The 144,179-nt window shown below is 40.0% G+C and overlaps 1 protein-coding gene across 1 annotated transcript; it reads left to right on the top strand.

The window, feature by feature from the left end:
- The first annotated feature begins 4,641 nt into the window (after positions 1-4,641).
- LOC129250060 (uncharacterized) lies at positions 4,642-87,562 on the top strand. The gene is made up of 3 exons (XM_054889702.1): positions 4,642-4,789; positions 75,413-75,813; positions 87,467-87,562. The coding sequence occupies exons 1-3, from the start codon at positions 4,642-4,644 to the stop codon at positions 87,560-87,562; spliced, it is 645 nt and encodes a 214-aa protein (XP_054745677.1).
- Positions 87,563-144,179: the final 56,617 nt, after the last annotated feature.

Raw genomic sequence — 144,179 nt, forward strand, 5'->3', positions numbered from 1 at the left:
GGATTCTCGATGAGCTCTAAATGGCAAATTGTGTGAGGCCAAGTAGTTCATTATATCCATCAATCTTTCAAACAAAGTACTCCAATACTTTTGGGATTCCCTAATCAATTACAATGTACAGAGTTACATTTATTTCATCATGCACTCCATGTGGATTTGACTTTTTTCATGTCTTTGCAGTATCCGACTCAGATCCTTCCAATCACAACATCCTTCTTTTACTATCTGTGTCTGCAAATGTGAAAATATCTACATGGAAAGCAATAAACTTTATCTTGAGACATGGAGTAAGTTAACCATCTGCGATGTTGCGTTTCGCCGTTACTCAATTTTGTCGTATAATGAAATTTAGAAAAATGTCTTTTATTTTGGTCTTTTGGGTAATTTTCATCAGATTTCTCTAGGTTTTGATCGGGACCATTGTGAATTAAGTCATGGCGCTGCGCATCATTTAGTGGCAATACCCACTTCCCCGGATCTAGGTCTATTAATGGCTCGCTGAAATGAACTTCTTGCTCTTGATTTTCTGACTCACACATATACTCACTTTCTAACCCTTTATTGGATTCAGAAATTTGGGTCACGGCAGATTCACTCGATGTTGAAGGTAAAGTTGTATCCGAAATTTGACTAAAAGTTTCATTGAACTGTAGCTGATTCTGTTTCAGAAAATAAAGATTCTTCACATGACATGAAGCAGTGGCACCTGAAGAAGCCTTTGTAAGAAATTTCATCATACCGGAACTCAGAGCTTGGTTGGATATAACCGTTTTAGCCTTTCTTTTTCTTTTTGACGCACCGGATTCCCATTTTCTCCCTACACCTCTGTCTCTAGAGGGTCCTCCAGATATGATAACCTTAAATATTTTTTACTTAAGTTTGGTAAGAACGCAATGTTACAGGATACAGATTATAAGAGTTGGTTGATGATTATTACGCAGGGAGGTCCTGGATAAAGTGAAAATACAAAAACCATGGATTACGATACATACCCGGAACATTTTTTGTCAAAATTTGTGCCGGAAATGAAAAAAAAACGACTATACAAAATTTACGAGTCAACTGCCAACTTTGTATCATCATCATCATCATCATCTCAACCGGTAGGCATCTACTGCTGGATATAGGCCTCCCTTAAGAGCGCCATCTTGATCGGTCGCGGACCGATGGTCTCAATGGTAGTGGTCTCAATCTATGGTTTTCGTATTTGCACTTTATCCATGACCACCCTGTATATGTATGTACGTACATGCCACAGATCGAATATTTTAATTTTATAGTCACTATTAAGAAGGCAAAGGTAAGTAGGTACCTACCAACCTACTTATTGAATAAGTTGTTGAATACGTAATGCAGAAGCAACTTATTATAAGCAAGGTCTTTCTATGGAGAAGTGAAATAATTCGTTTTAGGTATCTCTTCATTCATATGGTTTTGTACTTATTGTATTGTAGGAACACCGCCCGAGATGTAGGTACAGGTATGTATGAAAAAAGAACTCTGTGAAAATAATTGTTACGAATTTTGACGCATACAAAATATACTCGAAGGCATTGGTCGGGAGGCGAAATATTTCTATTATTTCGAGAAAAACCACTAGCGCAGGTTTAAAAATAAGTAGGTACGTACTTTACTTATCTAGGTAAATATAAAATCGAATATATTTCTTGATTAAAGATATAGGTAACTATTGATATTGACGAAATAATTTTTCTTGATCTCTCCCCCGAAAGTACGACCTTTCTGGCCGCATTTGACTCCAGGAAAAGCGACTTTTGAGGCCTGCTTGAGCCGCAGCGCGCTCTAGCGGATTACAAGACTTTCGTGGCCGGCAGTCCAATAATATACATGCTAGTGCGGCCGCACTAACTGTAGAGCCGATAATTCAACACAAAACCTTACAATACTAGTCGGTGCATTCTAACCTATTTGTTGTCAAAATATATTATTTGACGAAAACAGAATCAATTGAATTATTCTCAATAGCGTTTAAGATTTAAATATTCCAGATAAATTTTTTATTAGTAAAATTATAGCTAACGTGAAAGAAAATATACTATATAATGAGATTGAAAATTTGAACACTGCACTTTTAGTAATTGCGTATTCAATATCACATCATGTAATTGTAATAAGGAAAATAATTCTTAAGTTCTAAAAAAATAATAGTATGAAATTTTTTCTATATTAATTAATTAAAATTATTAATAAGAATGTGATATTGTTACTATTACGTAATATTGTACTTACATTATATTAAGTGTTATATTACTGATACCATTTTGCTTAAAATAATAATAAAGTTATTTTACCAACAATTTTCTTTTTCGGAGTTATTGATATGCGCCCCGACCAGTAAATATCCCGGCTACGCCTCGGATGTGCAAAAGTCGGGCGCCGCCCCCTCCCTCGCGTTTGTAAATGCTTGCGTACGAACTTTCGGCGGGAGATCAAGAAAAGTAGTATACTACCCACGGCCAGAATTTTGGATATCCTAGTGAGATGGTGGCCTTGGGTTATAATATACTATCGTTAGAGTCGTTAAAAAGTTGATGTTGACTTACCTTAACATTAGGTATGAAATTAATAACAAATAACGTAAAACATTTATCCACTAGAACTGTGCACAAGAACGTCGGGCTGATGACTTTACAATACAATAAAAAGAAACTTTGCCCTTGCGAGTCTGCAAGTTGCCGTATGAACAAAATTACTCTCACAGACAAATTAAATATAGATAAATAAACTAAACAACACGGGGACTCCTCGTCCAGAGTCTCGTGCACCGTGCGCGAAATCGAGCGTTTTCACATTACCCGATAATACGATATTGGTATCGGATGCTCATAATGAAGAGCACACACACACATTATGTTTCTATATATGCTAAATTAAAATCATTTGCACGTAAAACTGATTTATTTATTGCATTCATAGGTTTACCAACACCCATGAATTCAATAAATAAATAAATGATAAATGCCACACATCCAGGGATCCCCCTAATCCAGGGAGTTATGCGTTACCGTGCCCACTGGATGGCTTGCAGCTAGCGGTATCCGGCTGTATTTTAACGGTGGACCCCCGGCCTGAAACCGGGTCACTTCAGGAGGTAGAATGACCTTGCCTTGGTAGAGGGGACTCCCATGGTCGACGTTTCCCCTTTCCCCCCCAAAAAGCATAGTGCGCCACGCTTTCCATGTCGAGCAACGCGGACGATTATGATATGAAAATGCACAAAAAAAAAACGTAGCCCCTGATAAAGGCACAAGTAAAACAAGACCCAATCATACGGGAAGGTCAGGTCCTTAGTTAGGAGAGACCACACACACGAGTGGTGCCAAGCCTGTGGCTAAGCTAGGGACCGGCTCTCACTCCGTCCCTTCAGGGACCGCCCCCACGGCAGCGAGGCCTATTATTCGTCACCATTCCAACCCTGTCTCAAGACAAGTTGGTGATGGCATTCTATCAACGTCTGGTGCCAGAAGTAGACCCGCCCTCGCAACTAAATCTTCGGGAAGCAAGGACGGCCCAGTCCTAAGAAAAGCCGAGCTTGCTGTCTCCGTCGCTCCAGGTGATACATGACGCCCATGACCACGTCATGGCATCAGACTCCATGGATCAGCCAATGGAATTTGAAACGCGCCTTTCTGACACAATCAGTGCTCCGGGTCGTACCCACCCCCGGAAGCAAATTAGTGCTTCAGAAAGTTACTACCGTACCAAGCGTTCAGCCTTCAGGATCCTGGAGAGACGGAAGGACACCCAACTGGAGGATCTGACGGAGGAACAGTCAGACTCCAAGGCGTGGGATGAAGCCTTTATAGCCAATCGACCAAGATCTAGAGCCTGGATACCAGACTTCCACACCGACCCAGAGGTAGTGTTCGAACTCCTCAAACTAAGCAACCCTGAGCTACCTATCAGCGAGTGGAAAGTAGCAAAGATTGGTGAAGGGGATGGCAAGGGAAGGCTTTTCTTGAATGAGGACTCACTGGATCCACTCGCCAACCAGAAATAGAAGATTAATTATGGCTTCCAATCACTGACACTCCATGTCTACAGAGAGAATGTAGCCAGTAAAGGCAGCTCCGCAGAAAACACCTCATCTACGGAGGAGACCACAGTTGCGTTATACAACCAAACGGACAACGAGGTGGCATCCAATTCCGATATGGTAGGCAAACTCTTCTGAAGGGTAACCCTAGATGAAATGGGGGAATATTCGAAGCTCTCGGATGCTTTGGAGGATGAGGAGAATATTCCACTTCTTCCGACGAAGAGAACGCTGACCAAACTGTAGTAGGCTGTCATCCAACAACGTATACCAGCGATGGTGCGGGTTGTACGGATCAACCTCAATCACAGTAAGGTGGCTTCAGCCGCACTCATTCTCCGTCTCGCTGAAAGAGAAGAGGAAATCGCGCTCATCCAAGAACCATGGGTCATAAAAGATCGGGTTTGCGGGTTGAGCAACAAAGAGTTTAAACTGGTCTATGTTACCGACAAAGGTAAACCTGGGTCGTGTATACTAGTGAAAAAACATATTAATGTGTTCTTATTGATACAATTTACAATGCGGATAACGCAATACTATCATTGTAGTCCTGCGGAAAGAGAATATGGTTTGCCTCGTCCTACATGGCACATGACGCGGTGCAGCCACTTCCATCACCACTTCTAAGAGGTACAGCCGTGGAAGTCGCGAGACGTGGTATTCCATTTATACTAGGTGCAGATGCCAGTGCTTACCATCCTGTCTGGGGCAGGTCAGACACCAACGAACACGGTGAGTATATTTTTGAATTCGTCATGTGTAACAATCTTCATATTGGCAATATAGGTGACACCCCTACCTTTGTAACAGCTACTAGGGAGAGAGTTCTGGACATTACGTGTGTCAACGAACGGGGGGCACAAATTATAAAAGATTGGAGAGTGTCTAAAGGCAACTCTTTCTCAGACCACAGGTACTTAACGTACAATATTGTATTACCAACAAAACTGTGCAAACTGGTCGTGAACTGCAGACGCACAAACTGGGGAAGGTTTGAAAACATAGTAGCCAGCAACCCCTCTGGCATGACATACCAAATTAACTCCGAACTACAACTCGACTCTACTGTTGATGAACTGACTTCAGTATTTCAACACGCTGCGAAAGCAGCATGTCCTCCGAGGACGAAGAGAGGAAAACCGAAACCTCCATGGTGATCCACTGACATAGTAAACCTAAGAAGGGAATGCAGAAATAAGTATAATGCCTCGCTTCATTATACTCTAACTCGTGGGACGGTTACAAAGACTGTCAACGCAGATTTAAGTATGCCATTAGGGCAGCAAAAACGGCGTCTTGGAGAGATTTCTGTCAAAAGATAGAAAGCACTTCTGAGACCAGCAGACTCAGGAAAGTCTTAACACCTAGTTACCTCATGAAAGAGGACGGAAATTGGACAACTAATAGAGAAGAAACACTAGAATTATTAATTCAAACACACTTTCCAGGTTGTTTATGCAATGAATCCTATAATTCACAATGAAGGTCCCTCAATAGATTTTATAACGGAGGACAATATAAAATTTGCTATCGGCAGTTTCAAACCTGATAAATCACCAGGACCAGATGGAATTATCCCCGCTGACCTGCAACACACAATTATTATGATTGCACCTAAGCTCGCCTCAACTTTTAAGGCAGCAGTACGACTAAATTATATCCGCAAGAAATTGGTTGAAGTAAAAGTGGACTTCACTCTCAAAGCAGGAAAAACCACACATACGAAACCGGAGGACTACAGGCCGATTAGTCTTCCTGCTAAAAACGTTAGAGCGATTGCTAGATGGGCAAATCAAAGTAAAGATTAGCAACAAGCTATCACCTTCTCAACATGCATACAGCAAAGCGAAATCAGTAGAGACAGCGATCCACTCACTAGTCGACACGATTAAGAAATCACTTCACTATAAGGATTACACCCTGGTGTCTTTCTAGACATCGACGGTGCTTTCAATAACATACAACCGGAAGCAATTACCAAGTCGCTAACGGAAATGGGAGTAAATAGAGCGCTCGTCTCACTCATAGAACGAATGCTAGTCGGGCGGACGATACGCGCAGATTTCGGTGAAACATCCATTAAGAAATTTCCAATCAGGGGTACACCTCAGGGTGGGGTAATCTCTCCACTTCTGTGGAATCTGACCGTCAATGATCTCCTTCAAGAACTGGAAAAAATGGGAGGTAAGATAATTTCATATGCCGATGATATTGTAATAGCAATCTATGGCAAACACCTTCCAACTCTGTGTGGCTGAGTCATTTCACCAAATGATAGCATAGGATCCTGGCCAATGCGACATTGAGGGGAACTGCAGGGCCGATAGGTATACCCTTGCAAACGTGAAGACTACGCATCCGCGATGAAATTGTAAGAGTAGCGAATGGAAGATGGCGTAACGAAGCCACTTGCAAAATAGCCCGATAGATGTGGTCGACCCTCCATGCTAAACGCACAGAACTTCTACTAAGAAGAGATAAGCATAGTCTTAACATACTGATTTCAGTTATTACGGGGCACTGCCTAATCGGTAGGCTCGCCCGGAGAATGGGTGTGCAAACACATGACTTCTGCAGAAGTTGTCTAGACGAGGAAGAGGAAAAGACGATCCCGCACCTTCTGTGTCACTGTCCTGCTCTATCCCGACTTAGACTCGCCATTTTGGGCGGGCATTTCTTTAGCGAATTAGAAGACCTCGGCTCTGTCGAAATTAAGGATCTTGTGAAATTTTTGAATAGATTACATTGCTTTCAGGAGAGATGAGGGCTAGTTCCCCACGCGGCATCACAATGGGCCGTGACCCTGAGTGTGTCCTACAAAGGACTACCGCTACAACCTAACATAACCTTAAATTTAAAGTTTGCTGTATATTTTACTGTGGTAAAATATATATACGTATAAGTACATACTATATATAACATAATGTAGCATAACATACATTAAGGGGTTACGCCACTCTAGCTACTGTAAAAAAGCAGTTTTTTAAGGATTTTTTTTACATTGAAAGAAAGGTGCCAGGAAAAAACTTTTTAAGTATATTATTAAGCATGTATTTAAGTGTAATTACAAATATTTTTATTGAAAAATATTACAAAATGGCGCCTTTGGAGTGAATCTCTGAACGCGCCCTGCAAAAAAGGCACTTCACGGCAAGCAGTACAACTGACGTAAATGTCCACCTAAACCAAATTAAAAACATTCTTCTCAATCGACGTGAGTATAGCTGTAGAAATACGTACGGGATTTTAGAAATATTGAAATTTGTGTATTTTGCAGATGTTTGAAGTCAAAAGTAGAATTTTTCGTCTAAAATGGAACCGTTAATTGTTTATAAAAAATTTTCTAATTAATTAATAAAAAAATCCGTACGTATTTCAGTGCGGAATAATGTTCTAAAGATCCTTGTACAATTACAAGTGAAAATATTAAAAATTGTTTGTGTTATGCTGCTTGCCGTTTTGAAAAATCACGTTTTGAGATAAACACGCTTTAAATTTGAATAGTCGGTTCAGAGACGTCAGAGGCGCTCGCGCAAAAGTGCGAAATATTAGAGATAAACATTTTTTTCACGCATAGGACTTTTTGTTTTATATTCTAAAGAGTTTCAAGCATCTTTTAAGCAAAAAAAAAAAAATTTCGATATTTTGAAAATCCTAGAGTGGCCTAACCCCTTAATACATAATACAGATTTACTTCTAATTACATATGGTCCGTTAATTAAGTTTAGGCTAACAAATACTGTAAAAATAGGAATTCAAAAATGAACAGGGCACTTGTAAAGGATAACCGAACGCGCTACGACTTATTGTTTAAACGAAAGTAAAGGGTTTTCCAATAAGAGGTGTTATTCCCGTAAAAGATCAATGGTTTTGTTGCTTGTGGGGCACGTAGCGCCGTCTTGTTGAACATAAACGTTGTCCAGATCAATACTATCCAATTCCGGCCATAAAAAATCGTTAATCATCTCTCGATAGCGCAATCCATTCTCCGTAACTGTTGCTCCCGCTTCATTTTCGAAAAAGTAAGGTCCAATGACTGCGCCGGACCATAAACCGCAATAAACAGTCACACATTGAGGATAGAGAGGCTTTTCAACAATAACTCTTGGATTTTCTGAGCCCCAGATGCGACAATTTTGCTTGTTGACGAAGTCACCGAGGTGGAAATGGATCTCATAATTTTCGATTTTTCGATGGAATTCCGGATCATTTTCATGCATCTTTTTTTGTTTTTTTTTTCAACCCTTTATTAATTGTTTCTATTTCAACTCAAAGTATTTACAATTTTCCTTTCTTTTTGGGTTTCAACAGTATTTAAAAGCCAATACCACTATATACATTTATTTAAAAAATTAACTCGTTATATAATTATAGATGCTTTCCATTTCAATTCAACCGGGCTATTCGGGTCATGTTCTTCGATTTCGCTATAACTTAAATATGTTAAAAATGGTCAAAAAAATGAGACACGTATTTTTTTGTTCGCCCGAAAAAATTTTTTTTCAAGAGTTATCGGCAATTTTGTTTTTCGGCTCAAACTCGATTTTTTTTAATTATAATTATTAAGAAAGTTGCCGAATGAATATTCTAGTAGTCGATTTGTGTGTCTTATGCTCTTGTTGCGTATTTCTTCATGGACTGTTTTTATTTAAGTTCTCGATGGATATTTAGTCTGCTTTTGATATTATACGAAGTATCTTATTTTGCGTTTCTTGTATAATTTTTATATTTGTACTGCTTCCATTTTTAGTATATCAGAATACTTATCTTCGAATTTTACATAAAATTGTCTTCCAGTTATATAACTTTTCATTAATTTGTAGTAGTCTGTTGGTAAATAAGTCAAGAGTTTTTGTCGAAGTCCTGCGTGCTATACTGTGTCAAAAGCTTTGGCTACATCGAGATATACCGCTTCACACGTTCGTTTTTTATCGATGTCTTCAAAAATTTTGTTTGTAACTCTGTGAACTTGTTGGATGGTGGAATTTTTGCCTGAATCCGAATTGGTGGCGAGATATTATTTTGTCCTTTTGTATAATGGGATCGATTCTGTCAAAAAGTAACTTTTCAAAAATTTTTTGATAATACTGGTAGTAGACTTATCGGTCTGTACCAAGTTACTTGCGTAGGATCTTCGCATGGTTTTGGTATTGCGATAATTTGAGCAATTTTCCATACTTTTGGGAAATATTTTAAGTTCAAGATTTGATTGAACAAGTTCCTTATATATGTAGATAAGCCCCTTCTCTGGGAGTTCTCTTAAGATTTTTCCAGTTATTAGGACGTATCCTGGAAACTTCTTAGGATCAGTTCACTTGCATTGTTTTATTCCTTCTAATGTCCCTTTTTTTAGTTTGCATCAATCTTTTTTTGCGTGGGTCGGGGAAATTTTACATTAGGCGTATTGTTCGTAAAAGTACTTTTGAAGTGTTTTGCGAGAACTTCAGCCTTGTCAAGATTTGTTCTAGTCCAGCTGCCATCAAATTTTCTGATAGGTGGTTAGTATACAATTTTATTTTCGATTTTGTGCTTTGCTTTCCATATGAATAGTTTGTCGTTATACCGGGTCCAAGATTTTCGATGCGTCTCTTAAGTTTCATATTTTTATGGTTGAATAGCATTTGCTTGATCTCCTTTGTAGCTGCGTTTAGCTTGCTTTTGCCAAGTGGCAGCCTTGATATTTGTCAGCGTTTACTTAAGCGGTTTTTGATTTTGATTTTTTCTTGGATGTGTGCAGGTATATTGTAGCTCGAAGATCAGATAGTGATAGTTGATAGTGTGGAGTTGATTTCATAGTGGCGTTCATTAGTGTGTGATTAAAATAGACTATCGCACTGTCGATTTCGTCAAAGGTCTTTTAGCTTATTTTATTGTTAAGTTTACGGATGACTACCTGTATTTCTGTAAATGTATCCCAGGAAGTTTTTTTGTTATATATGTTTCTATTCGAAGACTCCTTCGTATATGAGCTCTGATATATCATTATTATTGACGAATGATCAGATGACAGTTCACTTAACGATTTAATTGACATATCTTCGTGGTTAACGCTTTGGGTTATAAAAAATTCGATCAGATCTAAACTTTGTTTTGGATCAGTTGGCCAGTATGTTGGGTCGCCACTACTTATAAACTTGCTGTTGTTCCTTTTTATGGCGTCCAGTAAATTACGTCAATCTTGAACCCCAAATTGTATTTTTAGCATTATAATCCCCGCCAGCTATGTATCGTTTACCAAGTGTTTTCAAAAAGTCGTAGTATTGTGATATGGAATTTATGTATTTTGGGGGACAATATACAGCGGAGATTGTTAGTTTGCCGGCTTCGTCTTTAATTTGGATCGATGTCGCTTGTATGTTTACTTTTTCGTATTTTTCTAATTCAATGCATTTAATGTCTTGCCTAATTATTAGCGCTGGGCCACCATGAGCTTTGTTGTCAGGGTGGTTTGTGACAAATATTTTATAATCAGGTATTCTTGCAAAGCTTTTGCCAGTGAAATGTGTTTCAGAAATTAGTAATACATCTATTGAATTATTGTTTATAAACACTATCAGTTCTTTCAAGTGTTGACCCAAGCCGTTTGCATTCCAAACAACTATTTTACGTTTACTTGAGCTGTCCATCTATTTTGTTAACGAGCAATGTTATAATATTCATTCATTAGTTTTGTGAAGACCCGCTTCATCATTTCTTTTAATTCTTTGATGTCGTCATTTGAAGTTGCTTCAGAATTTGTCACACCCCATTGTGGGTTGTTAGAAATAACTTGTGCATATGCCATTGTCGGTTTGACATATTGTGAATTTATTTGCCGATTTCAAGCGTTTTGCTGTTTATCGGTATTCAATTCTTTGTAACGTTGCTCTGGGCATTGTTTTATTTTGCGTGCTTTGTACACCGCGCATCCTCTGTAGCTCGCTGTGTGTTTACCTCCGCAAAGGGCGCATTTTATGTTGCTGCTATTTTCTACAACACGCTCTATAGTTTTGTGATTAGCCGCGCATTTTACACAAACTGGGGTTTTTGTGCAAAAGTGTTTAGTGTGTCCGTATTTTTAACAATTTGTGCATTGTGGAATTGTTTTCTTTTGATGAGGCGCTTGGAAACTTATTTTGCAGTGTATTAGAATATTTATTGAATAAATATATTTTTTGTTTGCACCTTGCTTCATCTCCAATGAGAACAATGGCAGCGGTTTCTTGATGCCTTTTTACAAAATATTTTGAAGTTCCTGTTTAATTTCATCTTTATCAGCCGAATAATGTATTCCCCTTAGGAATACTTTGAATCCTCTTTCTTCCTTTAGTTTAAAAGTATAATACTGGGTTTTTTTTTCTTCTTTAATACTTTAATGATTGTAGTATAATTGTGTGAATCGGGTGGCTGTATTTTAACTTCATTGTTTTTCAAAGCTTTAAGTTCATATTTGCAATATGCAATGGTACTCAGAGCCTGCATTAACTTATCAATGCGTTCTACGTTTTGTATGTAAATCGGGGGAGGCTTAGATTTTTTAATTATTGGGTCTAAGTTTTCTGCAGCGGTTGGACTTTTTCATCCACTGTTATCGGTTGGGTCATTGTCTGGTTCGTCGTCCGAGAGCAATTCGAACATATTTGACTTTGTTTGCTGGCTGAGCCAATATGACGTTAGCTTTCTTTGGTTTGTTGTTGTGTCTTTGCTTTTATGTTTTTTTGTGCTATGTATATACATAATCATTTTGCATACTTGGAGAGTTGCATTTGAACGACCCAATCAGCAAAGACACGACATTTTTGATGTTCGGCCGGCTTGAGTTCTTGTGTTAACTGGCCTTAAGACCCAGATCTGTATGCCAAATACGGTGTAATGACGTTTGTGAAATGCCTAATTCCAAACAAACTGGGTTTTCTTCAACACTTTCGGCTACAACAGAAATATTTTGGCTGTTGTTGAGCGACGTGCACGGGTTTTATTCTTCACATCACTTAGTTGTCTCAACAGTTCGAATTTTTTCACCAATTTCTGTATTGCGGTCCGATAAGGTGCTTCACGATGACCCAAAAATGTTCGAGTTTTACGAACCGTGTCTGCCAAATTTTCAACATTTTTAAGCTAAATTTTAATAATCTCAGTGCGTTGTTTAAGCGTGTATGGTTCCATTTTTATTAATGGCGAAGTTTCCACTTGTCAAATATCAAAAAATAACAGCTTCAAAAGGGACATCTACCGAAATAGCGGGCTATTCAAAATAACACCTGTTATTGGAAAACCCTTTAGTTACCAGGCAATTGTTGTAGTACGCGAATACCCAAATAAAGTGACAAAATATTGTAATAAATTTTATTTTCTTAAAAACACTTAGGAATTTTCAAAAATATTATAGACAAAATTATTGGGAATTATCATCTCATGACTATAAACTATATAAGTAATTTACGTCGACTATTATTAGGGTCAGAATAATCTTGCCAGCCCGCTTTAAACAAAGCTATTTTTGTAAAAAAAAATATTGTACCTTTTTGATTTTCTTAGAATGAAACTCGAAGTATTCCAGGTTCCATATTATTGAACATTACTCAATGCGAGATCCTACTAAGTGATCATATAGAGATTTCATAGTTAGAGGGTATTTAAAGACTATATGATTAACAAACTAAATGATTCCAAAATGTGTTTTTAACCGTAGGTTTGAAATCATAATCTCATACTGCGATGAATGGGAACTGAGAAGGCTTAGGCCGATCCCAGAAATCTCGAATGGTCCACAGAGAGTTCGAAAATAAATACTGGAGTCGGTGCGGTCGTCTATGGGAGTCATAAGGAAAATAGTTAGTTTGCTGACAGATCACTATAATTTAAATTACCATATCTCAAGAATTCACATTGGGAATGAGACAGAGTATAAACTTTGTCTGGAGGATGATGAAACCACAGAGCATATATTCTACAACTCTATTACCTTGGCAAAGGCAAGACTATACGTACATACACACATCATCGATAGCAAACTGTTGCAGACATTCTGAAATTTGTTCGCAAGGCGGAAAATTTACTGAAAGAATTTCGTTTCCAACCAATTCCTAACCTGAGGCAAGGAGCATCTAGGTGAAATAGAACGTGATGTAAAATAGTTTTGGTTGTAGTGCCAGTCACTAGGACTAGTATTAATTTCTTCTAAAACATGTAGTAGGACACAAAAATCTTTTAGGTCGAAGTGTCGGCCATTGGGCATACTACAGATAATGAATTATGCTGCGCCCGTCTGGTCACCTGGCACTAGTGGTTCGCAGTGAACAAAGCTGCAGACCTTTCAAAATACTGCTTTACACCTTTATCACCATACACCTTTTCAACGAGGCTTCCATGCTCCCGTTCGAAGAGCACACCAAAATGCTCATCAAACAATTTCTGCTAAGGTGTTACTGTGGAAATCGCTCCCGGAGACATTTTCTGGAGCCTTATCCACCTCCCAGACGAGTCAGAAAACATCTCTTCAACTACACTGACGACATCCAGGACAAAACACAACTGGAACTATTGGACCGGAAAGTATACAGACAGACGCTAAACGACATTAACCGGGAAACTTTCATCAACTTTCTAAACCCCCAACCCCCGAATGCCGTTACCGGAGTCCAACCACCACCTATTGTAGACGAAAAACTTCAGTTGTCTCGTGAGACCCGCCCAACTTTGCTACAATTACGATCTGGATATTGTAGTAGGTTAACCTGTTATTTATCCATATTCGATCCCGACACACTCAATATATGGTATGCTCGGCATGTGAAGACACACCGCACGATACTAACCACTTATTCACATGCCCTCTTAAGCCGACTCACCCAACCCCTTCCTGGGCCTACCGTTAGATGAATTAGACGATGACGATCGGGGACTACACCGCACAGGCAGATCCTAGTGCATCCATTTGTAAATCATTTTTCTGTTTCGTAAATTACTGAAATATAAGGGTGGCGAAAATCTTCTGACTGAGCCATTAGTGCTCTTCCCATGCACGTTTCACTTCTAATAATCCAGTTTTAGAAATTGGACGGTATGCGGGGGGCAAGGCGGTAAGAAGCCTAGCGAAGGCTGTTTACATGGTATGTATGTATACCCGCAACACCTTTGTAATGGGCGAAGATATACAGAACTTTGTTGCAGTCATGATCAAGAGGTACCCGGCGGGTAGGCACAAAACGCTATGGGAGGAGTCCCTGTACAAGAAAACCAACATGGAGTCGAAAAAAGAAAATAAACGGGCCGGAATATCGGTCCAAATGTCGGTAGGAGTAGTGACTGCTACCATCGGTGGGTATGGGGGGGAACTTTATTCTCCACTGCGTGTCGCCAGTGGTTACACCTGCTGCGGTGGTTAATATGCTACTACAAAACAAAGTAATTGGTCAGTCTCAAGAGGTACCGCAGTCGTATCTGAAAACGTTAGCAACGTGGCGACCGTAAACACAGCCACGGAAGAGGAGCTGGTGACTTCACCAAAAGCTTCAACGTAAGGTGCCATTTCCAAGAGCAGGAAAGGACCGAGAAAGGAGCTGAGTAAGGACGGCAGAAATACCTTGCCCAATACAAGACGGCGATCAAAATTCAATTGCGGCTCGGCACAAAAAAATCCCTTTATGCCTACGGATCAGGTGGATTTGAAGTGGGCTGAAAACGCAATTACGAAAAGAGGTAGCTAAGGTCAGCGATGCAGCCAAATGACACGTGATCGTGGCACGAAGTCATCCGAATGGAAACATGACGACAGATCAATGGAAGTAGGTAGATGAAAAGCTGCTACAAGCTATCATTGCGCCGATTAAACCCTCGCCTTCATTTGAGAGAGCAGTATGGTTCATGGGAGTGAAAATTTTAAAGTGCAATGATGATACGACGCTAAAATTGTTCACTACGACTGTTCCAACACTGGAGAGTTTATGGAATGGTGCAAAACTGGAGATAGTGGATAGGAACAACATTCCATGCGAACCGAGAGCTGTCGTCCAAGTATATCACATAGTTAGATAAATAAGGATACAATAGCCTATATCCACGACAGAAAGCTGGAAACTGGGGAAGTGGAGCGCAATATCGGTATAAAATCGGTGATAGAAGTGACACTGGGACTACAGCACAAAGACGATGAAGCGACTGTAATGGACATGATAGAGAGCGGAGATATGGCGACAGCAGCTGTATCTGCGAAACAAGCTTCTGTCTTCGATGTAAAGAAAGATCCTGCAGACTAACCTCCTTCATTGTAAAACGGTTTCAGCAGAGCTCTTTCATATCTTAGAGAGCAGCGTATCCAATATGGCTGTAATACAGGAACCTTGGATAACATCCAGTAACAAGGTGGTTGGACTGCAGTGATAACTATAAGGCATACTACGCTCCAGTGGTAAGGAAGACAAGATCGGTCATCCTAGTGAAGAAAAATGTTAATAGCTACTTACTATCTAATTTCAACACACACGACAGGAAGCCCAGACTCTTTGCCTCATGCTACATCGCCCACAACGACGAGCCCCACCCATTGCTCACCAAAAGCTAACGGAAGAGGCACAGAGAAGAAACCAAGAGGTGACGGTGGAAGCGGACGGCAATTCGCATCACCCCCAGTTTGGCAGCAAGGACGATAGGACCTTGAGTGCCGCCTGACTGTTGCTAATTAAGGATATTCCTGTCTAATTTTGTCTCTGAACGTACACGGAAGGCATAGGTCTCCCCCTGGAAGATGCTGGGAAAACTAGCCATCGGCAGAGATCGTTCGCTTTGGGGCCGTAAACTTCAGCACCTATGTCTTCTGGGGTCTTCGAGCCATCTGTGTGCCAGTGTAGGGTACACTCCTGGATTTTCTTTTCAAATCCAGGTCTCCTCCAGTTCAACTTATTGTTCAGTTCAATTCTGAACTTCTTTTCCAATTCGAAGCCTTCCCTGGTAATATTCAGCAGGGTACGCTTGGCTGACTGCTGAATAACTATGTGGAGCGTTGTCAGTTCGAGCACTACTTCCATCGTTGCCGTAGGACAGATCCGTATCGCTCCCGTGATGCACACGCATGCTAAGCGCTGAAACTTAGTTAGCCCTGCCCGCACTGTCGAGAGAGTGACCGCACCGATGCCCAAGTGACCGCTCCGTATGTCACCATTGGTCTTATTACCATGATGTGCATCCATCTTGGACGCCGTACCCGAATGGGTTAGAGCGTGACTACCTTTCGGAACTCACAGAGAGAACGTAGATTCGAATCCCGGTGAAACACACAACCAAAATTAAGAAAAACATTTTTCTAATAGCGATAGCCCCTCGGCAGGCAATGGCAAACCTTCGAGTGTATTTCTGCCATGAAAAAGCCCCTCATAACTATTAGGAGGTTGAATTAGTTTTAAAGGTGACACACAGATGGCGCTATTTATCACTTTATCGTGTTGGCAATACTGAATATATATTCATGACAAAGCCTCATCCCTAGGCTTTGTTTATCAGTATCTGTCATTTCGCTGAAGTATAAACAACGCGGTGTTTTCGTGCTCCGAGTATGTCAACTTTCGTGCCGTCGAAACGCAATTTGCGGGAAGCTTTGCTTTTCTGCTTCAATTTGAAAAAAAAAATACAGCCCAAGCCCGTGAATTGCTGCAGGAGGCCTACCCAGACCATACTCCGTCGATTTCAACATGTGAGTACTGGTTTCGACGATTCAAAAGTGGTGATTTTCACACCGAAGACAAGGAGCGTCTTGGCCAGCCCAAAAAGTTCGAGGACGCGGAATTGGGGAAATTGGTAAACGAGGACTCGTGCCAAACCCAAGAAGAGCTTGCTGAATCATTGGGCGTTGATAAATCAACCGTTTGCAAGCGTCTAAAAGCGATGGGAATGATCCAAAAGCAAGGACATTGGGTCCCGTACGAGTTGAAGCTGCGCGACGTCGAACGGCGATTTTTTACGTGCGAATTGCTGATCGAGCGACAAAATTGGAACGGTTTTTTGCATCGGGTGGTGACTGGCGACGAAAAATGGATCCACTACGATAACCCAAAACGCAAAAAATCATGAGGTTTGCTCGGCCACGCATCAACGTCGACGACCAAGCAGAATATTCACGGCAAGAAAATCATGCTCTGCATTTGGTGGGATCAGGTCGGCGTATATTTTGAGCTGCTCCAACCGGGCGAAACAATCACGGGGGATCGTTACCGACTGCAATTGATGCGTTTAAGCCGGGCATTGAAAGAAAAACGGCCGGAAACGGTAAAAAGGCACGACAAGGTTATTTTGCAACATGACAACGCTCGGCCGCATGTTGCTCAACATGTCAAAAAATACCTTGGAACGCTTGGATGGGAAGTGTTACCCCACCCGCCGTATAGTCCAGACATAGCTCCCTCCGATTATCATTTGTTCCGGCATATGAGTCTCGATTTGGCGGACCAGCGGTTCTCCTCGTACGAGGCTACTAAAATATGGGTTGAGTCATGGATAGCCAAGCAGCGGCCAGAATTTTGGAGAAACGGCATCCGGAAATTGCGCGAAAGATGGGCGAAAGTTGTAGCTAGCGATGGCCAATACTTCGAATAAAATATTTTGTACCGTTTTTTCACAATAAAGCCCCAAATCTTCGAAAAAAACCTTTAAAACTAATTCAACCTCCCAATATATCTGCTGTTCGGTGTCGGCTTGAAACTGTAGATCCCTCCATTTGTGCAACAACATCAAGACGCACACTACAAATAGGAGGAGGAGCTCGGCCAAACACCCAAAAAAGGGTGTACGCGCCAATTATATATATATATATCCATCTCAGGATTCTTGGGTTACAGCCCCAAGATTTTCCTGCTTGATGTTTGCAGACCATGAGAGCCTTTGTTACCTTGGACAGGGTTGCGTTAGCATACCTTTTCCTGTTATGCTGATCTCTTTTATACCTAGTAAGGCTCTTTTTCTGGTGAAAGGAATGATAGCTGTGTTGCACGGGTTTATGTTCAGACCAACCCCAGCGAAACATCTTTTTGTCAGGTTTAAAGCTTTTTGCAGTATGTCGCTATAACTAAAACGACATCCGCGTATCTCTGAAAGCGCTTTCCGTTGTTTGTCAGGAAGTTAAGCAGGTCTTCTACTACTAGGCTCCAAAGGAGGGACGATAAGACTCCCCCCTATGAACACTGCTTACTTGTTTGTAACTGGATAGTCCTGTTCGCTGCTGCGATTTCGGCTATCCTTGTCTGTAGCAGGGACTTTAGCCATCTGCAGATGGGTCCCTGGACGTTTCTCTTTGGATTTGTCAAAGGCATTGTCAAAAGCTCCTTCGATATCGAGGAGGGCACAGAGAACTGTTTCTTCACAGTCAAAGCACTCTGGATCTCAGTACATAGCTAATACAGCGAAGTGTCCGTAGACCTTCCTGCCCTGTACGCATGTGGGTTTTGATGGAGAGGTGTTATACGCAGAGTGTTTAATCTGATTTTATTATCGATAATCTTCTCCATTGTTTTTAATACAAAGGAGCTTAGATTGATTGGTCTGAAGGACTTAGCCAGTGAATGGTCCTTCTTTCCTACTTTAGGTATGAAAACCACTTGTGCTCTTCTCCACACTGTTGGTATGTATGCCGGCGCAAGACTATCTCGCATTATCCCAACTAGGTGAGGGAAGCCTAGATGCAGCTCCTCGAAGCCTCGATGCAACGGGGGTTGAAGTGATTTCCTCGCAGAATTTTCTGAAACTACCCATCTTTGCTTTTCTAATTTCCTTACTATAAGCGGTTAGAATGGTAGCGTATTCGTCCCAGTACCCGGTAGGCTTGGCCTCGTACCGCCTTCCGAAGGACTGAGAGTTCATCCGACCACCATGACGTGTCGGTTTTGTCTTTTTGTTTAGCTGCCTCAGGATAGCGTGTCTCAGGTCTTATGATTTCACATTTGCCTGTCGTGCTTGTGTGTCATTCCGCCTTTCGGGTTTGGTCCCACGTGCAAGTGATTGTAATATAATAGAGACTCAACCTGGTTGCTTGCATATTCTTTTGGATCCCAACCGAAACAAGCCCCTGTCGGCCAAGTCAAGGCGGTATAACCTGGACAGCATTTTAAGCTAAGGTGTAGAAGTACGCTTGCCGAAAACAGCATGACTGGTAGTGCCTAAATAACGAATCGTTAACGGTTCCTCCGATGCCCCGGCAAGGTTGGTGCCTAACAAGTGTCTAACACCGGACCATTTCCTTCCGTGCATACTCGTGTGACCACAATTAGATAAATAGAAAACAAAATAAAAAACAATACGGAAACAACAAAAACTAAGAGTGTGCCGGTAACGCTCACGGAAGACGAGCTTCTCATTCTAGCCAGGGCACACTCGTTAGATCTAGCACGTCGAGTGCTCACCATAGCACTCCACTGCTGAAATTCTGTCATCTACCGCCAACAACTCAACACACAAAATCCTCTTCTCCGGTGCCCTCTGAAAGGGAGGTCCAGAAGAAGAATAAAAAATTCTCTAGGTCGTTGCTGAAAACATTCTGGCTAAGATACCTAGGAATGAATTGGCCGCAGACCAGATGATCGCAATGCAGGGGCAAGGTCAGATATGAAGCCGAAGTTTCGGAGCATGAAACCATGCCCGCAAGAGAAACTACCGACCTCCAATCACACAAAAACCCTATGAACCAACCAGAGGCTAAGCATAATCGATCACAAGATGTGAGTAGGCGTGCTGCCAAGAAAATAAAAAATTTGTCAACCCAGGGCATTGAGGGACATACCATAAGTGCGGTGCTTGCGGCTTCGAGGGTTGCTATAGCGAGGTGACCACGGATCACCTCCAAGTTTCCCTCGTAGACGCAACATCCATAGTGGTAGAGCGGTGCTGGCTCGTTGGGGTGCCATTGAGGGACGGCTGTCAGAAATGATCGTCGAATACCTTACGGCAAATCAAGGACAGACACCTCTTTTCGACTCGGGAGATATCTGCACGAGTTTCGGATGATCAAGTGTGCCCATGAGCTCTCCAAGGGTTTTCTGGAGAAGTGCGTTGCAAAGGTCTGCAATGTCTGAGAGGGGCTCTAGTTTAAGCTCTTCCCTGCGTCGGTGATCCCTAGGAGACCCAAAGCCCGCATTTAGCTACCGAAGATCCTCCACTGCCTCAAGATTCAAAACCCTGAGGTTCCTATGGACAACTGGTCTATGATAAAGTTGGAGGAACCTCAGAAAAACAGCTTCGCAGCCTTGCTGCTCATTTCGGAAGAGACCCTGAAGGTACTCGAGGAAAAGAAGCACAAACTCCATTTTAACCTCAGAATGACCCAAGTTAAGATCTTCCCGTGTCTGGTGCCCCGGAGGGCAACCTGGACGGAATAGAGGAAGTAGGTAATGAGCTCGACGTACCATGGCCGTCTTTGTCCGACCGGGTACCCGAAGACAAGAACTACAGGGAGCTCTGAGCTCAGGAAGGCCATGGAGCTTGCTTAGATGAGTATCCTTCAACAAATAAATGTTAAGGGCAGCACAGATTAACTTTATCCACAATAGTTTAGCCACCGATAACTTCAAATATAGTGTCATACTTAGGGTAGAAGACATTGATACCTGCCTAATCTAAGAACCATGGGCTCGGTAGGCTAAGGTTACGGGTCTCGAGAGCAGACATTATGATCTTGTTTATGTCTATACGGAAGGTAAGCCTAGCGCTTGTATCCTCGTTAGGAATACTATTAACACCTTTCTGGTTTCTCATTTCAGCTCATCAGACGGCCTTCAAAGTGGCTTCTCCGGTATCTTTTAGCAAGATGGACTTTCTTCCATGGTGAAGGAAAATGGCGACCGACTTGAAAGAGAAGGTTTGGAAGGTGTTTAATGAATGGCACCAAATTAAAAATTGACCGTGTAATTTTGAAGGAATATAAAAAAGCCATTAAATATGCGAAAGCCAACTCTTGGATGGAGTACTGTTAATTCATTGAATCCGTGAAGGATTCTACCAGACTGAGCAAAATCCTTTCGAGGAACCACTTCACCAGAACTCTTGTAAAAAAGGAAGATGGGGAGTTGGTTGAATATGCAGAAGAATCTTTGACAATATTAGTAAATGATCATTTTCCGGAAAGTCTCTTGTCTCATGTAGCACTGTCGGCACGAGTCGAAAAGTAGGGCTACTCGATGTTCCCCTAAGATCTATCATGTCGGTTTACAAAGTCATGAGGGCAATCAATAACTTTTCTCCCTTTAAATCCCCTTGTTTTGGCAATATCTTGCATGTGACTCTTGAGAAAATAAGTAACTTAGCGGCTCCTGTGCAAATCCGCACACTGGAGTTTGAGGGTCGTGTTAGGCAATCTTTCCAAATAAGCAGGATTGGATCGGAGGCAAAATCTACACCGAAACTGACACCTCTGTCTTCACTGACGGCTGCACGGTGGAATAGGGAGACGGAGCAGGGGTTTTCTCTAAATCAGCCAATTTATCAATCTGCTTAAAATTACCCAATACTGCTAGTGTATTTCAGGCAGAAGTCTTGTGCAAAATGCTAAGGAAACGTGGGAGCAAGGGAGATATTAACATTTTCCCCGACAGTCAAGCCACGATCAAGGCTAGTGAACTCCTGTAAAGAGGAGCTCAAATCTCTTGAGTGGACAGGTAACATTTCTCAGATCTGGGTTCCATGACATATGAACATAGAGGGAAGTGAAATTGGAGATGAGCTTACCAGGATTTCAGAGCCCTCCTACCCGGTCATCGGCAACCCTCTGACAGTTGATAAAGGGGAATTGCACAACTTATTTCTCAGGAAAGCACAGAAAAGTTGGAGCTACATTTCTTCATGTGCCATTTTCGAAAACTCTCATTTTGGCAACTAAACGATTAAGGTCTGTGGGAGCTCTCTTTTTCAACAGTCTGGGACAGTGCGCCAACCTAAACACCATCAATCTTCTTTATTACATCAACAGCTCTGGCTGGCTGTAGATATCTTCCTGTTGAAGGTGTCATAATGGTATACATAAAAACGGCGCTTTGGTGCTACTTGGGAAGTGCGAGAGTGGTACTTTAACCATTTCGCTTACCTACCTATAAATTTTATTCGAAGTGGCTAAAGCCAAACCCGGCCCACAGTTCCCAGTATTTTGGATTATCTTCGGCCTCTTTTTCTTTCGGCCTTTTTTTCTTTCTGATAATACGTCTCCCTTCCTTTCTTAGCTCCCGGTAGCGATCACACATGGCTCGCGTTGCGCCCGATCGCAACGTGGCTCTATAGGCAGCATATTTTTTTTCTGCGGTTAAAGTTTAATCATGTCTTTGAGTTCATCAATATCTTCGTTGTTTTGAGGTTTGATAGTTAGTTCTGGTTCTATTACCTGTGATGATGAGGTTATTGCATCAGCATAACTTATACTTGGTATTACTGTTGATTTTGTGATGTTTGTGTTTTGGTTTGTTATGACTTCCTTTTTGCGTAAAGGTGGGAATCGTTGAATTTTTATGGCTTTATATATTTCGCAGCCTTTGTAATTGGCGGTATGATTACCTCCACATAGTCCGCATTTCACTTGAATGGTTGGATTGTTGCATTCGCTTGTTAAATGTTTTCCTGCACATTTTACACATACTGAGTCTCTTGTGCAATAATTCTTTGTATGTCCATACTTCTGACATTTCGTGCATTGTGCGCTTATCCATTTATGATGTGGTGCCTCAAACGATACGATGCATTGCATTAATTTGTCTATGTTGTAAATGTCTTTGTTCTTAGTATTTGTTTCCAGTTCAATAAAAAATAGTTGTAATGGTTTTTTTGTTGTTCTTTGAGTTATATTAAATATATTTTTGACTTTATGACCTGTTTCTCTTAATTCACTCTTTATTTCTTCTTGGTCCACAGAAGGATGCATGTTGCGTAATACTACTTTGAACCCCCTCTCATTTTTTGGTTTGAGAGTATGCAGCCGCTTAGCCAATAGTTTGGTAATTTGCTTTGGCTCAAGTTCGCTGTTATTTTTTGTTTTTTGTTGGTGGTTGACAAAGTTGAGGACTTTATAGGTGAGTTTCGCGATCTCTTTATGGCTGCTCATTTAAAGAGTGAGGTTGTACATTAGAAGGTGGGGAGATAACAAGCAATGGTTTGTTGGATACTGTTGTTGTTGCGGTACTAGTGTACAGAATTGATGTCGTTGTTGGTGATGAGTTGGTTGTAGTTGTTGTTGGCATTCCGTTTGTGCTCACGCACGCTGTTAAACCGCCATTAAACGGCTTAGCTTGAAGGTTGACGCTCTCTACGCTTTGCGGAATCCTGCAGAGTTAATAGAGAGGGCTGTCTCTATTTCGTTTGCTTTCTTTTGCATTGAGTTCGCGCGCGTAATTGCCGCAGTACTCACAGTTTGAAAAGTTATTGTTTTTGTTACAGGCTCACTCGCGGGTAGCTTTCCTCTCCGCGTGGGAGAGTGCTGCACACTCATCTTGCCTTCTGATTATTTGCTTGAATACTTTGTTTTTATTTATTTTCTATTTTTATTTCTTAGTTTGTTTGTTAGCAAGAAATTGTTTTTAATTATGTTTGTAACACTTGGAATTGCTATGGGTGAGTCTCTGTCTCTTTTAAGCAGTATTGCATACAAAACACAGTAGAAAAGCTATTATTAATACGGATCGAAATTAAAACACGTTCGAATCAACGTACAGCGATATCAGCCGACTCTGAACGGCCAATATTTTTATGAGGAGCTTTTTTTCATGGCAGAAATACACTCTGAGGTTTCCCATTGCCTGCCGAGGGGCGACCGTTATTAAAAAAATATTTTTTTTAATTTTGGTGTTTCACCGAGATTCAAACCAACGTTCTCTCTGTGAATTCCGAATGGTAGTCACGCGTCAACCCATTCGGCTACGACGGCCGTCCATTTCACTTTATACCTCATATGTTGGTGGAATGTTGGTCCTTCTGCTTTGTTTTCAACCATAATATTATAATTATTTCTAATTAAATCCTCGAATTAAAAATCTCTCAGTCCATCACGGCCCCTAAAACCCTCAGGATTTTCATTCCTCATCGCGATAATGTTTCGTATTGTTGCCAGAAACAGCGAATAAGAGTTCGGTATTGACCAGGAAAGGTAATTTGACTAAGTTAACTCGTATTGTTGTTGTGGGGCGGTGATTTGATTGACTTATCGTTTTCTTGTTCGGCAGCCATTTTTTTTAATTTATGTATCTTATTTTCAATAGAATCGATTCTTCAAAGCAAATCGCGAATTATGTTGTTCTTTCCTGGAACGTGGCGAATGATAGTTGTGAATTCAATATATATATGTATATAATTGGCGCGTTCCCCCTTTTTGGGTGTTTGGCCGAGCTCCTCTTCCTATTTGTGGTGTGCGTCTTGATGTTGTTCCATGTTGATGTTGTTAAGCCGATTCCGAACGCAGATATATTTATGAGGGGCTTTTTCATGGCAGAAATACATTCGAAGGTTTGCCATTGCCTGCCGAGGGGCGACCGCTATTAGAAAAATGTTTTTCTTAATTTTGTTTGTGTGTTTCATCGAGATTCGAACCGACGTTCTCTCCGTGAATTGCGAATGGTAGTCACGCACCAATCCATTCGGCTACGGCGGCCGCCTAATGAATTCAATAATATAACTTAATTGCGCTACACGACATTGCTTTCTTTAATTTAATGAATGCAACTGGCAATGGCTTGTGATCGCGTCCGTCCAGTAAGTCTTCGAATTAATTATTGAACGCCAATAGCTCTCTGTTGTATTTCGGATATCGGGAATCGCTGATCCGGTTTGTAATGTTTGAATACCTCTCTTGCATTTTCAGTCCACGTGAGAGGTGTTTAATCGTAATAACAAAAAGCGACATTAGAAATTAATCATTAACATGAATCGTTTTTAATCTTTCAGCTGTGACTTCATGACCCAAAAATATTATTTTGCTAGCCGCAAATAAACATTTTTCAGCGTTTATCCGAAGTCACTAATCACACAAGCCCATGAGCACATTTCTATTGTGTTCGGCGTACTGCTTGTATGATTCGCATACGACTTTGCGTAAGTCGGTGCGGTAGGTGAGGATTCGGATATTTATAGTGTTTTGTGCGTGAATTTAACTGCCTATAGTTACTGCATGGAGGTCTGGCGCGCGGCGTAGTTGCGATTTGTGGGTCTGCAAGTACCAAGTTGGAGCAGTTCGTTGGATTATTTTTTATCAATTTTTAGTGATAATGGTTTTTTTTTTTTGCTGTGGCTACTGGTCCCGTAGTTTCGATGAAGTGCTTTACATAAGTCCTTTCCTCAACTCGGGAAGAGGGGGTTTCGTCAACTAATCCTTTGAATTCAGGTCCAAGAAACGAAAATTTGTTAGTCGTCTCGATTGTTATTACCTAATGTAAAATTGAAGTCATTAATTCACCTTTGGAATACGCTCCAATGGTATGCTAAAGTTCAACGAGAATTCGCGTCTCAAACCTAGGCATACGCTCAGAAACCGTTTACCATATGTTTGAATACATGCGTTTGCGGCATAGTATTGTGGATGCCCTTCTGTGGTGCCTTTGTTGTAGTTGTTGCGTATGAGTTCCTTCTTACGGCGAGTTGGTTTTAGTATTGCGTTATCTGCTCTTGAGTCGATTGCGAAATCATGCTTAGATAGGATGTCTTGTATGAACAGGCGGTTTGAAGACGTGCATAGTGTTGACAAAGCACGAATTATTTTGTTTACTGTAGACTGAATTACTCCTGTAAGGGGGAAATCAAATCTCTTTGGGGGGCAGGTAACATTTCTCTGATTTGGGTTCCAGAACATAGGAATATAGAGGGAAATGAAATTGCTGATGAGATTGCCAGGAAGGGGACTTAATTGGTCTCAGAGATCTTCTACCCGGTCATCGACATCCCCCTGACAGTTTATAAAGGGGAATTACACAACTTATTTCTCAGGAAAGCGCAGAAAAGATGGAGCTCCATTTCTTAATGTGCTATTTCGAAAATCCTTTGGCCAAAAATATGCAGAAAAACTAGGTTTCCCATTTGACCCCCATTGCAGAAGCGGTTGGGATCTTTCAGAGAAGGAGACTGTTGAGCACTTTCTTTGTAAATGTCCAGGATTGGCAGCTAGATGATTAAGGTCATTGTGTGCTTCTTTCTTCGACAGCCTAAGGCAGTACTCATAATGGTATCACATCGGCGATTTAATGATAACTGGGGAGTACCAGAGTGGTACTTAAACCATTTCACCTACGTACATACCTAGGTTGAATGAGCTTGGTGAGCCAAGTTTTCGGCGTTATATTTGGTTTTGGTGGTTTTTGGTGAAACCAACACAAATCATTGTCATAGTTTCGCTTAGTACTGGATGAGCGGTCACGCTATTGTTGTGGTGTTATTTCTCAAGATGTCAGCCGATTCTGCATTTCGATAATAATTCTGCGGATTGCTCTGATTTTCGATGCAAGAATGTCTGCAGTCAAAATAGCGTCACAAAAGACATGTGTCTGTACATAAGCCTCAGACATTCGCACATATTTGTGACGCTTTTTTAATAAACTGTAAAAGGCTGTCGTTTCAGTGCAACTTTCCTGTTTGCCGATAAAATTCGGTGAAAATTATAATCAAGCAATGGGGGATAAAGTTGTTCGTTTAGTTACCTTAGATGTAGTTGAAAAAGGCAAAAACGAAAGTACAAATATCTCTGAATTAGGCTTCCAAACAAGACCAAGTGTTCTTGTGACATTAGTGCTATATTGAAATCTCCAGAAGTCTTGTTTGCCGTGGTTAGCGACATCAGCCAAAATCAGAATGTCGTTGGAACACCATTTTCTGAAATAAAATATTTCCGAAAGGAGCAATGTCCTTCTTTCATTTGATATAACATCATCTTCGTCCAGGGCGTTCGCATCGAAAATTATCAGCCGTATTATGTATTACGATCGAACTCCCGTCGTGAACGGAGCTTCCGTCACGAATTCGGCAAAAAATGTATAGGTTCCAGACATGATTCAATTATAGAAGGTTAGGTAAGTAAGTAGCTTTCTCGCTCCCTCTTGACAAATCGGCTCCCTTATTTGAAAACATGTTGCTTCTTTACAAATATACCTACATTTTTGACGAAAAAACTTTTAAATTGTAGTAAAAATTAAACTTTTGGTGCAAATTATGTGGTCGGCAACATCCTTTTCACTTTGACGCTTTGCCTTGTTATTATTCGTTGAAAATCATTTGTCTGCATGTAAACGTTCAAGTAAGTATAATAATAAAAGCTAATTATTTTGTAAATTAATGTCATTTTTCACTATTTAGGTCGATTATGTCTTACATTTGGTGGTAGTTGATTATTTGGAGTCGCCTTTCTGCTGCCGAAAACTACCGGTTGGTGAATTTTCATACACGTAAGTCCAGATCAGACATTTGTATATATTAAACTTTTTCATTCATAGGTTTTTAGAACAACGTTTTTGCAAATATAATAATGACCACCTTACATACAATACGTAAACTACAGTTAGTAAGTTCTGTTAGAATATTTGCTAATAAATTGGTTTTAAAAGTTTTTATTTGTAGGACTTCACAGACGAGCAAGTGCAGCGGAAGATGTGTGTTGATTAGCTGGTTTTTAGAAACGAAGGCAAGTATCTTCTACTCAAATATGAACGAGAGTGTATCAATGAAACGGTCCGCGGATGACATATGGCAAAAATAAATTTTTTGTTTTTTGGTAGGACTGTTGGACAAATGGACAACGCGGACCGACACCAACGAACTGAGAAAGTTGGGAATTTCCTCAGAGGACGAACTCTTGGCCTCAGGCCAAGAGACGGTTGATGGGAAAGCTGTGGGCCACAGCACGCCATCAACCTTCAATCAACCATGCACATCCGCTGATGCCAAGGGGCAAAAGCGCCAAAACGTTAAAAAAGGCCCGTCCAGGTATAAGCTTTACCAGAGGTCTCTGACTATTCTCGGAAGAATAAACAAAAATGAGGCTGAAGGGAAAACTCATCCAAAGGACGCGGCCGATAAGGCAAGGTGCCAAAAAGTGGTCGATGAGTACCTGGCGTTCCAGGCCACCCAGAAGGCAGAAGCCGTGAAACGCAATAGTTCGCAGGACGAAAGCGACAAGCCAACGAAGAAGCAGAAAGTGTCGGTTCACACCGCTTCAATACCAAAACCAACCAAACGCTCATTTCATGTGGTGGCACGGAATCACCTGCAAATAGCGTTGGTTGATGAAATAACTAACCGCGGTAAACCTGCATCGGATAAGTGGTCCGAAATCGAGGCACGGCTGTCCCGCATTGTCGTCGATCACGTCATGGCGAACCCGGAGGGTCATGTGCCAGGATTTGATTCAATGGAGGTGGTCCGCGGATACAGGGCGATCAAGTGCGATGATCAACCCTCCCTTAACTTCCTGCAAACAGTTGTGGGCAAGATCCAGAGCGACTGGGAAGGTTTGAGGCTCAAACTAATCCCGGCCAGCGAAATCTCTCGACGGCCGAGGGCTCGCATTTGGATCCCGAACATGGAATTCGAAGCCAAGCAACTTATTCCATACCTGCAGGCACACAATCGCACTGTTCCGATGGATGACTGGAGCATCATCAAAGCGGAGGCTCCGCAAAAGAACAGTGTGTCCTTCCTTCTCCAAATATCGGAGGAGAGTATCGAGCCACTGGGAAAAGTGGACAATAAACTTCGGTTCGGCGTCAGGAAAACGCAACTGAAGATATTCCGATCTGCAAATCCGGAGGATGAACAGGACGAGGTTGACGGCGCCAACGAGTTGCTCACAGGCATGCAACTTGACGACGCCGCATATACCAAAAACGATGGCGTTAATGAGCAGCACCCGGGAGTGCAGCTTGGCGACGCCGTCGAATTGCAAAGCGACCAGCAGCATGGGTCTCAAGGTTGTCCAAATAAACCTGCAGCACTCGCGGACTGCAACGGACAACCTAACCGTTCTCCTGGCGGAGAAGGACGTCGACATCGTTTTAATCCAGGAGCTCTGGGTGCGGAGCACCGAGGTGAAGGGGTTTACTGGAAACAACCACAACTTTTTCTACAAACGGACTGAAGGTAACCCCAGATCTTGTATTGTAGGTAAGAAACATTTGAACATATTTTTTTTAATCCCATCATATTGTTCACAGGATGTGACGGCTGTGGAGGTAGAAGCCGCTAACGGTGTCGGCATCATACTGGCTTCCATCTACGTGGCATATGATCGGCCAGCACCACCCGAGGAGGCTCTTCGGCTTGTGAAGTCAGAAATAAGAACCGGCTACTCGGATGCGATGCCAACGCGAGGCATGCGTTGTGGAGAAGCTCTGAGACAAACGACCGAGCAGAGTCTTTACATCATTTTATTATTAATACTAACTTATCGGTATGTAATTAACAGGGGTAACACTCCCACTTTCACCTTTCCTAGTACGGAGTACTTCAGAGGATGGGAGGAAGTGATTGATTTTACTCTACTGTCTGAAAATAGTTCAGTAAGGGTAGATAATTGGAGGGTATCTAATAAAAGGTCCTTTTCTGATCATAGTTGGATCCTCTACGATTTGGATCTTAAGGTAGATCCACCCCTACCGTATCGAAATCCTTTAAGAACCAACTGGAAGAGGTTCAAAGTGCAGTAAGCAAGAGGATAGGAGACACTCCTATCCCTCAAATCCCTCTCACGCAAAACCTTGAGAGTAGGGTCATAACACTGGAAAAGGCATTTAGTAGGGCCTACAAAACGTCCTGCCCCATAAAATTTAGCAAAAAAAACTCACCCTCCTTGGTGGAGCAGTGAGCTCTTAAAACTAAGGGAAAAATCTAGATCAACGTTTAACCTCAGCTACTCGACGGGAAATTGGGAATTATACAGAGAAAGTCGGAGACAGTACAAGAAGGCAATCAGGGCCGCCAAAAAAGAGAGCTGGAGGGAATTTTGTTCGTCAATCGAATCCACCAGGGATTCTGCTAGGCTCAGCCGTGTTCTTTCCAAAGACCACTCAATGGCTTCTTGGGTCAAGAAACCTGATGGAACTTGGACTGCTACAGCAGAAGAATCGCTAGAGCTTCTGCTAAACAAGCATTTTCCGGGATGCAGCGCTTACGAAAGTGAGAGGGGAAACATTAGGCGGAGCCAATATAATCCACAGCATCTTGCAATTGAAATTATTACCAAAGAAAAAGTTGCATGGGCAATCAAATCTTTCTCACTCTTTAAATCTCCGGGGCCAGATGGGATCATTCCAAAGATGTTACAGAAAACCTTGGACTGTATCCTACCATGGCTAGTGGAAATTTTTAAAGCGTGTTTAAACTTAGACCATATTCCAGATAGCTGGAAACTAGTCAAGGTCGTCTTCATACCAAAAGTAGGTAGAAGAGGACATGAATCAGCGAAGGACTTCAGGCCAATCAGTCTTTCGTCTTTCCTGTTAAAAACTTTTGAAAGACTTTTGGATACGCACCTCAGAAGCTCTTTGGAGAGCTCTGGTATATCAACTGCACAACACGCATGCCTTGAAGGCAAATCTACGGAGACAGCGCTTCATGAGATAATCGGAACAATAGAGGACTCTCTAGAGAGCAAACATTATACCATGGCGGCATTCTTGGATATCGAAGGCGCCTTTAACAATGTTAGCACAGATGCCATCCAACGTGCGTTGATAGACCTGGAGGTGGACAGTTGCATTAGTAACTGGGTCATCTCCATGCTAGAAACCAGGATCATCACAGCTAATATGGGTAATATCAACATAACCAAGAAGGTCCACGGGGGCACTCCACAAGGGGGAGTATTATCTCCACTTCTTTGGCTATGTGTGATCAGCAAAATCTTAATAAAACTTGACGGAGGTGGGGTAAAAGTGGTGGCGTACGCTGATGATGTGGTGTTAATGGTATCAGGACTGTGTCCAAATACGATCAGTGGGATCATCCAAAGGGCGTTAGGCGAGCTTAAATCTTGGGCCACAGGATGTGGGCTAAGTTTACACCCGCGTACAACAGAACTTATGCTTTTTACCACCAGATACAAGGTACCAATTTTTACCCTACCAAATATCAACGGACAAACTCTGTCTTTATCAACCAGTGCAAAGTACTAAGGGGTAATTTTGGACTCCAAACTTAGCTGAAAGTTAAACGTCGCAGAACGGGTAAGGAAAGTAGAAATTGCTTTATATGCCTGCAAACGTATGCTTGGAAGAAGATGGGGTCTTCAACCTAAGCATACATTATGGTTGTATAAGGCGGTTATACGACCCATTTTATCGTATGGTTCGGTAGTTTGGTGGAAAGCTCTAGGGAGAGAGTACAATACCAAATTACTCGGCAGAATACAAAGATCAGCCTGTGCAATAACGGTCGGTGCAATCAGATCATATCCTAGAGAGGCTCTCAATGCACTGACACACGTTATTCCAATAGACCTACATATAAAGAAGACGGCAACCATGAGTGCATTTAGGTTAAATGAAGCGGGTCGCTGGAAAGGAAAAACTTATGGTCACGCTAGTCTATTATTGCGACAAACTCAGTTAACCTCGGTGAGGACTGACTACATCGTCCCGATGGTAACGTTCAATATGAATTTTGCCACACCCTTTCCATCTAAAAAAGAATGGAATAAGGGATTCCCTCTAAACAACTTCGATACCACAGTCTATACAGATGGCAGTAAAATGGATTGTGGTGTTGGAGCTGGTATATATTCTCATAGACTTTGAATTGAAAAATCTGTGCGTCTCCCTAATACCAGCAGCGTCTTCCAAGCGGAAGTACTAGCAATTGGGGAAGCCTGTAGGTTACTAACCGCAGATTTCTCTTTTAAGGGCAAAAGCGCTATTCTTTCGGATAGCCAAGCTGCAATTCAGGCGCTGGACGCGACTATAACAACCTCTAAAGTGGTGGAGCAAAGTAGGAGCAGCCTCACCAACTTGAGTGAAAACCATAGAGTAATCTTAATTTGGGTCCCGGGACACCGGAACATAGAAGGTAACGAAAAAGCTGATGAACTGGCAAGAGGGGGATCTGCCATGAATAGCGCTCTTGCAGTACCAGTATTCACTCCACTAGGTGCGGTCAAGAATGCAATTTCCCTAAAATACCTTCGAATTGCAGATGGTAGATGGAGAGACCAGACGAAATGCAAAATTAGCAGAACGCTATGGCCCACCTAAAACCTCAAGCAATCGTTGATATTAATAAACATGAAACGACGGGACACCTGTAGACTTACGGCAGTCATATCTGGCTTCTGGTCTATCGGAGAACCAGCCGCCGAAATGGGCATCCCTCACAACACATACTGTCATAGTTGTAAGCAACCGGAGAAAAAAGAAACAATCTTCCATTTCCTCTGTGAATGCCCTGCCCTATGGAAGGACAGAATGTTAACCCTGGACAAACTGCTATTCGAGAGTCTCGAGCAACTGTCTGGCTTAGACGTCAACAACCTAATAAGGTTCCTAAACCGCACAGACTGGATATAGTCCTGCTGCAAATAACTGTTGAACAATTTGGTAACGAGGATGTGGCAACAAAATGGTGTGGAAGCGCTAGTTGGATTCAGGATGAATCACCACTCTAACCAACCAACCAACCAGGACTGTTATAAGCTTACATGGCAAATTTCAGCGTGATATGTCACATAGTTTGTTTTCTGTGCTACTGTAAACAACTCAAGCTCGAGTGTGTTCTTCGAATTCTCTTTTATGACTTCAATTGTCTCAAAATGTTTTCCACGGAGCGGCAACTTGAGCTTGGGAAACAGGAAAAAGTCACAGGGAGCCATATCAGGCGAATACGGTGCTTGCGGAACGATATTAACATTATTTTTGTTCAAATTATCGCGAACAAGACGTGATATGTGAGCTGGTGCATTATCGTGATGCAAGAACCATGACTTGTTGTCCCACAATTCCTTCCTTTTAAGACGAATGTTCTCGCGCAAACGCTTTAAAACGTCTAAATAATATTCAGCGTTAACCGATTTTGCGATTTGTGCGATTTTCAAGCACAATTTCCCTTACTTTTTCCGAAGTTTTCGTCGTTTACTGATGTTGCTGGCAAGTTTTCAACCGATGTAGGGCCCTCTTTGAACGATTTGTACCACTGGAAAACACGTGCATGCGATAGAGCAGAGTCCCCGTAGGTTGTCTGCACTATTTTTAAGGCGTCTGAAGCCGAAATTTTGTTGGAACAACAAAATTTCAAACAAATTCTTTGAATTTCCATCGTTAAATTCGAAGAACACACTCAAGCTTGACTTGTTTACAGCAGCACAGAAAACAAACTATGTGACATATCACGCTGAAATTTGCCATGTAAGCTTATAACAGTCCTACCAAAACATAAAAAATTTATTTTTGCCATATGTCATCCGCGGACCGTTTTATTGATACCGTCTCGTTCATATTTGAGCAGAAGTTATGCGCGTATTTCTACCATCGTCACATGTGGTGCTACGGACAATTTCATAGATGACATTGATCGTGCTATGTATGATGGTGCAAATACCTAGTAAGTGTTTGACATGTGATGGTCATTATGTGCCTAGTTTTGCTACCACTGAAATCAATTTGGCTTCCGAACTGGCTCTTCCCGTCGATACCCTACTCGGTCTAGAACAATATGCTGTACGTAGATACATGCACCTACACGAGCAAGTCCTCGCGCTTTACGTCTACATTTACACGTAAATTGTAGTCATATATTTATGAATCAACAATTTCTAAGGTTTTTGGTTTACAGGTTTTTGATTTCTGCCCGAATCATCGCAATTACTAAAAGTGGATTATATTATCAATATAGAAGTTTTTCGATGTATTAGTTTTACACTATATGAATATATTTTCCTAACTCTTACTAATATTAGGGATGCCAATAAACAATAAACTAATAAATTTGTAATTTTATCAATTTTAACTCTTCTAACTCCAATGTTTTTCTTATGGGGAGAAATGATCGACTGAACTTCTGCTTTGGCAATGTCTCTACGGTAACAAATGGACATACATATATTGTTATGCTCGAAATACGAAATAAAATTTTCTGTTTTATCTCATTCCTGTCGTTAACATATCATGGCAGCCAAATCTATATCAAATTCAATGGTTTAACAAATTACTCTCTCAATGCATATAAAGGATGCTAAAAGTCAGCATTTATTTCATTCCTGTCGTTAACATACCATGGCAGTCATCGACTGACACTTAAGGGGTTAGGGGTAGTCAGAGGCCCGAAAAAATGATGATTTTCACGAATTTTTTTTTGCTACTTAATTAATTTATTTAACAAAAATAAAAACATAGCATAAAAACATCATGTTTTAACTTGACTTCACCAAAATTTCAAAAAAAAAAATTAATAATTGCAAAAGTTATCGCTGTTTGTGTGAAGCCCGTTTCTCCAGAAGTCCCTTGCGGTGAACATCACAAGTCCTTGCAGATTCATCTAAAACCAATCGGACAAGAAAAATTAGTTTTATTAATAGATAATCTTGTGCCTGATCGAAGCTTTTTTTTCAAAATGAACAAAATGGCGGCCTCAGAAAATTTTTTCCAGATTTTAGAAAAAAAAACCAACAGTTAATTGTTAAAAAAAAATCGAAATTTTTGAAAAAAAAAAATCCTTCGATCAGGCACAAGTTTTTTATGTTTTTCAAAAGCTGTATAAATTTTATTGAAATCTACGTAGCGGTTTTTAAGTTACAGTGTTCACCAGTTTGAAAAACATAGTTTTGAGAAAAACGCATTTAAAGTTTTGCTATCGGCTCCGGAGCGGCCGAGCGCCCTTTGTTAATTGTTGAATAACTTGAAAAGTATTTGTCGGATTCACTTCAAAAAATTAAATGTCCCTCCAGGGACCTCCTCTTGGAGATAACAGGTTCGCCCTGTTATCAACAAGCCCAAAACCAAAGAGAAAAAACGCACAAACAATCACCAGAGAAATATTCCCTACTCTCCCTTTAATTAAAAAGGACAACCCAAAATACCTTGTGGCTAGCGCAATAAACACAAATAAACAACTAAATAAATATTCATGTTTTGCCGTACACAAGGCTTTAAAGAATATCTCAACGGAGAAAATAGAAATTTCAAGTCTCAGAGACGGCAGCCTTCTGCTGTTTGTTAAAAACGATTTAGTTGCAAAAAAATTTCTAGCCACAACTAAACTAATTGGAGTTTGCGATGTGAAAATCGAAATGCACAACAATCTTAATCAGTCTAAGGGCACTATTTATGCGCCATGCCTAAATGATATTCCGGAAACAGAAATAGTGGAAAATTTAAGTGATCAAGGTGTTGTCTCAGCATACAAATTCCTTAAACGTTATGATGGCCAAACTGTTGCTAGTGGAGTCGTGTTGCTCACATTCGACTTGTATCAGCTCCCAGAAAAACTGGAAGTCTCATGGTACACTACCAAAGTCAGACCTTACTTCCCGAACCCGATGAGGTGTAAAAGTTGTCAAATCCTTGGACACACAACTAAACGTTGCAACAAAACCCCAGTATGCGACTCATGTGCACTTCCACCTCACACGCCAACTCCATGCTCACGTACTTTTTGCGCAAATTGCTCAGGCGATCATGCTGCCTCCAGTAAATCATGGCCAAAGTTCGTTCAAATGAAGCAAATAATTACGATAAAAACTGAAAAGAAATGCAGCATGCGCGAGGCTATTAGAATACATAAAATGCAAATACCCCCCACTCTTAATGAATCTTCACCCTCTTTCTCTAATATTACCAAAAATACCTGCAGTAATCCACAAAACAATATAAACACAACAAATACAACTAATCACCAAGCAGAACAAACCTCCAGAAACCCCAACAATTTAAATATCATCAAAACAAATAATACCACAAAAGGAAGTAACAAAAATACAACAAATACATCATTCAAGCCGGCATCACCTACTCCCACTGTTGACACTCTTCTACCTTCCACCAGCAATAATAACAATAGTAACCCACAAACCAAGCAAATATTTTCTAATACCAACAATGCTAACACAGCAAACGTAAACGCAAATGAATATAACGCGAATATCGATAGCACTGTTGACTGCGCTCATAATAATTCAGTCGATTACTACAACACAAACCCAACTATTTTCTCCTTCCTTTCTCAACTTACCCAGCTTCCCACCCACCCTTTTCCACCTGTTATTACAGAAAGCCCACCCCAAAAAGAAGAATAGATGATACAAATAATACAATGGAATATTAATGGACTACTTAATAACTACATAGATTTAAATATACTAATCAATGAATTTAACCCGGCGATTGTCGCACTGCAAGAAACACATATTCCATCCAATAAAACAACATACGCACCTAATAAATATAATAGCTATTTCCACAATTTACCTCAAAATACCTTGTGTAAGCAAGGAATCGCTTTCTTTATAAAAAAATCCTTAAATCATAAAATAATTCCTATTTCATCTAATATATCCTGCCTAGCTATTGAGATTGATATAGGAAGAAAAATCACTTTAATTAATTGTTATATTCCTCCCAGCCAAAATTTTACTTACAAAGAACTTACTGATATAATTAACAAATTTTCCACCCCAATTATAGTCCTAGGCGATTTCAATGCCTGGAGCCCATTGTGGGGCTCCGAGCATTCCAATAGAAGAGGAAATACTATTGAAGATTTAATTTTGACCCAAAATCTCATTGTCATGAACGATGGCCTACCCACACACTTTTCCACACACCAAACCTTCACCCATCCTGATATCATTCTTGCATCCAGTTCTATAGCTCCCAGCCTTTCTTCTCGTACATTGGGCGAACTCCACAACAGCGACCATTTCCCGCTTATAACATCCTTTTCCATCCCTGATTGGTACGAAGTCAAGCCCATATCTAAATTTTTAACGGGAAAAGCTGACTGGAAAAAATTTCATTGCTAATATTAAAACAATAATTCGTTTGGCAGCCCACCTCTCAATACCACAAACAAACACAAGAAAATTTTCCGCCAAACTACCATACTGGTCTAACCTACTTACCATCTTAAGAAATAGCAAGCAAAAACTGTGGTCCAAATACAAGTACCATATGAACGATACCAACCTCGCTAATTATAAAAAAGCGAACGCTGTTTTCAGAAAAGAGCTTAAATCGGCTAAAAGGCATTCCTTGGAAAAACTCAGAGCAAATATAAATCCCTCTTCAAGCCCTAAACAAATATGGTCAGATATTAGAATGCTGACAGGCAGCTCGCGTCGGTCTAACATACCATTTATTTATAATGAACAAGGGCCAATCTACGCTCCACCAGATATCGCTGAAGAATTTGCTAAATCCTGGTCGACCTACTCCCACGACTGAAATTTTCATTCCGCCTTCAACTCGCAAAAAAATCTAACCCTACCTGAAAATTACTCCAACCCATACCCTTCAATTGAAGCTTCGCTCATAGAATCCCAAATTTTTCAACATGAATTCGATTCCACGATCTCAAAAATGACAGGAAAGACACCCGGCTTGGATAAAATATCCCATGAAATACTAAACAACCTACCCAGCATCCTCAAAATCCGACTCCTGAGTCTTTACAATGATATTTTCAATGCTGGAATCTTTCCTCAAGAATGGAAAACTGCTTTAATTGTCCCTATCCCTAACCCTAATAAAAACTCTACCCTCATTACCAACTTTAGACCTATCTCCTTACTCCCTTGCATGTCCAAAATCCTTGAGAAGATCATTTCCGTCCGAATTTTGTGGTTCGCTAAAGCAAAGGGACTTCTTAGTCCCAACCAATTTGGCTTCCAAAAAGGCATAGGAGCGACCGAGTCGCTTTTATACTTTGAACATTTCGCATCCTCGGCATTAGCGTCAGGTAATCACGTTTCTGTATTAAGTTTAGACTTCGAGAAAGCATTCGATAGAATCGGCATTCATGTTGTTCTTAACCAACTCAAGCGCTGGAAAATCGGAAACAAAATATATAAATTCGTTAAATCCTTTTTAAGTAATCGCATGTTTTCAGTCAGCGTTAATAATTGTGAATCACAGGCTCATTGCCTCTTTAATGGTATACCACAATAGCTTTCAATGAAATTAGTTCAATTATCGCCTCTAATGCCGAGGTGGAACATGTTATATATGCTGATGATGTTTTAGTATTTTCCAAATTAAAAAACCTTAACGAAGTCACTTATACTTTCCTGAACATTTTAAACAGTATAAGCAAATGGTCAGAAATATCAGGCGCCAACATCTCAGCAAATAAATGCGCGACTTTTCATATATGTAGAAAACGTAAATGTTGCTTCCCCATTTTGTCCTTTTCCAATGTACTAATCCCACATTCTAACACACTAAGGGTTTTAGGCTTAACATTCGACAAAAAACTTACATATAAAGAACATTGTAAAGCCATTAGAATAAGCTTATTTTTAAGGCTTAATTAAGTTTCTATCTTCTAAGCATTCCCATGTTCATCCACACACACTTGCTAACGTAACAAAGGCCTTACTGTTATCCAAAATCGATATTTACGGACACTGTGCCAAAGAAAATATCAAACTATTAAATGCTCCTTACCATGCGGCAGCTAGAAAGAGTATCCGCGCGTTTCCAACATCACCAACAAAAGCTGTTCTTGCAGAAGCAGGATTACCGGATATACCACACAGAGTCAACCGCAACACAGCAATGCTCCTACCCAAGCTTCTTCACTGTAGAAATAAAATATTACTTGGACTGGTAAATTCAGCGAAGCAACAACATAAAAATACCCGCAAACCGTCCACCATACAACGTTGTGTTGAACTAATGCACAAACTGAATATTACATCAGATGCGATTTTGCCACCAATCCCAGTTTTCCCACCAGGCTTACATCCAAAAAATATTTTTATCGCGGATTTGCTGAAATTCCCCAAAGAGTCCACCTCCTCTAATGAATACGTCCAACATTTTAATGAAATCGTTGCTCCTTTAAGAAACGAATGGGAGTTCGTTTATACCGATGGATCTAAAACAGACACCAGTACATCGTTTGCAGTCACAAACCAGCTTGGTGTCACAATCTCAGTCGGGGCTTTACCTTCCTACTGCTCAGTATTCACAGCGGAAGCAGCTGCATTGCTTGAAGCGGTAGTTTATACCTCCAACAAAGGCGGAAAATTCATTATTTGCAGCGATAGTAAATCCGTAATGGACGCTATATTGAACCATTCTAACGAAACTCCAATAATCACTGAAATCCGAAATAATATCGCATTAAATAAAAATTCCATAAGGATCATGTGGGTTCCGGGTCATGCCGGAATACAAGGCAACGAATGCGCTGATACTAGAGCCAAAGAAGCTGCCCAAGAACCCCTTCACTTCAGTGCACATTTTACTACGAAAGATATCCGAAAAATTATACAAAAATCTCTTCAGGATGCATACAATAGGCAATGGTTTAATTATCAACACCACTACAAAAAGTACAACCCTACTGGCATCAAGCCGATATATCCTACACACATGCCTTCCAACAACCTCAAGATATTTACACGCCTTCGAATCGGTCACACTATAGCCACCCATGTTCACATACTAAACAGAACAGTCAAACCAGCCTGCCCTTTTTGCAACTCAGACGACTACACGACTTCACACCTCCTCGATACCTGCCCAGGATTGAAATGCACTAAAAATGCAATTCATCCTAATCTTGAACTTTCGAAGCTACTCAACAACACAAATGACAATAGCATTAACTTAATTTGTAAATTTATTAAACTAACTAAATTAAAACTTTAACTCTTTGCGAAAACTCGATACATATATAAAATTATACTTCGGTCAAACTCAAACTACCCACTAATCTTTTAATACTCCCTCAACTCCTCTCTCCCATCCTCTTGTATAGTTACTTACCTATATTATTACTCTAATTAAGATACCATGAGCCGAAGGCCCTGGCAGCCAGTGCTTATTTTGTAAGTGGAATAGTTATTAATAACTGTTACTCTTTTAAATAAATAAATAAAAAAAAACATACCATGGCAGCCAAATCTATATCAAATTCATTCGGATGCTAAAAGTCAGCATTTATTTCAGGAATAAAAGTTTGTAAAAACAGTTATGAAAAGTACATTTACGTTCGTACGATACTGAAATGAGGAAATTTGCAACACGTCGTAATGCAAAGGTTACTAAACATGGCTTTATATGCATAAGAGTGAAATAATTTTCAAAAATATTTTTGTTTACTAGCTGCATTTCCATTTTAATGTAATGAAAATACTCTTTTATGTAAAGCACCAAGATGCGTCATCTGAAATATATAGTATCAACGCAGGTGTGCCCCAGGGTAGCGTTTTAGGCCCAGTCTTGTATACGATATTTACTTACGACATGCCGACAACAGAAAAGGTAGAAGTTTTGCTGACTTTTGCTGATGATATAGCCTTCATCGCATCTAGTGAGTCCCCTGCAGAGGCCTCCTCCCTGCTACAAAATCACCTACACACTTTGGAAACTTGGCTCAATAAATGGAAAATTAATATTAATCATGAAAAGTCTATTCATATTACATTTACACTAAGAAGAGAACAATGTCCTCCAGTGTATTTAAATGGTCATCAAATTCCTACTAGCGACACAGTCAAGTACTTGGGAATGCATCTTGATCGACGCCTCACATGGAAAAATCATATTAAGGCTAAGCATCAACAGCTTAAAAATAAAACCAAAAGAATGTACTGGCTACTTGATGGCAAATCTCAACTTAGTCTAGAAAACAAGGTTAGATTGTATAAAGCTATATTATATTGAAGCCTATATGGACCTACGGTATACATCTTTGGGGAACTGCTAGTAAGTCCAATGTGGAGATTTTGCAACGCTACCAGTCAAAGACCTTACGAACACTTGTTAATGCACCTTGGTTTACAAACGAAGCCATACACATGGATCTAGGTATTCCATTTGTTAAGAGAGAAATCTCAGTATATTCTAAGAGATACATTGAACGATTGTCAAATCATGTAAACACAAATGCTATTTGCTTGTTGGACACAACCAATGAAATTAGACGATTAAAGCGCAATCATGTCTTAGACTTGCCATTCCTTTACATTTGTCAATTTAATAATAATAATAATAATAATAATAAAAAACAAGAGCTAAATATGAAATTGTTAAAATGCTCCAATAAATTTTAAAATTCTAATATAAGTTATACATGAAGTAAGTTATACAATTTTCGAGTACAAATTAAATCTAATAACATAAAATATGCATAAGAATTGTAAAAAGAAAAAAATTCTATAGTTTTCTATGTAGTTTTGCACCAGTGTAAATACTATGCTGTCATTAGGTAATAAGATCTCTTTTGCTGAATATCTGTATTCTAAGATAGATTGCAAATAAAGTATTCCCATTTAAAAAAAAATATTCGCTTTAAAACAAAAACAACAATTTTTCTGTTGTTTTGTTTTAATGTAGAAGTAATAACCAATATACTTAGTTTTTCTCTTATTATAGGACTAATTAGCTACTTTACGTACTTTTTTACTACCTTTAGGCAAGAAGGGGAAAACATTATTCCCTTTTTCTCCATCCTTCGTAAATGCAGCCCTAAAATAAGGGAGTGTCAAAGCGCCCTTGTCATTACTTACCTAACCTTCTATATGTGAATCATGGGTTCCAGATTATATTCAACTTTTTATAACATGCTTTTCACATGAATCTTTTTCGGGAGTAGTTTTTGCGGCTAAGTTACTACATTCCTGTCTTTCCCAAAAGACGAAAATTTCCAACTCCATATCTGAGTCCAGTTCGTTCGATAACTCAGTTGCTGCTAAACGGGAAATCTTTCGACTAGATACCCAACCTACTTTAGTTCTTTGTAGAACTAGCAAACACCCGCCATATTTATGATGAAGTTAAGCTGCGATGCCCAATAGAGCATTGCTGTACAAGGAATGAGAGGCTCAGTGCGATTCTGTATATAAATGACTGCGGTAGCCAAGAGAGCCATCCATTCCAGGTCAGGATGGCCACCCCTTAACCCTAGAAGGGTACGGTTAAATTGTAGGCGCTTATAGGTACCGATGAGTAAATTTTACTCACTTCAGAATTTTGTCGTTATTATCTAATTTATTTTGTAAAATAGTAGTTTTAAATGAAAAAAATTTAAAGCCAGCATATAATATAAATGTAATTTTTTATTATAATATGTAAAATAAGCAAAAATAATACTTTATTATTGATTTTTGACCATTATGAATACATAAAAATTGTTTTTCAAGCACATTCAGGACACTTTTTTTGTGCATGTTCACCGCAAATAGCTAAGCCTCTTGGCTTGCGCCTACAATATTCTGAATGGATTTTTTCAACGCGAGGTTCATGTTTGTATTAGTTGCTAATCTTTTATTTTGAAATTCTTCCGTTAACTCCTTGTGTAGAGATAACATAAAATTATAGTCGGGATTCTGGGGTTTTCCCACGGCTACACATGTTGTGCGCGTAAATGATGTATGCGTTTATTGCAGCTATGTTCATCATATTTTGGAAAAATGCTAGAGGCCACCTTCTGGTTTTCCTGACATGGTTAATGTTTTGGCACATCTGGTCAAAACTGTCAACTCCTCCTTTTGTTGAGTTGTACACATGCACTATTTCTGGTTTTCCAGTGGTCTCATGAATACTACCCGTACTGTGCATACTAGACGCCAATAATACAAGTTTATTATTATTGGGCTTGTATGATACAACTGTCAAATCCTCATGAAATATAAACAATGAAGTGGATGCGGCTCGTTTTTTTGAAACTTTATATCTGTAGCTTCAATAGGCAATTGTGGTATATTTTTTTTTATTGTGCCAACAGTTGCTGTTTTGTATTCATGGCGGAGACGTTGAATGAAAGGTACACTCGTAAACCAATTGTCTATCGTGACATTTCGATTGGTGCCCTTTACATTTTTCAGCAGTTCAAGAACATAATATTCACCAGCAGCCATTGCAGGTGGAACACTTCCTTTTCCAAGGTAAACAATGGCATCCAACATATACTTTGTTCCGCTATCACAAGACATGACAATTTTGATGCCATACTTGTTGGGTTTAGAGGGAATATACATCCTAAATGGGCATTTGCCTCTAAATCCAACTAGTTGCTCATCAATGGTTATATAGCTTCCAGCCTTATAGTTCGCTCTGCAAACTGGAGCTAGTTTGGTCATTTCTCTTCTAGCAGTTCTTGTTTCTTTGTCATCGAACCTTAGACAATATAGGATAAATTTGAACCTTCTCTCAGGCATGGTTGTCTTGTACCTTACCCCACAGTAGGTAGTGTCAAACATTATATGTGTTGCCAAGTGATTATCTTTGAGAGCAGCGGACAAGACTAACAAACCAAGAAATGCTTCAAGTTCGTCCATTTCCAAATTTGACAAAACCGCGTGAGATTTATCGTATAGTTCTCCCTTTGAATGTTTATTTCTTTATTTGTATAAACCAAAATCTCTTCCAATATGTCTGCGGTAAAAAACAGTTTGAAGCAGCTGGCAGGACACAACGAATTTTTAGCATTTGCTGTTGGGCCAGGGCGAATGTGAACAATATTTTTTGAGGGAGTTTTTTGACCTAGCGCAGCAACAGGTTCCTTACTCCAACTAAAATTTCCATCTTTTCCGATCAGATTGTTGTTACTAGGTGTAATAATTGTAATTACCTCTTCTGTTACACGAAATTCTTGGGCAGCTGATCTTTCATTTCTTCTCCCTCAATAAGTTTCTGTTTTTTACGTTTGCTGCTTCCAGGTGTTTCCTCCCTTTCTTCCTTTTCAGCTTCTTCTGCATTTATGATTTCGTGTATCAAATTTTCTTCGACATCATTTAATTCTTCCGGTTCTGGTTGATATTCCGGATCTGCAACACTGTCTCAAGAATCCTCATCAAAGTTACAAAGCTCCAACTCCAAATTGTCTTCTTCCTCAGATTCTAGTTCAAGTATTGCATCCAAAATATTTTGTTCTGATAGCCCGCGACCTGCCATTTGTATGCTCTGTAGTTTTCTTTACGGTAACATAAACATAATTGTCATAATTCAGCACAAAATATATTTTTTAGACACGTACTAAGTTACTGATAAATAAATTTGACTCACACAATTTAGTACGTAAAGGGTACCGATGAGTAAATTTTACTCACTAATTTTTTTTAAATTGTCCACAAGCGCGATAAATCAAACAACACCATTCAATACTTGCGGCAGCCGATTAATGACAGAGTGGGCCAAGCACTGCTAGTGGCTTGACTTTCAGTGTGGCCAACCTGCAGATTTACGAACAAATCTATTCCTTATGTGAGTACATTTTACTCACAGTACCCTTCTAGGGTTAAGCAATTCAGACAAAGTTTCTTTACCTCATTACATCGCAAAGAAGTTTAAGGGCCAGGAATGGTTACGCATTGAGCGACTATTAAACTTATAAAAAAATTATTCACGGATATTCATTATTGAAATCTAAACAAATAATAATTTTGTTTAGTCATCATTTACCATTTGCCGATAATCAGATAAGTCATCCAAATAATAGTCTACAAAGTTCTCCAATTTGGTCTGTTCCAAGAGGGGCACCGCTGTAAGAGGGATATCCATATTAGATTGTAGATTTCCAGAAGATAAACATAGATAAGTCCAGACGTAAATATGATTATTAAAAATATAAAACAAGGAAATATATTTTCTACTACAGATTCAGAATCAGGACTTCACCAAATATTATACTAATCAGACAGGGAGGAAACCTCGTTTCTAGTGAACGGCGACAATTGTGAATTGTCAGCCTAGCATTCGGACTAAGAAATGCAAATATGATACATTAGAAAATTTGCATACGTATACATAGATGACGCGTTAATATATTCTTTCTCACCCGAATACTAATTACCAGAGCTTATGTAAACGCTTTGGATAGAGTTAATGCAAAAATCTCGAGTAAAAAATCACATTCCTTCCTAAACTCAGTCGAGTAATAATAATAATAATTCGCGCTCCCTCCCTTTATTAGGTATTAGGAACTCCGCCTCCTGTTATTGGGGTGCGTCTTGATATTTTTCCACAAATGGAGGGACGTACAGTTTTATGCCGTTAGCGAATGGCATATGGAGGATGTTCCATATGTAGAAGTTCGCGCAAGTGGGGAAAACTACTGATCGCCTTAACTTGGAAGTGGTCAGGACGATTCTTCTACAAATGGTTCAAGGCCCACGCCCCGACGGAAAAGATGGACAATGCGACCAAAGATTCCTTCTTTGAGTGTCTGGAACGTTCCTATGAGCGCTGACCCTGCCACGACATAAAAGTCTTGCTTGGCGACTTCAACGCCAGGGCGGGCAAGGAGGATATTTTTGGTCTCATAGTTGGAAAATTCAGTCTGCACAAGGAAACATCCGGTAACGGACAGAGGCTGATCGACTTCGCCGGGGCCCGAGACATGGTAGTCTGCAGCACCAGATTCCAGCATAAGAAGATTCACCAAGCAACCTGGCTGTCTCCTGATCGAAAAACACGAAACCAGATCGATCATCTTGTGATAGATGAAAGACACGCTTCTAGTGTATTAGATGTACGTACGATCTGAAGACCCAACATCGACTCGGATCACTACCTTGTTGTAGCAAAACTGCGCACACGCCTCTGTGCAGCAGGAAACGTACAACTACCTTCGCAAAGAATGTTGAACATCGAAAAGCTGCAATCACAACAGACATTCAGATTCGCCACTCGACTCTCAAACCTGCTCTCTGAGAGTACTGCAACACAATCCGGCATTCTCGAGCTATAAGCAACATTTCTGGTGCTATACGTACCGCTGCCGAAGAAGAAATCGGATTCTGGCGATTGCCGCCGAAATAAATCATGCTGCGTATAGAGCCACGTTGGGATCGGGCGCAACGCGAGCCATATGGGATCGCTACCGGAAGCTAAGAAATCAAGGAGACGTAATATCAGACAGAAAAAGTGAGAGACCGAGATATGTGATTGCGAGGAGCTTGAGATGTTGGCCAATAGAAACCACTCCCAAAAATTCAAGCAGAAAGTTCGGCGGCTAACATAAGGTTTTAAGACCGGGGCGTTTTCCTGTAAGAACAAAGACGGCGAACTGGTGACTGACATCCAGAGTATACTTAAATTATGTAGGGAACACTTCTCAAACTTATTAAATAGCGGCAACTGCGCATATCACAGGGAATGGGAAGATCCCGGTATCACAATCGTTGACGACGAAATTGTCGTTCCGCTACCCGTCCATGATGAGGTAAGAATAGCGATAACGTGGCTAAAGAACAACAAAGCCGCGGGCGCCGACGGACTGCCGGCTGAGCTATTCAAACATGGCTGAGAGGAGCTGATAAGGTGCATGCATCAGCTTCTATGCAAAATATGATGAAAGGATGCCAGCGGACTGGAATTTAGTGTGTTCTGCCCAGTCTATAAGACGGGTGATTCTACAATCTGTGCAAATTATCGCGGTAATAGCCTTCTACATATCGTCTATAAGGTTCTAGAGAGCGTGTTTTGTGAAAGGCTGAAGCCCATCATCGGCCAACTGATTGGACCTTATCAGTGTGGCTTTAGACCTGGAAAGTCTACCATCGACCAGATATTCACAGTACGCCAAGTCTTAGAAAAGACGCATGAAAGGATAATCGACACACACCATCGTTTCGTCGACTTCAAAGCTGTATTCAACAGTACGAAAGAAGCTACCTATATGCCGCGATGTCTGAATTTGATATTCCCGCAAAACTAATACGGCTATGCAAGATGACGTTGCTCAATACCAGCAGAACTCGGAAGGAGCCGTTTGATACTAAACGAGGTTTCATACAGGGTGACTCGCTGCCGTGTGACTTCTTTAACCTGATGTTGGAGAGGATCGTATGAGCCGCAGGGCTCAGGCACAATTTTTTAAAAGAGCGTAAAATTGTTGGCGTATGCCGATGATATTGACATCCTCGGCCTTAACAACCGCACTGTTAGTTCTGCCTTTTCCAAACTGGATAAAGAGGTAAAGCGAATGGGTTTGGTGGTGAACAAGGACAAAACGAAGTACCTCCTGCCATCAAGCAAACAGTCGGCGCACTCGCGTTGCTACCCACGTATAGCGCAGAAGCGTGGATGGTGACAACATCCGATGAAGCATCACTTGGCGTGTTTGAGAGAAAGATTCTGCGGAAAATTTTTGGCGAATAGCGCAGGCAATGGAACGATGACGTGCATGAGCTTTACGACGACTTAGACATCGTGCAGCGAACAAAGATTCAACGGCTACGTTGGCTGTGTCATGTCGTCCGAATGGATACTAACGCTCCGGCTCTGAAAGTGTTCGATGCGGTACCAGTTTGGGGTAGCAGAGGAAGAGAGACGCCTCCTCTGCGTTGGAAAGATCAGGTGGAGAAAGACTTGGCGTCACTTGGTGTGTCCAGCTGACGCCGGTTATCACCAGAAAGAAAGGACTGGCGCGGTGTGTTACACTCGGCCAAAATCCCGTAAGCGGTTATTGCGCCAATTAAGAAGAAGAACGGCATATAGTTTTTTATGAGAAGACACTTGGAGGCTTGCGATTGCCTTCCAAATGACACCCACTTTTTCTATTATTTGGATTTTCATGCTCAGTGTGTCGGCTCATACGATTGGTAGTTACGCAGCAACCCATTAGCTACATTTACCAGAATATTTAACAGAAATTTCCGCTTTGAAACAGTTTAAAAAAGCTAAATAACTGCAACCAAATTACATATACCAATTATGAAAATTAGAGAGAGGTGAGAGACGATTTTTGCAAATAGAACTCGAGATGTATACATATATATAGATATAAATATATATACACTTCTCACAAGAAAAAAATCCAAATTTTTGGGGGATTTTCAACAGGCTGTAACTTATACAAAAATGGTCGTACAGCAGAAAAACAGGAAGTTGCACCTCTAAGTGTCATGTTTTCGGATCTAAGCTTGCAATTTTTTTTTTGAAAATTGTTTTCGAGTAATCTTAAGAAAGCCACTGAAAAAAAATTTCGAAATTCGTTTGGTTTTGTTTGTAATCTACGGACGTGGAAAAATTTTTTTGACTTAACTTTCATATGGACTGGGTAGCTTAGTTATTCAGCTTTGATTTGGTTTTTTAAGAGTCTCAATACGTGCATTTCTCACTGAGATATCGGTGTTTGATCCGATCGAACATCATTTTGTTTCCGATTACCAATATCTCAGCAACCAATGATCACACAGAAATTTTAATGTTGGTTTTGAAAACTTGAATAAATTCTTTACAAGGATTAGCAATTGATTTAAAAAAAAAAAAATTTGTAAGCAGCTACCGACCGAGTGAATTCACGTGAAAAACGCTCTCCCGGACGGCGCCAAACTCGGGGTCTTCGGTATTTCCAAACAGGCATAAACGGCACTCGTCAGAAAACAAAACATTGTTCCATTGCTTCGCGGTCCAATGAACATGTTGACGAGCGTAAGTCAGACGGGCTCGGCGATGCATGTGTGATAACATCAGTACTCGGGCGGCACTTCTTGATCGCACTCCAGTCTCACGGAGACGATTTCGAATCGTTTGAACTGAAATGTTCCTTGGTTGTTGTTGTTGTCGACGGTTCGGAAAATTTTGGGGCGAGAACGTTCGGAGGAACGAAAGGTTCTTGACGATCGCGCCGAACGATCGCTCGGTCATCACGAGGATTTGTTGCGCGACGACGACCTTGGCCAACTCGTCGTTGATAATCACCGGTTTCCAAATACCGATTGTATGTGAGATGCGACAGATGAACTAATGTCCATACGATCCCCGACTTGTCGGTAATTGTACCCTTCTTCCACTAGAGTCACTATCTGAGCGACTTGTGGCACCGATAAATGTCGCCTAGGCATTATAAAATAAAATTTAAAAAAAAAACTAAAGTTTGCAAAAACTCAGTTAATTTGCTTTACTAGAAATTCAAAAATACCGCAGTTTTGAGAAAAACTGTTGATTGGTTCGATTACCAAGAAAGCAGGGTAGTTTTAAGAAAAACTGTTTTTTTTTTAGACACTGTTTAGATTCGCACAAAAAAATTATTGTCCCAATATTCGTAGAACGAATATTCGACTTTTTTTGGGGCATAAAATTTCAATTTATTCAATTAATTTCTGACTGGGAAAATTATTAAGTGCGGAAAAGGAAAATCGGTGAGAAAGTGAGTCGCTACATCATTTGAATTTTAAGCCAATTGAAAAAAAATTTAAAAAAAAAAATTTTTTTTTCAAAAATTTTCGATTTTTCTTTCCTCAAAGTCACCTAATACAGAATGAAGAGAAAAATGATAAGTTTTTTTTTCATTTTTGATAAAAATCATGACTTTTTCCGAGCGAATTTTTTGCTCCTTTAATTTTTTCAAAAATTCAATCAAGCAGAAAAAAAGGTAGGCTTGATTAAATATAAACTTGGTAGGGTTTTTGTGGGTATATTGAACAGCAAAAGGCACACTTAACATAAGTGGTTTCGGCCATATTTTTGATAGGGCGCTTGATTTTCCAAAAAAAAAACACAAAAAGCCCATTATTGGTTGCTATTTCAAATTCATGTAATGATTGAAAACATTTTTTTTTTCTCCAAAATCAATTGCTAATACTTGTAAAGAATTTACTCTAGTTTTTAAAACCAACATTAAAATTTCTGTGTGATCATTGATTGCTGAGTTATTGGTAACCGAAGACAAAATAATCTTTTTCCATTCAAGCACCGATATCTGAGTGAGAAATGCTCGTATTGAGATTTTTAAAAAGCCAAATTAAAGCTGAATAACTAAGCTACCCAGTCCATATGAAAGTTAAGTCAAAAAAATTTTTCCACGTCCGTAGATTACAAACAAAACCAAACAAATTTCGAAATTTGTTTTCGGTGGTTTTCTTAAGATTACTCGAAAACAAATTTGAAAAAAAAAAATTTCAAACTTAGATCCGAAAACATGACACTTAGAGGTGCAATTCCTTTTTTTTTGGTTGCTGTACGACCATTTTTGTATAAGTTACAGCCTGTTGAAAATCCCCCAAAAATTTGGATTTTTTTCTTGCTCCCTTAATTTTTATGAGAAGTGTATGTTGACCTTGATTTATTTTGACATGAGTACTCTCCTGAAATAGTTTGCCTACAAGAACCCACATTCCACATTGTAAAACAGCTCACACCCCAAACAAATACCTTAGTTAATTTAGCAATAACTCCAACAACAAAACATGTAAACAAAGTGTGGCTATGCTTGTAAAAAAATCCCTCAGCCATAAATTTATCCCAATAGCTTCCAGTATTCAGTCTGTTGCTGTAGAAGTAGATATAGGTTTTAAAATTACAATTATTATATGTTAAATTCCACCTGAGCAACCATTTAGTAGTACAGAAATCCTAAGTTTAATAAATCTCTTTTTGGATCCTATCATCTTTCTGGGTGACTTTAATGGGTTGAGTCCTCTTTGGGGGTCACCTACAACAAATAATAAAGGCAATATAATCGAAGACGTCATCCTTGCAAAAAATTTAGTTATTCTTAACAATGGTTACCCTACACATTTTTCGACACTTAGAAGCTTTTCGCATCCAGATATTTCTATTTCCTCTTCCTCTATAGCCCCAAAACTAGAATCCAAAACATGGAGTGATCTACACAATAGTGATCACTATCCTATTATTACATCCTCTCCATGCCACAATTTTACAGATAAAACCTAAACCTAAATTTATAACAGAAAGGCCGATTGGGAAACTTTCTGTTGTAACATAACACTCCTATCAAGTAAAAAATCTGAATCAGCTATATTAATATTAACAATGAAGTTTTTACTATCAAGCCCCTCATACGTTCAGCGGCGAATATTTCTATCCCACAGACTTGCACCAAAAAGTTTTCTGCGAAACTTCCATATAGGTAAAATTTGCTCTCCATACTGAGGAAAACAAACAATCTTCTTGGGCGCAGTGGCGGCGCTAGACCAAATGTGTACGTCGGCGACATCAACTTCGCGAGGCCTCTTTACTTCGCAGTGAAAAAAACCGTAAAATTAAGTGAGCCAAACTATAAAATAATTTATGAGTATAACGAGTTTTATTGTTAATAAAATGATGGCAAAAAATTATTACACACAGATATTAAAATCGTCGAACTTTTCGGTTTTAGCCTCACTAAATTTTTTCAGGTTTGTGTCGTATTTAAGTCTAGCCATTATTTCACCTTCGATTGACAGAACTGATAACGCGGATAGTGTGTCTTGGCTCATTGTGCTTCTCAAATAGGTGTACATCAATTTAAACTTTGAGATGCTTCTCTCAGCGGAAGCTGTGCTGACCGGAACTGTGAGCATGATTCTAATTGTAATATAAACATTTGTATATATTTCTTCTAAATTATTTTCTAAAATATATTGGATGAGTTGTTTCGCCTCATTGATAAAGTCTAGTGAATTAGTTGCTAAGAGCTGAAGTTCTTCATATAGTTCGAAAAGCTGTATGTCACTGTTTTCGCCTTCCCGAAGTCTTGTACCTAATCACTATTACTAGCATCTACCATTGTGTTAAAATAACTAACTCTGAACTGCATTTCAGGAGATTCAACTGGTTCATCAGTATGTTCGTAACTAAGCATTCGTTTTTTCCTGGCTATTCTTTTTTCCTTAAATTGAGACTGAATTTCATAAGTACTTTTCTCCACAAATAATCTAGCTTCTGTTACGCTTTTTTCAAATCCTGTATTTCGCATTTCTTGAATCCCGCTACAAAATGAAGGTAAAGTATAAATAGCGATTTGCTAGTTGACTTGAACCGATTGCCACAGTTTACTTATATTGTTTACACGTAGCAAAACCTTATACCACACATGTAATGCAACAATAAACTCAAAAGTTAACATTTCCTTTAGGGCTGCTTCACTGTCGCTTAGAGTTTCGGGATCATCAATTTTATTTTTCAGTTCATTCATACATTCGCTGACATCATCAAATTGTAAAAATATTGCTTTTACTGCTCCGATTCTACTCTCCCATCTCGTTTCAGACAGAGTTTGTAAAGTCAATTTTAATTTACTTTTTACTATCTCCCAACGCTGCTTGACTTTGAAAACAGCACATAGATTTTATTGATAAAGCCGAAAAATATTTATTTTTTATTTATTTATTTATAACAAATTATACAATAATAAATTACAGTATAAATTAAGAAAAGCGACACTAGCTACGAGGCTTTCAGTCGTCTTTTTAATAGAAAAATTGTTATTTTATTTAAGTGGGATGAAATGAAATGTAAAAATTATACTGATTAAAACTAAGCGGTTTTTGTTATAGAAGAATAAAATAAAATAATACTTTAATCTACGCTAAATTAAATTTAAGATATCCTGGTTCCTTAAGAAATTGTATATTCTCACGTTATTGTCATAGCTAGGTGTAGATAATGCTCTACTTAGGTTAATGTTGTCAGCGGTTTCGTACTCCTTCGTTACTGGACATTGGTTAATAAAGTGCTCCACTGTGTTTGGACCGCCGCACAAAGGGCAGCAGAACGGACTTTTCCTGGTTAGGAGGTGTGAGTGGGTAAAAATTGTATGACCCAGTCTTAGACGAGTATACGGCTTCAAGAAATTAGGGGCCAGACTCACCGGATAGGATGGCGTTAGTCTCTTTGGATTTAATCTGTAATAGTGATGTCCTAGCGTTGTCCAGTCTGCTAAATCGACATTACGTCTTTCTTTCTTTATGGCGTTAAACAGGTCCGTTTTGCTTATAAATTTAAGCATAAGTGTAGGAGATTTGTTGACATTTTTAGCAGTCGTATCAGCTGCTTCATTTCCTGAGATTCCAGAATGACCGGGTATCCACATTAGTTTGATTTTGCTTGGTGCGGCAATAAGCGAATTTCTAATCGATGAAATAATTTTGTTCAAATTAGACGGTGATTTGATTGTTGTGATGCATGATTTGCTGTCAGAACAAATCATATATTTCCCTTTGTTTTTTTTTGCATACTCAACGGCTAGTTCGATTGCCAAGGCTTCAGCAGTGAATATTGTACACATTGGATAAAGAAGCCATTGTGATATTGCGGCTCCATCTTGGTTGATTACGGCCAGAGAGGTGTAGTCTGAAGTCTTAGATGAGTCTTAGATCAGTGAAAATGAAGTTCCATCCAGATGTTTTATAACATTCAAATGTCTCCGAGAATGTAGCTCGATATACCGTATTTGGTGTGTTTTGCTTAGACAAGCTAAGTAAGACGTCTTCAAATGATCTGGGGCTAATTAGCCAGGGAGGGAAAGTTTCAACGACTCTTTTCGCTCGGTAAAGAGTTATGAAATTCTCCTTGGCGAAAACGAGGGATCTTGATATGGATGATAGTATCCTCGGCTGCGTTTTTCGTAAAATTGCATTGTTGAAGATGTTTGTTAACGCCATATTTGTGCTGTCGAGTTGTTTTGCTAGAACACGAGATGTTGCATCAGTAACTCTATTGAGGATACTCGGTAAGCTGGCTTCTGCTAGTAGAAACTTTATTGGTGAAGTTGGAAAAGCTCTAAGCCTTCGACGGATTGCTGCATGATAAGGCACTGAAATTTTGCGGATTAAAGATGTTGCACAGTGTCCATAGATTGGCAAGGCGTAGTCTATTTTCGATAGAAGTAGTGCTCTGACAACATTAATAAGTGTCGTAGGATGTATATAACTATGCTTGCAGGACAAATACTTAATGATATTTAATCTATTTGCTAGGGAATTTCTAATATAATTACAATGCGGCTTAAAAGAGTACTTAGAGTCTATAATTAATCCTAGCAACATTAAGTTTTCTTTGGGTTGAATAGCATTTCTCAGTGATATGTTGCACGGACTCCTCTTTCGGCAGATATGTAAAAGATTAGTTTTCTCTAGAGAGAGTTTTACACCTGAAGTTATGGACCATAATGAAATATCGTTGAGAATATCAGTAAAGATATTTTCAACATTAGATATGTTATTGGCTTTTGTGTATATGAGTACATCATCGGCATAGATTTGATGCTCTATGTTCTTGTATTTGCATAGGAGATGGCTTAATTCATCAAAGGCGATGATAAAAAGGAAGGCAGAAAGAGGTGATCCTTGAGGGGTACCGTTTGATAAGTTTAGCATTTTAGGACCAACTTTCCATTTTTGTAATTGTTTTAAAACGACATGAATTCCAATGCGGTCAAATGCTTTTTGGAAATCCAATGAGAGCAGGGATACATGGCTTTTACTAGACAGGGCGTTTGTTACAAAATTGTCAAGGGATAGCAAGGCATCAATTGTGCCATGTCCTTTTTGGTAAGCCACCTGACGCGAGCTGATGAGGTTATTTCTTTTGGCGTACCATGCAAGACGGTTGCCGATAATCTTTTCTAGAATTTTCCCTAGGCAACTTAAAAGGGAGATAGGGCGATAGCTATTAACATCAGTGGATGGTTTTCCAGATTTAAGTATTGGAACTATGTTTGATGTTTTCCAGGACTGCGGATAAATGCCAGTGCCAAGAGTATTGTTGTATAGCTTTGTTAGTCGTACCTTGATTGAATTTGGGAGATTTTTGATTAGTGGGTAAGAAATTTTGTCCAACCCAGGCGTTTTACCTTTTACTGAAGATAGAGCATATTCGAATTCTGATAACGAAATTTCGGATTCTATTAGTTTTGCAGATCGAGAGAGGTTATATGCTATTAAAGGAAAATTGCCTAGGGTTAATGCCTTGCTATTGCGAAATTGGGAGCTGAAATTTTCATCAGCACTGGCGTTAGCAAAGTGGTTTGCAAAGTAGTTCGAAATTTGATCGGGAGTGCCTAAAGGTCCCGCAGATGTGTTTAATTGGGAAATTAGCGTATTTTTTGGTCCACCGGACAGGATGTTAATATCATTCCATATTTTCTTTGGGGAGGAAGAAGGATTTATATTTGCTGTGAAGTTTTGGAAGCATTGTCGCTTCGCTTCTTTAGCCGTGCGGCGAAAGATAGCATTCGATCTTTTGTAGGCTACTAAGTTTTCAAGCGTTTGACAACGTTTATATTCATACCAAGTCGATTGCTTCCTTTATCTAAGAGATGCTAGATTAGAATTCCACCACGGTACATTTCTAGAGGGCTTCACACTGTTGGTGCGCGGAACAGACAGATTTGCTGCGGAGCGAATTATTTTTTGTATGAGCGCTGCTTCTCTATTCGTGTTGACAGAAGCCGGAATATTGATATTCGCCTTTTCACATAAATCCGAAAATTTGCTCCAGTCGGCATAGTCAGTTTTATAGATGCATTTTGGTTTAAATTTGGAACGAAGTTGCATGTTTACTTTGCAGACAATCAGGTAGTGATCGCTACCATGCAAGTCGTTTAACGTACTCCATGTGCAAAGTGGGACAAGAGATGCCGAACAGAGGATGAGGTCGAGATGCGAAAACGTACCATGGGTTGAAAAGTGTGTTGCACTGCCATTGTTGAGGCATACAAGATCCGATGTTATCAAAGCATCTTCAAGGTGTTTTCCTCTGTTGTTTGTCAATGGAGATCCCCATAATGGACTCCATGCATTTAGATCACCTGCAAGGATGACGGGGGCTGTGACTTGTTGCAGCAAGTGTAGGATATCAGCATTTGAGAAGCTTTGTGTGGGAGGTATATAAGCACATATTATATTTAATTTAAAATTTAAGTCAATTTCAATACCAATTGCTGATATTGTAGATTGAATGGCGATTCTCTTAAATTGTAAGCTTTTTTTAATCAATATTGCAACGCCTTGCTTACTTGAAGTTATTAAAGGCAAGTTGTGGAATATGCTAAAATAGCGTTTGGTATGGAAAGCATTAACGTTGTAAGCTAAATGGGTTTCATTGAGTAGGATTATTGAAGGGGATAGAGACTGCATCAAGAGCTGAAGCTCATGGTAGTTATTATAAAAACCATTCATGTTCCACTGTAAAATTGAGAACATAATATGTTAATATAGTAAATTGGAAGAAAGAGTTTAAATTTGATATTTTGTGCGTGTTTGTGCTGTAAATGTTTATACGTATTCTTAGTTGGTTTGTTTAGTTAGTCATCATCAGATGACATTTCGGCGAAGTCACCGTGTGTCATTACTGTATCATCCGTATGCGGAAGAGAAAAGTTATCAGAATAGGAAGTTATTCGATTTTTGTTGCTGTTGCTTGGGAGATCAATAGAGAGATCTGTAGCTGAGTTTGAGTATGAATCAAAGCTAGTCTTATTGAGGGAGTGAAAGTGATCGTGATGGTGTTGCGTGAGAGCGTAATAGCTCTGTTCGTGCATGTCAGAGTACACAGGCGTGCTGAGAGTGTTGGAGTAAGAGTCGGGAATTGGAGTGGTTGATTCATTGATTATTGTAGTGGGTGTGATAGTGTGAGTTTGAGTATTATTTTTAGATAGTTCTTGATTGTTGGGAGAGTTTGAGCAAGTAGATGAATAGTTGGTAGATGTGTCATTTAGAGGTGAGTTATCGTATTGGGTTTCTTGTATATTTTGCTTGTTTGTGGAGCGAGAGAGCGTGGATGCAAAGGAAGGGGCATTTTCAGGCAGGGAAACTGTTGAATTATATATTTTGATTGCTTCGCGCATAGTGCATTTTTTTGTTGTTTTTATCGTTTGTATTTGCTTAGCTTGGTTGTACTTAGGGCATTTGTTTGAAGAGGCTGGGTGATCTGCAAAGCAGTTAGCGCAAAGAGTACGTGTGCATGTTTTGGGGTTTTGGGGGGGGGGGGGGGGGGGGGGGGGGGGGGGTTGGTGGGGGAGATTGCAATTATTGCAAGCTGCTTTGCCTTTACAATATTTGATGGTATGCCCAAGCAACTGACAATTTTTGCAGCGCATGGGGTTGGGTATGTATTGTCTGACGTTTACCTTGCGCCAGGCGATATCGAGTTGTCCAGGTAAATTGTATAGGTCAAATGTTAGCAACACAACTCCGGTTGGAGTAGGTTGATTACTTTCATTTTTCCTCTGAAACTTGTAGGCAGCAACTACGCCTTGTGAACCTAGCTCACTCACGATTTCAGTTTCACTGACGTTGTTCAAGAAAGGGGCAAACACTGTACCTTTGGTGAAGTTCAAATTATCATGATATTTGGCTTTTATGCTACAAATACCCGGGAGTTGTTTTAAAGCATGAAGCGTTCCGCTATTTTTTTATTCTTCACTAGCAACAAAATCTTACCATCACGAAGCTCACTCACTGTATTGATTTCGCTACTGACTGCACATATGGCTTTATGTACAGCAAAGCAGGAACATTGTGAGATTGGTTTATTTTGCTCGGTCGACTCAATAGTAATGTATTTGGGGTCACTAGTATTTTTTATTACTGTTGGTAAAATTGGGAAGTCAAAGATATCAGTAATGTATATTTTCTGTTTGTTTTGCTTTTGTTTTTTCTTTTTTATTTTGGAACTATCGGCCAGCATTGCAAACCGATTAGTCCCTAGAGTCCCATGGGAGGGGGGCCCGGGGGCCATAGTTGCACAATAACTGGAAACGATTGGCTTTAAAGTTTAATTTATTACACTTGGTAAATGAAATTAATATGCAGTGATACAAACACAGTACTGGCAAAGCACGTGGATTACACCTGAAATGGCTAGAGAGCACAGAGCACACGAAAGAAAGGCAACCGCTCGGTTTGAGTGACAGTCGGAGACTGAGCCGAAAAATATTTTGGCTGTCGTTGAAGAGTTAGCTGCATCTATCAAAAGTAAATTCCAAGTGTAGCATCCGCATGGTGTGAAGAATGCTCTTGGATTTATATTCTTGTTCTGATATATATATATATAACAGGCGCATACATCCTTTTTGTGTGTTTGTCCGAGCTCTTCCTCCTATTTGTGGTGTGCGTCTTGATGTTGTTCTACAAATGGATGGACCTACAGTTTCAAGCCGACTCCGAACGGCAATATTTTTATGAGGAGCTTTTTCATGGCAGAAATACACTCGGAGGTTTGTCATTGCCTGCCGAGGGGCGACCGCTGTTAGAAAAATATTCTTCTTAATTTTGGTGTTTCACCGAGATTCGAACCGACAGAGAGAACTGTGAATTCCGAGTGGTAGTCACGCACCAAACCTTTCGGCTACGGCGGCCGCCATCTTGTTATGATACCTTTGTTAATCCCGACCATATTGGCGCCATTATCATATCCCTGTCCTCGACAGTTTTGGATATCTAGATAATTTCTTTCCAGTTCGTGTAATATTGATTTTGTTAAATACTCTCCTGCTGTTTCTGCGACGTCAATAAACCCAATGAAATGTTCTTCTACAGCTCCAGTTGACAAATGCAAAATCTTAACATTATTGACATTTCTTCAACACAGCTTACGTCCCTGGTACAATCGAGCAAGATGGCGTAGTATTTTGCTTGTTTAACCTTGTGTATAATTTCGTTAATAACTAATTTAGACATTAAAGTAATCAATTCGTTTTGGATGTCGTGGCTCAGATAATGTTGATTGAGTTGCTTTTCATTAATACGTTGCATATGCTTCCGTAATGTCGGATCATATTTAGATAACAACTAACTAAACCTAGAAAATTGTAAGAATTTTTACTATCGTTCAATTTCAAGGATTCTCGATGAGCTTTAAATGGCAAATTGTGTGAGGCCAAGTAGTTCATTATATCCATCAATCTTTCAAACAAAGTACTCCAATACTTTTGGGATTCCCTAATCAATTACAATGTACAGAGTTACATTTATTTCATCATGCACTCCATGTGGATTTGACTTTTTTCATGTCTTTGCAGTATCCGACTCGCTCCACTTTTCACATTTGCCGTAGACATAAGTGTACTTTCCCCTCAATATCCTTTTCTAACGACACACTTCCTCACACTAACACCCTTAAAGTACTCGGAATTATGTATATTTGATAAAAAATTAACTTTTAAGCATCATTGTGTACATATTAGAATAAGCTTATTATCGAGATTAAATATATTAAGTACCTGTCTTCAAAACACTGTCTAGTTCATACACAAACGCTGGTAAATAAAGGTTGGCAAAAAAGTCGTGCGGTATTTCCGCAAGCTTGTCTTTGCAAGTGCGTAGTTCTAGTTGTATTCGTCGCATCGGTTCACGCTAGAGCTTTTTGGAAAGCTCTTTTCACGTGCTAACACGTGTTTGATTAATTGTTGTTTGCTTTTAGTCGTTCGTGAGTTATAGCGTCGCAAACATGGAGCAAAATAAAGAGAAAATACGGCATATTTTACAGTACTACTACGATAAAGGCAAAAATGCATCTCATGCTGCCAATAAAATTTGTGCAGTTTATGGACGCGATACAGTTGCCATTTCCACCGCACAACGATGGTTTCAACGTTTTCGTTCTGGTGCAGAGGTGATCGAAGATGCGCCACGGTCCGGAAGCCTGTCGTCGAAAATTGCGATAAAGTCGCTGAATTGATTGAAAGAGACCGGCATAGTAGCAGCCGTAGCATCGGCCAAGAGCTGGGCATGAGTCATCAAACCGTTATAAACCATTTGAAGAAGCTTGGATTGAAAAAGAAGCTCGATGTATGGGTGCCACACGACTTGACGCAAAAAAACACTTTTGGCCGTATGGATGCATGCGAATCGCTTCTGAATCGCAACAAAATCGACCCGTTTTTGAAGCGGATGGTAACTGGCGTTGAAAAGTGGGTCACTTACGACAACGTGAAGTGCAAACGGTCGTGGTCGAAAAGCGGTGAAGCTGCCCAGACGGTGGCCAAGCCTGGATTGACGGCCAGGAAGGTTCTTCTGTGTGTTTGGTGGGATTGGCAGGGAATCATCTACTATGAGCTGCTCCCCTATGGCCAAACGTTCAATTCGGACCTGTACTGCCAACAACTGGACCGCTTGAATGCAGCACTCATGCAGAAGAGGCCATCTTTGATCAACAGAGGCCGAATTGTCTTCCATCAGGACAACGCCAGGCCACACACATCTTTGGTGACGCGCCAGAAGTTCCGGGAGTTCGGATGGGAGGTTCTTTTGCATCCACCGTATAGTCCGGATCTCGCACCAAGTGATTACCACCTATTTCTGCCCATGGCGAACGAGCTTGGTAATCGGAAGTTGTCCTCAAGAGAGTCCTGTGAAAATTGGCTCTGCGAGTTTTTTGACAACAGGGAAGCGAGCTTCTATAAGAGGGGCATTATGAAGTTGGCATCTCGTTGGGAACTCGTCATCGAACAAAACGACGCATATTTGACTTAAATCGCATTATTATAACCAATTTTATGAACAATTGAAAATTCAATAAAAATACCGCAAGACTTTTTTGCCAACCTTTATAACTAGAGCTTTGATATTATCTAAGATAGACTTCGGATTGGCTATTTACGGACATTGCGCATACACCCAACTGAAACGCCTAGAAGCGCCTTATCACGCTGCAGCTAGAAGGAGCATTAGAGCCTTTCCTACTTCTCCCATTTATGTCATCTTAGCGGAAGCTGGTCTACCTACCCTTGTGGAAAGGGTATCAAATAACACGCTGATGTGTATCCCTAGAGTTTTATAATGCAGAAACAAGCATTTGTTTGAATGCGTTTCTTCGTGTCAACACAAGACAAGTAAAAATAGCGGAAAATCAACGATTTCAGAAATTTTAAATCAAGCCAAAGAGCTGAACATACTTATATCACCTATTCTCATAGAAAAACCGTCTCATCCAGAATGGGTCGTACCAAGCTATTTAGTCATAAATAATTTACTGCCTCATCAATAAAAATACTACTGGCCCCGATGAATTCAAACAATTATATCTTGAAACTGTTATTCCTTTGAAATCAGACTGGCAACTACATAATATTTACTGACGGATCTTAAACCGATACCTGTTCTTCATTTACGGTAACAAACGAAATAGGTACCACTATAACCGTTGGAGTTTTACCAAGTTACTGCTCAATTTTCACAGGCGAAGCTGCCACACTTCGCTTTTCAAAAAAACCATGAATATATATATAATATGCAGTGACAGATAATCAAAAATCGAAGCTATTCTGAACCCAGCTAATAGCTCTCCAGTAATCAGAAAAATGCGCAACATGCTCACACAACAAAGAGGTTCAATCAAACTTGTGTGGGTTCTGGGTCACAGTGGCATCAAAGGTAACGAACAGGCCGATAGTAGAGCTAAGGAGGCAACCAAAGAGCCATTGTACATGTTCGAATACACTCTTCCAGAAGATATAAAATAACTGGTAAGGCGTACCAATTATGAAAGTTCCTGAACAAATGGAACAAGTACCGACAGCACTACAAAACCTTCAATCTCTCTAGGTCCAAAAACCAATACCCGTCAAAATTCATCATGCCGGAATATTAAGACCGTTGTTCGTCTGAGGGTTGGCCATACAATTTCAACCCACATGTATTTGCTAAATGGTTTGCCGAAACCCACGTCCCCGTTTTATGGATTCAGCGAGTTCACCGTATCTCACTTCATGGATATACATATGTTCAGGAGTCCAAAATATTAGATCATCGGTATTTAAAAATATCAAACCATCTGAACTTCCGAAGCAGGCAACGGACTATAATATTAGTATCATAAATCAATTCGTTTCTCGCTGTAAATTGAAAATTTAGCTTCATGGGCTTCTAAGTTATTTTGTATATATAGTGCTGGTTACATCCACATTCCCTCGATTGTACTATCTTCATCTTTCTCCAGTATACGGATAATATATTGTATTATAATCTTGCATCTAACATCTAGTAAACTTAGTATACTATAATTATTTCCTTTTTCCTTCTTTATCTATTTTATTAACCATTTAAAACAATAGCCGAAGGCTTTAGCAGCCAGTGCTTGTTCTCTTTTTTTCTTACCTTTTAAGTGGACTAATTATTTATAATTATTACTCTTTTCAATAAATAAAATATTTTCAATTTTGCCGATGGTTTGCCGAATAGAGCGTTCGGTAGGACTGTTATGTACACCATACATTGGCCTGAGTGCGCGATGAACACTTGAAACACAGAGCACCGATTTTCGTAATACAATTGTACGATTTGTAAACGTTGTTGAGGCGTAGGTCTTTCCATGATGAAATGCCAATGAATACTGAAAAACGTTATATATGTATATAGATGCTTTCCATTTCAATTCAACCGGGCTATTCGGGTCATGTTCTTCGATTTCGATGTAACTTAAATATGTTGCTCTCTGGTCAAAATAATGAGACACGTATTTTTTTGTTCGCCCGAAAAAAATTTTTTTCAAGAGTTATCGTCAATTTTGTTTTTCGACTCAAACTCGATTTTTTTTAATTATATAAGAAAATAATTTTTTTAAATGCCCAGAACTTAGTCAAAAATGAACCGATTTTAATAATTCTGGATTCAAAATGATTGTAATTACTTACACGAGCGACTTCATGTAGAAACAATTGCAAAAACGTAGTTGAAAATTTTTTATTTAGCAAAAAAGAAAAAAAATTGAAATTTTTTCGAAATTCAATATTTCAAAAAGTGTATTTTTGTTTTTTTTATAACTTTTTCTAAATCAAGAGGACACCTCAAACTTCAATTGAGCTGAATGCCCAGTAGCTAAAATGAGTTGTTTTTGAGTAATGAATTTTTGAGTAAAAAACCTGTTTCGCACTTTTTGTTTTTTGCAAAATAAAAAATGTTCAACTACTTTTTTGCAATTGTTTCTACGTGAAGTCGTTCGTGTAAGTAATTACGATCATTTTGAACCCAAAATTATTAAAATCGGTTCATTTTTAATTAAGTTATGAGCATTAAAAAATAAGCCGATTTGAATGATTCTGGGTTCAAAATAATCGTAATTACTTACACGAGCGACTTCATGTAGAAACAATTGCAAAAAAGTAGTTGAAAATTTTTTATTTTGCAAAAACCAAAAAGTGCGAAACAGGTTTTTTACTCAAAAATTCATTACTCAAAAACAACTCATTTTAGCTACTGGGCATTCAGCTTAATTGAAGTTTGAGGTGTCCTCTTGATTTAGAAAAAGTTATAAAAAAAACAAAAACACACTTTTTGAAATATTGAATTTCGAAAAAATTTCAATTTTTTTTTCTTTTTTGCTAAATAAAAAATTTTCAACTACGTTTTTGCAATTGTTTCTACATGAAGTCGCTCGTGTAAGTAATTACGATCATTTTGAATCCAGAATTATTAAAATCGGTTCATTTTTGACTAAGTTATGGGCATTTAAAAAAAATTCTTTCTTATATAATTAAAAAAAATCGAGTTTGAGCCGAAAAACAAAATTGCCGATAACTCTTGAAAAAAATTTTTTTCGGGCGAACAAAAAAATACGTGTCTCATTATTTTGACCAGAGAGCAACATATTTCAGTTACATCGAAATCGAAGAACATGACCCGAATAGCCCGGTTGAATTGAAATGGAAAGCATCTATATTTAGTTTGCCAGTAGTGACGTGTGAGCTGTCAAAAAGCCCCTATTGGCAAAAGTACCTCCAATCTGGTCACCGTTATGAACGAAAATCATAAGATTCCTCCTATTTTTAAGCGACAAAATTATTCACACAAAGTATGAGTTTGAAGTTTTAACCAAGATACGACCTAATAACTGGAAAAATTTTAAGAGAACTCCCCGAGAAGGGTGTATCTATATAAGAAACTTGTTCCATCAAATCTTGAACTTGACATATTTCCCAAAAGTATAGAAAATTGCTCAAATTATTGCAATAACAAAACCAAGAAAATATCACACGCAAGTAATTTCGCCGGCAAGTGAACAGAGGCACTCCGCAAGGCGGTGTTCTCTCGCCACTACTCTGGGTTGCCGTACTTAAAATACGCAAATTGCGGCCTATCGATAAATCCTCTGAAGACGGAGCTCTCTGACAAGGTGAAGTACCTGGGACTCATCCTTGACAGAGGTCTTACATGGAAGCCAAACATTGAGGAGAGAATCAGAAAGACAACAGTCGCCCTGTATGGTTGCAGGGGCGCTATCGGCAAAAGATGGGGCCTCTCGCCTAAAGTCACTTTTTGGCTTTATAACACGATTATAAAACCAATCTTGCTATACGGAGTCCTTGTCTGGTGGAACTCGCTAGAAAGGATGGTATCAGTTAAGAAGCTGGAGAGGGTACAAAGGTCTGCCCTCATTGGAATCAGTGGGGCTCTCCGTACCACTCCTACTCTAGCGCTTAACGCTATGCTGAATGTGGCGCCCGTAGGCATTGTAGGAAAAACTACCGCTGCATGCGCCGCAATCAGATTAAGGTGTTCGAGCCATAGGATCGTCTTAAGTTACGGACACTCTAGCATTCTTAAAAACTTTGAGTTCATTCGTATGGTGCTGGAACACTGTACACCCACGCTAGGTCCGAGCGGACCTTTTCCTACTCACATTCTCTCAAGGGATGAGTGGGCGGGGTGCAACATTCGGCGGCAAGGCATGGCAAACATGTTCACGGATGACTCGAAGTTGGACGGAAGGGTTGGTGGGGGAGTATTCTGTAAGGAGCCTCCCATCAAACTTAAATTTAGGCTCCCGGACCACTGTAGTGTTTTCCAAGCGGAGATATCCGCAATTAAGGAAGCGGTGGACTGGTTGCTAAATTCGGTAATTACCGTTAAGGAAGTAAATATATACTCCGATAGCCAATCGGCAATTAGGGCCTTGGGCTCGCTGTTTGTGAGCTCGAGATTGGTCGGGGAATGTCTGGCTTCTCTCTCGATTGCATCCGAATACTTCATCATCAGGTTCATTTGGGTTCCCGGGCACAGTGGCATAGAGGGAAACTTCTGGGCTGATGAGCTGGCTAGACAGGGAATTTGGGAGACGGTTTCGTCGCGAAATGAGAGAATTGAGGTTCCCCTGAGAACCTGTGGTCTGTTCCTGGAAAGATGGGCCTCGAGTCAACTCAGCGAGCGCTGGGCTAGTGCGCAAACGTGCAAGGTCGCGAGATCCTTCTGGCCACGGGTAGATCGGGGACGCTCAAGGGAACTCCTAAGGCTAACAAAGCCCCAGCTCTCAAATTTGGTGGGCATCCTTACCGGACATTGTCCGTTAGGTGTGCACGCCGTAAGACTTAGGATTGCCTCAAGTCCGTTCTGCAGAAACTGTCTGGAGGACGAGGTGGAATCATCTCAACACCTTCTTCTCAGCTGCCCTGCTCTCGTCTGGCAAAGACTTAGAAATCTGGGCTCTCACTTTTTCGCTACGCCTGCGGATATAGCCGGTGTAGATATCATAAATTTGGTGAAGTTCATTAGTAGCTTGTTACGGCTTACTACGAACGCAAATCAGCCCCCGTCGGCGCCGTCGTAAAAATGTATGGTCATCATCGTTTCTAATCCCAAGGCTCCTTATTCTTTCCCATCTCCTTCCTCTTCTCCCATGCATGGCACCACAACGGACGAGTTTCCTAACATTTGTCCAAGTGAGCCCTTTAGCTAGGGCAGCCATTTAACCTAACCTAATTTGGTACAGATCTATAAGTCTACTGGCAGTATTACAATGTCTAAATTTTCTTAAAAGTTACTTTTTGACATCATGGAGCCCATTTTATAAAAAAATAAAATAATACCTTGCCACCAATTCGGATTCAGGCAAAAACATTCCACCATACAGGAAGTTCACAGAATTACGAACAAAATTCTTGAAAACATCGATAAAAAACTACGTAGCCAAAGCTTTTGACACAGTATGGCGTGCAGGATTTCTACAAGAACTCTTAACTTATTTACCAACAAACTACTACAATTTAATGAAAAGTTATATAACTGGAAGACAATTTTATGTAAAATTCGAAGATAAATATTCTGACATACTAACAATAGAAGCCGGTGTACCGCGAGGTAGTGTCCTAGTGGCCGCTTCTTTACCTTCTTAACACAGCTTAACAACACCATTCAATGGCTTTAGAAATGGGAAATTAAAATAAACGAAGATAAAACCTCCGACGTCACATACACTAACAAGAGAAGAAAATCAATCCAATCCAATATTCATAAACAATAAACAAATCCACCACGACACAAAGGCAAACTTTTGATTGTAGACAATAACTTAACTGGAAGTTACACATTGGACAAAAATGACGCGAAATCAAGACAACTTCATGGGCTTTTATGGGAAAATTGAACGCTCTCACTAGAAAATAAGATACTTATATATGTATGTACGAAGTAATTATAACACCAATATAGAGATATGGTTTAGAACTTTGGGGAACTGCAGAATGGTATATACTAAATGATAATACCAATCGAGACCTTAAAGTAAACACAGTCCATGAAGAAGTACGTAACAACAGCTTCATACACGCAAATCGACTACTAGAACATTCTAACAGGGAAATTCGGCAACTTCAATTAAAAGAAGAAACTAAATCGAGGAGACTTAAGCGCAAACGACCAGCTGACCTGCAGATTTAAGTGGTATCACACATTAATGACTGAGAATGAATAAATATGTGCATAATCAAATAACAAGTTAATTTTTTAAATTAATGTATTATATATAGTGGTATTGGCTTCTAAATATTTTTGAAATAGAAAGAAAAATTGTAAATATTTTACATTTAAATAGTAACAATAATAAAGGTTTACAAAAAAAAAATTAACTGATTTCATTTTTCTAACTAAGCAACCTATACTTTCAAATAAGTCCCGTTATGAATATGATTACTCGAAACTAAACTTATTTGGTCATTTCAAGTCTTGTTTTCGCGTTATTAATACATCATGTGTCGGAAAGAAGCAGAAAGAAAAATAATTTTTCTTATGTGGTATGAAGGCAAATCATGTGCAGAAACCGGTGAAACGATGAATCGAAGTCGTTTTACTGTTTATAGTCTAATAAAGCGTTTTAAAGGGGAAACAAATCTTAAGAGCTGACCTCATACTTGATGACCTCGCAAATTAACCCTAAGTACATCCACGCAAGTGGTAGCAAAGCTTCGTGAAGAGATTAATAAAGAAGTCCATCCGAAAACAGATCGCAAAGCTTTGAAACCTTCCGAGTATAGCTCGCGAATCACTCGAAGGAAACCACTCGTTACCATAGTCAATAAAAATTAAAGGATAGAGCTCGCAAAGGAATATATGTATGTTAAAATGAGGCTCTTTATTTCTGGAGCAACGTTATTTTTAGTGACGAGAGTAAACTCAATATTTTTCAACAGAATGGAAGGATTCAAGTCGAAAAAAAGCAATTAAGATAGTACAGTGAAACATGTTGGTGGGGGTGTAATGGTGTGAGGATGTATGTCAAAGGCAGGCTTGGGTAATCATGTATTTATTGATAGTGTTATGGATCAATCACTTTACCTTAGTATTATAATTTAAAAGAAAACTTGCATGAAATTGCGCAAAAACTGTGTTTTGGAAACAACTTTTATTTTCAATAATGGAATCATACTGCGCACGATGTGCGTATGTGGATCATACATCATGTGTCTCACATTTTTCCAACACCTCCACAGTCTCCAGATTTGATTCCCATCCAAAGTTTGTGGGATGGACATGGTAGGCATATCGCTAAAATTAGCTTCTCTAGCAAAACCCAACTAAAGGACGTACTCCAACAGGAATGGCGAAATTGGGTAATGCTCATGTGAAGTTTCATTTCAATCTGTCAATTCATTCTTTGTTTACAAGCCATTTAGTATCGAAGTGCTACAGTTTTATCTACAACGAAAAAAATGTATATCGTGTAGTGGTTGAATTTTTATTTTTGGAAGATTTAAAAGCAAAGGAAGTTTATGAACGAAAGTTGAAAGTGTATAAAGACTTGTCGCCATCAATTAGTACAGTAGAAATATGGGTTGCTGTATTTAAACGTGGTCGTACAAGCCTGGAACACGATCCACCTCAAGGATGGCAATAACAACAGAAATCATCTTAAATCAAAATAAGAGGCTAAGAGTGGGGAAAACCTAGTTTCTCGGCTCCGAAATAAATTGGTGTCCCGTTATCGGCCAAGAAGGTGTTAGCATCAGTTTTTTGGGATGGGAAAGGAATTTTGTTTTTGGATTACTTGCAAACTGGTAAAACAATAAATTCTGAATATTATTGTAACCTTTAGGCCAGCTGAAGGAAAAAAAGAGCCAGCTTCCAAAAGAAAAAAATCCTTTTCATTGTCACAATTCACCTTGTTACAAGAGCATTTTGACAAAGGCTAAAATCTATGAATGAAAGTTGAAATTGTTCCACCGTATTCACCAGATTTGGCCCCTAGCGACTTCCATGAATGCGTGCAAAGCGTTTTTCATCAAATGCTGATGTCATAACACCTGTGGAAGCGTATTTTGCAGCCCTTGTCTCGTTGGAACAAGTGTATTGATGTTCAGAAATAGTGTACCGAATAATAAAGTGTATTTCAAACCATAAAATTTTGTTTTTCTTATCGAACTGCAAAACTTATTGAACAACCTAATATGTGTAAGAAATTTTCTCTTCAAATTAATAACTAAATATTTAGTTATGAATTGAAATATATATATATTTTTTAATTTTATTGAATAAATAAGAAAAGGGCATATATATTTTTTGTTTTTGTTAAAAGCTTAAGTAACAACAAAATTCTTTAATAAACAAAAAGATAACGCAGCGCTAGCAAAGGAGGCTTTCAGCTGGCTGGTGAAGAAATGCAGGTTTATATTCATCGGAGTCCTTCAGAAATTTATAGATTTTGGAAATATTGGAATGAGAAGGGTTGATTAGTAGAGATAGTGCATCATGGCCGTCAAAATGCTGATGCCTTTGCCTACTTCAACATCATTTTTACATATAAGATTTGATGTGCTGGTAGGAGTAATGGTCATATCTTTAGCAGTTGACGCATGAATGCCCTGGTACCCATGATTCTGAATTTGTGAGGGGGACAAATCAGAATATTTCTTATGGTTCCAACAACAAGTGGTATATATTTTACAGTATGTATGTAGGTTTAGCAGCCGCATCTCACATAGAGACAACGATGATACTTAGACCACGGAATGGGTCCATTGTGAGCCGCGGGGGCTGGGCTACATTTCCCTCTCCATATTGAACCATCCTGAGCTTTTGACAAAGCGTAAAAGGTTGTTGATACCTAAAGTGTATAGATTAACTATATTCGTTAGGATTTTAAAAATCGGTTTCTGCTTCTGGCTAGAGCTGGGCATGTGCAAAAAAGGTGTTTAATTGTTTCCAACTCCTCCTCATTTCTGCAGCTACGACAGAAATCATGCAGGTAAACGCCTGATCTCCTTGCATGATTTCCTATGAGACAATGTCCTGTGAGGGCACCTACTAAGGTCCTGATCTAAAGTCTTCTCAGTTTTATAATACTCTTGGACAGACGTAAGTTTAGCCTTGGCAATGCCTGGCAATTTCACAGGTGTTAACGCTAATCCATTTTTGATTTGCAGAACTGATTAGTGCGTCCTTAATGAGAAGCCTACAAATTGCGAGAGGTATCTCCATAAAATTACTTATGTTTGGTATACAGGTACCTTCTCTTGCAAGTTGGTCTGCCCTACAGTTCCCTGGTATATCTCTGTGAGCCGCCGCTTGCGTGTTCGTGCGCGTCGCGGGAGCGCCCGAGTTCGCACCTCCGCGCAAGTCGGAGCGCGCATTCTGCCACAAAAAAATTAATTGTAATCAATCCCTTTCGAATTGCACGCATTTTCGTTCATACATAAATGCACAGATGTTTATTACGTAAATATCCTTAAAAAATTTTCATCCCAGAGGCGCAGAAATAAGTTAAATTTTAAATTTTTTATTAAAAAAAATCATTTACAACAACAAAATATCAAGTTTCGGAACAAAAATGACGTATTAGGAAAATATCATCCTTTATCAATATGCAGTTAAAAATCGTTGTAATCGGATACTTACATTACGAGAAATGTGATAATTATTCAATCGCTTAAAAAAACTTCGATAGTTAATAAAAACAAAACTATTTAGAATTTTGCAACAAAATTTTCTGAGTGTGCTTCTGGATGGTAGAACTCAGTGCTGGCTGAATTTCATCGCAAAATATTTACTTTGGTAATTTTGTGGCCCACTTGAGAAAGCCTTACCCATTAACAACGTTTGGGTTAACTATTTCCCTTAGCAGTTGGATTAGGTTCTGTTCACCTACTAAACTTTTTTCATGTCGAATATATTTTTCAAACATAATTTTCGTGTTATTTCTTTTTTCCTCCACATGGTAAATTAAAATCTAGTTTTTAAACCAGTTTAGGCATGTTTGCACCATTTTTATGGATATCTGATTTTTATCTGACATCGATAACGTAAGATGTCCATATAGGTAATTTCTTAAACTTTTAATAGCCCAAACTATAGTCAGTAATTCTTTCTCATTTACTGCACAGTTGACTTCTGTTTAATGCTCTTGCAACAAAGGTGATAGGTCGATTATTTTAGGATTAGACCGCACCAATAGCCTGAGATGACGCATCAGTCGTCAAGTCAAAGGGTTTATTAAAATCTGGGTAGAGAAGTATTACTTCTTCAGATGTGAGAATATTTTTTAATTTCTGAAAGGCCTTCTATCCTTCTACGTCTAATTCAACCGGCATTTTCTTCAACTGGGTTGCACTTACATTGCCGTTTTCGCCTCTAAGGAATTATGTGAGAGGTTTTGCTATATGCGTGTATCCCTTAATGAATCTTCTATAATAACCTATGAGATCCAAAGAAGCTCGGAGATTTCGAACCGTTTTTGATTCTTCATATTCTAGGATAGCCTTCACCTAATTGGGTGATGTTTTAAGCCCATCCTTTGATAAAACAAATCCTAAAAATTTCGTTTCTTCTCTAAAAAACTTTGACTTTTTTATTCATTATGACATTATTCATTAATGTCAAAATTTCTTGCAAATGCTTGCTTCTTCCGTATAGATTATTGTGTCGTCTACATAGATATGACATGTCTTTCCTATTTTGGATCTTAACACATCGTCTATGGTTCGTGTGAAAATACTTGGCGTATTTTTGAGCTCTAATTGCATGAGACAATACTCATATTTCCTGCTATTTATATTAAATGCAGTAGTTTTCCTATATTTTTCGTTTAGCAATATTGGATGTTATCCTGCTTTGAGATCCAGTGTAGTGAAAAATTTTGCCTCACCCAAACTAGACAGAATTATCGATGTGTCAGGAATAGGGTATTTTTCATTTACAGTAATGCTATTTAGTTTCCGAAAATCAATAACCAATCGTGGTTTTCTTTGTCCATTGTCATCAGTTCCTTTTTTTTCTACCATACTACCCAAACAGCGTTATTGTAAGCTGATCTGGAAGGTTGTATGATTCCATACTTTAACAGGTTTTTAATTTCTTCGTTAAAAAAATTCGTTAACTCCCACTGGGTATGCATAGCCCTTGCTATAGACTAGCTCACTATTTGTGGTATTAACTGTTGGTATAACGTTGATATTATACAACAATTTAAAGTCCGGGTTCGCAAGAACTTCCTTATTTTCATCTATAATTTCATAAATTCTTTCGTTTACACATGAAGGGAGAGAATTAGCTAATTCTTATTAATTAATTTCAGCACAGTTTTTAAATTTAAGTGGTTCTACGCCATAAAATATCACACGACTGTTTATTTAAGCCTGATATAAACACACGAAGTGCGTCCGCCCTATATTTTTAATTCAATGAATACATTAAATCTGAATTGCCCTCATTTGTCATTGCGGCAATTATTATTTATTATAAGGATCACTTTTTTTTCAACTAACTCATAAAATTTATTAATACTCAGACGGCCTTGCTTTAGTGCAGACAATTCGTGTTGTACCAAATAAATTGGCCACTTATCCGCAAACGGGAAGTCAAGTCTCGCTATAATTGCGAAGAAGTTTAAGGCGGTGTTAAGTAATGCTAAAAGGGCATCAGTACGACCTGTAACTTTGTTTTTTATGATTGCCGTCACTTGATAGTATTTGGAACTGGCAGCGTAAGGCTCAAACAACTCTTTTACTATGTCAAGGGGTTCGTCGCACGAAACTCATTCTCATCTTGCCACCGGTTCATACTCTTGTACTTGCCGTGGAATTTCTGGATTTTTAATTCTGTCATTGAGTTCGTTAATGTTTGTGTGTCTGCGTTATTCGGGTCGCTAAGTAAGTCTCTCACTGGGTTTTCGTTCATTGTTATGTAATTTAATTTTTAAATTTAATTTTTAAATTAATTTTTATGCACTTATTTCACTCCCCGACTGCAGTAACTCCGCACTTTTTCCCAACTTTGTTCAAAAATATATTTTACTCTTAATCTTAGGAATACAAAAGTGTTTAAATGTATTGACTTAATTCTAAGAACTGCAACGGCAATGTTAGCTGTAGCTGTAGTTATTTAGGGAATTTAATACCTTGGCATAACTTTGTTTAGTCTGGAGAACGCTAGCAGTTGAGCCTCAAAACTGCAAGTGAAACTCTAACACTTCCATCAATCTCCCTACACACACAGTTCAAATAACATATATAACAGCTTCGTATGCTGGTTCATTGGTATCGCAAAACCCATGTGTGGTCACTCCGATACATCGTGGTATGCCGAAAGCAGAAATATCTGCAGGCTGCTTCGAAACTTATGCTACTTTTCGCGTAGCTCTGGCGGTAAGGGTGTATCCCAATCTATTTTGAATGTCACCATTACTGGAGCCAAAGTCCAGAGGGTCGAATATTTTGGCTTCTTCTTTCAATACCTGACGTTTGGTGTGGATGAGATTACTACCTGGCAGCGTTACTCAAAAATAAATACACCGTTTTCTAGTCCCCAATGAAGACCCAAGACCTTTGTATCAGTGTCGCCTAAGCTAATTGCTGAGCTGGATGGATCTGTTTTGGACTTTCGTCTTTTCGCTAGATGGATCACCTACCTTTAGTGTGACCTTCTGCATGTGACCGAGTGTCTCATACTCGCATATAAACTGGACATAGTGCTGGTGTACTTGGAAAAAAAGAAATCTGGACTATGTAATGATCATCGCTCTTGCGCGAAACAGATTTTAGAAAAATCAGTTTCCAGAAACGTTGTATAATTTAATCAATTCGCTCCTCCTCGGCGACACATTCGCAGTGTGTGCCGAAGGCTCGGAGTAACATACAGCGTGTCGATGTAGGTCCCATATGACCCATGTAGGAAGCGCAAGACTACCATAATGTCGGCTCCAATGAGTACATCGATATTTCCTGGAGTGTGAAACGTCCGATTAGCAAATGATATGTTGTGTAAGTGTTTGTACAGGCCCATGTCAACTGGAGACGCAAGAAACGTGGATAATATACTAAATATTATAATACATATATGCGGATCGCCTCATGTTGGTCTCCTTGACGCGGGGATGAGGCTTAAGTGGTGGTCTGACCCCCATAGCATGGGGGCCAAACCAACACGAACTAAGAGGGAAGCTCCACATGGGGATTGGCTAGCCATCCACTCGCTTTACGGCGTACTTGGTGGCCACCCAATCACCATGCGAAGATCACCGTACCGACGAAGATCCCTTTGTCATCCCCAAACCCCCTACATCCCGTTATTTCCTCTCCTAGCCCACCCCCTAATCCAGGGTGTTATGCGATACCGTGCCCATTGGATGGTTTGCAGCCAGGGGGTTCACCAGACCGGCTGTATTTCAACGGCGCCTTCCTAACACCGGGCCGCCTTAGGAAGTAACTGTGGCCTTGCCACGGCATGGGGCGCTGCCGTGGTGGACCGTGTTGAATTCCCCATTATAAAAATAGACCACTGCGCTCGCCTCGTCGAGCAGGTGGTCGTACGAAGAAGATGAACACAAACAAAAATTCAAGCAACAAAACTTCCATTGTAGCGGGAGCAGGCTACAGTGGTCGTAACTCTACTGCCAAACAAACACATAACGCTCTACAGCGCGGAGGTGCCGTTGTCAACGAAGACTCGGACCACGAAAGCGTTGTGAGCATTAACACAGCTGAGGAAGAGGCTCTTCTGCGTTCTCCGGCTGGATCCAATGGTGCTGCTTCGGATAGCAAGATCGGACCAAGGATCAAGCCTGATAAAGAGAAGCTGAAGGCCAAAGCCCGATACAAGGCCGCGGTCAAAGTTTGTGACCGATTTGGCAGCAAGTCCAACCTGACGAGGCAAGAGGAGGAACGGTTGGCTTGGGCCAGAGAGGAGATCAAAAATGGCCGGGCCTTCTACGCAACAAAGCCAATGTTCGCGGCTTCCAATCCGAAATATGCGAACAAAATCGAAGAAGAGCTAGCCATCAAGAGGCAGCGTTCTGCGGATAGTGAGGCCTCAGGGCCATCAAAAAAGCAGAAGCACAGGCACGAGACGGCTAAACCGAAAAACAATGACGAAAGACCTACGACATCGAAAGCAGCGGCAGCGGCCAGTGAAATTGCCAAGAGACATCTCATAGTGGCACTCACTGACCGTAGCGACCAGCTCGGGCGAATGTCGCAGGAACGGTGGAAGGTAGTGGAAATGAAGCTACTGGAAACCTTGTTTACAAAAATGGACGCAGAGCCGGACGCACCCATGCCAGCATTCGACGGAGCAGGGTGGTTCAGCGGCGTCAAAATCATAAAATGCAAGGATGACCCCACACTCACATGGCTAAAGGAAGCGGTAAAAACGCTTCACGGCCTGTGGGAGGGGGCATCACTGGAAATTGTTGATCGCAGCTGCATTCCCTCAATACCGAAGGCAAAGGTTTTCATTCCGCGAGTGGTAAAACCGGAATATGCGCTGCGACTACTACAACGACAAAACACGGACGTGCCGACAGACGATTGGAAAGTGTTGAGTGTGGCAAAACCAGCAACCGCTGATGGAGGCCAGGCCTACATCATCCAAATCAACAAGCCGGCAGAGGACCTGCTTTACGCGCGATTCGGGAGGATGGCTTGGGGAGTTGGTAGCGTGCACCTTCGCCTCAAAAAGCGCAACCCGACAGATGACAACCACAACACGCTCGCTGCGGGGGAGGTGGAAAAGGATCTCGGTATAGAAGAGATCATGGAAGCCTCCCTCAACATACAGGAAGTGGAGAAGGGTGACTTGGAGGTAGTATCCAACCCCGAGAAGGTACTGAAGCCAGATGCTGAAAGTCCTTCAGATAAACCTCCACAAAAGTAAGAACGCCTCAGCCGAGCTCCTGCTCAACATAGAGCGAGTCGGCTACGATGTGGCTCTAGTCCAGGAACCATGGATAGCATCGGGCAACATAGTCTCCGGTCTAAAGTCAAACAACTACAACACATACATCCCGATTGTAAAAAATAAGGTAAGAACAGTGATATTGGTCAAAAAAAGTATATGTTCTTACATTGATAACAATCTCTCTTCAGACGATCTGACAGTGGTGGCGCTGGAGGGCTGCAAGGATGAGACGCTACTCTTTGGGTCCTGCTATATGCCACATGATGGAGAAGCACCACAGACGGAACTTCGAAAGCTGGTAGAAACAGCTGCCAGAAAGAAGCACGCTCTGGTGGTAGGAACGGACGCAAACGCACATCACACGGTCTGGGGAAGTGCAGATATAAACGACCGAGGTGAGTCACTATTTACCTATATTCTTCAAAGTAGCCTAGAAATAGCTAATAGAGGTGAAGAACCAACATATGTGGGACCAACCTCGAAGAATGTACTCGATTTAACACTCTACACAAGCAGGCATGTTATGGTTCAGGAATGGGAAGCGTGGAGTAGGCCCTCATTCTCTGATCACAGATACATAAGCTTTCAGGTCATATTCCGCTCAAAGAACAAGATTACATCCTTTAGAAATCCTAAGAATACGAACTGGGACTTGTATAGGGATATACTATCAAAAACACCAATGATACCCCGGAAATACAAGTCACACGTCGCACTTGAGAAAGGGGTTGAATTGTTTGCAACTACTCTCGTCAAAGCCTTTAAAAGATCCTGCCCTCCAACACGTAATAAATGCGAGGTGAAGCCTCCCTGGTGGAACAGGGAATTAGGAGCACAAAGGCGTAGAGTACATGAATTCTATAGGTTAGCCAAAGTGGCTGACAATGAGTTCTGTTGGAAAGAGTATAAGGATCTACTAAAAGTATACAAGAAAGAGATACGTAAAGCCAAGAGAGAATCTTGGAAAGACTTCTGTAGCAGTATGGAAGACACTAACGATGTGGCTAGACTCAGGAAACTGCTATCCAAGAATCCGTCTATGCCAAGAACAATACGAAAAATTAACGGGGAGTGGGATGACAGCTGTGAGGACTCTCTAGAAGACCTAGTCAGTACACATTTTCCAGGGTGTGCGGACATTACAGATCTCGAACCTAGAGGAGATATTGTGCACGAAATCCCGACGAACGTAATTACAACCAACAAAATAGAATGGGCTATACAAAGTTTCGACCCATATAAATCGCCAGGACTGGATGGAATCTTCCCAGCCATGCTCCAAAAGGTAAGCCACCTTGTGGTACCATGGTTAAGAACGATATTCAGGGGATGCCTGAGGTTCAGCTACGTTCCTGTATCGTGGAGAGAAGCGAGGGTTGTGTTTATTCCAAAAGCGGGAAAAAGCAACCCTCTATACTCAAAAGAATACAGGCCCATTAGTTTGACTTCATTTCTCCTGAAAACGTTAGAGAAGATTCTAGATACATACATTAGAGACACAATTGCGCCGGACGAATTATCCAAAGCGCAGCATGCTTACACTAAAGGCAGATCCACTGAAACTGCACTTCACTCACTTGTACTAAACATAGAAAAGGCGTTAGAATATAAGGAGTATGCTCTAGGAGTATTTCTAGATATATCAGGGGCCTTTAACAACGTGACAAAAGATGCTATTTTAAATAGCATAGAGTCACTTAACGTGCAACCCGCGGTTTATCTATGGATAAGGCAGCTACTAGCTAGCAGAAAGATAAGAGCGGAGTGGAACGATGCGACCGTCACCAAATATGCATGCAGAGGTACTCCGCAAGGTGGGGTACTATCGCCGCTATTATGGCTACTAGTAGCAAATGAAATTCTTAAGAAACTTGACAGAGGGGCACCTAAACTAGTGGCATATGCCGATGACATAGCTATAGTAGTTACAGGAAAGTACCTGGACACCATCAGTAATGTGATGAACAACACTCTCAAAACGATACACCAATGGGCATCTCACGCAGGGCTAGGGATAAACGCGGGAAAAACGGACATGGTACTTTTTACCAGGAAGTACAAAGTTCCGGCGTGGAACCTCCCGAAGCTAGGCAACAACGAATTACTTCTCAAAGATTATGCAAAGTACCTCGGAGTAATATTGGACAGCAAATTGCTGTGGAAGCACAACGTTGAGTAGAGGGTGAAAAAGGCCAGTAATGCGTTGTACGCATGTAAAAGAATGCTGGGCGTTACTTGGGGTCTATCACCCTCTCTGATGCATTGGTGCTACACAGCAGTAGTCAGACCGATATTGCTGTACGGAACCTTAGTATGGTGGACTGCGACAAAAAAACTGACATACTTAATGCCGCTGGAAAGGATTCAACGACTCGCTGCTCTGTGCATAACAGGAGCGATGAAGACCACTCCAACGGCGGCGCTGGAAATGATACTCAGCATGCCACCTATTGACCTCATGGCGGAGAACCTGGCAGCGAAATCCGCGAGAAGGCTAATGGCTGCAGGGGTATTCATCTGCAGAACCTTCGGTCACAGCTCAATAGGAAAGTGGAGCTCAGGTGGCACAGACTACATGGCTCCGTACTTTAATTGGGAGAGAAGGTTCCGTACTACAATTGAAGAGGAGGGATGGCATAAAGGCATGAAGCCTGGCCATAGAACCTTTCACATCTATACAGACGGCTCGAAAACTCCAGACGGAGTGGGAGCGGGTATCTACTGCTCAAAACTAGGAATAAGGCAGTCTATCAAGCTGCCAGACCACAGCAGTATTTTCCAAGCGGAAGTTTTTGCTGTGGGGAAGGCCGCGGAGCTAGCCTACACTAGAACAAGAAAGAACTCAACAATTAATATATACGTGGATAGTCAAGCAGCAATAAGAGCAATAAGCTAATATTGTATTAAATCCAAAAATGTTCGACGGAGCAGGGAGGCCATAGAAAGGCTAGCCGAAAACAGTAGGCTGCATATCTACTGGGTACCTGGTCACAAAGGCATTATAGGGAACGAAATAGTAGATGAGATAGCAAAAAGTGCTGTGAGACTACCATTTGAACAAGAGAACGACATACCGAGACCGCTAAACACAATATACAATGAAATGGACGACCACATGAAAAGGCAAGTGAAAGCTAGGGGGACTAACCTGACCACATGCAAAACAGCAAAACTCATGTGTAGAACCAACGACAAAAAACTCACTCAATTCGTACTTACGCTCTCGCGAAAGGAATGCAGAACTATCATAGGTATGCTAACAGGTCACAATCTATTGGCGGCACATGCGTACAAGATAGGGATTGCTAACACGGACAAATGCAGAAAATGCAGAGAGGATGTTGAGGAGACTTTAGAACACCTTCTGTGCGTTTGTCCGGCATTATCAAAAACGCGACTAAGATGCCTGGGAGCCCCACTGTTTGAGGGTCTGGAAGACGTCTCAAAAGCGGAGCTCCCAGACCTACTTAGATTCGCCAAAAGCGCTGACATCCTACACGATGTCTACTTTAGGGATTCATAGAGGTCGGTCTCCATCTGGTATCGCTAGGGACCAAAAGGTCTATGCGTGGCTTATTGCCAACCAGGCTAACCTAACCTAACCTATATGCGGATCGAAGTGATACTCAAGTTCTGAACCAAGATAAGACCGCATCAACAGAGCAGTCTGTCCATGTGATGAGGTTGCACTTTGGGAACAATTGCCTTTCACAACCAGGGTGTGATGTCTTCTGTGCAGACATACAACAAGTTTTAAAAAATGGCTCCGTAATGAAACTTATCTGTGAACCCATGTCATACATACCCATTTACCAGGGGTACCTTGGCAGGGGTCAGTAGAACAATTCGTGCGGCTTGTGTCAGAAGAGAGCGGACTGCATCTATCCGCGAAGCAGGGGTACCGGATGATGGCGATACTTGCCCAAGGACGGTCAATGGTCGCTGGTGTTTGTAAGTAACCGCTCGCTTACAATTGCTACAATACCCCGAGTTACACTCATGGGCTAAATGACCTGGTCCCAAGCAGTTAAACCGTAACGATACTTGGCGTACGCAGATCAGACGTTGATCGATACCCAATGTTCGAAATTGAAAGCATCTCGATAGACGATGAGACTCGTCGCATGATAGAGCAATGGGAATTTTATGTTAGCGTTTGAAAATTTGGGTATCACAATATGTGGCTGTGCTATGCGATACGTTGCCGAGTGTCCGGACGATATGGTAGAATTATTTTTTAAGTGCCAGCATGGGTCTGAACTCCTCAAGCTTTTTCTGCAATTCTGGAAGAGTATCCAAATGACTCAAAACGGTCGAGAATATGACTGCCGCTGTTGATAATTTACCGAGAATAATGGGATAAACGATGGTCTGTGACTAGACCCATCACATTAACTGCACGTAAGGTGCTGTTACATATGTAGAAGTCCACGCAAGAGGGGAAAGGTACTTGTTGCCGTTCACTTGGTAGTGGCCAGGACGATTTTTCTGCATATGGTTTAAGCAGCTCACAACTTCCGGGATTAGCCCACGTATCCTCTGGGTAGCTTCCGAACACCCGTTCGGGAATGGGGCAACGTGAGAAGACGAAACATTCCAGGATAGCTGGACTTAGGACCCGCTACTTAAAATACCCCCCAATGAAAAGATTGCAAAAGCCGCGGATGAGAACTTCTAATACTGATGACGACCTCTGCAAACGAACAAAAGACTACGATTTCAGGGAATGCACCTGGACTGTCCGGTCCCTTGATGGAGAAGGTGCCTCTGCTTGGCTGGTTGATGTCCTCGTGAGAGTAAAAGGTGGCATCACTGCTATTCAAGTGATGCGATCGAAGAGACAAAGCAAGAAAAACGTAGGACCTTGCGACGCCTACCGCAGCTACTATGCAAAGGAGCGCAAATTCGGTGTCGGATTTGTTGTGGGAGAGAGACTTCGTCGCAAAGTACTGTCGCTCACGGAATGGGTCCGTTGTGAGCCGCGGGCCTACATTTCCCTCTCCATATTGAACCATCCTGAGCTTTTGACAAAGCGTAAAAGGTTGTTGATACCTAAAGTGTATAGATTATCTATATTCGTTAGAGTTTTAAAAATCGGTTTCTGCTTCTGGCTAGAGCTGGGCATGTGCAAAAAAGGTGTTTAATTGTTTCCAACTCCTCCTCATTTCTGCAGCTACGACAGAAATCATGCAGGTAAACGCCTGATCTCTTTGCATGATTTCCTATGAGACAATGTCCTGTGAGGGCCCCTACTAAGGTCCTGATTTGAAGTCTACTCAGTTTTATAATACTCTTGGACAGACGTATATTTAGCCTTGGCCATGTTTGCCTAGCAATTTTGCAGGTGTTAGCGCTAATCCATCTCTGATTTGCAGAATTGATTAGTACGTTCTTTATGAGAAGCTTACAAGTTGCAAGAGGTATCTCCATAAAATTACTTATGGCTGGCATACAGGTAACTTCTCTTGCAAGTTGGTCTGCCCTACAGTTCCCTGGTATATCTCTGTGGCCTGGGACCCAGCATAAGATTATACGATATTGGTTGGCCATCTCATTTAGAGATTGGCGACAACGTAAGAAACTCCTTGATGTTGTTTGGAATGCATCCAGGGCTCGAAGGGCAGCTTGGCCCTCTGATAGAATGCAGATATCCGTTGATGATATTCTGTTTATCTTTAACCATTTTGGATTGACATAATAATATGCAAACAGAGTAGACGTGTTTTTTTGTGCGCTGCAGTTATATCCTATTTACTTGTGTTTGTGATCAGCTTTTTTATTAAAGTGGTGCACAAGTCGACATATATGTGCTTTCAAGTCATTTGCTAAATTCACACAACAATGCAGTGTTTTGTTCTCAACTAACAGTAACAGGCAATAGCAGCTAGAGAGAAAACCAAATCATGCTTTTGTATGACTTGTTTCTCTCTCAGCATTATCACAACACACATATTTCGGCAAGATAGCAAGAAAAGCAATGACACTGAAAGGCAATGAAAAACAATTCGATTCAAACAAGTGAATTGTGTCAAATGTGGATTATTTGCTTACATGAATTCCTGATATTTTAAAATCAAATAGGCAGTTAATGTTTGGTATGATGGTTTTGTAGAATAAAAATTAAATTCTGATTAATATTTGAATGTAACTTACACTTTGCCTGCAAATATTCTTCTGCGCAGTTTATTGGATTTTAAATTTACTAAAAGCTGTCTTATTTCATAACTTCAATAGCTTTAAAAATTATTCATCGAAAGTTGACCGTTATTTGTTAATATTCTCCCCTTAATACGCAAAAGTGCGCGGGGAACGAAGAAATGTGTATGTTTGCAATTTTCATACATCTCGAAGGTGTGCTAATACACACTACGTACATACATACATATGACACCAATTCACACATTGTACTTGATGTCTTTCGGCAAAGCTTGTATGAGAATGTTTTTCTACCATTGCCATGCAAGCTTATAAGCAGCGTCGTGCAATTCGTGCACTGTCGATAGAGCCGAAGTAGTATTGCTTGTTGAAGACAGTTTTTCTTCGTTGCTGTTCAAGTTGTGTGCCTACATTGCTTTTTGTCTTCACAAACAGTGTCGCATGCAATGTGTGACTTGTTGCTTTGTAATAAGCAAGTCATTTGTGCACCACTTTATTTTTTATATATATTAGTTTTTTGCGAATACGCGTCTCTTTGATCACTTTCTAACTCTGTGGCCGTGAAAATAATTTAGTGTACGCTAAAACAAACCAAAGCAGCAATTTTTGGAAAATTTAAAAACAATTTAAAAAAATGACCATCAGAACAAAAATGACACGCCAAACGGTATCCACTCCGCAAAACAGCGCGAGCACTCTAACCAAAGCAGAGAAAAAAGGGAGCTCGCCACCTCCTTTCTGGCTTGAGCGGATAGAGGAACAACTCGAGTTGCAGAGAAGGAGTATCATCGAAGAGATTTCGGAACGAGTGAAAACATCTGAAGAGCAAGTAATGCAGCGGTTTGGCGAAATAGCGGCTGAAGTGGCGAACCTGCGGACAGCTGTGAAAGCAATGGAAGAACGTGTGGGGAAGCAAATTCAACTGAACAGGCAACTTCAGGGTGAAATCGCGGTACTGAAGACTTAGCTGGATGAGTGCCAAAATCATGCCGTCTCCACAGATCTCATCATTAACGGGTTGCCGCACATGGATGGTGAGAACATAAATAATATTTTTGGTAGCCTGTGCCATACTCTCAATATGCCAGCGCCACAAATTTCCTCCGGTTCTGCAGTCGATGTAATTTGCGTTTCTGAGACCTGGTTTCATCATGACCTCCCTGATTTCAACATCTCTTTAAATGGATACAATTTATTGAGAAACGATCGTAATCTTAACAGAAAAGGGGGGGGAGTTGCTGTGTTCTTAAAAAAAAGTTTGAAATTTAAACTAATAGCAAAGTTAAATAACTGTGAAAATGAATACTTATTTACTGAAGTATCTGATGGCATGAATAAAATTTTAATTGCATGTGTTTACAATCCTAACAAAAGTATTGCTCTTGATACACTAATTGTCGACCAGTCTGATTTTGTCTTAAATTACGAACGTATCCTGCTGTGTGGTGATTTTAATGTTAACCTTTTAAAAAATGAGCCTAGTAGTAGTAAACTATTCGACGGAATTACACCAACGAGATATACAAATAACTCCCAACGTAGTCTTCTCGATTATTTTATAACATGTGACTTGTCACATATTCTAAAATTCGACCAAGCTGACTTTATATCTGACCACGACTTAATATTTTGTACCTTAGATGTTGTGATGAATCGTCCAAATTTAGGTGCCACCTATGAGTATCGTGATTTTAAAACGTTAAATGTTAATTCTTTGAATTCAGACATGGGTTCTATAAATTGGAATGAATGTTGGTTTCTTAGTTCTGTTGATAATAAACTTGACTTCCTCAACCGTAACCTATCCTCGTTATTTAACATGCATGTTCCGCTTCGTTCTGTAAATGTTTTAAATAGTTCATGTCCTTGGTACAACTCGAAAGTTCGGGCTGCCATTAGAGAGCTCCTACTTTAAAAGAGTCCTCACCTTGTGCTACTCTAAAAGAACAATTTCAATTTATGACAGTTTGTGAGGTAGATGTCCTGAAAGCTTTATCCTAAATAAAGTCTAATGCAATAGGCGATGATGGCATCTCGCTAAAATTCGTCCGTATAGTCATCCAATATATAATAAGACCCCTTACCCATATAATAAACCATTGCTTGACTAGTTCATGTTTCCCAGCAGTATGGAAAAAGGCTATAGTTTTCCCAGTCGCAAAAAAGGCAAATGCTATTTATGCTCGTGACAATAGACCTATCAGCATACTGCCCACATTTTACAAAGTTTGCGAAAACTTGATGGCCACGCAAATTTCATCATTTGTACAGAACAATCGTCTACTCTCTCCACTACAATCTGGCTTCAAACAAAGTCACAGTTGCTCGACTGCAATGGTTAAAATACTGGACGACATTAGAATCAGTTTTGACAACGGACACTTGACTCTACTTTGCTTACTTGACTTTTCTAAAGCATTTGATTCAGTGAATCACAAATTGTTATGTTTGAAGCTTAAACACTATTTCGGCTTCAAAGACAGTGCGGTGAAGCTCATGGCCAGCCACCTTGGAGACAGAACGCAGAAGGTCAAAACCAGTAAATCAACATCTCAGTCTAGATACGTACACACTGGTGTTCCGCAAGGGTCTATCCTTGGTCCGCTCTTATTCAGTCTTTTTGTCAATGATTTTTTTAACGTTTGTCAGTATGTCAATGTCCATGCGTATGCTGATGATATACATACAATTGTACTTGTCCAGTCGTATTGGTCTCGTTTATGATTTATGTTCCAAAATAAACAGTGATTTGTCTGCTATTTCTGTATGGGCTAATGAAAACTCTTTATGTCTGAACGCGTCAAAGTCATATGTCTTACCTATATGTAATAGTGTCGTGCATGTTGACAATATCCCTAAATTGTGGATAGGTACAAGTTCCCTTACCTTTATGGATAAGGTAAAAAATTTGGGGTTCATTCTCAACACAAAACTTACCAGTGCTGACCATATAAATAGGGTTGTGGGGAACATTTATGCTACATTGCGTAAGCTGAGAGTATCTGCAACATTCACGCCAGAGAAAACGAGGCGCAAATTAGTACTCCAGCTAATTATGCCTCTCATTACGTACTCTGAGGTGGTATACAGCAAACTCGACTCCACATCTTGCCATAAACTTAATGTGGCATTTAATAACGCCACGCGGTATGTATATGGGATTGGCAGATATGACCATATCTCTGCATGGTGATCAAGGTTACTGGGATGTTTCCTTAATAGTTATTTGTCTGCTAGAAATTGCATATTTTTATGCAAACTTACATTATTCAAGTCTCCGCCCTATCTGACAGAGAAGTTGATACCAGTAAGGTCTCGCAGACACAACAAATTCATCGTTCCAAAATTTAATTACCTACCATCATCTAGATTATTTTTCATTAACGCTATTAAAGTGTGGAACTCATTACCCGACACTGTGAAGGCTGGACTTAACAGATTTAACTTCAGGGCACAAGTCTATAATTACTTTAAAAGTGTTTGATTGCATTAAATTAGGGCCCTAAATTTCTCTCTACATTCTCTAATTACTACTTTTGTTCTTTCTTCTCTAGATCCTTCTTTTCTTTTCCTATTGCTTATTTTCTTCTTATTATTATAGTTCAGTTAAATATATTGGATTAATTCGTAAATGAACTGGTGTAAAATTTAGATTAAGAAACTTGTATGTTAAAAATACTCCAGTTGCTTATAATATTGTTGAAGTACTATTAAAAGGCCTTAGTCTTACTATGTACTATTTATATAAACAAATAAATAAATAAAATAAATTTTAAGGCTTCATGAATAGCGTTTATTTCCGCTTGGAAAACGCTACAGTGATCCGGTAATTTAAAGGATTCACTAATAGAAAGCTCTTCGCAAAATAACCCTGATCTTACACCGGTGTCCATTTTGGATCCGTCCGTGTAGATCTTAACGGGTATGTTGGGTGTTGGATCTTCTTCAAGCCATTCCAGTCTAGAAGGGATTTTTATTAGGAAATTCCTTTCGAAGCAAAGATTGGGAGGATGATAATCCCAGTCACTGGGTATATCCGTGTAGGAGTCTAAAATGGTTGAATGTCCATGTGTGACAGTTCTCCATTGTGAGCTCGCTTTGAGCCTTAAAGCGGAGCAGGCCGCTGAGTATTTGCAGAAGAGATCTAGGGGTGGCAGATGTAGCATGATGTCCAAAGCCATGGATGGCGTGGTTTTAATGGCGCCACATATTACTAGTTCCGCTGATCTCTGCACCTTATTCAATAAATTAGAATAGGTTTTTTTCTGCATAGCACACCACCAGACAACATTTCCATATAGAAGAATGGGTCTGACGACAGCAGTGTAGAGCCAATGAGCAACCTTACCGGCATAAAAAGCTAGGTTCGCTTTCCTGACTCTTTCTAAGGTGTTTGACTTCCAAGTCAGTTTCCTATCTATGTTTAGTCCCAAGTACTTGGTTTCTTCCGAAATCACAAGAGCTTCCCCTTTGAGCATAATTGGACTTAGCTGAGGGATTCTGTGTTTCCTAGTGAACAATATGAGTTGTGTTTTGTCTGGGTTGACTCCTAGACCACACTTTCCTGCCCACCTAGAAAGTATATCTAGAGCATTGTATTAGGTCTCTTAATGTAGATACAAATTTACCAGAGACAGCAATAACAACATCATCGGTGTAAGCTATCACCTTACAGCCGACCGATTCCAGTATTAACAGAAGTTTATTTACAACTGCGTTCCATAAAAACGGTGTGAGGACTCCACCTTGCGGTGTACCTCTACTTACCAATCTCCTGAGCACCGATTCTCCCAGTTCCGCTTCAATTATTCTGCTATTTAGCATTTTGCCAATGAAGCCTACCAAGCCCGGTTCTACCCTAAGATCAGTGAGTGCTGCAGTAATTGCCCCCCCTTCAACATTGTTGAAGGCCCCTGCAATATCAAGGAAAGCGGCTAAAGTAAAGTTCCTGTTTGTGCAGTGAACTCTCTGCCGTGTAAATAAGGTTATGTAGAGCTGTCTCTACCGATTTCTTTTTCGTGTAGGCATGTTGTGACGCAGAGATAAGATTTCTATCTATAGTTAGGCTTAAGTGAAATTCTATCAACCTCTCCAAAGTTTTCAATAGGAAGGAGGAAAGAGATATCGGTCTTAAGTCTTTTGGATGGGTATGTGAGTTTCTACCAGCTTTTGGAATGAAAACAATTTTGACTTGCCTCCACTTAAGACGTATATGACCGGAGAGAAACCAACCTTTGAAGATTGCTAGTACCCCTTGTGCTAGATATCCGGCGGCCTTTTGCAGTTCCACCGGGTAAATACCATCTGGGCCCGGTGATTTAAAAGGTTTGAAACTTTCAATCGGCCATAAGAGCCGATCCTCAGATATAGCATCTATTCTGACTTCACGATAGTGTACTGTATCTTCCATGTCATGGCCAGTAATGTCTGAGCAGCCTGGAAAATGAGTGTCGAGTAAAAGTTCTAGAGATTCTTTACTGGTTGTAGTGAAAGTACCATCACTTTTCTGTATCAGTTCCCAATTTTGAGGGCTTCCCGCTAAAATTTTACGAAGTCTGGAGGCCTCAGTTGCCCCCTCAACCTCTTCACAAAAGGATTCCCAAGATTGCTTTTGGGCATTTCTGATTTCCTTCTTGTAGATTCTCAAAGCATCTTTATAGCCTTTTCAATCTTCATCGAGACGTGTTTTCTTTGCCTCATTAAAAGCGCTTCTGCTTGTTTTTTGAAGCTTGCTTAGTTCAACCGTCCACCACTTAGGCTTGGGTTTACCCCTCAGTCTTCTTATGGGATAGGCTTCCTTCTATGCTTTGTGGTACCACAGATGGACATGTTCCTAGGGTAACGCCGATACAATCTAGATACTTTTCCCAGTCTGTTTTCCTGATATTTCTACCAGGCTAAGGTTTCGGTAGATTTTTACTAATCTCAAATGAGATATATCTATGATCAGAGAAGGAATGTTCTTCCAAAACTCTCCAGTTCCTAATTCATTTAATAACGGAGTCAAAAGCAAAAGTAGCGTCTAACACTTCCTGTCTATTACTAATGACAAAAGTAGGTTTATTACCTTTATTGCAAATCTGTAGTTTAGTTCCTATCAGATAATCAAAGAGACACTCACCTATAGCGTTAGTATTAGTACTGCCCTATCTCGTGATGCGCATTTACATCCGCACCAATAATTAGCTTTGCACCAAGCTTCTTCGCCTGCGCTATCAGATCTTTGAATATTAATCTCGGTAGCTCCTCATGGTCATGTGCGAGGTAACAGGAAGATAGCCACATCCGTTCATTTCCCGACTCCAGGCTGATGGTCAGTTGATCGGTGTCGCTGTAATTAGAGAGCATGAAAGCATTTACCCCTTTTCTTATTAGTACGCACGCTCTAGGATTACCATTGTTGCAAGCATACATCAGTTTATATTTTTGAGTCCTTAGTCCGCACATAAGTCCATGTGATACCCATGGTTCTTGAATCAGGACAATATGATATCGACCTTTGACCAGGTGGATTATGAGGTTGGCGGACGAAACCTTTGAGTGGTGTGGGTTAATTTGAAGAACTCGTATCATCATGGTTACTGGACTTCCTCTCCACCACCGTCATGTTAGGATCATCTGAGTCTGACGCCAGTAGCTCTTCCTCATCAGTGAGAGTAGTATCAAGTACTCTATCTAACAAGGAAGAGATACTGCCGTCAGCAGATGCCTTTCATAGCGCTGTAGCAGGGTTGGGACCGGTGCCAGATTCCGCCGTGAGGCCTATCTCAGCTCCAACCGGGTCTTTTAAATTAGACGTCTTGTCCTTATTATAGACCCTCAGTCTTATGGACGAAAACCCATAGCTTACTATACCGTCAGAGCGCGCCAGTGCGTCCACCGAGTCTTTGGAGACTACGAAAGTAGCGCTTTGGTACTCAGCCTTGGGATCGTCCAGCTTTGTGACCTTCCAAGACTATGTAGGATGCTCGTGGTTGCATACCCTAAGCATTTCAAGGATATTTTGAGGGTCTGATTGCTCCGCTGGTAGCCAGGCCCTAGCTCTTGGTAAATTGGGGATGTCATCCATTGAAATTACCTCGAGTTTAGACCCAGGCCATACTTCGCCAATCCTTGAAATGGCTAATTTTTAAAGATCAGTTGATCTCTGATCGGCACAGGCGATAAGCTTCACGTGGCTCTGATGCCATCCACTATCACGACAGAAAGGAGCTGGACTAGGATTCTCTTTCAGAATTTGGAAGAAAACGCTTGATAGCCTGGCTGACGAGGAAGTATATATGTATGGTACTATTTATTCTATTTTTATAAATATTTAAATAAAATATTTTATATAAATCTAATCTTTTATATAAAAATCTCACAAGAATAAAACATAAGCAACAATTGGAACATACAAATGAAGGCATTATTCCCCCCGCGGGAAAGGTGGTTAGAACTTGCCCGCGGTAGCAGATGCTTGTCGTAAGAGGCGACGAAAAACCACTAATCAACCTGTTAGCCAAGATCAATAACTCAACGATAATAGGCTGATCGAAACGGGCACATAAACGGCTTGGTGACCATGTTAACACTGCCGTCATTAGAACGTCTAACTAGCTAACAGTTTTCCTGGCAGACAGGACATCAGGATCGAGGCCAGTAAGATTCTAGTTACGGACACGATTTGGAAACTCAATTGGGCTGGGATGTGTTCGCCTGCAACCTTAATAAACTGCTTGAAACCCCGCGGAAACGGCGTGCAGAAAGGAACACCATTTCCTCGGTCCTATTAAAACCGTGGCAGGTCTTAAGATATGTTCAATGATCGTAACCAGTGGTTGTGTAGGTTGGGTTGAGATGACTCCCCGTTAATTCCGGTTGGGGCTTGGCTCTGAACTCTGGACTCCATAAGGGCCAGAGTCAACCCTTGCATGACCTCCCTGCTTGCATAAATAATCATGGAGCCTTTTAGGAAACTACATATACGATCGGAGTTAGCGACCTTAAATTGGGACCCAAAAGTATGGATAATATCAACGAAACACAAAACACAAAACCGAAATTAAACACCAGATGAGCACGCAAATATCTTTAGAAGAAGCTCGATTGTGATGAATTTACCTCCCCTTAAACATAACCGAAGCAATATAGCAACAGGCGGAGCAACGAACCTAATGGCAGCCGTCTCAGGGCACGGCAACAGCATATCGCTAACGCCAAAGGAGTTACCTACTTGCAGTTACCCAGGTACGCCAAAATTGACCCAAAACAGAGGCAAACCAGACCCTACCACAGTGGATAAGGCCGCAGCAAAACTTCTGACGAGTTTCCCGAACACTGCCAATAAAGTTAAAGCAAGCAAAATCGTACTACCAAGGCAAAATAAGAAGCTCAGTGGTATCGTTGGCAAGTTGGGTTCTGAAATAGATGAGTTCATCAGTTTCTGTGAACCGCGGCACAACGTGCATGGCGATATCGAAAAACGGTGCAGCATAATTAAGAACTGGCATATGGAGCTAGTTACGCAAGTCAAGGCGGAGCAGAAGACTTCTTATACTGTTCCCATGAGCAAAACGGTGGAAGTCCAAACAACAGCCGACAGCTGTGTCAAAGCCACACAAAGTCCACCACAAAGTCCACCACAAAGCACTAAGCGATTCAGGGCTCAATCGAGTCTCAAGGAAAACTCGCAAGACCCTAAGAAGACTCCGCAGGCAAAAAGGAGAGCTGCAACCTCAGCGGAGAATCAAAAGCAATTGTTATGGTCAACGCAAAAGGTGCAAGAGTGGACGAAAATTCGCAGGCAGAAGAAGGATAAAAAGGCAATAGCAATAAAACCAAGGGCAAATGCCTTTATAATGAAGGCAGTAAAATCCAACTCCGAGCTCAAGGAATTTAGCGAGGAGGTGAGAACGATTCGGCCAACACAGAAAAAACGACTCCTTATAGAGTTAAAGTGCCGAAGTGAAACCAATGCCTCCAAATATCAGGCTGTGATTGAAAAAGCTCTTGCGAACGTTGCTACGGTTGATCTGTGAACCCACATGGTCACAATGCAGATTAGGGCCCTAATATTGGAACTTAAATCGACAGACGAATTATTGGATGCTACGGTGGAGCAAACGCATAATAAAGGCCAGACAAAGGTGCGATAAAAAGTACCAGAGCAGCATATGGAGGTACGCACGCCGTTTACATACAGCTTCCGGCAGAAGATGCTAAGAGGACCCTGGCTCTGGAGCATCTAAGAGTAGGCTGGATAAGATGCCTAGTGTCGCAAGTAGTATCACCCAAGCACTGCTATACATGTTGGGGATATGGACACGTTGCCACAGCCTGCAAGGAACCTGATCGCACTAAACAGTGCAGAAGGTGCGGTTAAGAAGGTCACAAAGCCGTAGATTGCAGCAAAAGAGAGAAATGTGCATTATGCAAAGGGGCACATGCAGCCGGAAGTGCAAAGTGTCCGCTTTACCCAGAGGCTGAGAGAACGCCCATGACCATGAAAATACTGCAGCTTAATATCAGCCACTGGAAAAGGCACAGAGCCTCTTAGACCAATTGGTGAGGGAGAAAAATGATTGATGTGGTGCTGTTATCGGACCCGGTAGCAGCTAAAAATACATGTGATTGGACGGCAGATAAACAGAACCTTGCTGCTTTTTGGGTGACCGGAGACAAAAGTGTTCGATGTAGGATGACGGCAGAATACGAGGTTTCCCCCCATAACAGGAGACAACCGGTGTACTGGTGGTCAGATGGAATAGAATATCTGTGAGAAAAATGCAAAAAGTCGAAAAGGAGATACCAGAGAGAAAGGGGCAGACAGTTTTTCGAACCACTTCACAAAGAATTTCGAGCGCAACGCCAAAAACCAGGAAAAGCCATTGAAGCGAGTAAAAACAGGTGCTTTAAAAATATGATTGACGGGGCTGATAACAATCCGTGGGGTCATTGCGTACAAAGTGGTGATGGAGAAGGTTAACGGTTTTAAATCTCCTCAACCAACATGCCCTATTCTGCTAGAAAAAATAGTCGCAACACTCTTTCCCCAACAGGAAGGTAATAATGACATGAGCAGGCACTTGGATGTATACGAGACACCTACAGTATCGGTATCAGAGGTGCTGAACACATTGGTTCGTATAAGCGATAACAAAGCGTCGGGCTTGGACGGTATACCCAACATTGCTTTTAGGCCCGCGGTTCATGCAAATCCAACTGTGTTTGCTAACCTTTATAGAAGGTGTCTGACCGAAGGCACGTTCCCCAAGAGTTTGAAAAAACAGCGCTTAGTCCTACTGTTAAAGCCCGGTAAGCAGCCTAGCCAGCCGACAGTGTACAGGCCTCTCTGCATGCTCCACACTATTAGAAAGGTTTTTGGGCGCATAATAAGTGAGCGATTACAGGAATATTTGGAAGTGCCTGGCGGACTCTCTGACAACCAGGTCGGATTCCGAAAAGCCAGATCTGCAATCGACGCTATAAGAACGAAGGTTTATATTGCAAAGGATGACGTCAATAAGGGGAAAAATGCGCAGTGATTACGCTAGACGTAAAAAATGCGTTTAACTCTGCAAAATGGAAGAACATGCTTTCAGCACTCAGAAGCTTCACAGTCTCACGTTATCTGATTCGGATCCCTAGCAACTATCTTAGCCAGCAAATCCTGTTTTACAACACAGAAGGTGGTCCAAAAAGATACATAGTAACGGGAGGCGTCCTACAAGGATCCGTTCTAGGGCCAACACTGTTGAGTGCAAAGTACGAAGGAATTCTTAAGATTGTGATGCCAGTAAACGTAACTCTGGTGGGTTACGCAGATCATATTGCTCAAGTGGTAATGCGATAAACATAACGACTGCTTGAATCATGTGTGCAATGATGCCGTTGCGAGAATCCAAAGCGGGTTGAGCAACGTTAATCTGGAGCTATCAGCGCCAAAAAGCGAGAGTCTCACTATATCGGTTGGACGACATGACATTGCATCCCAAACATGGCTAAAGTATCTTGGAGTGCACATCGACGAGAAGCTAACATTCAAGGAGTATCTAAAAATAACCAATAACAAGGCAATGAGAGTGAATAACGCACTCATGCGTATGCTACCAAATGTTGGAGGACCCCAAGAACCCTCCCAATCTAACAGGCTTAGCGAGCTCAGAGTAGCATGTGTGTACTGAACAGTATCTGATGATGCCATCCGCGTTATAGTGAGTAAAGTTCCTTCGATATACGAGCAGAAGAACTTAAGCGACTGTATCACTCACGTGGCCACAAACCAACATCTGAAAATAAAATAACCGCGCGCGAACGTACGATAGCAAAGTGTTTTTCTTTGGCATGACCACCGCGTGCACGTTTTACGAAGTCCAATCGTTGAACCCAATTTTCGACCACTCTTTTGCATAATTCGGCCGAAATTCCAGCAATTTCGCATTCAATATTGGCTCTGAGCTCACAAATCGTCGCCGGCTTGTTACTGTAGACCAATGACTTCACATACACCCAAAGAAAATAGTCTAGATGCATCAAATCACACGAGCGCGGCTGCCATTCGACCGGTCCATTTCTGGAAATAATGCGCTCATCAAACTTACTCTTCAACAAATCAATTGTAGCGTATGTTGTGTGGCTTGTGGCCCCGTCCTGTTGAAACCACATGTCGTCTAAGTCCATACCATTCAATTGCGGCCAAAAATAATCGTTTATCATGTCGCGGTATCGATTTCCATTCACAGTAACGTGGCGATCGTTCTCGTCAACGAAAAAATATGGGCCAATTACGCCGCCGGCATGTAAATCGCACCAAACAGTGATTTTTTCGGGATGCAACGGTGCCTCATGAATCACGTGTGGATTGCTTTCTGCCCAGTAACGCATATTTTGCTTGTTGACAAAGCCATTGAGCCAAAAGTGAGCTTCATCACTGAAGATGATTTTTTGGAAAAAAGTAGTCTTAAAGTAGCAGTAACAGAACGATTATTTTCATAAAAAATTTGCAATCGTTGCTCAAGTGTGTAGCGTTTCATGATGAAATGTATACTAATGAAGTTTACAAATGACAAGCGAAAAATAAAAAATATTGCGTCGTTCGCCCTCCGTATCGGAAAAAAGTGGAAGCGCACCTATTGAAAAACGCTATATAAGTTGATCCCCAAATTACATGAATGGATAAGCAGAAAGCACGGCGAAACCTAAATCCTTAGCGGATATGTTGGCTTTCTTGCGTACCTCCACCATTTTAATCTAGCAGATAATTCGACCTTACCAGAGTACCGCAGCGAAGATGAGAGTGCAGAATATGTGACTTTTCACTCCGCGAAATGTTTTTAAGAGCGCTTCGAGCTCGCAAAAGTCCTCGGCGTCGTCCCCACCCCAGATAACTTTGTAACGCAAATGCTGAACTCGAAAGAGAAATGGGAAGCAGTAAAACAGTTTGCAGCAAAGATATTAATAAAACTGCGAAACTTAGAATGGGAGCGCAAAGCGAATGCAACCGATATCGAATACCCAACAGATGCCCAGATGCGTCGCCCAACAGATCTCCTGTGGGGATGACTGTATTCACGAACAGACGACAATTATATACAAACGCGTGAGGTAAAGCCTCAAGACGAATCCAAATAGACGACAAGTCGATATCGAGTAGCGATATTGCAATTTTCCGATGCCTTACTGGTGACAAACCAATGGATGCTATCGATAGCGTATAATCCTAATACGCAATTAAGAGAGAAACCTGGACGCAGGTACCTGGTGTGTCTAAAAGGCATAAACACGGCTCCACCTTGATGAAATTACTTTTAGCAGTCCCAGGGGGGAATCAGCCGAGAGGGGAGGAATGTTATAGGGTTAATGGGAGCATGTCTCACGTACCACTGGTGTGACGGCACCTTTGATGATGTTTTTGACATTTTCGATTTTAACCTCCTGTGAAAAAAAAAATTAAGGCATGATGACATTTACATATCTTCGTGCGTTTGTCATGCGCTTGCACAGTTCTTAGGCCAAAACAATTCGACGCGGCACTTGTTTGTCTGGATTTCGTTTTGCGTATACAATCAAAAACATCGATGCTCGCCTTTAAAACTTGTCGCGATGATTTCTCTCCTATTTTCCCCCACCTTCCGTATCTCTTTGACCGTTTACCAAAAGTTGAATGATTATGACTCTATGTTATAACTTACTCAGTGGTTGAAACTTTTGTCATATGCAATATTACCTGATTTTAAAGAAGAAATAATATACCACCGAAAAATATAATATTTCTGAAAATGTCTCGCGCGATATAAATATTTGAAAATAATACCACATAACTAAGTTATTTGCAAATATATGAGCGTGTGTATGTACCCTAATAGGCATTGCAGAACATTTTAGAAAGTGCGGTGTTTCGATGACAACAAGAAACTTTACAATATTCTATATTATTGAAATAACACTGTGGTACAAAAAAAAAGTTGCAAAAAAACTTTGGATCGGACATGGTGAGGGTTGTAGCCTTTGAAAAACTGAAAATAATGGTATAGTTGAAATTTCCAATACACCCCCAAAATCTCATTTTATGGCCATAAAACCGTTTTTCAGTAGGTTGATATGAACAATCACTCCTAACTTCGCCAATTTCCATCCGATTTCGAATTTGCTTTTTTAGTTCGAAAGAACAAAAACAAGCCTTTTTGACAGTGTGTTAACATTTTTTCTGAAATGACAACTGACGAGACTGTAGACGGAAGTATTTGGAATTTTTTTATTTTTTCTCTATTTTTTCGACTTTGACATAATTTTTACGATATTATCCGATATTGAGGATTTTTTTTAGTACAATACTGTTATAGTAAATTTAATTTTGCGTCGAATGAGCTATATTTGACTGTAATTGAATTAAAATTAATAGAGTTGTGTGGGTTTTAAGATTTTTTCTTTTTTTACTACGAGATTTGGTATGCGTTTCGAAGCATGAAAATTATAACAAGTATCATTATAAACGCATAATATTTATTGGAGTATTGTGCAGTGCAGCACTGTACGGTATGGTACGGTGCAGTACACAACGGCACTAGTTCCAAACTTAAAAATGCATTGGAAACGGCCCTTTGGAGTTTAGTATGGTACGGTACATTTGTCATTTCTTCATCAGTTTTGAATACTTCTCTGTAAGAAATTCGATCATCATCATTCATCTGAAGTCGTCATCAACTAAATTCCATTGTTTAAATCGAGAAGCGAGCGTTTCAGATTGTCTTCCCGATAGAAGTATGTAAATCACGAGAAAGATCCTGAAAATCTGAATTTGATACAATGTCTCGTTCTGAAAACTTAGAACCAGACGGAAAGTACTCTTCATCATCAGGTTTATTGTTATCAGTTTGATCATCATCAGCAATGAGTTGAACTTCCTTCAGTTCATGACCTGCAGTTGAGTCAATCATATCGTCCAAGACTACGGGGTTCTTAACAGTTGCAACATCAGCATACTTTATGTGCTTTCGAGTTTTATAATGATGACCGTTTACGTCCGTTTTACAAAAATAACAACCATCTGGTTTATGATAAGGCTGATGATGCCATATCATCGGAGAATATTGAGAAAATTGACTTTTCTGGCAACGTTTTGATTTATATCTTTTGAATTTCAATGAAACAAACAATAAAACTTTGACGTTTTAATAAGGTTAAATTATAATAACAAACTTCTTTTGTTAATCAATGTACAGTGTGAACTTTGGCACACTTGGGAGCTTTTCCATATTTCTATTGAAAAAAATGTGCTATAATATGTCAGATATTTTCTTAAGTTCTAACCAGTTCTGTTGTATGCAGTACAGTGTACTCTTATGTATTCATATATACTCCAATAAATATTACGTATCTATAATAACGCATCAAAACACGTCCTTATTCCCATTTAGCGTAAGCTATACCAACATTCCAAATTAGTAAAAAAAAAAAACAAAAAATCTTAAAACTCGCACAACTCTACTAATTTTAATTCAATTACAGTCAAATATAGCTCATTTGACGCAAAATTAAATTTACTATAACAGTAGTGTACTAAAAAAAATCCTCAATATCGGATAATATCGTAAAAATTATGTCAAAGTCGAAAAAATAGAGAAAAAATAAAAAAATTCCAAATACTTCCGTCTACAGTCTCGTCAGTTGTCATTTCAGAAAAAATGTTAACACACTGTCAAAAAGGCTTGTTTTTGTTCTTTCGAACTAAAAAAGCAAATTCGAAATCGGATGGAAATTGGCGAAGTTAGGAGTGATTGTTCATATCAACCTACTGAAAAACGGTTTTATGGCCATAAAATGAGATTTTGGGGGTGTATTGGAAATTTCAACTATACCATTATTTTCAGTTTTTCATAAGCTACAACCCTCATCATGTCCGATCCAAAGTTTTTTTGCAACTTTTTTTTTTGTACCACAGTGTAATTAGTACTAATTTCAAAAACGTTTCGGATCGTTAAAAATTTAATCGTGCATTAATTTATATCGTGTTGTTTATCATAATTCTTTATTGTAAGATATAAGCACATATCAATATTTAAAAATTGGCAGCTTGCATTTGCTTCGATCGCCATACATTAGCATTTTTTGGAGTTCAAAAAAATTTTAAAATAGTTTTCTTCATTCAACTAATTTTTTAAAAATATTTACAATTATTTTTGTTGCATAACTCGCATTGTAGTTACAATATAAAAACGAAATATTTAAATAATTAAAAATCAAAAGCGGCAACCCGCTTCGAAATTTCAAAACCTAGAAAACTATTTTACTACTTCCTAAAACCATGAAATTGATTCACAAAACCCATTCTAACCTCATTTGGGCGGGGTTGCTAGCCCAACCCTAATAGTTCGGGAGCCATGGCCTGGGTCGATTTTGGACTGCGTTTTATATCATTAAATTCTTGACTATAGGTACTTTAGCTTTCATGAATAACGAAAGTGAACGTCAGCTAGCGCTGCAGCGGTGGGTGTGATTGCGGGAGGGTACGAAACGTGTCGAGAAAAAATTTCTACCAACTCATTTTATACCGACTGAAATTATTTTCATGTTTTGTTGACATTTCGTAGAATAAAAAGAATAGTCAGCTGCACCGTAGAGGGGGGGAAATACGTCAGCTGAACGCAATGATACATTCTTGCTTCGGCTGACGGTCTTCCCACCACTATAAACGCAGCTGACCATCATTATTATATTTTCATATATGTATGTCCAAAATTATGTAAAGAAAGAGGTTGTCTGTAAAGTCTGTTTACTGACGGTAGTTTATCGTGACAACGCCATAAGAAAATACTGATAGAATGGTTCCATTTTTCAAAAGAAAATTTTAATTTTATTTGTTTGATATATATTTTGTATGGATATAGAGAAGGAGGTAAATGGAATCGCAATGGAATTGATCAAGTTACATTAACACAAACGTGAAAAATTACGAAACATTTATCAAATTCATAAAAGATACATACATATGTTGAATTTCGATTGTGCATCAGACGTTAATAAGTCAACAACACTAAGAGGCACTATCATCGATTCGACTTTTTCAAGACAAATTACACTCGAAACCCTCTCTTTCATTTCCTACTTTTCCTATCATCGTCCTATTCTCAAGAGAGAAATGGTGCATTACCATGCACACAGGAATAAGGCATATGCAAATACAAATATGTGAATTTATATACATATGCGCATATAGGTATGTACATTCATATATATGCTCACTCAAGTAGGAGAGAGCCAGATGTTGAACGTTGTGGAACGCGGGGGCCGATTGTGCCTCTGTTTCGTTCGTTCCGCACTTTCGCTTGCAGTTCAACCAAGGTAACGACGCATGAGCAAGATAACGACGTATGAGCAAGATAACGACGAATTTTTTTGGTGCGTGCAGCTGGCTACATCGAATTATAAGACGTTGTCACGTCAAAATTTCAATCGGCATAAGTAGTTTTACTTTTTAATTCACTTTACAAGTTCGCCTGTTAAGCTTACGTATTTTCGCCCCTCTACGGCGGAGCTAACTATTTTTTTTATTCTACTAAATGTCAACAATACACAAAAAAATTTCAGCCGGTATTGAATGAGTTGTTATAATTTTTTTTCGATACGTTTGGCAGTATCCCACGCACGTACCCACCGCTACTGGACCAGCTGACGGGTGGTTTCGTCATTCGTTGGATGGAGTCTGCCTTTAGTATTAAAATCAGTCGGCATGAAATGATGGGGCCAAAATGACCCCTGGCACCTGTAGTGCGATTCACTAACTCTTATCGATTCGACAATTGTTATTTTTCTCTTCAGTATTTGTCGATTGCACTGTCGATTGTGCTATTCACTAACTTATGTTAACTAACACTGAACAGCTGTTTTCTTCTATTTATTCAAACTGATAGAGAGTGGCATCTTTGTCAAATTAAATGTCAGAATGAGCGAATAACATGAAGAAGAGAAACAAAAAAACATAGACGCCAAACTGTTAAATGCAATTGTGAGTGTTTTTTACCAATAATATATGTACAAAGTAAGTACAATAAAATAACTCTTTATTTCAATTTATTGTTTTATTAAAAATTTTTGTATATTGCTTTAGGATGACATCGACAGCTACCAAAAGAAGCCGTGCCACACCCGAGCAGCTAAATCGCCTGCTTGACTACCTAATGGAAGTCCCGGGTCTAGCAGGATCTAGGTTCCACAGCCTCCATGGTAAATTCGAGTGCGACAAAAAGTGGAGCGAGCTAGCAACAAAATTAAATAGTCTGGATGGAGCAGTGAAGACGGTGAATCAATGGCAAACGGTAAGAAAATATTGTGTTATTACTTAAAAGTAGAGAGATGTTAATCATTTCCCTAAAAAGGTATGGCGGGACTTAAAAAGCCGCACCAGCATTAAAGCACGGAATAGGTGAAGGCAACAAGCTTTAACTGGAAACAGGCCTATCAGTGAGGAGCCCCTAACGGAATTCGAGAGGCGGGTGCCTGCTCTTATAGGGGAGGAGTATATGAAGGGTCACGATTCAACCCCTGAAAATATTCCACTGGAGGAGGGGGTGTCGAAGTGGAAGATGAAAGGGTGATTTCGGAAGCCCCGTCGCCTTTACGGACGCCACTGGCAGAGAATTTCACGCTGAGGTCAGGTAATTCCCATATCTCAGACAGGAGAACACCACGGGCGAGCTGGAAAAGAAAGCGCATGGAAGAAGACGGTAATGCTCGGAAGAAATTTTTGGAGATAGCCGAAAAACAGGCAGATGCACTAAAGGTAATTTCTTTTGAACTTAATGTAAAATAATTTTATTATGTTTGTCCATTGCTGATTGTTTTTTAATAGATGCTAGCCCAGTCGAGTATAGAAACAGTAGAAGTCGCGAAACAACAAGCAGATGCTTTAAAGGTAATTTATTTTCAACACATAAAAGTGGCATTTTATTAATTGTTCTTGCTATTTTTTAATTGATCTTAGCCGAAAGCAGCTCTTTAATTGCTCAGGCTAATAAAATGATGGCGGAGGCAATAGCCGTATTGGGGAATGGATTAAGCGCTACCGCAGAAGCATTCAACAATCTAACGAATGCAATCTACCGTATGTAGATTAGAAACCAATTCCGCAGTTCCTTTTTATGTGCATATATACATAATGTTTATTTTAGTACCTGAAGTTACTTTTTATTTGAATTTTATAAGTAAACATGCTGTGGTAATGTTAAGTAACATTAATTAAATGAATTAGAATGTATTGTTTTCGTTTTTACAAATAGACTGACCTTTGAATTTTTAGTACCTGAAGTTACTTTTTATTTGAATTTTATAAGTAAACATGCTGTGGTAATGTTAAGTAACATTAATTAAATGAATTAGAATGTATTGTTTTCGTTTTTACAAATAGACTGACCTTTGAATTTATAAACCATGTGTACATACGCTTATGCATACCTATATACATAAATAGATTTATGTGCCTGTAACCTAAAACTGTATGTAAACTGAAGTTAAAGACTGAATTGTTTTTATTGAATCTGCATGTAATTTTGTTCAATAAAACGTTTTAACAATAAATATAAAAATGTTTTAACTTTTTATACCCGAGTGTTCACATAGATATGTATGCGGAATGATTATGAGTGAAAATAGTATTTAAGTAAAAAAATTAGCAATCAGTCGGTCTTGGATGCGCTTTGCTGTTGAGGATGGTGCATCTTGGTTTACAAAAATGTCGTTTGTTCTGGGCTCTGTGAACTCATTTTCGGTCTGGTATATTCCTTCTCTTAAACGAATATTATGTAAAACTGAGCACGCGTTAACTACTTGTCCAGTAAATCCTGGATCGTACAAGAGTGTCCTTTGTTGAGACAAGCACCGCCACGTTGCCTTAAGAACACCAAAAAGTCTCTCAACTGGGTTACGAGCTTTGCACAATGCCTCATTGTACAAGAATTTCGGAGTACCTTCCGGTTGGTTTGTTAGAGGAGTCAACAGCCAAGGCTCCAAAGGGTACCCAGAATCACCTCCAGAGAATTTTTGATTTTTAATTCCCTTATTTTTATTTAAATATATTTATTAATAGATTAAAAAGCCTACCAATCAAAAACAAGTTATGGTTTCCAATTTCAAAATTCCGTTGCATAACCATTCGCACCGCAGAGGAACTCCAAATGTATGAATCGTGCCGTGCTCCCGGAAATTTGGCATTTACGTTTAAAATTTTAAGTGTAGGATCACATATCTGTAAAACATTAAAAGGGAATCTTGATTCTTGAATACTTTACAAATTATGTTGTTACCATTTGGACATTAAGCGAATGGTAGCCGTGGTGGTTGACATACGCTTCTTCATGACGTTTCGGGGCCAAAATTGACACGTGCGTGCAATCGATAGCTCCAATGGTACCTCCCACAAACGGGGAGGTTGCTGAAGCAAAAATTTCTTTTGCCGCTTTCCGCTCCACTTGGGTCATGGGAAATCTCACCTTTGCGCAAAACATGGAGCTGTTGATTGCAGCTGTTACCCGATGAATGCTACGGCTAACGGACGACTTGCTCATAGATATTCCCCATTGCTCAACTACGGGTCGTTGATAACACCCGGTTGCAAAAAATCGCAGTGCAGCTAGAACCTAGTTGTATAAAGGCAGAATTTAGAACTGAATTAGCTTGAATGTTACCAAATTTACCTGTTTTTCAGTCGAAATCGCTGTTATTCTGGAACCTCTAAGATGGCTGTCAAGCTGCGAAACTACGTCCTCAGTCAAGTCTGGAGTTAAACGGAATAACTTCTGGAACTCCCCTGCATCCAAATCGAAAGGATTGTCCACATGCCGGAGCAAACTTCGATCAACTATTTGAGGGCTCACTTCCTCCTCTCCACGCGATAAATGGTAAGCCAAATACTCAAACGCCATACTCACGCTTTTTAAATAAGTTTTTTTTTCATCTAATTTCACAGTTTTGATTAAAATCACTAATTCTTCTTTATCGTTTTATTTAACAACACCAAAATTATTGTCGTTTAGTTCGCGATAATCGACAGGTTAACAAAACAGCTGATTTTGTCTTGTCGATTTTCGTAATGAAATGGGTTACTGAATAGCAAAATCGTAAAAATTGTGGTTAAGGAAAGATAACAAAGCGAATATCGATAAAATGTGTTAGTGAATCGCACCACTGGACTATAAACAACTTCAGCCTGCTAGAAAAATGGGAAGAAAAAGAATGTTTTTATTTGTTTTTATGTGCAATGGACACAACTTTTTCATGCTAATGCTATTGCGCATGTACAGGCACTCATACTGTCGTGAAACGCGGAAGAATATATGCGAGCAAAAAAGGAGAGGTGACAAATTTGAGTGGGAGCTGAAATAAGTACTCTAAAAGGGAACGGCAAAAACGTCTGAATGCGCAAACTCACCAAAAGTCCCTCTTCCAGTGACAATACTGCAAGAAGGAACTGGCTGTGGTAATGGATAGTAGATACTAGGATAATTTTTATGGCACTAACAAAAATTGCACGGGTTTTAACTACAGAGGCATTATTAATGCAGTTCCCTTTTCAATTTAATTTTTTAACTGACGACAATTTTTATTGCATTTTGCCTTCGATATCCTTTTTCTTATTATACTACGCAGTTTCATTTCGCAACTGACAACAATTTTTATGGCATTTTTCTTTCGAAAGTTTTTCACTTATATATGTCGTAACAAAGTCAGGGATTTTAGAAGTTGTCATTAAGTTGTAAGTGGGAAATCTTGCGGGAATCACTGAAAGTATTGAATATTGACCTATTTAATTTAAAAACATAAAATAACAAAAGATAAGAGAAAAATAACCAAGGAATCGACTTCGCTTGGTGTGTCCAACTGTCGGCAGTTAGCACGAGAAAGAAACGAATGGCGTGCCTGATTAAACTCGGCCGAAATAGCTTAAGCGGCTATCGCGCCAATCAAGAAAAAGAAACCACAAATTCTGCCCTCACAAATATTAACGTAATATGCTAGTAGGCTTCCAACATGTGCCTTATGTATGACGCCGGAGCTACCCGTGGAATGTCTAACCCGTACATGCATCGCACCCTCTACGTAGTTTTACACAAAGCTGATCGAACAGGGCGTTCTAAGAATTTTATAAAATTGAGTAGACTTCAAATTAGGACCTTAGGAAATCACGCGAGAAGATAAGGCGTTGACATGCATGATTTTTGTCATAGCTATAGGAATGAGGAGGAGTTGGAAACAACTCAAGACCTTTTTTGCACATGCCCGGCTCTAGCCAGAAGCAGGAACCGATGTATAAGATCCTACTTTTTAATAAATATAGAGAATCTCTACAGTTTAGGTATTAACAACCTTTTACGGACCACAACGAAAACGGACCCATTTCGTGATCTAAATGGCATCGCTGTCCCTATGTGCGATTTTTACTAAACTTTGACTGGTTGCAATTATGCTAAAAAGATGAAATTCTATATTTAAGCATCTTATAACATTAGTAAAAACTGTAGAGGATATGCATTTCGAAATTAGTATCACTACATATTATAAAACAAAGTCTCTTTTTCTGTCCCTATGTCCCCGTATACGCTTAAATCTTTAAAACTACGCAACGGATTTTGATGCGGTTTTTTTTTAAAGATAGATTGATTGAAGAGGAAGGTTTATATCTATATTATATAATGTGAAGAAATATATAAAGGGGGCGTGGCAATCGGTCAAAATGTGGCAAAAAAACATGATTTTTTTGTTTTCAAGGCCATAAATCATAAACGAATGAACCAATTAAAATGAAACTTTCTTGAAGTTTAACTTTGAAATATTTACTTTCGTTCTGCATCAAAAAAAATAATTGATTTATTTGTTATTTTACCAAAATTGTTTAAACAAAAGCAGCTCTTTTTCCAAAAAAGCTGTTTGTGTGTGTGTTCGCTGTCAACCGAATGAAGCAACAGGCGTTAAGCGATAATCTCACCACACCTCATTAATGTTGAATTACATCGTATGGTGACGTATGTATGTATGTATTTACGAATCGCTCGCATTATTTCATTGCGGACATATGTACATATGTATCTATGTATGTACTGAATTCCATGTAATTATATGTACATACAATTTTATAGCGAAATAAAACGCTATTTTCAGGTTCTATATTAGTAAATCGCACATAATTAAAATACAGTTTTTGAATAGTTTTTATTGATTCGGAGCGCGTTTAGTTTGCTATCAATTCCATACAATAACATTTTTTGTCATTTACTTTTTACTACAACTAATAGCTTATTTTCGAAGCGATTTCAACAAATGGGTACAACATTAATCCTTATCCAATTAAATACCTTAAATACATTGTTGTTTTCATATAGATCTATGTATATGGCTCTTTACAGCATATAATTAAAAACAATATTTTTCAAGATACTACAACAGTAATTAGTAATTGAGATCTACCGGAAAAATTGCGTTAGCTGTTGCGTCATCCGGCATTGCCGCTACTCTTTTGGAAAGAGTTTTTTGGAAAGAGGCCGAACCACACACTCTACAATGAAGCACCCGCTGAAAATCGCCACCGATGATGATAACAGCGTCTGTAGTGTTTCTAGACAGAGCAATACACGAAAATTAATGCGTGACTGCTCATTAATAGTCTGGGACGAAGCTACCATGTCAAACAAGACGTCTGTGGAAGCACTGGATAGGACAATGCGCGATTTGCGCAACAAAAATGCACCTATGGGTGGATGTACAATTCTGTTCTCAGGAGATTTCCGTCAAATCCTACCAGTTGTGACTCGTGGAACACGTGCTGACGAAATAAATGCTTCGCTAAAAAGATCCCACCTTTAGTCGTATGTCAATAAATTAGAGCTTAAAACTAATATGAGGATTTCGTCATCTTCACGTGAGAACAGGCTATTTCCAGAGATGCTGCTAAAAGTTGGCAATGGAGAATTAACACAAAGTGAGGGAAGGATTAACCTAGAAAACCTTTGTGTTTTGATAGACAACATCCAAGAGTTAGTCAACAATGTCTATCCAGACATTGATAACATAAGTTATAAGACAATATCTTGGTTTAAAGAAAGAGCTATTCTGTCACCAACTAACGAACAAGTAGATAAAGTAAATAACTTGATTATTTCAAAGATTGATGCGCCGACGAAAATATACTACTCGGTCGATACTGTTCTCGATTTGGAAGAAGCTGTTCAATTTCCTACAGAATTTCTAAATTCTTTGAAACCGTCTGGACTCCCTCCTCACAAAATGGAGCTGAAAATAGGTTGTCCTGTTATTTTATTAAGAAACCTAAGTCCACCTAAACTTTGCAATGGCACGCGTTTGATGGTAAAATCACTGAAAACTGTCATAATAGAGTGCACAATACTCACAGGATGTGGTACCGGAGAAGATGTATTGATTCCCCGAATCCCTCTGATACCATCGGATCTACCATTCCAATTTAAACGCTTACAATTTCCGGTAAAGACATCTTTTGCAATGACCATTAATAAATCTCAGGATCAAACCTTCAACATTGCAGGCTTAGATTTGAGTGTTGACTGTTTTTCACATGGCCAACTGTATGTCGCTCTTTCAAGAGTAACCTCTAGAGAAAACATGTTTGTATTGTCTAATGACAAGAAGGCTATGAACGTTGTATATAAAGACTTTCTGTAATATAATAATTGTTGTAAAAATAAAATAAATACATATGTGAAAATGCAAAAAGTTAATATGCAAAAATGTAGGGTATGAATTTAGATATCCTAAAGATAGCAGGAAATCTTCATGCTGTAAAGAAAGGAGAATTGTTTTACTCCAAATTTAACGCGTGCGGGCCACGGGCAATAATGAATAAGCCAAAACTACTGGATCGATTTTAATCATTTTTTCAGTGAGTGACATAGGGTATATATTTTATACCCGTGCGAAGCTGGGCGGGTTGCTAGTTAGTATATATAGTAAATTTTAATAAAATTAGTATAATATATAATATAATAGTATAATATATGTATATATACATATATAGTATAAAAAGACAAATTGATAGCAAGTATAGGGCATATTTTAGTCCACAATTTTGAAATCGATTACTATGGTACTATGGTACTTTCGAATTCAAAATTGTGGACTGAAAAATGTCCTATACTTCTTATCAATTTGTCTTATTTGTTTAGTGCCTCTTTTCAAGTGAACCAATAAATCAAGCACGGTATTGCAAATGCTGAAATTTTACTGCTGCGAAATACCGTTAGATGGAATAATATTTTGTTGTATGTTTGTTTTCGAGCAAAGCACAGTCTTCGCTTGAATTACCAGATCAAATATAGTTGCTTTAATAACCATTTTCTTCCATAAATATTATATTATTGCTTCCAATGAAGTAAACCCGACTGTACATTTTTCGCTTGACAAGGAATGAGAACTCTTGAGAATTTTTAACAAATCGTGCTGTTCGGCCCCAAAAAGGTCAAAACCCAAAAATGTTGAGAGATAATTAATGTCAGACAACGTTCTAACGCATATATAATGTCCTACTAAAGCCCACGAGAAAAATCTTGAACCGACGAAAATTTCTGCAAGGAGCATTAAGCTGTATTCTTTCTGGAAGGACCGGGTAGTCAATTTCGCCATTAACGAGATCAAAGATAAATGATACTGCCTGAAAGGTACCTCTGTCACTTAATGGGAACAGATTAATCAATCGACAGCGATATTCGTATGATGGTTTCGGGTCTGAGAAATTGAGTGAATGTAGTGCGAAACGCACAAACATTTTTTGAACCCTCTCCACTCGATTTATATGGACGGCATGATAAGGTCTTCAATTAAAAGCAGCAAAATATAACGTTGACCGAACAAACGTAGAGTATAATATCTTACGAGTATATGGATCAGTCAAGTGCGATGAGTGACGTCTTACCAAAGCGAGCATAGCAAGTGAATTGGAAAAATTGTATCAAAGAAAATCCCTAAATCTTTTATCACAATAGACGAAGCAAGATATGTATAATTAATATGATAAGAGGTAATGAGGAGGTTTTGAAGCTTAGAAAATGTGGCATTTATGACATTTTTCAATATTAGGAAATATACTATTCATAAGAAACAAAATAAATTATTCAGCTCAAACTGTAGGATAGTTGAATCACTACAAATTCTTATTTCAGCATAAACTTTTGGATGATCAGCATAGAGAAGAAAATTAGCAAAGACAAAACACGAACAGATATCATTAATAAACAAAAACAATAACAAAGGTCCTAAAATAGTACCCTGCGGTACACCAGAGGTGGAAACAGTTACGAAGAAACTCTATCAATAACTACAGTACTGCATTTCTTTATTAAATACTAGCAACCCGCCCAGCTTCGCACGGGTATAAAATATATACCCTATGTCACTCACTGAAAAAATGATTAAAATCGATCCAGTAGTTTTGGCTTATTCATTATTGCCCGTGGCCCGTACGCGTTAAATTTGGAGTAAAACAATTCTCCTTTCTTTACGGCATGAAGATTTCCTGCTATCTTTGGGATATCTAAATTCATACCCTACATTTTTGCATATTAACTTTTTGCATTTTCACATATGTATTTATTTTATTTTTACAACAATTACTATATTACAGAATGTCTTTATATACAACGTTCATAGCCTTCTTGTCATTAGACAATACAAACATGTTTTCTCTAGAGGTTACTCTTGAAAGAGCGACATACAGTTGGCCATGTGAAAAACAGTCAACACTCAAATCTAAGCCTGCAATGTTGAAGGTTTGATCCTGAGATTTATTAATGGTCATTGCAAAAGATGTCTTTACCGGAAATTGTAAGCGTTTAAATTGGAATGGTAGATCCGATGGTATCAGAGGAATTCGGGGAATCAATACATCTTCTCCGGTACCACATCCTGTGAGTATTGTGCACTCTATTATGACAGTTTTCAGTGATTTTACCATCAAACGCGTGCCATTGCAAAGTTTAGGTGGACTTAGGTTTCTTAATAAAATAACAGGACAACCTATTTTCAGCTCCATTTTGTGAGGAGGGAGTCCAGACGGTTTCAAAGAATTTAGAAATTCTGTAGGAAATTGAACAGCTTCTTCCAAATCGAGAACAGTATCGACCGAGTAGTATATTTTCGTCGGCGCATCAATCTTTGAAATAATCAAGTTATTTACTTTATCTACTTGTTCGTTAGTTGGTGACAGAATAGCTCTTTCTTTAAACCAAGATATTGTCTTATAACTTATGTTATCAATGTCTGGATAGACATTGTTGACTAACTCTTGGATGTTGTCTATCAAAACACAAAGGTTTTCTAGGTTAATCCTTCCCTCACTTTGTGTTAATTCTCCATTGCCAACTTTTAGCAGCATCTCTGGAAATAGCCTGTTCTCACGTGAAGATGACGAAATCCTCATATTAGTTTTAAGCTCTAATTTATTGACATACGACTAAAGGTGGGATCTTTTTAGCGAAACATTTATTTCGTCAGCACGTGTTCCACGAGTCACAACTGGTAGGATTTGACGGAAATCTCCTGAGAACAGAATTGTACATCCACCCATAGGTGCATTTTTGTTGCGCAAATCGCGCATTGTCCTATCCAGTGCTTCCACAGACGTCTTGTTTGACATGGTAGCTTCGTCCCAGACTATTAATGAGCAGTCACGCATCAATTTTCGTGTATTGCTCTGTCTAGAAACACTACAGACGCTGTTATCATCATCGGTGGCGATTTTCAGCGGGTGCTTCATTGTAGAGTGTGTGGTTCGGCCTCTTTCCAAAAGACTCTTTCCAAAAGAGTAGCGGCAATGCCGGATGACGCAACAGCTAACGCAATTTTTCCGGTAGATCTCAATTACTAATTACTGTTGTAGTATCTTGAAAAATATTGTTTTTAATTATATGCTGTAAAGAGCCATATACATAGATCTATATGAAAACAACAATGTATTTAAGGTATTTAATTGGATAAGGATTAATGTTGTACCCATTTGTTGAAATCGCTTCGAAAATAAGCTATTAGTTGTCGTAAAAAGTAAATGACAAAAAATGTTATTGTATGGAATTGATAGCAAACTAAACGCGCTCCGAATCAATAAAAACTATTCAAAAACTGTATTTTAATTATGTGCGATTTACTAATATAGAACCTGAAAATAGCGTTTTATTTCGCTATAAAATTGTATGTACATATAATTACATGGAATTCAGTACATACATAGATACATATGTACATATGTCCGAAATGAAATAATGCGAGCGATTCGTAAATACATACATACATACGTCACCATACGATGTAATTCAACATTAATGAGGTGTGGTGAGATTATCGCTTAACGCCTGTTGCTTCATTCGGTTGACAGCGAACACACACACAAACAGCTTTTTTGGAAAAAGAGCTGCTTTTGTTTAAACAATTTTGGTAAAATAACAAATAAATCAATTATTTTTTTTGATGCAGAACGAAAGTAAATATTTCAAAGTTAAACTTCAAGAAAGTTTCATTTTAATTGGTTCATTCGTTTATGATTTATGGCCTTGAAAACAAAAAAATCATGTTTTTTTGCCACATTTTGACCGATTGCCACGCCCCCTTTATATATTTCTTCACATTATATAATATAGATATAAACCTTCCTCTTCAATCAATCTATCTTTAAAAAAAAACCGCATCAAAATCCGTTGCGTAGTTTTAAAGATTTAAGCGTATACGGGGACATAGGGACAGAAAAAGAGACTTTGTTTTATAATATGTAGTGATAATCGAATCCAATCAAGGAAAGTGAAATGAAAACCAGACATGCCAATTTAGTTTTTAAAATCGTATGGAATATTTTATCAAAGGCTTTAGATAAATCCGCATATATCGCGTCAGTTTGGCAACCAATCTGGGAGCCGCGGAAATCTTCAGAAAAAACGGATAAGTTAGATAACGTAGATCTTGCAGCTACAAAATCATGCTGTCTAGGACTAGTCAGACATTTTACGCTAAAATATAACATGCCTTGACAACACATTCAAAAAGTTCAGATGCAGCTGATAATATGGAAATTGGTGTAATATATAATTCGCAATACTGACTGAAGTCAGTGTCCAATCATCGATAAATATTCCTTCAGCCAAGGATTTGTTAAACATTAGTTTAAGAGGTTGCACGATAGAGCGACAATTTTTAAACAATGTTACAGAAAGATCATCTACATCTGACTGAAAAGAGTTTTTGATCTTTAACAATACCTCAATGATATCATCATCATCTGATAGGACAAGTGAACCGAAACCAACAGTAGACAATTTCCTCGAGAAATTTTGGCGAATGGCTGCCAAATGTTCTTCGTGCATATCTTCATCAGACACGAAATTAGATGAAAAGAAATCGGCCAAGGAAGATAAAAAAAATCATAAAAGCGGTTTTCTTTAGTTAACTTATATAAGTATAGAGGTGAAATGTAGAGGAAAAGAAAAAGCAAACGATTAAAAACAAACACGTTGAGCAACATTCGCAAAGTAACGAAGAAATTCAAGTCTGAAGTACAAAGCCACCTTTATACTTCTAATTTTTAGGGCTAAAGAGTTCTACAAGCTGCCGTTCAGGAGTATGTACGAGTATTGACGTTCAGTCACCAAGCAACCATATTATAAGAGGAGTAAAATACGCTAACGGAAAGATTTGGAAAACTGAAGTTGATCTATGTTGGTACACACGTCTTGAAGATATCTTCACGGTTTTAGCAATATAGCATGTTTAGTTTGTTTGTAAAAAGCATAAATAAGACAAGTGTTTTGCGTGCTCGGCGATTTTCTGCTGTCGAAAACAATGGATCAAAGAAGTTGCATCAAATTTTGTGTAAAAAGTGGAATTAAATGCTCAAAAACACTTGAAATGTTGACGGTGGTATGCGGTGAGAGTACTCTGAGTCAAAAACGTGTTTACAAGTGGTACAAGCTTTTCACAGAAGATGTGAATGACGACGCTCACTCTGGACGCCCCTGCACATCAACAACCTATGATAACGTTGAGAAAGTGAAGAAAATTGTTATGGAGGATCGTCGAATCACAATAAGAGAAGAGAGAAGCTACTCAGGATGTCGGTATAACGGTTGACTCATGCCATGACGTCAACGATGGTCTAGATTTGCTTAAAAAGGGTCTTAACTGGTAACGAATCATGGGTATATAGTTATGACCTCGAAACCAAAGCATAATCGCCTAATGGAAGAGTCCAGAAGAGCCAAGAGCTGTCTTATAACCTACAAGCGAAATGATCAACGAGCTATTTAGATTTGACAATAACAACTCATAAAACCTCGTATAGTTGCCATTTTCACGCAAAAAAAGTGCCCATAAAAAGGAAATCTGGTTTCCGAAATTGCCATTTTGCAAAGTTTGAACCACAAATATAATAATTTACCAATATTACTATAAATTTTATTTCATTTAGTATTAGTAAAATGAACAATAGAGTTTAGTTTAGCTAAAGTAATTAAATAAAAGAATTATAGGACTATTGCACAGATACGGCATGTTTCAAAATTATGAACATTATTTATCTCTAAGAAGACTCTTCACAGAGGAGCAAATTTAGCTTGATTAACTTTGAAAAACTCCACATAGAACTAATAATCATGGCGTAGATTCCGAAAACAACATATTCTAAGAGGGTAAGGCAGTTGACAGAGCTATTCATAAGATTAGCAACAAAGGAGGAAGGAAGGAACACAAAAGTGTGAAATAAGAGTTTTAAGGCCAAAAGCTGGCAAGGAGATTCGTAAAGTGATATAGCTCCACTAAAATTCAATAAGCGAAACACGAATTTGAGAAAAACTTTTTGAATTCCCGCTATAACAAGCGGGTCCGAAAATGACGATATATTATAATTAATATCCGTGGAGGAACTGAGTTTCGTGTTAAAGTAAGACATACAGTCAGGTTGTTAACCTTGGTAACATATTTGATGGAAACAGCGGAAATATGATAACACGTAGAGATTGGATTTTGCTTTCTAGTACTTTCTAGTAAAGGAAGAGTGAGAATATTTATTAACATTCCAATTAAGAGTGTTTAGAGCGTATGATTTAGAAGTTTGTATAATTTAGAAGTTTGAAACATGAGCAGATGTTGCTTAAAACTTTATGTGAATAGCGAAGAATTCTGCTCTAAAGTATCCCTGAAGACGACATAAAAGATTGCGAAGAAACATTATCTAAGGCAATCAACCACCCAGTGTCCATACTCAAATAAGACTTAAGCGACCCAAGTCGAATCTTAAGCGGAAAAATTGGATGTTGAGACTTTGTGTGCAACTCTCTCGAAGGCTTTCGAAAGATCAGTACAAGCACAATCGACTTGATTCCCTTCAGGAACGCACCGACTCATTTTTCGGTATGAACAGCAAGGTGTGTTTGTTGTTGAACTGCCATTGGTAAATCCGTGTTGGTTGGAGGAAATTAAATGTCAGTAGTATTAATTAGCAACGCGCTGGGAAATTTTAGAGACCGTGGCTAATCTCGAAGTCGATGCCACTTATAAAAATTGGAGTTATGCAAGCAAGGTGGTGCCAAATTAATCATCACATTGCTTCTATTAACTTTCTTATTAAAAAGTGATTTTGGGTGATGAAAATCTTTATTTTGACTTTAACGCACTCCATTGCTTATTTGCTTGTATATTGCAGCTGTCTAGTTCACATGTGTCAAAAGTAATTGACGAAAGACTTCATTTGAGATATTATAAACCTTACAATAGTGATTAATTTTGCGTCACCTGGTATATACTCTTTCCCACTCATCATTAAAATGACAGAAGCTAAAGATTTATTGAAAATAAGCGATGGCGCCCATTGTACAAAATTAAAAGTAAAAATACTCTACTTCTTCCTATATTTTCGATAAGATCTAGGTGTGTGATAGTGTGAGTGCTTGATCTTTTTACATGAGCATGCTGGTGGGGTTACTTTGCCAAAAAAGGATATTGAGAAGTATATAAGTTTATGATGAGACAAGGTCTTTCTGTTAATCTGAATAAAACCGCCATAGTCTTGTTTGCGCGAAAACGGAAATGGGATGGAGTTAGTCTTCCAACACTGAAAGGTGTGACACTTGGTCTTTCTAATAAAGTTAAATATCTAGGAATAATCTTGGATAAAAATCTTACTTGGGAGACACACGTTTCACTGAAGGTGAATGGCGCAATAAAGATTTTTCAGCAATGCCGTAGAGCCTTTGGTAAAACCTGGGGTCTGAAACCTGCTTTGGTCCTATGGATATACACAGCACGTATCAGACCAATCATCATTTACGCCTCTGTGGCCTGGCGGCGACGGAGCATGGTTAAGTCCACACTTCGGGAACTATGCATGCTGCAATGAAACGTATGCTTATGCATTACGGGTAGCATTAGTACCTACAACCTCTGGTGATGCTCTAAATGCTATGCTTGATTTGCTCCCCTTGGATCTTAAGATACAACAGGAAGCCATAAAAGCAATGTGTAGACTCCATAAATATGGTTTTTAGCACGAAGACGGAACTTTGGGGCACAGAGAAATCTTTGAGTTGCTATCTGAGCAGAATCCTCTGTTTTTGGCACCTAACCATGACCTGATACCCATAGTTTTATTTGGAAGGAAATTTGATGTCAGATTTCCATTGCAGGAGCAATGGAGCAATCCAGTTTGCATTCATGGAGATTTAACGGATATTTTCTTTACCGATGGGTGCAAGAATGAAATAAGGTCTAGATCCGGATGGTACTTAAACGATAGACTGTTTTCCAAACGGAAATTTTTGCCATCCTGAAAGTAGCTGAATGGATAATTGAGAGGAGATGGAGGGGAAAATAGATTGAGTTAAGAAGATGCTTAATTCTGTAGCAAGACAGAACAGGCTTGAACTTACATGGGTTCCAAGACACTCCGGTGTTCAAGGAAACGAAATTGCCGATGAATTGGCCAACCGTGGATCAGCGGTTCCACGACAAGGGCCCAACTGTCTACTAAAACTTGGAAGGAAAGACCTTCGGTTGATGGTCGGTATAGTTACTGGACATAACCCATGGGGTCAGCATATGAACACCATTGGAACCATTGAGGACCCAATGTGCCTGTCTTGCTTGGAGGAGGCGGATAGCACTGAGCACTTTCTCTGTGAGTGTCCTGCCTTTGGTAGAGCAAGACTACAAGTGTTGGGTTCCGATGTCGTGAGAATGAGTAATATTCGTTCTCTAAAACTAGAGTTGTCACAGGACTAACTACCTTTATCTCTGTCCCTATTCTTTCCTATCTCTTTCTCTGATACTTTTCTCCTCCCCTCCTTGACTATCTACGCTCTTTCCAGAGCTCTAAATACAACGGACTTTTTTGACCTAAGAGTTTTAAGAGCTACCAAATCTCTTGCCTCGGCCTACTTAAATTTCAAATTTCAATATTTTTCATGGAACTGATTTTTAAACATATTTTCAATTATTTTTTTGCATAGCTCGCATGCTAGTTGCCAACGTGCAAAGGTCCAAAAATCTTACGCAGAATCTTTCTCTCAAACACTCCAAGCGTCGCTTCATCGGATGTTGTCATCGTCCAAGCTTCTGCGCCATTCGTTAAGACGGGCATGATGAGAGCCTTGTAGAGTGTTAGTTTTGTTCGTCGAGAGAGGACTTTACTGTTCAGTTGCCTACTTAGTCCAAAGTAGCACTTGTTGGCAAGAAAGATTCTACGTTGCATTTCAAGGCTGACATTGCTATCGGTGTTAATGCTGGTTCCTAAATAAACGAGGTCTTTTACAACCTCGAAGTTATGACTGTCAACAGTGACGTGGTTCCCGATACTCGAGTGCGTCGACTGTTTGTTTGAAAACAGGAGGTCCTTCGTTTTTGCCCTCGTTCACCACCAGACCCATTCGCTTTGCCTCTTTATCCAGTTTGGAGATGGCAGAACTAACAGCGCGGTTGTTAAGGCCGATGATGTCAATATCATCGGCATACGCCAACAATTGTACGCTCTTATTAAATACATATTGTATTCATGTTAATGAAGTCACACGACACTCTGGAGTCACAATCACCCTGTTTGAAACCTTGTTTGGTATCAAACGGCTCGGAGAGGTCCTTCTCAATTCTGACGGCGCTGCCGGTGTTGAGCAACGTCATCTTGCATAGCCATAATGTCATTTTGCGGGGATACCAAATTCAGACATCGCAGCTTACAAGTAGCTCCTTTCCGTACTGTCGAATGCAGCTTTGAAATCGACGAAAAGATGGTGTGTGTCGACTCTTCATTTGCCTTTTCCAAGATTTGGCGAATTGTGTCTTTTCCAAGTATAGGCGATATTTAGATTGCTCTGCACGTCAGTCACCAGTTCGCCGTATTTGTTCTTACAGGAAAACTAATATTTTAGTGGTAGTTAAAATAAGCGTGGCATTACCTTCAATTTACTGAAACAAATATAATTAATGCAATTCGTTTTTCAATTTATTTTTATAACTGACGACAATTTTTATTGCATTTCACTAATTGTTTAGTGCATTATTCCCAACCCTGGTAGTGACAATATAAAAACGAAATATTTAAATAATTCAAAATCAAAAACGGCAACCCGCTTCGAAATTTTAAAGCCTAAAAAACTATTTTACTTCTTCCTAAAACCAAGAAATTACTTCACAAAACCCATTCTAACCTCATTTCGGCTAGCAACCCCACTTATCCAACACAGCTTCAACCTGTGAGAAAAATGGGAAGAAGAAGAATCTTGTTAGTTGTTTTTCTGTACAAATGCTGTGGTGAAAAGCAAAAGTAAATATGGGAGTAGAGAAAGAGAGCTTGGGAGCTGAGAAAGTACCCTAAAAAGTATCAGATACAGTGGCAATACTGCAAGAAAGAACTGGCAGTGGCAATGGATAGTAGATACTAGGATCATATTTTTAGCCGCTTACAATGTATGTTTATACTTGATTGGAAATTTCTATGAAACATTACGCGGTATTTGAATGCACAAATATAATTAATGAATTTCCTTTTTCAATTTAATTTTATAACTGACAACAATTTTTATTGCATTGTGCCTTCGAAAGCCTTTTTCTCTTTATATTAAGTAGTTTCATTTCGTAACGGACATCAATTTTTATTGCAATTTTCTTTCCAAAGCTTTTCACTTATATGTGTCGCAACATAGTTTGGAGTTTTAGAAGTTGTCATTAAACTGTAAGTTGAAAGTCTTGCGGGAATCCCTGAAAGTATTAAAATTGTAATCTATTTTATTTACAAGCATGAGATAACAAAATATAAAGGAAACCGAATGACAAGTAGTAGATTCCTAAAAATGCGTAACTTAGTTTAAGAAAAACCAAGACAGGTTAAATTGTCTTATGGGTAAAATTAGCTCAGAGAAAGAAAAATCAAAGTATATGTAAGAAAACTAACCAATAAATTGAGATAATGTATTTCTTAAGGGTGCATTCAATCCATAAAAAGTCACCGGCCAAAATATTGCCTGGGATAAACTATTCAAACAGGGCGTCGAGAAGCTGGTAAGGTGCATGCAGCAGTTCCTACGCAAAATATGGTCGGGTGGATGCATGGATGTCGATGGGAATTCGAGAGTGCTCTACCAAATTCGTAAGAAGGGTGATTAGTCTTCTAAAGGGTACACGGTTTTATCGAGGCAGGTTTCAAAACAATTCAGCACATTTAATATCGTGCAGTTTATTATACTGCATTAAATAAACTTATAATGTATATATTATGTATCATATTTTTCAAAGATAACTTTTTACTGACTACACATAGTGAGCTTCAGTCTTATGTATTATTTCTTTACATATTATTAATATATAATATAATAATATTATTTATAGTAACAAAGTCTACCTTTTTTCCCTGCTTAGTTTTAATGAGTGTAAGCTGGGAAACTTTTAGCTCGGCAGCAGCGGAGCTGTGTGGAAGCGAAATTAAGTTGAAAACAAAATTTGGAAGGTTAATGAAATAGAACTTTAATAAATCATTTTTAATTGCGCTAACCTCGAGCCGGATGGGTTGGTGCGTGACTGCCATTCGGAATTCACAGTTCTCTCTGTCGGTTCGAATCTCGGTGAAAACACCAAAATTAAGAAAAACATTTTTCTCATAGCGGTCGCCCCTCGGCAGGCAATGACAAACCTCCGAGTGTATTTCTGCCATTAAAAAGCTCCTCATAAAAATATCTGCCGTTCGGAGTCGGCTTAAAACTGTAGGTCCCTCCATTTGTGGAACAACATCAAGACGCACACCACAAATAGGAGGAGGAGCTTGGCCAAACACCTAAAAAGGGTGTACGCGCCAATTACATATATATATATAACCTCGAGCCAAAACAAATTTATTTCTATATGAGCAATCGCTGTAAAATTTTTAAATCATGTAGTTAAAAATGAAAAATGTTTAACCTTTCCTGTGGCTGCATATAAAGCAGTAAACGAAAAAAAACAACAAAATCAAAAAACTGCAATTCCGCAAAACAAATACATATAATAAGGGGTTTTCCAATAAGAGGTGTTATTCCCGTAAAATATCAATGGTTTCGTTGCTTGTGTGGCACGTGGCGCCGTCTTTTTGAAAGTAAACGTTGTCCAGATCAATACCATCAAATTCCGGCCATAAAAAATCGTCCTAACTGTTGCTCCAGCTTCATTTTCGAAAAAGTAAGGTCTAAAGACTCCGCCGGACCATAAACCGCACCAAACAGACACACGTCGAGAGGCTTTTCAACAATAACTTTTGGATTTTCTGAGCCCCTGATCCGACAATTTTGCTTGTTTTCAATGGAATTCTGGATCATTTTCATGCATTTCAAGGACCCAATCAGCAAAGACACGACATTGTTGAGGTCGGCCGGCTTGAGTTCTTGTGTTAAATGGACTTTATAAGCTTTAAGACCCAAATCTTTATGCGAAATACCGTGACATGACGTTTGTCGAATGCCTAATTCCAAAGAACGACGAGGAATGGACAATCCTGGGTTTTCTTTAACACTTTCGGCTACAACAGCAATATTTTCGGCTGTTCTTGAGCGACCTGCACTGGTTTTATTCCGCAGGTCATTGTCCCAACAGCTTGCTCCGGAATGTGAACAATCATTTCCACTTGGCTGCAGGGGAGTTCCAAAAATTATTCCGGTTAACTTCAGACTTAACTGAACTTAGAGGTTCCAGAATAACAGCGATTTCGACTGAAAACAGGTAAATCCTGAAGCCTTCAAATTAATTCAATTCCTTATTCTGTATTTTAATTACTAGGTTATAGCTGCACTGCAACTGGATTTTATCAACGACCCGTAGGTGAGCAATTTCTAATATCCATAAGCCAGTCGTCCATTAGCCGTAGCATGCATTGTGTAACAGATACAATCAACCGCTCCATGTTTTGCGCAGAGGGGAGGATTCGTATGATCCCATTTTTAAAAACCAACATGCATCATCCTCAACAGCAAAACGCATCCAAGACTGACTGATTGCTAATATTTTTTACATAAATTTACTATTGTACTATTTTTACTTATAATCATTCTGCATACACGTTTATATGAACACTCGGATATAAAACAAAAACATTTTCATATTTATTGATAAAACCTTTTACAAAATAAAATTATATACAGATTAAACTATTGTGATAGTCTTCAAATTCAGTTAACGTGCATTTCTAGTTTTAAAAACACACAATCTACATACGATAGATTGAATTTGTTAGGTTATTGAAGGCTTCCGCGGTAGCCTTTAAAACCATCCCCCAATACGGCTATTGCTTCAGCCATAAGTTTTGTTCTCTGGACACTTGCAGAGCTGCTCTAGGCTAGGATCTATTGCAAAATAGCAAAAGCAATTAATATAATACCCTTTTTATGTAATGAATATAAACTACCTTTAAAGAGTCTGCTGGTTGCTTCGCGACTTTTGCGGTCTAAACACTGGACTGAAGCGACGGGCACAATCATTTCCAACAGCAGTCTTGCGGAGACACTACTATACATTTAGATACCGTGGCATACAATCAACTCCTCCTCGTGCTGTCGAATGCGGCTTTAAAATCGACGAGAAGATGTTGGCTATCGAATTTAATTACATTGGTTTTTTTCCTAGACTTGGCTTATTGTGAATATCTGATCAATTTTGGATTATATATATATATATATATATTAGGGTGGTCCAAAAAAAATGTGTATGCTGCCGCCCCCCAAAATAGTAAAGAATGAAAAATAAAAAGACCCGTATTTTTTTTTTTTTAATCAGACCATATTTAATGGTGCCGCCGGGGCTTTGAAATATCCCATGTATTTTGCATTGGAAAAAAATACTTTTTCGTAGATTTCATGTAAAAACCTGGAAAATGAATATATTTTAACCGGATACCTCAGTTTCTCTTCATAATTGGTCAGGGAATAACAACCAATTATGAAATAATTAATTTTTTTGTATTAACTATTTTTTATAGAACCCCAAAAAGCCCCCATAAAACGAAAATCTAAGAAAAAATCGAAAAACAATATTTTATATTACTTTTATGAAAATAGTTAATACAAAAAAAATTAATTATTTCATAATTGGTTGTTATTCCCTGACCAATTATGAAGTGAAACTGAGTTATCCGGTTAAAATATATTCATTTTCCAGGTTTTTACATGAAATCTACGAAAAAGTATTTTTTTCCCATGCAAAATACATGGGATATTTCAAAGCCCCGGCGGCACCATTAAATATGGTCTGATTAAAAAAAAAAAAATACGGGTCTTTTTATTTTTCATTCTTTACCATTATGGGGGGCGGCAGCATAAAAATTTTAATATCAATTTTTTCCCATGCATTTTTGGACCACCCTAATATATATATATATATAATGGGCGCGTACACCCTTCTTGGGTGTTTGGCCGAGCTCCTCCTCCTATTTGTGGTGTGCATCTCGATGTTGTTCCACAAATGGAGGGACCCACAGTTTCAAACCGACTCGGAACGGCAGATATTTTTATGAGGAGCTTTTTAATGGCAGAAATACACTCGGAAGGTTGCCATTGCCTGCGGAGGGGCGACCGCTATTAGAAAAATGTTTTTTTTATTAATTTTGGTTTCACCGAGATTCGAACCAACGTTCTCTCTGTGAGTTCCGAATGGTAAACACGCACCAGCCCATTTGGCTACGGCGGCCGCCGCACTATATAAGTGTGTAAAATTGTTGGCGTAAGCCGAAGATACTGACATCAACGGCCTTAGCAACCTCGCTTTTAGTTTTGCCTTTTCTATGGGAACAAGTACAGCGTCCGATAGTTTTTACGTGGGTTCCTACCCACGACGGCCCAACACCACGGTGCTCAAAAGCACAACGGATCAAAACAATGCGTTGATCAGCGCCCTAAAAAATGCAAAAGCACCTAAGGTACCGATTGGCAGTGTGGAATGGTCACACTAACCACCTTGGTAGGGTTCGAGGTCTATCTAAAGTTCAAGGTCTATCTGAGGTCGGAGCAAGCTCTGAGGGCCCCTGCTCCCCGTGGTGCCAGACTTAAGTCTCCGGTCAGACTTCGTAGCCGAGACTACTACCAGTTGAGCTTCCATACAGCTCTGGACTGGCGGCCATTCCCCACGCTTAAAACCCCAATCCCACAACAGAACACACAGATAAGAATAGCTAAAAACTAATCAATTGAACGCCTTAAATTCCGTCGCCACCTAGAAACCTCAAGCGCGTATTTCTCTAACACTTCGACATTCCGACGGCTAGCAATCACACCACTCACATCATACCGTCCATCAGTTCAACTAATCCCCACACCCGTAAGATCCCTATTGTCTGAGTACATCGGGCATTCACAGAGGACGTGCGCACAGTCTTCTCTTGCCGACCCACAAGTACATTCCTCACTTGTAGACAAGCGCCTCTCATGAAAATACGGATGAGGGGAAATCCTAAATCAGGATTTTCCCCGACAAAGGAAACATATCAAATGTACTCATACGTCACGCGACCTTTGGAACTATTGTCCCAATAGTTTTGCCACCTACGAATCATATACTCGTTCAACAACCTTTTACACTCTAAATACCCCCTTCCTACATCACCGTCGGATAACCATCCATCTAGCAGCAGCGGTATAAAAAGCCTTCTTCTCAACCTGAAGACCACCGCCCATTGCACGACTAACAGGTCAAGAGGAGGCGCACCCAACAACACCTGCAACGCTCTCTGTACGGCATACAGGCGTGCAGGCAAGCAGCACAATGCGCTGGCACACCATCAGATGACGTTTGCCCATAGACGTTAACGCCGATTCGTATCTTACAGCGGCACCATAAGTGGCACAGGCTACAAATAGGCCCCGATATATGATGCGAACCGCACGTCGGCTAAGCCCCCACATCTGACCACGCGACGAACTTGTCCGACAATTGCCTGCAGCCGCTCCCTCAACAACACTAAGTGCTAAGTAAAACACATCTTTTCACTATAGTAATTTCCGGACAGCCCAGCTCCTCTAGCCGTTGTAACACACGGTCTCAGCGCAAATAATCAAAGGCCCCTTGACATGCCAAGGACATATTTATTGACGTTTTCCCTAACTACACTCTGAACATACATCCACGCATCTTCTACACTACGTGCTTTCCTAAAACCAAACTGTCTATCCGACCTAACACCCCGAGTTAGCTCCTGAAGCCGCTCAACCATAACCCTTTACAGCACTTTTCCAAGTACTGGAAGCAGGCTGATGCCACGATAAGATCGAGGATCGTTCTTGATCTTATCGGGCGACTCCAAGAGAACAACGACCCTAGCAACTTTCCACTAGCGTGGGAAATATCCCTCCCATATGCACTTATCATAAATGGCCTCCAAATATTCCGTAAAGAACTTCCACAAGCATTTGCACATCTCTCCGTTCAAACCATCGAAACCTGGAGACCTGACCAAGCCAAACGCGTAATCCAACTCCCCAAAGTCTAGTGGAGGAACAGCCACCTCTTGTGCAGGAGGAACCTGAATCTCAGCCCTGGGAAAGAACTTGCCAAACAGAACATTCGTGCAGTCTTTCCACTCGATAATGTAGTATAATTATAAGTTGAACATACCTAACGTAGTATACTCAGTTGTTTTTAATTTAATTAATGCATGCTTCATATTTCAAAGGTTCATTGCATGAGCTGCACAAACTGACAGCAAGCATTTTTCGGCATGTGCCTAAATTGTTTGTCCGCACACTCAATGGAATCAAATTACATTTCTCTTTGTTGCTAAAATTTGTTAAATAAACGTTAAGTAAACATGTGTTATAGAATATATAGAAATAAGTAAAATAAGTATAAAAACTTGACCATATCTTAATGATCAATCAATAAATATTTGGCAATACAACCTGCCGTTTATCCAGCATTGGTTATCAAACAGAAAAACGTCTTTTATTTATTACATGGCGATTCTGCCAGCTTAAGCATTGATTTTGCTAAGCTGTTAAAATGCAACTTTCTTGCACAACCAAAGTGCAACACGTTGCATGAGTGCTTACCATATCTGCACCAAAATTGCAATATATTTGCAAGTGCCCTAAAAAGCACCAAAAATTCAGAAACTATTAAGTCCTGAAGTGATCAGCCAAAACGATCCGTCAGCTGCGGAAGGAAGAACCTGGTTAAGCCAATACAACCAGAAGAAAAATAGATGTCCAACACAGCTCAAGGGCCGCAACAAATCTCCTTGGAGGAATACAGAAGGCGGAACGACCTTAACAAAAAACCAACAGAAGTTTACATCCCAAAGGTGAGCAAACCAAAAAGAAGAGGAGGCTACACCACCAGACTAAAGAGGGAAATAAGCTTACTCATCAGGGAGGTAAACCAGCAACCACCACCATCCTGGGAGAAATCTAGCGCAATCTAGGAGCGCATAACCCAACAAGAATTCCTGCTCCAGCAGATAAAACAAATCCAGTAAATGTATATCTTTTAAATAAAATACTATGCATGATTGAATGCAGACAGTTAGAGTCTGTAAGCGTTAACCGCTCGAGACAAAAATAATTTTCCAACAAATTTTTTTTCCTATTAATATGGAAACAATTTAATAAAAACAAAAAAAACCAAAAACTGTATATAAAATTAAAACTTTCGACATTTGGCAAAGCTAATAATAAATATATCCAAAATTATTTTTCTATCAAAAAAATTACCCAAAATGTTTTTAAAATAAATTAAATATAAAATAATGAATAAAAATTATTTTTAATTAAATTGTTTATATAATTATATAAAGCTCCCCATAATAATTCATGTATGGGTAAAATTTGACTAAACATTTCTAAATAGTAGGTGACACTAATTTTTTATTCTGAACATTCCAATACTAATTTTAAAGACATATCCAAATATGGGACTTTTGGATGTAAAGACGGTAGACTCAACAACAAACGTTATTAATAAGGTAGACGTTACCTCGCCGGACTTAGAAATAATCACAATTTTATTAATTATAATGGTAGCTTTAGTGAGTGCAAACATTTGTATAAAAATTTATAGAATGCACAACATGTGCTTAAAGAAAAAATACAGTAATAGCATAGCAAACAACTTAGAACAAGTCTAAAAACTATAATATTTTTTTAGAAAAAAAAAACTTAACAGATGGACAAATGGTTAATTAGACAAAAAAAATTACATTTAGAAAGGGACAACTTTAAAAAAAGCATATAAATGCATAAGTCAGAATAGATATATTAAACCAGATACAGTTAGAAAACATTTAGAAAATTTAGTTAATACATTAGAATCAATTAGAAAATTTATCAAAGAGAATTATAGCAAATTTACTAATATATAATACATCAAGAAGAAACACGTGACTTATTTTGGCATTTAAGAGACTTATTGGTAAAAATAATAGCCAAGTATAACATTAAACAAGATATATGTATCTCATTCACTAAGTGAACCAATAACACTTAACTTCAACGAAATTTTGTTAACGACCACATTAGAAGCAGTTTCAGAAGAAACAACAGATTCCGATACAGACATAGATTCTGATCAAGAAGTCGAAATGACACAAAACATAGTAGAATTTCTAAACACAGCCGCAAGGCTAGTGACTGATTTCGATGGTAAGCCAGAAAATTTACGTTGATTTCTAGATGCACTTCTAGATACAATAAAAGGTGAACACGAAACCACAGCTATATCACTTATTAAAACAAAGTTAAAAGGAAACGCGAGAAACCTAATTACAGCGGAAACCACTATTGCAGCAGTTATTGCCGCACTTCAAAGGACAGTCAAAGGACAGCCAAAATAATGACAATAAGGCAAAACAGTAAGCCAGCTAACAATTACTGTAACGAGATCGAGACTCTTACAAAATCGTTAGAAAATGCTTATATTATATTACGGATGGATTATCTACTGAATTAGCCAGCAGATATTCTACTCAAGTAGCCGTAAAAACAATGACCAAAAATTGCAGCCTTGAAAAAGTGAAATTGATTATGGAAGCAGGTCAATTCAATAACACGAATGAGGCAATAAGTAAATTTATAGGAAGTTGTACCGAAACTACTGGTCAACAAAATAATATACAATATTACATTTTGGCCAAAGACCATTTAATAATCGATTTCCAAGAAACGCCAGATTTTAGAGAAGAAACAATTTCTGAAATAATCAAAATAGAGCAAAATATAATGGCGGGGTGTAGGGCAGATCGCCTCCGCGTGGTGCACCCTGGGTAGCGCTGATTGATCTGCGGCCTCAACGGCCTCCTGAACGATGACGACCCCCCCTCGCTTTCTCGGATTTGGGCAAATTCTTTTCACACTACTTTTTTCGACTTTTTCTGACCCCTGTGCTGGTAGTCGCGGCATTCTGTCACCTGAGTATGCTGAGGTGAAACTCAGCAGAAATGGCTGATGGGCTAATGACGTGACTGCCCCCGTCCCGTTAAAACCCTGGCAGGCCTCGGAGTACGTTCCAAATCCGTAGCCATTGGGTTGGCGGTGTAGGTGCGGTTGAGACGACTCCCGTCTTTGTGTCCGGTCTGGACATAAGGACATGTGTCAACCCTCGCATGGCCTCCCTGCAACGGCACAGACAACCATGGGACCATTTATGGACGACTACACACTACGGGTTTGGATAGCGGCTTCGAGTGGGGACCCAACAACAACAACAATGAATAATAACAAAGACAGAAACACAACAACAACAAACTACAACACAACAAACAAAGCAAAAACCCTGCAGAAAGCTTCAGGGGGTAGCGGGAGTTCGGAACCGAACCCCAAAACCACCTCTCTCAGGACTGGAGGAGTGAAATCATCTCCCAAAAAACTTACGCCCCGGGGGGTAGTCTCTAGTGGGGGTAAGGGGTCGGAATCGACGTGTAGGGCAGTGACCAAGGGGTACTCCGGGGGAAAGTCGGAACCAACTTTCTCCATAAATCCGAGGGTTAAATGTGGGAACCCACCTTTGATAGGTAGCGGATCGCAGACGGAACCGTCTGCGACTCCTAGAGCAGTGGTGCTGGATAGGGTAGCCAGCACCAGCAAAGGACTTTCCCCTAGCTTTCCGGGGACTTCCGGGGTATCTCTTCGAGGACCCTCCGTTAGGCCTAAACGGCAGCCAGACCAGAGTAAGCGGTCCTTCTCTGACCTTCGTATGGCTACCTGGATCCTGGAACGCTACGGTGGCCAGAATGACCCTCAGTTATCTGAGAAACAACCGAACCCTCTGCTTCGAAGAAACTTCCCACGCACAACTGGAGGGTGGATCCTACCGGCAAGCGCTGATTCTGCTGAATGCAGAGTCTCTCAGTCCTCTCGCTGAAGCAAAGGGGGTCATCAACTATGGCTTCGTGGAGGTAGTTCTTAAGGTCTACCAAACCGATGCCAGAGGAGATGCCCCTGCATATCCGGAAGTGCTGGGAGAAGCAAGGCCCACAGTAGAAGAAGCTCCTGTGGACATGGAAGTAGAATCCGTCACGTCGGAGGGCGACAATGCTGATGACGCAAGCTCTTTACCGGGGTCCGTCATAAGCATCGGGTCGTTCTTCGACAGGGCGGAGGAGGAGAGGCTTCTGGCCTCGGAGAGCGAGGACGCTGTCCTTGGAGTAATGGAGAGGATCCTGGAGGATGAATACTCTTCAGATAAATCTTCAGCACTCTAAGGCGGCGTCCGCCAACTTACTTATCTACCTTGAGCAAGATGGAGCTGATATAGTCCTGGTCCAGGAACCGTGGCTGAGCAGCAACGGCATTTCTGGGCTCAGGGCGAAAAGCTACAAACTGGTGGCGTATAGCAGGACAGGTAAACCAAGATCCTGTATACTCATCAGGAGGGAACTGAACGCATTTATTTTGCCTAATTTCAGCAATGAAGACATTGTGACGGTGAGCCTGGAGGGCCCGGCTGGAAAGCTATGGCTGATGTCCGTCTATATGGCACATGATGACGAGGTGGAACCACCTCCGGCGCTCACTCAAACTCGTCCAATAAGATCCCCCTACAGGAACCTGAGGAGGACGGACTGGGATGAATATTATAGAAATTTGTTGAGCATACTCCCCAAAGCACCGGGAGGAAATCTAGATCTATCGGAAGAAGGGATCGACGAACTGGTGGAAACTTTCACTTCAGCTTGCAACAAGGGCTTGGAAACCTCTTGTCCAATAACAGCTTTTTCCAGGAAGGAAAAACCGCCCTGGTGGACAACGGAGCTATCTGAGCTTAGGGCCTCATGCAGAGGCCTTTTTAACAGGGCTAAAAGAATGAGGTTTCCCTCGGGATGGGAACTGTATAAAGCAGGGCTAGGAATATACAAGTCCGAAATTAGAAAGGCTAAGAAGGACTCTTGGAGAAGCTTCTGCGAGAGCGTAGAGGGCTGCCATGAGTCTTCCAGGTTTACACGAGTACTCACGAAGAGTTCCGCTCCCTTGGGGTACTTAAGAGACGAACCGGGGCTTTGGGCGATGAGCGGCGAAGAGTCACTGAAGTTACTTCTCGACGCCCATTTTTCGATGAGCCCAGCACCTAGCAGCACCGGCCTGGATAGCATTTCCACTTGCATTCCGGACCGGGGCTGGTTGCTGGATAAGCGTCGCCTGGCTTGGGCCATTGACTCCTTTAGGCCCTTCAAGTCTCCTGGTCCTGACGGCACCATTCCTGCAAAACTGCAGAAATCTGTGGAGGTATCATGCCGTTGGTTGAGCCCCATCTATACGAGCTGCGTTGCCAGGGGCTATATAACAAGATCATGGAGGGCCGTGAGGGTTGTCTTTATACCCAAGGCAGGCAAGAGCTCGCACGTCTCCCCTAAGGACTTCAAGCCAATTAGTCTCTCATCTTTCTTACTGAAAACCCTTGAGAGACTGATTGACCTGCACATAAGAAGCGAAATTCCTCGGGGTCAGCTGTCGCATACTCAACATGCTTACTGCAAGGGTAGATCGGTGGAATCTGCCCTACATACAATCGTGGAAGAAATTGAAGAGTCTCTCCTTCAGAAGGAGTTTGCGGTAGGCGCCTTCCTCGACATTGAGGGGGCTTTTAACAACGTCCTCCCGGAGGCAATTACCAGGTCTCTAGGTAAACCTGGGGTTGGAACCGAACTTATAAGATTTATCCACAAAATGCTTAGCGACAGAACTGTCACGGCAGAGTGGGGCAGTATCTCCATCCACCGGCAGGTGAGTAGAGGCACTCCGCAAGGTGGGGTTCTCTCACCATTCCTCTGGGTTGTTGTTCTAAATGATCTGTTGGAGGAGCTGGTGAAGGGGGGCTGCAGGGTAATTGCCTACGCGGATGACGTAGCACAACTTGATGCAGGGATATCTGAATGCAGTTGTTAGATGGGCAACGGATTGTGGCCTGGCGGTGAATCCTCTTAAGACGGAGCTCGTCCAATTTACGAGGAAATATAAAATACCCAGAGCTCAACTTCCCTCACTAGGGGGCGCTTCTCTGATGCTTTCTGACAAGGTGAAGTACCTAGGTATTATTCTTGACAGCAAGCTTACATGGAAGCCCAATATTGAGGAAAGGGTGATGAAGGCAACAATGGCCTTGTATGGATGCAAGGGCGCAATTGGCAAAAGATGCGGCCTCTCGCCTCGAGTTATTTTCTGGCTATATAATACTATTCTAAGGCCTGTCTTGTTATATGGAGTCATAGTCTGGTGGAACTCACTAGAGAAGACGACATTGGTGAAGAAGCTTCGAACGACTCCTACTCTGGCGCTCAACGCAATGTTAACTGTGGTACCCGTAGATATCGCAGGCGGAGTTGCCGCTACACGTACCGCAATCAGACTGAGGGGCTGGAGCTATAAGCTCAACCTCACTTATGGGCACTCAAGCATCCTTAGAAACTTTGAGTTCATCCATCTGTCAACAGACCAGTGTACACCCTCGTTTGGTCCAACCGGAATATTCTCCACTCACATCCCGTCAAGGGAAGAGTGGACGGAGGGCTACACTTGGGAGCAGGGCCTGGTGAACTTTTTCACGGATGGATCGACGTTGGAAGGAAAGGTTGGCGGAGGAGTCTTTTGCGAAGGGCTCCCCATCAGACTAAAATTCAGGTTACCGGACCACTGCAGTGTGTTCCAGGCAGAGGTAGTCGCAATCAAGGAGGCAGCTGATTGGCTGCTCAAATGCGTAATAACAGTCAAGTAAGTAAATATTTACTCCGACAGCCAAGCGGCAATAAGGGCCTTCGGGTCTATGACGGTGCATTCGGAATTGGTCAAGGAATGCTTGACCTCACTTTCGACTGCGTCCGAATTCTTTGACATCAGCCTCATCTGGGTTCCCGGTCACAGCGACATTGCGGGAAACTGTGAGGCGGATGAGCTGGCCAGACAAGGGACATGTGAGGTGATCTCCCGGCAGAGGGAGAAAATTGGGATCCCCCTGACTACCTGCGGTCTGCTCCTGGAAGGATGGGCATCGCGCCAACTCAGTGAGCGCTGGGCAAATACACAAACGTGTAAAGTCGCGAAATCCTTCTGGCCACGTGTGGACCGAAGGCGCTCGGGCGAGCTTCTGAGGCGGAGAAAATATCAGCTCTCCAATCTAGTGGGTTCTCTCACAGGGCACAATGCGTGAGGAATGCATGCTGTGAGACTTGGAATCACCTCGAGTCCTTTTTGGGCTGGATGTATGGAGGATGAGGTGGAATCATCTCAGCACCTTCTCCTTAGCTGCCCTGCTTTGGCGGGGCTAAGATTCAGGCTCTCTTGGCTAAAAAATCTGATGAGTTTCATTAGCAGCACAAAACAGTTGACGCAAACATAGTCATGAATTTCACGTTATACATGACAATTTTCCAATACCTTGCGATGGCATAATAGGCATGGATTTTATGAAAAAATTCAATTGCATATTGAACTTTACACAAAACCATGATATCCTAATATTAAGACCGGGTAATTTGTCTTATAACATAGAAATACCGATATCAACAACGTATAACGATGAAATAACCATACCACCACGGTCAGAAGTAATACTCAAACCAAGAACCACAACCGGGTATCTTTATAGCAAATACCCTGGTAAAAACAAACAATGCCTATATCCGTATAATGAATACCACTCAAAACACAATCTCTTTAAAACAGAACGAAATCCTTACAGAAAAGTTCTCTGATTACGACATAATAACTGATAGCACAAATGACAGGCATAGAAAACCGGAAACTCTTAAAAAATTGACAAAAATTTTCCAAAACCACATGAAAAACAGTAAACAAAACTTTGCTTCGAATACAGCGACATTTAGACGCCGAGCCAGTTACAACTAATAATTTTTACAAAAATATCGTATAATTCATAAAAAATTACCGTATACCCCACACACACAAGGAGGAGATCGAAAAACATGTGAACAAACTCATAGTTTTGCCTTCTATGAGTTGAACCATAATTTTCTGAGTACAATAGTCTAATCCTACTAGTACCAAAAAAGTCACAAATTCCCATTACTAAGAATGGACGATATTTTGGATCAACTCGGAAGAGCTAAATATTTTTCCTGTTTAGACTTAATGACCGGATTTCATCAAATAGAACTTGAGGCAAAATCTTGGGATATAACATCTTTTTCAACCAACAATGGTTCATATAGATTCACTAGATTACCGTATGGTCTAAAAATAGTCCCTAATTCATTCCAAAAAATGATGACGATTGCTTTCAGCGGCTTAAAACCTGAGCAAGCCTTCTTATATATGGATGATTTAGTAGTCCTTGGTTGCTCTGAACAACATATGCTTTCGAATTTAAAAGACGTTTTCAATTTATGTCGAAAACATAATCTAAAATTACACCCAGAAAAATGTTCACTTTTTATGCACGAAGTAACTTACCTCGGGCATAAATGTACAAATAAGGGCACACCTCCAGACGATAACAAGTACTCTGTAATTAAAAATTATCCAACACCCACAGAGATAGTGCAAACAGATTTGTAGCATTTTGCAATTACTACCGAAGATTCATTAAAAACTTCGCAGAATATTCGAATGGAAAAAAGAACGCAATGATGCATTTGAATATCTAAAAAAGGCACAAACGAGTCCTACACTATTGCAATATCCCGATTTTATAAAACCGTTTTCCTTAACAACAGACGCAACCAAAAACGCCTGTGGTGAAGTACTAACTCAGGAGCATGAAGGAAAACATTTACCAATAGCATATGCTTCCAGAAGTTTCACAAAAGGAGAAAGCAACAAATCGACTATAGAACAAGAATTAGCCGCCATACATTGGGCAATAACATATAATATTTCAGACCCTATGTCTACGGTACAAAATTTCTCGTAAGGTCTGATCATAGACCACTGTCTTACCTATTTGCTATGAAAAATCCAAGATCTAAATTAACCTGAATGAGACCAGACTTAGAAGAGTACGATTTTATAGTTGAGTATCTTAGAGGAAATGACAATCACATTGCGGACCCTCTGTCGCGCATAACAATAACAGATTTAAAACAAATAAATGAGAACAATAACAAAATATATAAAATAGTGACAAGATCAATGTCTAATAAAAACACTAGTCCAAATACACAGCAGCATAACAATCATAATAATGATAAGCCCAGTTCCTATAAACAACACTGACGTCAGGAAATTTTTTAAATTAAAGATCACTCCCACGAGATGCTACATCAAACGGGGAAAGTCTATAAAAGCATATATACAAATTAATGACTTGTTTGTTAACGGAAAAATGTATTTCTAGGCTCGATAAAGTGGCCGACATACATGGAATTTAAAATTTGCAAGTGGCACCAAGCGAGAAAATTTTCGAATTTATCTCGGTAAATGATTTTAAAAATAAGGGCAATGAAATATTAAATAAAGTAAAAGTACCGCTACTGAGCGAGGTGATTCACATTAAAGACACTAAAGCTGTAAATGATATTCTAAGACAATATCACGACGATCCAATTCATGGAGGACACTGCGGAATCTTAAGAACAATCATGAAAATAAAAAGACATTACTTTTGGAAGGGTATGGCAAAAGATTTTACTAAATACGTAAATACTTGTGACAAATGCCAGAAAACAAAAACAACAAAGCACCAAAAAAATCCAATGACTCTAACACCAACACCGTTAAGTGCATTTGACTCAGTTTTTGTTGACACAATTGGTCCCTTACCTACCTCAATAAATGGAAATGTTTATGCCGTCACGATAATATGTGACTTGACAAAGTATTTGGTCACAATACCAATACAAAAAAAAAACGGTTGCAAAAGCAACCTTTGAACATTTTATTCTTACCTACGGTTCAATGAAGACGTTGATTTCAGACATGGGTACAGAATATAAAAATTCAATCTTAACGGAACTATGCGAATTGCTAAGAATTGACAAATTAACCTCAACCGCATACAGACATCAGTCAATAGGCGTGGTCGAGCGTGTCCATAAAGTGTTCAATTCATACGTAAGATCCTACGTATCAATTGACAAAGACGATTGGGATGAATGGTTACAATATTTCACATACTGTTTCAACACAACAGCTTCGACAGTACACAATTATTGTCCATACGAATTAGTTTTCGGAAAAATACCCAACGAATTTCGTCAATTCAAAGATATAGACAAAAAAACACCACTCTATAACATAGACAATTACGCTAGGGAAGTTAAATTTAAATTAGAAAGAGCACATAGGAGAGCTAAAATTATGTTAGAACAATCTAAACTTAAGCAAAAAACTAATTATGATAGGAATACATTAGATTACAACTTTAACTAAGGCCCAATATGGTGGGCCTTATAAAATTAAAACAATAGATAATAATAATCATAAAGTAATAATAGTTGATAAGAAATCCCTAAAAGAACAAAAAGTTCACAAAAATAGACTTAAGATATACCAACAATAATTACATATACACATAGTACCGCGCGGTCCTCAACAAATAAATAATATAATGTTAATTTTAATATAATATAATTATAAATCTTTCATAAAAACCCTTAAACTTAAATTTGTACATAATATTAATGTTGAGTTCAATTTAATATTAGTTAAAATACTTTAATGTTTTTCAACTTTTGTTATTTGTTATAATTTTCTGTGAATTAAGTAGGTTTTGTTTGTAAAGAAATGTGTATAAATACGGAACATTTTGTAAAATAAAGGGAGAGAAAAAATTGTAATTTTGAATCAGAAGCAACATATTTTAAATTGGGAATTTTTGCCGCAATATCATCGCTACAATAACCAAGAGGAATTTGTGTTCATCATTAGTGAGGTCCTTCGATCCGGATATTTCATCGCTTCAATCAACTTGGTCATCGCAACATTAAGAATTAAGGATTCTCCCTGCAAACGAATTTATAGCCGCCTTCAAGATTCTTCCTGCAACATTATTGGTCCTTCCCGCAACATTATTGGTTCTTCCTGCAACATTATTGGTTCTTCCTGCAACATTATTGGTTCTTCCTGCAACATTATTGGCCCTTCCCGCAACATTATTAGTTCTCCCCGCAACACTATTTGTTCTTCCCGCAACAGATATGTAGCCGCATACAGGATTCTCCCCGCAACAATTAATCATTTTTATAAACGAATGTTCATACACTACAGTTGTATGAGCATTCTTCTAAGGAAGGGAGGTGTAGTATGATTATAAGTTGAACATACCTAACGCAGTATACTCAGTTGTTTTTAATTTAATTAATGCATGCTTCATATTTCAAAGGTTCATTGCTCGAGCTGCACAAACTGACAGCAAGCATTTTTCGGCATGTGCCTAAATTGTTTGTCCGCACACTCAATTGAATCAAATTACATTTCTCTTTGTTGCTAAAATTTGTTAAATAAACGTTAAGTAAACATGTGTTATAGAATATATAGAAATAAGTAAAATAAGTATAAAAACTCGACCATATCTTAATGATCAATCATTAAATATTTGACAATACAACCTGCCGGTTATCCAGCATTGGTTACACAGGCCTGCGAAATTTAAGTTTTTTCAGTTTCTAGAATGGCTGTACTTGTTTCTTGTAGTTTTTTATGCGCTGAAATCGAATCTGACCTTCAAAATGTTCCATCACGTCAGGATTTTTGGTAAATGAAGCCTAAAAGGTAAAAAAATGGCCATTTTAACCATTTTAGCCATTTTTGATAATTTTTTTTGGGATAGAAAATTTTTTTTTTCAATTTTCGACGAAAATGCCGCTTCTCTAACAGTCTGTCCATATCGGTTCCAGTCGGTACATGAGGTACGCCATCGCCTCAATGGACTCACTCGTTCCAACTGCAGGCTACGGGGAGTAACCATAATTTGTATTAAATTATGATCACTAATTCCCCAACCACCCCTAACGCTCCATCGACACTCAAATCTGTTCGCTGCTGCATCATTCATTAGCGTCACGTCGATGTCACTCACACCTCTATACCCCTCAAACGTATACCATTCACTCGGTCCATTCACAATGTGGAGGCTATTCGCCACCACCCATTCAGTCATAACCTCACCCCGATCGTGGCTCCGATATCCAGCAGTATGCCTGGATACCTTGCTGAACCACATCGGAGAGGTAGCATTCGCATCAAAACACACTCCTCACGCTGAACCTGGCAGTAGCAATTTGCTATTGTATGCTTCAAAGTCATTTCTGTTCTTATTGAGCGGTCAGTAATACTATTGTTGTTACTGTGTAGTCAATGTTGTGCTCGTTAAGTCAATACCTCACGATTAGGCTTAGTCTGCCTCCTCCTTGTTCGCATCCTCATACATATGTTTGTTAGCTTATTATATGCTCGCTCTCAAATAGCATGATAATCAAAGAAAGCTTGTATTATTGTTTTAAAATTTGTTTGTCTCGTACACCCACACGTACATAAATATGTTTATATACAATGACGAACCGTTGTCCGAGTAACCCAGTAGGAATCGTGCACATCATCCCGGTAGAAAAAGTAGATAAAGTAGTATATACTCTACATTAGACATTTGTAACGTCTGTAAAAAAAAAAAAAAAAAAAAAAAATGTTTTGTTTGTCTTAACGTCATCACCGTTCTTATTTAGTGGTCAAGGTTGGGTTTGTTGGGTTTTCTATGTAAATTCCTCACATTAAGTTTAGTAGCACTAGTTTGTTACTCCTAACACTCGATTGTGTTCATGTGCGTACATAGCGGGCATGTATACTGCTTAAGTCGCTGAAGTTGTTGTAGGTAGAAATACCATACACAATCGATGCCGGCTGATGGCGTTATCATATGTTTAATCGCTATGCTCGCTCTTAAACGGCACGAGAACCTAATACAAATTTGTATCCTCCTTATTGCTTGGTACACATACACGTACATACTAATTTATTTAATGTAACCCACTAGGAATCGTGCACGACAACCCAGTAGGAAAAGTAGAAGAAGTTGCAATTAGCTAAACTGTTACCTAAAGAAGATAGATATGTTATTAGTAAAATATTATAATACATTCAACTAATAACCAAAGTTGCCACAACCTTATTTTAACATGTTAGAACCGAGCCCAGTAAGGTTTTAACTTAATGGTACACTGGAAACCCACTTTTGAAATGTTCGCTTCGAGCTGGTGAGTTTGGTATTCTGTTACCTGAGTATGCAGGTGTGACAATCTGCAGAAATGGCTTTCAGGCTAATGCCAAGCTTGCCCCCGTCCCGTTAAAACCATGGCAGGACTCAGAAAACGCTCTCTATTCGTTGTCATTAAGTTGGCCGCGTAGGCTCAGTTGATTTAATCCTGACTAATACCGATCTGGCTCTGAACACAATTCTTCATAAGAGATTGTGTCAACCCTCGCATGGCCTCCCTGTTTACATAGATAACCATGGGATCAAATAGGTAACTACGCATACGAGTAAAGATAACGGCTCTGAGTGGGGACCCAAAAACTAAAATATGGAGCAATTAAACACAAAAAAAGCAAACGAAACCATTGATCTAAACAAAAAAGATCAAAACAACAAAGAAAAACAAAACAAGCTTGCCTCGGAGGACATAGATCCCTTCAAGAAAAGCTCACGCCTGGCTCATTCACCGGCAAGATCTCCTACGGACCGGACTTGCCGAGTCGAAGAGCCACAGAGCATTACGGGTGCTGGCTCACCCACTAACAGATCAGCACAGAAACAAGATCTGGAAACGAAAAACTCGTTTAGCAAGCTGGGGGAACAAGTAATAGCCCTCGTGAACATGCTAAACGAAAACGAAGGAAAGCGCCGTACCATCCATCAACCTATGAGGGACGTTATATTTAGCATAAAATCCCTCTACCAACGGGCTGCCGCAGAAAAATGTCGTTGCAACTCAAGGGGGACGCCCTGCCATGAGAATAGTACACAAACGTCACCCAGGCCAAGAAATGCAACAGGAACTAAACGCCAAAAGGCTAGCACTGAGGATTCTCCGAGAAGTAAAACGGAAAAAGCAGAAGCAGTGAGAAGAACGCAATCGGTGGTGGAAGTTCATGTACCAGCTTCTTCTCACCCAGTCCAGCAGAAGCCAACAAATAAGTGGACACTGGTAAAAAACAAAAACCCAAAAAAGGCCAAACAAGTCATTAGTAAAAGTACGGGAAGAGTAAGACCCGATGCCATAATAATTGAAAAAACGGGTAACTGTTCTTACGCTGATATTTTAAAGAAAGTGAAAAGCGACGAAAAATTCAAGAATTTCGCTGAATCAGTTTCGAAAATAAGGAGAACCCAAAAAGGCGATCTCTTAATCGAACTAACGAAATCGTGTAAAAAATCTACTGATTTCAAAACTATCGTGGGTGCCACCCTAGGTAGCGAAGCAACAGTGAAGGCGCTTACTCATCGCATCACAATAGAATGCAAGGATATCGATGAAGTGACCTCCAAGGAAGAGGTGCATAACGCGATTAAATCTTTGCCTGGTTTTGACGACGTGGAGTTGGCGGATATAACTGGACTCCGAGGAGCCTATGCGGGCACTCAAACGGCCACCATTAGCCTGCCAGCTCTGAAAGCCAAAAAGCTAATGGAGATTGGCAAAGTCAAAATTGGATGGGTCGTCTGTCGCTTACGAGAACGTGTCTCTTTACAAAGATGCTATAGATGCCTAGAATACGGCCACATGTCGCGCACCTGTGCTAGTTCTTTCGATAGATCTAAGCAGTGCAGGAAATGTGGTGTTGACGGTCACTTCGCTAAGGATTGTCAAAATAGCCCGAAATGTGTGCTCTGCGAGACTGACAGAAGGGAGAACATCAACCATATTACCGGGAGCTATAGGTGCCCTGCATTCAGGAGAGCTCTAACAAATAAAAGCAAATGAGAATTGTTCAGATAAATCTTAACCACTGTGAGGCCGCCCAAGACCTATTATCACAAAGAGTTAAAGAAATTAAAGCGGATATTGCCATTATAAGTGAGCCCTACAGGTGTGAAAACCACAGCACTTGGGCCTCTGACAGCAAAAACTGCGCGGCCATCTGGCTTTGTGGAGAGCTCGCTTTCCAAGAGAATAATAGCGCTGGCGAAGGGTTCGTGCGATCCAAAATAAATGGAATCAATTTCGTCAGTTGCTACGCAAGACCCAGTTTGACTACAGTGCAGTACGAACAGCCTCTTCAAAACATTGTTCTGGAAGCTAGTGGAAAATCGCCTTTAATAATAGCGGGCGATTTCAACGCCTGGGCAACCGAATGGGGTAGCCGGCGCACAAACAAAAGAGGAGAGATGCTTCTTGAAGCACTCGCTCCTCTCCACATTACTGTTCTAAATAGCGGGTCAACTTTCACCTACCGTAAGATGGGAATAGGGTCAGTTATAGATATTACCCTGGCAAATGATTCCCTTGCTCAAAAGATCAAATGGAGGGTGAGTGAGGGCTACACGCACAGTGACCATCAAGCTATCATAATGGACATCAATGAAAGGAGGCTAAAAATTGCACCCAAGCCGACAGGTCCAAAGTGGAAGGACGCGATGCTTGATAGCGAAGCCCTAACATATATGATTGAGCAACTACAAACCCCTGCTGGTTCTGCTGAGAATAGGACGAAACTCCTAGTAGAAGGACTAAGAGAAGCTTGCGACGCCTCCATGCCCAGGCGAGTAATGCACCAACACATATACCCATGCTACTGGTGGAACGAAAATATCAAATCACTAAGATCTCAATGCCTCCGCGCTAGACCCAAGATGCAGCGCAGTAGAGGGAGACCTGACTTTGTTGAAAATGTTCAAAACCTTAGATCAGCCAGGCAGGCGCTAAAAAAAGCCATTAAAACTAGCAAGCAAGAAAGTTTCAAGAAGCTTTGTGAGGAAGCTGATATCAACCCCTGGGGCACCGCGTACCGGGTGGTATTATCCAAAGCGAAAAGCGTACACACACCCCAAATTACTTGCCCAATTAGGCTGCGCAAAATTGTTACTACTCTTTTTCCTCAAAGATCCGAAAACATTTTGCCATCCTACATACAACACGAAGCAAGCGACATCCCTCGTGTCACCGAGCAAGAACTCCAGGCGGCGTGTAATAAAATAAAGCCTAAGAAAGCTCCAGGCCCAGATGGCATACCAAATAGAGCCCTGATATTAGCAATTTCCAAACGTCCGGACATATTTCAAGCAGTCTTCCAAACCTGCCTTAACGAAGGCACTTTCCCAAAGAGGTGGAAGAAGCAAACACTTGTGCTTTTACCCAAGGGCAACGAAAAGCCTGGCGAGCCCGAGTCTTACCGACCAATATGTCTACTAGACACAATGGGGAAAATTCTGGAGAGAATTATTTGCGACAGGCTGTCGTCTTTCGCTGAAGACAAAGGTATTCTATCCACTTTCCAGTTTGGCTTCAGAAAATCCCGCTCAACAGTGGATGCTATCAAATGCGTGGTAGATTTAGCAACAGAAGCCATTGAAGGCAAGAGATGGCGCGGCGGGAAAAAAGAATACTGCGCTGTGGTAACTCTGGACGTTAGAAATGCTTTTAACACAGCTAGTTGGCAGCGTATACTAGAAACCCTCGCAAAAATAGGGTCGCCTAGTTATATAATCAAAATAATTGAGAGCTATTTCAGGGACCGTAAACTGAGATATAGAAGTGACAAAGGCGTTGAGGAGTATATCGTATCAGCAGGGGTTCCTCAAGGATCAGTTCTGGGCCCACTGCTATGGAACCTAATGTACGACGGGGTTCTAAGACTGAATATGCCCCCCAGAACTAAAGTCATTGGATTCGCGGATGACATCGCGGTGGTAATGGTAGCAAAACATATCCACGAAATTGAGAGGATCGCAAGCGAATCAGTAAGCAGGATCAAGACTTGGCTAAGGTCTATGAAGCTGGAATTAGCTGAGCATAAGACCGATGTAGTTCTAATAAGCAGCAGGAAGATAGTAGAAACTATAAGTGTAAATGTTGGGTCTGTAACCATTACTTCAAAACCTGCTATAAAATACCTAGGAGTGATGGTTGACAGCCGTTTAAACTTCAAAACACACCTGGAGTACGCTGTAAAGAAGGCATCGAGTGTGCAGGCCTGCCTGTCGCGAATCATGCCAAACAATGGCGGACCTAGCCACAGCAAAAGAATGCTATATAGCAGGGTAGTCAGCTCGGTTCTTTTGTATGCCGCACCGATCTGGGCTGATGCACTGAACTTAAATAGCTTCACAAAAAAACTGACAGCCGTCTATCGGCTAAGCGCTTTGCGAACTATCTGCGGCTTCCGTACAATTTCGGATGATGCTTCCTTCGTTATAGCAGGGCTAGTCCCCGTGGACATCTTGGCGAAAGAAATGCAGAGAGTGTACATAAGGCTATCTGAACACGACAGTAGAGCAAGTCGTAAAACTATTGCAGAGGAAGAAAGACGTCGTTCGATCGCCCACTGGCAAAACCGGTGGAACAGATCACCGACAGGTAGATGGACGCATGGGCTAATACCCATCCTTACGACGTGGTTAGAAAGGAAGCATGGGGAAACAAACTTCCACCTAACCCAATTTCTTTCAGGGCACGGAGTATTTCGAAAATACCTCCATAGATTCGGCCATGACAGTTCCCCAAACTGCCCTATCTGCACGGATAGGGAAGAAGACGCTGATCACGTCTTGTTCCAATGCCCACGCTATGCTCCCGAAACTTGTGGTATTTTAAACGGAGAAAATATTATAGATTTTATGCTAAAATCGAGCGATAACTGGAAGCGAATCTGCGCGCATGCAAAATATATCCACAATGATCTAAGACGCGCGGAGGTTCGTAGACGAAGTAACTAGTAGCCTATGAGCTAACCAGCCCCGTGAGGTAATTCCTTCCTGGTCAGTTCCGCGGGGAGAGTGGTAGAGTGGAGAGGTGTTTAGTACGTAGGTGTAGCTGTGAGGCTACAAGTCGTGCATACTGCTATGCCGGTATAGCAGTACTCATGAGAGTTTCCTCTTCATGGGCGTCATCCCAAAAAAAAAAAAAAAAAAAAACACGATGGCAGGAATGCTACTCTCACGTAGTAGCACCGCATCGATGTATCTTAAATTTGGCTCTAGAGGCTCGCCAAACTTGTAATACAAGCTGGCGACATTCATTCTGCCGAATTCCCCCTCGACACACACACACTCCCCACTGTGATGAGTCAACTACTACACAAGAGTAGCTGGGCTCACACACAGCTACTGCGGCCACAGCTACTGCGGCCACCTCCTTATCCACCTTCTTTATTACCTCTTTGGATGTGGTGGGGGTCTTACTCCTCACCACGACTGACTAGGTCTCAACCGGCTTGGGCGTCGGCGCAGCGAAAATCATGGTAATATTGCAGAATGTGTACGAAAATTACGTACGGCAATGGGAAGAAGAAAAGCACCGAATGAAGCGTGTGTGCATGTGCAAACCAACTTGTGACCGACCAAAAACCGTGCGTACACCTGAAAATATTGCTGCTGTGGCCGAGAGTGTTCGTGAATCACCAGGAACATCAGTTCACCGTCGTTCTCAACAATTGGACATTTCGGAGACATCATTGAGACGAATTTTGCGTAAAGACCGTGGTATGCCGCCTCGGAGCTTTGATTTGACGCCGTTGGATTATTATCTTTGGAGTGCCGTGAAAGACCAGTGTTATGCCAACAAACCAGCAACAATTGATGCACTGAAGACCAACATACGCGATGTCATAGCTGAAATACTACTGTGGGCAAAAGATGAATTTATTTGTCAAACTTCGCGGGATTAAAATTTCGCTCTAGTTATATTTTTCATGAGTTAGCAGCACTGTTAATAACATCTGGGCCAACTTTCATATGAATGTCATTATCAGTAATATATTTACGCTTGTGTTTACCAAACGACCAAGAGTGCATTTTTCGATTTTTACAATGTCCGATTTGATTGAGCAGAGAAGTGCCATCAAATTTTGTTTGCGGAGTGAAATTTCGTCTGCGGAAACGTTTAGCATGCACAAGGCATTACGTGATTCAACCATGTCGCAGAAAAATGTTTATAAGTGGTAAAAAGACTTCAAAGAGGGTCGAGAACGTGTTGATGACTTGGAGCGCTCCGGACGACCATCGACGTCAACAGATGACCTACACGTCAATAAAGTGAAGGAGTTAGTGCCCAAAAATCGTCGGTTGACTGTTAAAGACCTTACTGATATGATCGAAATATCAGAAGGATCTGTGAAAACCATTTTGAAAGACCATTTGGGCCTACGAAAAGTCAAATCTCGTTTGGTACCGAAAGCTCTCAATTTCTTGGAAAAAAGTCGTCGCGTTGATTTGTGTGAAACAATGCTTTCAGACTATCAGGACAAGCTCAAATGCATCATTACGGGAGATGAGACTTGGATTTATGCTTACGACCCTGAAACAACCGACCAATCAAGCGAATATCGTGCTAAAGGCGAGGCCAGACCGAAAAGAGCACGTCAAAATCATTCAAAAATAAAGGTCATGATGCCATTTTTTTTCGATTTTCGTGGTATGGTGGCACTATGAATTCCTTCCACCTGGCCAAGCTGTTAATAAGGAATATTATTTGAGCGTTATGCGTCGTTTACGTGAAGCAATTTGTCTAAAAAGACCAGAATTATGGGCCAACAACTCTTGGTTTTTGCATCACGATAATGCACCGTCTCACACTGCACTCGTTCTTCGTGACCATTTCGCCAAAAATTCCACGCATATCGTTCCGCAACCACCGTGTTCGCCCGATTTGGTTCCGTGTGACTTCTGGCTATTCCCAAAACTCAAGAGACCACTCCGGGGAACGCGTTTCGAGTCGATTGAGGAGATAAAAGCTGAATCGAAGAAGGTGCTGATGGCTATACCGGAAATGGACTATTTGGCATGTTTCGGGGATTGGAAAAATCGTTGGCATAAGTGTATTTCATCGAGATGGGATTATTTTGAAGGGGATGAAATTGATTTACAAGAATAAATAAACATTTTTCATTTTACAACCAAATTCCCATTACTTTTTGCCCACAGTAGTACAGCCGCATACAATCGAAAATGTGTTGAAAAATTGGACCGATCGTATGCATAAAGTTATGCTCCATCATTAACCGGAAGGATTGTACTTCAAAATAAAAAAAAACAGTTTGGAAAAATATTGAGTCGTTTCTTTTTTAGAGCATTTTCAATTCCGTAAAGTTATATGGCGGACCCTTTAGTAGATTTTTGCCGAGTTTAACAAAGCGCGTCAGTCGTTTCTTTCTCGTGCTAACCGGCGCCAGTTGGACACACCAAGTGAAGCCAAGTCCTTCTCCACCTGATTTTTCCAACGACGGGGAGGCCTCCCTCTTCCTCTGCTACCACCAGCTGGTACCGCATCAAATACTGTCAGAGCCGGAGCGTTTGTCTCCACTCGGACGACATGACCCAGCCAACGTAGCCGCTGGATCTTTATTGACTGCGCAAGTCTATGTCGTCGTAAAGCTCATACAGCTCATCGTTCCATCGCCTGCGATATTCGCTGTTGCCAACGTGCAAAGGTCCAAAAATCTTACGCAGAATCTTTCTCTCAAACACTCCAAGCGTCGCTTCATCGGATGTTATCATCGTCCAAGCTTCTGCGCCATACGTTAGGACGGGCATGATGAGAGCCTTGCAGAGTGTTAGTTTTGTTCGTCGATAGAGGACTTTACTGCTCAGTTACCTACTTAGTCCAAAGTAGCACTTGTTGGCAAGAAAGATTCTACGTTGCATTTCAAGGCTGACATTGCTATCGGTGTTAATGCTGGTTCCTAAATAAACGAGGTCTTTTACAACCTCGAAATCATAACTGTCAACAGTGACCTGGGTGCCGATACTCGAATGCGCCGACGGTTTGTTTGAAGACAGGAGGTACTTCGTTTTGTCCTCGTTCACCACCAGACCCATTCGCTTTCCCAGTTTATTCAGTTTGAAGAAGACAGGACTAACACCCCAATGGTTAAGGCCGATGATGTCAATATCATTGGCATACGCCAACAATCGTACGCTCTTATGAAAATTTGCGCTGAGCGACTAAGTTCTGTGGCTCGTACTATCCTATCCAACATCAGGTTAAAGAAGTCACACGACAGTGAGTCACCTTGTCTGAAACCTCGTTTGGTATCAAACGGCTCGGACAGGTCCTTCCCAATTCTGATGGCGCTGCTGGTGTTGAGCATCGTCATCTTACAAAGCCGTGTTAGTTTGCGGGGATACCAAATTCAGACATCGCGGCATACAGATAACTCCTTTCCGTACTGTCGAATGCTGCTTTGGGGTCTTTTCCAAGATTTGGGGTATTGTGAATATTTGGTCGATGGTAGACTTTCCAGGTCTAAAGCCACAATGATGAGGTCCAATCAGTTGGTTGACGGTGGGCTTCAGCCTTTCACACAATACGCTCGCTAGAACCTTATAGGCGATATTTAGAAGACTAATCCCACGATCTCACATGGCTCGCGTTGCGACCGGTCGCAGCGTGGCTCTATAGGCGGCATCCTTTCTTTCTGCGGCAGCTTGACATTCCTCGTCGTATCAACTGTTTTTTTGGGCTCGCCGGAATCCGATTTCTTCTTCGTTGGCGGTATTTAAAGAATGAGAAATCTTGCTCCATTATTCGTGCATGCCAGTTTTTTGGACGGTACTCTCTGAGAGCAGGACTGAGAGTCGAGTGGCGAATCTCCTGGCTGTCAGTTGCGATTGTAGCTTTTCGATGTTGAACAGTCTTTGCGTAGGTAGATGTACGTGTTTTGCTGCACAGATGCGTGTGGGCAGTGTGGCTGCAACAAAGTAATGATCGGAGGCGATGTTGGGTCTTCGGATCGTGCGCATATCTTATACACTAGAAGCGACCCTTCCATCTATCAGAACATGATCGATCTGGTTTCGCGTTTTTCGATCAGGAGACAGCCAGGTAGGGTGGTGTATATTTTTATGCTGGAATCTGGTGCTGCAGACTACCATGTTTCGGGCTCGGGCGAAAACGATCAGCCTCTGACCGTTACCGAATGTTTCGTTGTGCAGGCTGAATTTTCCGACTGTGGGACCAAAAATTCCCTTCTTGACCATCCTGGCGTTGAAGTCGCCAAGCACGATTTTTAAATCGGCGGGGGCAGCGCTCATAGGAACGTTCCAAGCGCTCATAGAAGGAATCTGTCGCATCGTCCTTCTCTTCCGTCGGGGCGTGGGCGCACATTAGCGAGTGGTTAAAAAAAGGCCTTTGTCTCTCTCCCACAACAAATCCGACACCGAATTTGCGCTCCTTTACATGGCGCAAGGTCCTATGTTTTTCTTATCCTGTCCCGTCCATCGCATTTTGTGAATGGC

The sequence above is a fragment of the Anastrepha obliqua genome, chromosome 6, assembly GCF_027943255.1.
Source record: "Anastrepha obliqua isolate idAnaObli1 chromosome 6, idAnaObli1_1.0, whole genome shotgun sequence".
Taxonomy (NCBI): Eukaryota; Metazoa; Arthropoda; class Insecta; order Diptera; family Tephritidae; genus Anastrepha; species Anastrepha obliqua.

What these genes read in the sequence shown, in the direction of transcription:
- LOC129250060 (XM_054889702.1), top strand. Translation starts at nt 4,642, where the DNA reads ATGGCACATGACGCGGTGCAGCCACTTCCATCACCACTTCTAAGAGGT. An exon ending in GTCAGACACCAACGAACACG is followed by an intron (nt 4,790 to 75,412) that starts GTGAGTATATTT and finishes ATCTCTCTTCAG; the next exon opens with ACGATCTGACAGTGGTGGCG. An exon ending in ACAGATACATAAGCTTTCAG is followed by an intron (nt 75,814 to 87,466) that starts GTCATATTCCGC and finishes GCAAATCTGTAG; the next exon opens with TTTAGTTCCTATCAGATAAT.